This window comes from Haliotis rufescens, unplaced genomic scaffold (assembly GCF_023055435.1).
Source record: "Haliotis rufescens isolate VD_foot unplaced genomic scaffold, xgHalRufe1.0.p SCAF_3, whole genome shotgun sequence".
Classification (NCBI taxonomy): Eukaryota; Metazoa; Mollusca; class Gastropoda; order Lepetellida; family Haliotidae; genus Haliotis; species Haliotis rufescens.
The window spans coordinates 17,770,175-17,904,125 of NW_025964001.1; the positions used below are offsets into that span (position 1 = coordinate 17,770,175).

General features: G+C 41.2%; 4 protein-coding genes across 4 annotated transcripts; 2 read left to right on the forward strand and 2 right to left on the reverse strand.

The window, feature by feature from the left end:
* Positions 1–236: 236 nt before the first annotated feature.
* LOC124137018 (WD repeat-containing protein 20-like) lies at positions 237–24,591 on the reverse strand. The gene is made up of 4 exons (XM_046503095.2): positions 24,331–24,591; positions 19,940–20,122; positions 17,161–18,414; positions 237–4,041 (listed from the first exon to the last, which is right to left on the reverse strand). Exons 1-4 carry the CDS (start codon positions 24,577–24,579, stop codon positions 4,027–4,029), a joined length of 1,701 nt encoding a protein of 566 aa, XP_046359051.1. The 5' UTR covers positions 24,580–24,591; the 3' UTR covers positions 237–4,026.
* A 5,811-nt stretch (positions 24,592–30,402) lies between these two features.
* Positions 30,403–65,665, forward strand: LOC124137019 (vacuolar protein sorting-associated protein 54-like). The gene is made up of 26 exons (XM_048403844.1): positions 30,403–30,784; positions 35,637–35,920; positions 36,924–37,017; positions 37,457–37,491; positions 42,050–42,181; positions 45,810–45,952; positions 47,144–47,243; positions 48,083–48,225; positions 49,905–50,031; positions 50,904–51,011; positions 51,489–51,547; positions 52,019–52,115; positions 53,221–53,351; positions 53,732–53,864; positions 54,780–54,911; positions 55,711–55,760; positions 56,854–56,936; positions 57,634–57,669; positions 58,231–58,288; positions 58,569–58,674; positions 59,386–59,473; positions 60,617–60,738; positions 61,737–61,817; positions 62,036–62,143; positions 62,972–63,066; positions 63,279–65,665. Exons 1-26 carry the CDS (start codon positions 30,529–30,531, stop codon positions 63,379–63,381), a joined length of 2,904 nt encoding a protein of 967 aa, XP_048259801.1. The 5' UTR covers positions 30,403–30,528; the 3' UTR covers positions 63,382–65,665.
* Positions 65,666–76,174: 10,509 nt separating this feature from the next.
* Positions 76,175–78,554, reverse strand: LOC124137021. Its single transcript, XM_046503098.2, has 2 exons — positions 78,486–78,554; positions 76,175–78,154 (listed from the first exon to the last, which is right to left on the reverse strand). Exon 2 carries the CDS (start codon positions 78,097–78,099, stop codon positions 76,735–76,737), a length of 1,365 nt encoding a protein of 454 aa, XP_046359054.2. The 5' UTR covers positions 78,100–78,154; positions 78,486–78,554; the 3' UTR covers positions 76,175–76,734.
* A 51-nt stretch (positions 78,555–78,605) lies between these two features.
* LOC124137022 (exportin-5-like) lies at positions 78,606–128,001 on the forward strand. The gene is made up of 32 exons (XM_048403845.1): positions 78,606–78,783; positions 79,809–79,930; positions 80,972–81,044; positions 82,569–82,706; positions 85,098–85,280; positions 86,386–86,604; positions 87,036–87,112; positions 89,218–89,317; positions 90,124–90,207; positions 91,267–91,392; positions 93,257–93,347; positions 93,519–93,641; positions 94,405–94,574; positions 101,861–101,956; positions 103,947–104,078; positions 104,590–104,696; positions 105,306–105,398; positions 106,405–106,504; positions 112,748–112,813; positions 113,785–113,900; positions 115,350–115,450; positions 115,809–115,905; positions 116,668–116,804; positions 118,249–118,346; positions 119,214–119,269; positions 120,338–120,420; positions 120,619–120,764; positions 121,679–121,783; positions 122,818–122,958; positions 124,061–124,129; positions 124,738–124,836; positions 127,022–128,001. The coding sequence occupies exons 1-32, from the start codon at positions 78,682–78,684 to the stop codon at positions 127,175–127,177; spliced, it is 3,606 nt and encodes a 1,201-aa protein (XP_048259802.1). The 5' UTR covers positions 78,606–78,681; the 3' UTR covers positions 127,178–128,001.
* The last annotated feature ends 5,950 nt before the right edge of the window (positions 128,002–133,951 follow it).

The following is a 133,951-nucleotide window of genomic DNA, read 5'->3' on the forward strand; positions in this document are numbered from 1 at the left end:
ATACTTTCATTACTGACATCTCGTGTACTCACATAGTTGACTGCGAGTAATTTCTTTGGATATGAGTGGTTTCAAAAGCAGCTCTCAACCAATGGATGTTGACAAATCAGTGCAGTTCTCATGGCTACCTTTTTCAGAAAGATTTACAAAAGTAGCATAAAAATTCAAATACATAATCTGATTACAAAACATTCTGTTCTTCTCCTGTCACAACTTTTGAAATACTGTCTTGTTACATCTTAGGTTTCGAGAGCGCCACTGTCACAATACATCTTAGGTTTCGAGAGTGCCACTGTCACGGTACATCTTAGGTTTCGAGAGTGCCACTGTCACAATACATCTTAGGTTTCGAGAGTGCCACTGTCACGGTACATCTTAGGTTTCGAGAGTGCAACTGTCACAATACATCTTAGGTTTCGAGAGTGCCACTGTCACAATACATCTTAGGTTTCGAGAGTGCCACTGTCACAATACATCTTAGGTTTCGAGAGTGCCATGTCACATCTGAGGTTCTTTACCCCTAGTGTCAAGGTGAACACAGCTCAAGGAGCAGAACATGAAACTATATGGCACCGCCAGGCAAACAATCCAATCACCTCTGCACTGTAGAAATCACACTGACAACATGTAAGGGCTGATCACACAGGAACAACGTTTATTACTCCGTTGATTGGTCGGATTGTTCATAGACACACTTCTTTCACTCGTTCGTTCGCCCGTCGCTCGTACAAGGTCCAGGAATCCCTGGAGTATCACAGAGAAGCAATGTACACATAGCTCTGTAGCAATCAGTAATCATGTCTGGTCAATCTAAGGAAACACACAGCCGATTGAACAGCCTCATCCTAAACCCTCTGGTGATTGTTTAATTATCAACACTGGAGATTCTAAAGGCCTACTTATCAAACAAGCAGGGTAACACTAAAAGGCAAATAGGCTAATCCAGGCCTTCCACCTGAAGACTGTCAAACTATGAAGAATATTCTTTAAGATGACAAGATGAAGGTAAATGGCTCTACCCAATAAGGAATGAAACGTATATTCATAACATCCAAATAAAAACATTTAAGCTTATAATTGTACAGGAATTTGAAACCAAATATGAAACCATCAAAATGCAAAGGTTGAGGTGTCTATAGATATAAACATCTGCGAAAAAAGATCCTATATAAACATATTTGCTCAAACCAATATGAAATGCATCATAATTATAACAGTGAGTGAGTGAGTGAGTTGGGTTTAACGCCGTTTTTAACAGTATTCCAGTTATATCGCGGCGTGTCAGCTTTATGTCGGAGTAAAGCTCGAAGTGATGCAGGTCTTAGATGTTTACCACTTCGGTGATACCCACGAGCACGGGTATGGTGCTGACAAACCTAGAAACATAATCGGGGCGAACCGGGATTCAAACCCACAATCATAGGTTTCTGGCGTACCCTCATAATGATAACAGGTTTTCTTTGGTAATTAGAGATTATGAAGGTACAAAATAGTTAAAGCTGTTGGCACAAGATACAACTTTTTAAATTGCTACCCAGACTTCACAAGCTGCAAAGATCTCTAAATCACACTTTCTAGCCATGTCTGACAAAAGAAACCTGAAAATGAGAGTGAATCAGATCCTAAGCCTTAGCCAACAGGGCCATATATAGGTGTCAAGTAAGACCATAGTCCCTCAACCAGGTGACAGCAGTTTTATTCTTCTCTCCACCCATCCAAAAAACATGCAGTGAGGTGAGGTGAAATAGGGTTTAACGTCATGTTCAAAATTGTTGCACTTATGTATTAATATATATATAGTGTTTGTGTCTGTGTGTATATGAGCACTTGTGTGCGCACGCACTTGTACTAGTCCGGACTAATGCCGACTTCATAATGCTAGCCCACTGAGAAACCATGCTACAGTTAAACATAAATACCCCACTGAGACACAGTATACTGACTCCAAGCCGACCAGTCCTTGTTTAAGCCCCTTCATGCTAGCGCCAGACAGGGTAACAACAAGTACCATCTTTTAACATCTTTTGGTATGACATGGCCTGGGATCAAACCCCCGACCTTCTGCTCTCTGGGTGGAGGCCACACTGTAGTTGTCTCATGCCTGGGAATTCTTCACATAAGAGAATCTGTCTCTTTGTAATCTACTTCTCACCATGTCTTGCAGTTCGTCCTCAGATTGTCACTTGGTGCTAGGGATGTTATTATACACCTAAATATTTATGTACATGACACATGTAAAGCCTAATGCCATACTTGTTTAATTATGTAATATTATCATGATCGTATAAGAAATATTTTCTTTTCAAATCAGGGATAGAAATTTTCCCAAGTCAGTTCATTTAATGTCAACAGTCTTCTGAAAGCTAGTTGAATTTCAGGGTTTTAGGGATCATCACACTATCTGGGCCTAACACTATTTCAGTTCAGGCTATTTTTTTCTTGAAAACTTTGAAGTGTTATTTAGAAACCTTAAACAATTTTTTTTTCTTTCTATTTTTGAGAGAATTTGAAACAAATAGTTAAATTTATTTTAGCAACATTATGAAGTCAAAGACTGCTGCAGAGGAAAAATTACAAAGAATTATTCAATATACATATCAGATATGAGAATATAAAATCTGCACTCTTATTGTAATGTCACTAATATAATGCAAGTATGCTGAGTCCAATATAGCATGATGTTGATATTGTTACTTATCTGTCATATGTTCACAACACTCTTACACTAGTATTTGATTACCATGTCCAAACACTTGTTATGAATCAAATTGACATGTACATATAATATACTGTTTTGTGACCCGATCATGTAAGTTATAACAAACAATGTACAATAAATAATAACAATATTTCTCACAACATGATCAACAGAGTATGACTTTTTTGGATGACACCAGAGGGTTGGATAAGGCTCTAACTGATGAATAAAATGCTATAATTAAGTATTTCATACTGCAGGGAATAAAAACAAGGGTAACAAGCCATGATGGTCTTTCTCTGCTTGTCTGAGCAGAATTCTGGATTAAAAACAACAACAACTCTGTCAGTCAAAGACGCCATGCTACACCAGTCTGGGTAAGTTCTGAATCTTTGTTACAGCCATCTCCGTGTCCAAGATGATAGCAAGGATGGTGATGATCCCAAGTGCAGTTGCCATGACAATAAGACCCACTGTTACGGGGCCAGATCTTACCAAGGACAGTGCCACCACACATGAAAGCCCACTGTTAGCGTTACGATGGATGGAGAACTTACTTATAGACAGTTGCCATGACACCAAGGCCTACTGTTGAGGGTAGATCTGACCAGGGACAGTTGCTATGACACCAAGGCCCACTGTTGAGGGTAGATCTGACCAGGGACAGTTGCCATGGCACCAAGGCCCACTGTTATGAGGGTAGATCACACCTGGGACAGTTGCCAGGACACCAAGGCCCAGTGCTATGAGGGTAGATCTGACCAGGGACAGTTGCCATGGCACCAAGGCCCACTGTTATGAGAGTAGATCTGACCAGGGACAGTTGCCAGGACACCAAGGCCCAGTGCTGTGAGGGTAGATCTGACCAGGAACAGTTGCAATGACACCAAGGCCCACTGCTGTGAGGATACAGCATAGCAAGGATGGTTGCCACGACACCAAGGCCCACTGCCTAGGGTAGATCTTCCCAAAGACATATTCACCACAACACAGCAAGGTCAATGGTTACATGGGTAGATGATATTTCCAAGGACACAATTGCCATGAGACTTAGGCCCACTGTTACGAGGATTGATGAAGCTCCAAGTACAACTGCCACAACACTAAGGCCCACCGTTACAGGGGTTCATGATGCTTTGAAGGACACATTTTACATGACATTAAGGCCCTGGATCTAAGCTTGCAACTGAGGAGTAACATCATTGTTGAATAAAGATGGCTCCATGCGGTGTATTCTTGAAGGATTTGACTTGGCAGCCATTCTCAGCACTTCTTGTGAGTGTATCACAAAGTTTCACAAGTTCATTATCTTTAGACTTTGCAGGACTTCATCCTTCATGTATCTGAAAGCAGAAAAGACAGGAAATGATTAGACTATTATTTACATTATCAGTATTCACATCTTGTTCAAAATTCAAAATGATAAAATAACTACTGCTTGGGCATTCCTGGTCATTCTCTTCATAAGAGCCGACTGAGGAAGATCAGGTGGTTATACGACAGATTATGTGTCATCATTCCCGAAAAGTGTGGATAGTTCCTCATAGTTCCACTGTGCTGTGGAACACTAGTTGGCATTACCACATATTTACAAGCCAACCAGTTCTTGTTTTACTTGTACTCCCTTAATGCTGAGCGCCAGGCAGGGACACAACTAGTACCATCTTTTGGTATGACACAGTCGGGAATCGAACCCACGTCTTTCCGTTCTCCAGGCAGACGCTCTACCTCTAGACCATGGAGGTGGTCGACAGTTTAAGAAGGTATATACAATGTACAAAACCCATGGATATCTCTAACAGGTGTAATGGTAACATGTCTCATGATTCACTAAGCTCCTTTGATTAAATGTTGGAACAAGGCGCTATATAAATATTAACTTTATCTTTATCATTAACTTTCCTATTATCATCGGTGCATCGGTACCTGAGTACACACATCAAGTTACAGTGGTTCAGTGTTACAGTAACTAAATATTAATTAAACTATAACATTGAACCAGGAATTTCAGACACAGTTGGTACTTGGGGCCAGCATCAATATGTATAACTATGACAGACGATAGCCATTGCATTATGTCTGATAATAAGAGAAGGGTTTAAAAGTGTGTGTTGAATGATTTTTGTTTTAAAAACGTGCCGGGACCAGTAATTTGAAATACTGTCGGTCTGTACCAATGGCAGATATTTTGGGTCAAATTTAGGTGATCTCCCTTTCTGAGTGGTCTCCCTTCTATGAAATTATGTGAGGGAAGTCACCTCCACAGACAATACCTATTGAGAATTCCATGTCCTATATTTGTTTTTTGATATTTTGTACATTAATGTGGCCATGATGGGTTATAAAAAGCTGGATGACCTTGTTCCTATGTTGTAAGTTCGGGAAGAACAAGGAGCTTCTGAACACTTCTTATTATTTGCTAACTTCATTTTACTCATGTCTGATACGTTAATCCTCACATCAATTCGTTCTTATTTGCCCTAAAACAAAAAGTGTGTACTGCCTTGCTATACACAAGGAATTAAGGTATGTGATATAGGAAAACATTCCACAAATACTTTTTAATCCAATGGATACCTTATTGATTTTGCTGCACATTTTAGTCCGAGTGAGTGTGTGTATTGGATTAGTTGCATTTTCTAACCCTGTGTTCAATGAAGACATCAAATAGTCAATAAAGACAAATAGTTCATGTGCCCCATTTAGGAGATGAACATACTGTGTATTCAATGCAGAGCAAGGTTACCTGTAGAATTAACCACGCTAAACTGAATCTAGAACCGAACACGCAGCGTGAGGTTTCAAATGTTAAATTTAGCATGGTTAAATGGACAGGTAGCCTAGATCTACAGTAAAAAGACAGTATGTTTATCTCCATTCTACCATGACTAAATAAAACGCAACCTATTTGGTGTTAGGGAACACATTGAGTGTAGCGGCATGGGTTGAGAGTCCAGTGTTTTGAGTTGGTTGTCGATCAGAATTTACAGAATCATCGACAACAGCTTATGGCCCTGTATATGCTCGAGCAGTTTGATTACACTGTAAAACATCACTCAAACTTATGACAGGCGTTGAAAGCATGTAGCAAAGCAACTTCGTAAGAAAACTAAACAAGCCTTGCTAAGGTATCTTTCTGCACCACACGCCACTATTATGACATCATATCACTCATTGCAAAGCAAAAGATATGATGTTACAGTCGTATATAGAAAAGCGGCAAATAGCAAGCTCTGTAAGTCCTCAAAACTTGAAATACATTCTCTTTGTAGATTTTTATCGTGTTTTCTGCATGATTTGTACACTCATTGCATCCTTTGAATATTGTTAACACAACTTTGCATTTTGTAGTCTGTAATTGTACATAAAATAATTTAAATATGCCTACTGACAATGTCTGTTAAAGAAGTACCATTAGAAAAATATTAGTTTCTGCAGTGATGCAACCTTAAATCAGCCGTTTCAATCAGAGGGGTTTATTGTGATTTGATACCTGTGATTGACCAATCAGAATCAAATACTTCCCAAATTCATGGTAAAATGGAAGTTAATTTTACTGATCAATGCAAAGAAGGAAAGTTATACTAAGCTACAGGTACCTCTCAGAAATATGTTTTACCTTTTTCATAAATATTTTGTGAAAAATTTTATTATATAAAACCTGTGATAAATGTAAATGGGAAAACGCACAGAAAATGAACTATGAGCAGGCTTTATGCCAAGGAAGAGTCATGACATAAGCCTGTAGATTTAGAATTGAAAGAGTATTGTCCTCATGATCTGAGGTTGTTTGTTTTTTGTTGTTTAACCAGCTATATGACCGCGGTCTGTAAATAATCGAGTCTGGACTAGACAATCCAGTGACTGACATCATGAGCATGGATCCTTGCAATTGGGATGATCAATCTCAAAGAAGACGAAAGGAACAATCTTTTCTCAATTATTATTGTCTAGCTCATGGTGAAATGGCATTGAAAAGTTTGAATATAGACCAAGCATTTTCTTCAAACCAAACATGAAAACAAGTACATTTCTACCCCAGCTCACTATGCCCCATCATCAAGTCCATCCAAAGCTATCTACTGGTTCCTTTAAGCATAGTTTGTTTGTAATGACGCTAATTTTAGCCCCCCCCCCCCCCCCCCCCACAAAATGTAACCTTTTACAAAAAGTTGACTTCATGTAGAATTTCAATCAGACATAAAAATTGTAGATTCTAATCATGACCTGATACAGTTCTAATACCATTCACACATCACAACAACAACAAAAAAAACTATTTGGGTACTGTTGTGAGTGATTATTTGGGAGAAACATGTTCAAACACTTCTGTACAAAGTTCTGTCTTTTCAGTCATTTAGCCAGAAGGTGGTAAAGCTCTTAACTTATTTTTCACTGACTAATATCAGTAATTGTACATCCCAACTTCATATCTGGTCTTGACTTGCTTCACAGAGAGTTTCCAGAATTGTTGAGTACATTTAAATGCCAACATCGCAGTTTCAAGGGACTCCTTAACTGAGTACAAACCGTATTCGACGTAATAAGTGTGCCGCTCTAATAAGCGTCCATGGCGATATTTGCTAATATATTGGCTAGTGAACAATCCCAATTAGCACCCCAATTTACAATCTTTCAACTCTGTTTTTTTCTCACCAAAATTATATTCTAATGAGAGTGAGTGAGTGAGTATGGTTTTACTCCGCTTTTAGCAATATTCCAGCAATATCACGGCGGGGGACACCAGAAATGAGCTTCACACATTGTACCCATGTCGGGAATCGAACCCGGGTCTTCTGCGTGACGAGCGAACGCTTTAACCACTAGGCTACCCGACCGCCCCTATTCTTATAAGAGCTCCCTATTTCAAATTTTGAGAGCGCACATCGAATACGGTACAGGTATATTATCTGATCATTGCAACCATCAAAGAAGTAATACATTCAAGTTCACACCATGCAAGAAGTAATCTGCTGTGAAAAATACCCACAGGATGATAGTGATCTCATCTGCCACTATTTACTTGACCTACAAATAGATATTTGCCATTTTCTCAATATCAAGGCTCAGTCAATGAATGTCAAGAACTTTTGAAGAATTTAACCTTACAAATTAAAAAGTTAGCACTTCTCACTGAAAGCCTGTAAATTCAAGCACATTACACATACATGAGTACCATTCACACCATGAGTGAGTGAGTGAGTGAGTGTTGCTGCTAAGGTCTCTAAAACAAGTTGGTTTGTACAATGTTTGACCCAAAACATGCCAAAATATGTAAAAGAATATACAATTAATCATGTTAATGAAAGAAAAACACTGAGTTAAGTATTGGTAGCAGTGGCACATCTCATATTCCTAAAGGTCTGATGAACATACAAAACTACCAGTAAATTATAATTATATCACAACATTATTATCATCTAATCACAGTACTAACAAAGTATGGGAATGAAGCATCATATTGTTACCTTACTGTGACATCTGGTCTCTCACATACTTTTGCAAATCAATATTGAGGATGGTAGATCATGCACAGTGAGTTGGCGAAGGGGAAGACACGGAAAGGGAATCGAACCCAACTTAGTGTGACAAGCAAACACCTGAAACACTAGACTACCAACTTCCCCCATATCACAATAATGTGTGTACTTATATTGCACTACCCTCCATACACAAGGCCCATGCTCAAAGCACTAACACTATTACCCCGGTCAAAGGATCAGTGTGCACTCTACCTCCATTCTCAGCTCCCTGGGGAATATGCAGCCCAAGCTGCCTTGTCTGGAGCTAGAAGGTTAACAGACACAATACCATCTTATCCTGATGGGTACCCAATTTTACTGCTGTATGAACAGAGGACTATTTGAAAACAATGTCACTTGCCTTAGGAGACACAACATGTGCAACATGTGCTTCAGTGTGGGGCAGGACAAAAGCCCTAGAAACTATTATTGATAGTCTCAATACTATTTTGAAGTCTTCTTTGGTGTTTAAATCTTCAAAATACAGCAAAACTAACCTTCTAAGCCATCTATTCATTAATTTTGATAAATTGCACAGCACTAACAAGTGCAGAAGAAAAGGCAATAACTGCCCCGTATGAATTGCATCAATCATCTTAATGATGTATTTCAGCCTTGCAATGGATGTGAACGATGGCTTTCATTAACACAACTGAACAATGCCATGAAATGTCATGTACATGATGTAGCGGTTGAGTTATAACTTTATATATCTTAATAAGTTCACTATGTGAGCTTCACAAATGCTTTATGAAGTAGACAAGCTACTGCTCTAAGTTTGAATATTTCATCCGCTAAACATGCTAAGCATACATCATACACATAGAGCATAACTTGTTTAACATACCTCCATGATGAGATCTCATTGGATCACATGATCTTGATAAAATACAATGTATCCCCTCTAGGAGGGAAATACATTTCTGAGCAAGAGAATAAATCTTCCACGAAGAAGACAGGCAGCACAGAACAGAAGAGTGGGAGAATAAAACCATTATACCCCGCTTTGAAGCAAAAGGCCACTAACTTTTTCCAAGTCAATGAAAGTCTCGTGACATAGCACACATTAGCCTCAGCTCAACATCAGCTGTTTTCTATCAGTTTTGAATTTGTTTTAATTCTTTCACAATAGCAGATTAAAACATGTCAGTAAGATCAATTTGTTGTAGCAGTATTATTCTGAGAACATGTAATTTTATGTGACCATCGTCACGGTTTATACAGAGCTCCAGATATCTTTTTCAACAATTGAGTTTATTTGGGTTATTACATTCTCCACTGGGTAACCAATATTTTTTCACTCATCTATTCATCACTCTATTGGACTTTTCCCAAAATTTAAGAATTAAAAGTAAAATAAAATTGTGTTTTTGATGTATATAACGGATCTAACTATAGGACTGACCCAGAAAGTAAATTAGCTCGTAATTGTGTTTCCGAAATAAGCTCCGTTGTACGCATGCTGAAAAAGCTTCATTGAGTATTTACACATGGTGTTTTTATACATTTGAGTTTTTCATTTAATGCATGCTTTATCTGTACACAAGTTAATTGAAAGTAATTGGGTTTTGCACCTATTTTAGGGGTATTTTTACGCAGCTTATCTGGAGCTCTGTTAAACCACTCACCTCCGGCTTGTGGTATGAAACCTTACACATGATGCATTCCCCTCATGATACTGCTACAACTTATATAGCCTTCATTGTTTAGATGCATGTTATCTACTCAATCATTAGAAATTGCCACCAATGCAACTGACATGTTCGTGTTTTTCCCAATAATGATAGGGGTGGGGAGCCAGATGTTGCATACAGCAGCCCTTGAAAATCTGGTTTATACACATGATACAAATGTATGTCAGTTAGGTTAGGAACTGATAAAGATTGTAGGCGTTAACCACTTCGATGAAACCCATGAGCACAGGTAGGGTACAAATAGTGAGCAGGGTTTAAGGCGGCTATTACTTTCAACAATATTCCAACAATACCACAGCAGAGGATGCCAGAATCGGGAATCAAAGTGACCACATAAACGACTGGGGTACCCTACCGCCCCCAGTCAAAATAAGCCTAAAAACCAAAATTAGTATCTGTGATCATGATTGAACCAATAATCCCAGGAATCTGGCACACCTAAGAGGTGCAACTCTACAGAGTAAACTGGTGCCAAAGTTTACGGATCGTCACCTGTGCCCAGTCACCAGGTGTGAATCGAATGGAAAGCTTAATGGCTTAGCTTAATAATTTGAAATGACAAAGACAGTTTTGTCCGTCAGCAGTAAAGAATGGCTAATTGGAAATGTCTGCATAGACCATTAATAAAATATTACAAAAAATGTCTTTCCTAAAAGCTTGACATTGTACCTGGCTTGTGCTCCATCGAACATGTAAAGTACTTCCCAGGGGGTTTTCAACAGCACAGGGTTTGAACAGCACCTTAAGGAGTTCAGCAAATGCATTCTTTTATATTCAAAAGAGACTGCCAAGAAGGAACGTCGCTTTATTTATTCAAATGTAATTCTGTGTCTTTATTATTTTTTATCATGTTTATTCAACTTAAGCCCAGCAGAAGAGACTGCAGAACAAAAAATAGTGAGAGTGCTTCAGTTCAATGTTGTTTTTCCACGAGATGTGAACTGTTAACAGGTTACTGCAACCTAGTTGTTCTTAAGGTAGCTAAACGTGATGAAGAAGCTTAACGTGATGAAGAAGCACCGTTAACAACCTTCCCCAAAATCTATTTGATAATTATAATGATTTTTAAAAAGAGTCTTAAATAATATCATTATCATGATTATTACACTTAAGTCTTGATTAATTTGATAATTATAATGATTATAAAAAATGTCTCACCAATCAAATTCAGTCACAGAAAAAACTGCAGAAATTGTACACAAAATTTTACTTACAATTTATTAGTAATAGCAATTTTTTCTCGACATTTTTAAGAATGGGAAATGCGTAATATATGCAAGAAAATAAAATATTGTTCACAAATATACAGCAGTCATCTGTAACCCTTGCTACCTGTCACATGATATATGGTTGCATACGAAACATCAGCTATTTGTACCAAATGAGGTGAGGTGAAATGGGGTTTAACGTCGCGTTCAAGATTATTGCACTTATATAGCCACGTGCATGCACGTGTATGTATGTGTGTGGCTGCTTGTACTAGGCCGGACTGATGCCGATTTATAGTGCTAGCTCACTGAGATACCATGATGCAGTTTAACATGAATACCCCACTCACAGACAGTATACTGACTTCGAGCCGACCAGTCCTTGTTTTAGCCCCATAATGCCGAGCGCCAGACAGCGTAACAACAAGTACCATCTTTTAACGTCTTTTGGTATGACGCGGTTGGGGATCGAACCCCGGACCTTCCGCTCTCCGGTCGGACGCTATACCATTAGACCACGGAGGCGGTCTGTACCAAATGAAACCACATGAATACTATCAATGGAGTTGTACCAATCAGTATCGTGCTGATTATCACTGATTACCATCAGAATTATGAAGTCACTGATATGGTGGGCAATTTTCAAGGACATGTAAACAGAGTTGCCAACCCTATTTGAAGCTTTGTTGTAATAAGTAGGATAAAAAAACGAGTAATTTCAAGTGACGAAGAGTAATGTTGACAGTTCCATATACTATTTCCGAATAAATATTGACGTACATGCAATTAGTTCCATCCTACCCCAAGGATTGATCGATAAAATGACTTGTGTGTTTCAAAATAAAAATGAAAACAACCAATCAGAGACCTTGCATCTCATGGAGTCATGGATATTTTAAAATTGGGAGTTGAAAGAATGATTTTCATTGTTTGTCATAGCTGGCTGTTGAATGCTTCACATCACTGTTGCATTACCAATTTGTTTTCTGTGATATTTCATGCATGAAAATAATTTCACATGAGCAAAAGGTCCCAAACATTGATATGAATCATTCATCATGACTGATGTCAAATGTCTGGTCATCTTGTGAACCAACATTACTGAGGTGCTCCCTACCACTAACACCAGAGTTCAATATCATCAACAGGTAACATACAGAGTATAATCTCTATACATTTTGATGATACAAATTTGTAAGGAATTCCAAATCAATCAAAACTGATCTGCCTCAAGTTCTCCTTGTTTCTGCTTGTTTTGGTTCGGTTTGGTTTGTTGTTTAATGCCACACTCAGCAATATTCCAGCCATATGATGGCGGTCTGTAAATAATCGAGTCTAGAGCAGACAATCCAGTGATTAACATCATGAGCATCAATCCATGCAATTGGGATCGATGACATGCAACAACCAAGTCAGCGAATCTGACCACCCAATCCCGTTAGTCGCCTCATAAGACAAGCATAGTCACCATTTACCATGTTTACTGCAAGCTTGGGTTGCTAAAGACCCAGATGTTCACAGGCCGTTTCTGCTTGTGATGTCATCTTGTACAGTGTTGTATCACCCTATTTATAATGTCGATACTGTACAAATGTATGGAAATAGAAAGAAAATCATAATTTCAATGGCACAGAAAACTTTACATTTAATAAGATTACCATGGTGAAGATTGACAATAAGCATGAAGATAATACAGAAATATTCCATTTTAAACATCAATTTCAATGGAACAGAGAAGTCCGTAGCCGGCATTAAATTCAAGGTCTATATAGGTCATTTTTATCTGTACACATACCCCCCATACAGAAAAGAATTCAGTGACTGACATCATGAGCATCGATCTATGCAATTTGAATATGATCATATGCATCGGCCAAATGAGGGAGCCTGAGCAATCGACCCTGTTTGTCACCTTACGACAAGCATGGCTTGCTGAAGACCAATTCTAACCCTGATCTTTACTGAGTGACTTAGTATGGTATCACAGCAGCGGACACCAGAAATGGGCTTCACACATTTTACCCATGTTGGGATTCGAACCCGGGTCTTCAGCGTGATGAGCGAACACTTTAACCACTAGGCTACCCGACTGCCCCCGGATCTTCACGGTGGTGAACATGAAACATTATCTCGAACATGTCTATGCACCAGTTCACAATAATAATTTGGGTTTGCAGTTGAGATAAGGACTAGAAGGACCAACTTCCCCCTTTTTTGTATCACTTTCAGATTCCCTGATTAACATATAATATAAATCCATGTCCTCTCCCTTGGAAGCCTACCCTGACTGAATCTTTGAAGTATTTAATGGGATTAAAAAAAGAAGAGAAATTTGAAAAGGGCTAATGTTTGAGATGCAAGTTTTCACTTTGTCATTTTTGCTAGGCCTAGACAGACGTAAGTGAAACATGTGGTCTATACCCCACACATTCAATAAATCCATCATGTGACACTAATTAACTGTTTTTCAGAAAGACAATGTGATTTTTCAAGTGCTGAAGTTATGACTGTGTACATCCAATTAGTTCCCTGTTTGTACCCACAAAGATTGATCGACAAAATGACTTCAGTGTGTTTTAACAACAACCAATCAGAGACTTCGAATCAATGAGTACCGGTAATGGATATTTCAACATGATGTGAATTGAAATCGTAGCTCTCTCATGGTGGTCAGCATAGTCTAGTATGTTTCATGCCACCGACGCATTAACAATTTGCTCTCCATATTTCATGCATGTAAATAAATTGTGAAAAAAATTGTTATTTGAGGGAGGACAACCATATTAGTGTACTTTTAGGCTTAACATTGTAACTATTATGCCAAAATCATAATGGCTGGCACCTACTTGTAACTCGGGTAAGATAAAAATGATGGGGAAGTATATGATAGCTGACTGTCAGTGTACGTGGCACTTGGCTGTCAGTTGAATAATCCTTTGAGTAAGCATTGCAACTGAAAAGAATCTTGTTTTGAAATTACAACCATACTTTGTAGCCTGTAAATAATTGAATCCTGGCCTGGTGCCAACATATAAATGCATGAGCAATGACACACTGCGTCTACTCCATCAGGGCATGATGACATCCCCTCAACCAGGTCACACAGCGACAGTCGGCTCCATCATGTACAACAAGCATGGGGACCTATCCATGAGACATGACCCACTGAGTTCACTCCATCAGGGTATGATGACATCCCCTCAACCAGGTCACACAGCGACAGTCGGCTCCATCATGTACAACAAGCATGGGGACCTATCCATGAGACATGACCCACTGAGTTCACTCCATCAGGGCATGATGCCATCCCCTCAACCAGGTCACACAGCAACAGTCAGCTCCAACATGTACAACAAGCATGGGGACCTGTCCATGAGACATGATACACTGCGTCCACTCCATCAGAGCATGATGACATCCCCTCAGCCAGGTCACACAGCGACAGTCGGCTCCATCATGTACAACAAGCATGGGGACCTGTCCATGAGACATGATACACTGCGTCCACTCAATCAGAGCATGATGCCATCCCCTCAGCCAGGTCACAGATTAATAGTTGGCTCCAACATGTACAACAAGCATGGGGACCTATCCATGAGACATGATCCACTGAGTTCACGCAATCAGGGCATGATGACGTCCTCTTAGCCAGGTCACACAGCGACAGTCGGCTCCAACATGTACAAACATGGGGACCTATCCATGAGACATGATCCACTGAGTTCACGCAATCAGGGCATGATGACGTCCTCTTAGCCAGGTCACACAGCGACAGTCGGCTCCAACATGTACAAGCATGGGGACCTATCCATGAGACATGACCCACTGAGTTCACTCAATCAGGGCATGATGACGTCCCCTTAGCCAGGTCACACAGCGACAGTCGGCTCCAACATGTACAAGCATGGGGACCTATCCATGAGACATGACCCACTGAGTTCACTCAATCAGGGCATGATGACATCCCCTTAGCCAGGTCACACAGCAACAGTCGGCTCTAACATGTACAACAAGCATGGGGACCTGTACATGAGCAATGTGGGCAATGTGGTTGAAGCATTGGCTCGTCACACCTTAGACCCTGGTTTGATTCCCCACATGGGTACAATGTGTGAAGCCCATTTTCCGGTGTCCTCCTCCATGATATTGCTGAAATATTGCTAAAAGCGGCGTAAAATCATACTTGTTCTCTCACTCCATGAGCAATGCCCAAAAGAGTTCACTCCATCAGGGTATGATGACATCCCCTCAACCAGGTCACACAGCGACAGTCGGCTCCATCATGTACAACAAGCATGGGGACCTATCCATGAGACATGACCCACTGAGTTCACTCCATCAGGGCATGATGCCATCCCCTCAACCAGGTCACACAGCAACAGTCAGCTCCAACATGTACAACAAGCATGGGGACCTGTCCATGAGACATGATACACTGCGTCCACTCCATCAGAGCATGATGACATCCCCTCAGCCAGGTCACACAGCGACAGTCGGCTCCATCATGTACAACAAGCATGGGGACCTGTCCATGAGACATGATACACTGCGTCCACTCAATCAGAGCATGATGCCATCCCCTCAGCCAGGTCACAGATTCATAGTTGGCTCCAACATGTACAACAAGCATGGGGACCTATCCATGAGACATGATCCACTGAGTTCACGCAATCAGAGCATGATGCCATCCCCTCAGCCAGGTCACAGATTCATAGTTGGCTCCAACATGTACAACAAGCATGGGGACCTATCCATGAGACATGATCCACTGAGTTCACGCAATCAGGGCATGATGACGTCCTCTTAGCCAGGTCACACAGCGACAGTCGGCTCCAACATGTACAACAAGCATGGGGACCTATCCATGAGACATGACCAACTGAGTTCACTCAATCAGGGCATGATGACGTCCCCTTAGCCAGGTCACACAGCGACAGTCGGCTCCAACATGTACAACAAGCATGGGGACCTATCCATGAGACATGACCCACTGCGTCCACTCAATCAGGGCATGATGACATCCTCTTAGCCAGGTCACACAGCGACAGTCAGCTCCATCATGTACAACAAGCATGGGGACCTATCCATGAGACATGACCCACTGCGTCCACTCAATCAGGGCATGATGACGTCCCCTTAGCCAGTAGGTCAAACTTACAAGGATTAATAGCAATAAACACTGACTGTAAAGTTCATAAGCATAATGACTGTCCTTTTGCAAGGACACTATAGATTGGTCAGGCTGATGAAGGAAACAGAAGGATTCTCTAACATTTGTCTGGAGAGACACGTTCTAAACTAGCAGCAAGAATAAATCAATCTGCAAACAAAAAATAAAATCACAAGTTTTTGAAGACCCTAGGGGACTTCAGGATCCATTGAACACTGCTGATTGATCCCTTACTACCAGTCGCAGACGTATGATTGATTTAGAAACCAAGAAAACGCCTTATCTTGCAGCTACGCAGGATGCCATTATGGCATCCACTGTCTACTTTAGTTGGGTAGAGTTCAAGAATGAGCACATAAACATTCTTAAAGAAACGTTATTTTCACCATCTAGAATGTTCAGCGGTGCCTCATTTATTAATCCTGGTAAATGGTAGACATACCAGGAAATCTGACAACCTAAATTAAAAAGTATGAAAACAGAAAATGTCTCTTGCCAGCAGCACCTTACTTGTCATCCAGATCAATTGGAAAATGTTTGTGAATATGATTAGTGAAGGAAACAACCATTAATAATTGTCGCAATTCATGATTTGTACCCTATCCTCCACTTGCAATTAAAATGATTTCAAACTGACCACACAAAGGAAAATTGTGTATGTTAATCATCTTTAATAGTCTAAATCTGGTTAAGTTTTCTGGGATAATGAATTGTCTTAAGGAATAGTTAACTTAAGAGCGATCACTGGTCCTAGTGCAAGAAATATCCATCTGTCTTACACCAAGTACGCTAAACATGGTATGTATATTTATCTGGAGATTGAGGCGAGATGAGGAATGAAGACTTCACACTATGATGATACACTTACAACTTTCCCTGGTCGAGCCCACGTGTACACAAGTCCTTCCTGACACGCTGTCACTATGCACTCTTCTCGAAACACCAGAGACGTTAAACGTTCATGCGCCACTTTCTTACAAATTAGAGGTTCCAGAATGGGAACTTCCTCTAATCGAGGACAGGACGCTGTCCCCAAAAGTTTTAACGACTCGTCTATAGGCCTCACATGGTTAGACTTAAGTAGATTGACTTTCTCAGTGTTCCGACTCGCTAGACTAAAGTTCCTTTTGTGTTCCTTCTTTTCCTGACTCTCCTTCCGATCTGCTACTGAGAGGGTTGCAAATTTACTGCTGGCATTCATGACAGCATTTTGTATATGGTGAGCATTGCCGTCCATAGCCGACACATCATTTGCAATGGAGTTGGGCTTTTGAGAGTTTGGTAGACTGTTGCAGCGGGGAAGAGAAGAGGCAGCATTTGCCGATGCCACAACGCTAGTCCAAGACCGTCCATACGGCTGCCTGACAATGTCCTCGGTCAAGTCCCACAAACACAGCATAGTATCCTGACCTACAGAACCGAATCTGTAGGATGTGAATGTCACATTTTTACCTTCCGTGGAATTACTTTTTGAACTGACATGGGAGCCATTAGACTGAGGTAAATCAAGAGTTGAATCTTTTGACCCGGTATGATTGGCTTTTGAATGGGGACAGTCTTCTTCCTCTTCCATGTAATCACAGTCTTCTTCATCACACACAATTGACGTGAACGTGTCAAAGGCCACGACATTCACCCATGACCTATGACCTTGACCTCGGCATACAACCCTTTTCTCTTGAAAAGACCACACCGTCACTAGGTCATCCTCTCCCCCAGTGACGAGATACCTCCCGTCCGGTGACCAACACACACACAGAAGTCCACCAAAGAAACTCTTCATTGTGCCATGAAGTTCCATAGAGTTATAGTTGAACACGCGGAGGTAGCCATCTTGACTAACAATTGCAATATACCGTGAACACGGAGAAAATGCAAACTCATTAATTGCCCCTTGCCCCACTATCCACCGATACATGGGGTTGCGAGTAGTCTTTGTTTTACATGTGTACACAGAGAAGCCTTCGCCCTGCTTAAAGAGCTGGTAGTGTGGAGGTGTAGGCCCACACGGCAAGTCCTCATTATACACATACATCTGACCACTGCCGTGAGATACCAGGAACTGGTTGGGTGACCCCGGGATCCACTTGATACAAGTCACCTTGGTCTTGTCAATTAACCTCTGAAACAATAATAGTAGTGTTTAGCTAAAGAAATCCTTAAAAGCTTCCAGTTCATGCCAAAATATTCCTTATTGTACAAGAGATAGTTTCTGGGATTTAGGTAGGTATTCTCTGAAGTCGATGTTCAGCCAAAGCCTTCAGCAAATGCTGGTAAAAATTCCCAGTTAGAATCATAGATTGCCAATTTGAGATTTTCATAAATCGAAATATAGTCTGACATAATTGTTTTGACAACTCTTTAATCTTTTAATAAAACAAAATCCCAATTTTCCTTGCTAATTCCCTGGGCATAACTTAACAGGATGAACCATGTTCTAGTGATTCTCGCATAAATTGTAAACATGATTATAGCACAAAAGTAAACACTTCTAAAGCAAAGTTCACACACAGCTGTGATTTTGCATAAGCACTAAACATTTGAACATTGTTCAATGTAGTATCTCTTTCATGACACTGGAAGATGCACCACTGAATATTAACAATAACATACAGCAGGGACTTATCCAGGATTCCAAACCAAGTGCCCTTGGTACGCAATTTGGTGAAATAAAAACTGTTATTTTGCTCAGATTGAACAGTGAATTACAAGTCACTTCTACAAACCATAATGAGAGCTCCAGATAAACTGCGTATCTGCGTAAAATATGCATCAGAAATGCAGAAATACGCAGTAAAATAAAATCCAAACGTATCAACTACGCAACGAACATTACAGATACGCTACAAAAATAAAACTTATGCGTATCATCAAAATATTGTGAAGTAACCCTGCGTATTGATTAGCAAATCAGAAACTTATTTTGAAATTATAAACCGGCATTCCGTCAACCTTGCCAAACTCCACGATGACAGTAACATCATGATCATTTGCCATCACACTTTCTTGTGGAAGTATCGTGGTATTTTTGAGTCCTAAAAAGCTCTCGAACCCACACGACACCAGTTTGCAGGGACTAGATGAATAGTGTTTTTAAATATTTAACTTAAATACCCACATGTGTAAAAACTAGTGGGTAACAGAGATTTGAATACCCAGATAGAATAACTGATACCCAATAATTTTAAAATGCATGGGTAAAATACCCACAACACCAAAAGCTTATCTGGAGCTCTGCATAACATAAGTCATTAATAGATAACATGAATTGGGAAATTTGTAATTCCAATTTGGGACTTTTTACCGACATTTGATAAAGACTCAGGGCTGAATATCACCATCTGAGCAGGTCTAGGTGAAACCCTGTATAGGTAACCGTATTGCAATACGGAACTTCTGATAACATGGGTGTCCATATTAATCACTGGCTAAGATGTAAACATAGCTGTTAACCAGGTTAACAATGGTTAACTACTCATCATCTCAACAGCCAAAATTGATGACTATAACCACAAGACTTCTTTCAGTCCAGTGAGCTTAGTTAACAATGGTTAATGAAAGTCAACATGTCAAAACTAAAATCTAGTGAAATGAGATTTCTGTTGACAAAAATGTTTTTTTGTCACAGATTGCAAAAATATACAAACCTCTTCATTATACAATTTACTGAGCTCCTTTTTGATTGGATCAATTAGTTGGACTTGCCCGGCTGTGAAGCCAACTAATAGATACACACTCTCAGTAGTGACAAAATGTTGATTGAAATCATGGCAGGTGGGCAGGGTCCCCTTGTAGATCCTTTTGTCCAGAGGTTTTGTAAGGTCAGCAGCCTGTAATACATAATTTTATTCATATTGCAGTCTTAATCATGTTTATGTCAGAATAGGTTGCAACAATGTTCAAAATCTAGCCAGGTTCTGGGGTCCTTAAAGTCTTCTTCCATAGAGTTTGAATCTTGGGATCCCTATATCTTAAAAATTCAACACTTGGGTTATGGGAGTGACCCCTTGACTTTCATGCTTCATTTTGAACACTGCAATACATGCTTGCTCAGTGTTCTAAATTAGTCACTCTCATAACCCCAATGATAAATTGCAATACTTAGGGAGGCCTAGATTCGAATACTACAGGGCAGGCTTCATGGACACTAGGACCCCTTCATTTCGAATACTGCTTATGACTACAGTACTAGTTAATGTGTATACGATCACACATTTCTTTATTTATCGTTTCATGAGCCAACTGGCTGCCACCCCTAATGAAAAGCAGCTGGTCAAGAAAACAATTAAACATACAAATACATATCTTTATAATGTCTCCAGATATATAAAAACCCTCTTATATAGTAAAACATGTTACATATAAATTCCATGTCTACATCACCATGATCACTATCAGTGATTAAGAGGCCACTATCAGTTTTATCTCTACGACAGAATGACTTTTATATGAATGACATAGCTATTCATTTTTTATTTCAACCGACATTGTGTGGAAAAGCTGGATTGAATCTGTGAAGTATAAAATGTAAAAAGCGTGGCCTTACAAGGAAAAGGGTCCAAGCAGGAACTACTCTGACTGAGAAGGAATATGAAATACCCAATGCCGCAGTCAGATTGTATTGAACTAACCAGCTAAAAAATTCAGCCATGCCATAACCACTATGATGTCAACGAGAACTTCAACTGCACAATTTTTACACAAATCCTAAAAACATTTTCATAACCAGTCAGTGATATGCAAAAGGGCTGGGACGGGTAACTCGGGTACTCGGGTTGGATGGGTACTGAGTAGGACCTGGGTACCCACAGAACTACCTGGACCCGTGGTTAGTCTCGTGATTATCTTGTTTGATGGCAAAAAAATATTTAGAACTCTATGGTTACACTATAAGCATGATAAGTGACAAATTTCTTTCTGACTATACACACATTCCTTCTGACTTTATATGTTTGCACAATGATATAACTTCAGTCAACTTCAGTGTATGCATGACCAGATCGGATTATACGTGTATCTAAATTTATTTTGACAAGAGTACAGTCAAACGTTTCCCCAAACAGACATTTTGTACCTCTCTTGGGACCTACAGCAGGTACCCGGGGAGGGTCGGGTAATAGGGGGTTGGGTACAGAGGTAGTAAATTTGGACTTGTACCAGCCCTAATATGCAAGCACAGAAAATAAAACAAGTTCTGATTTTAATGCTTAATTATTGTTTTCTATTGTATGTAGTACACACATTTATGGATTGTGTTCTGTTAATTCAAAGTATGGGTGCATCAACATCAGGGGTGTAACTAAATGTTTGGCACATCGAGATACTCATTGTATCATCAGGTCATGTACCGATACAAAACAATACACATAAATGTATGGGCAACATGTAAAAATTATGAAATTATGAAATTAATTGTAATGTGCTATCTTCTGCCAGTACAAGGGGTCTTGTCTTCTTCAAACATTAACTCAAATGTATCAAATATGTCTTGGTTGGACTACCAGCCACTAGCTTTAGCATTAAAGTCCAGTGGTCCTGATCGTAACCAAAATAGTAAAGATTTAAGGAGTCCCTAGACATTCATAGTAAGTGTGTGTGGTTTTATGCCGCTTTTAGCAATATTCCAGTATATCACAGTGGGGACACCAGGGCCCTCCTGCACAAAGTGAACTTACTGCTACGACTATTGTAAGCCTATGTTTAAGTAAGGGAGTTACGATCATCTTAGCACTAAGATAGCTATATGCAAGTGGGCCCTGAAATGGGCTTCAAATGTTGTACCATTGTGGGGAATTGAACCCTTGCCTTCAGCATGACAAACAAATGCATTAACCACTAGACTACCCCACTGCTCCTTAGACATTCCTATATATATTGACAGCAAAACCTCCATGACCCCAGATCCCCATTATTTTTCAACACTTGGCTATGTCTCATGCCCTTTTCCAAGCATGGCAAGTGTTTAGTTGTCATGTATGGTAGCATGTATCATATAGCAATCTTACTATTGAGACATATATCACAACCTGTATCAGTATCATGTTTATAGCCCTATCAACAAATTATATAAAAGTATAGGTAAGAGAGACAACAGAAATATTTCATTGAGAGAATTTGAAAATTTACATTACAAGTGAACATATGATCATAAATTAAACCTCAAAACACCTCATCACAGAGTTCTTTATCTAAGAACATTAAGAAACTGTGTTTCACATGTTCTCGTTATTGAATTTAATTAAGTCTATTAGCATGGTTAGTATTAGTGGACAATTGTATCTTTCTACAACTATATTCTACCTTGCTTCAGTTACATTGTGAACATAATGAAGACTTTACTTAAACTAAACCCAGATTATAAACTTTCGTTGAAGACATAAGAGGTGGTACATATAAACTACACACTCACAAGAAAGTAACAGTCACTGATGTGGAAATAAAAAAAAATTTAAACTGACTGAAGTTAGTACTTAGTACTAAGTAATTTTCACATGATGTAGAAGATTGTACCAAAGTGTAGTTATCACATTTCTAATAGGCATTACCATGGTTATCCATGCATATCAGCTGTACATACCCAGGGAAAACATTACATTTGCCTAATACTCCAACACCCATGAAGATCCGGGGTAGAATAGGTCTTCAGCAACCCATGCTTGCCGTAAAAGGCGACTATGCTTGTTGTAAGAGGCGACTAACGGGATTGGGTGCTCAGGCTCGCTGACTTGGTTGCTGCATGTCATCGGTCCCAATTGCGTGGATCAATGCTCATGATGTCAATCACTGGATTGTCTGTTCCAGACTCAATTATTTACAGACCGCCATCATACAGCTGGAATATTGCTGAGTGCAGCATTAAACAACAAACCAACCAACCGTACTTTACAAATGATTCAATCAAAATATTCATCCACACATAATGATGCATTATTGTTTTATATCACGAAGTAAGGATTGCATAAACTCAGTTGGTCACTTCAGCCACCAGTGAAACTACTCAAGAACAGTACACTAAGGTAATAAAATATCTTCATTATCATAACTTACTGAAAATTAAGCAAAAGATAAAATCGAGTGAGTAGATTTTGGCTTTTGAAAACTATAATTATGATCATTGTTTCCATTTTCATAAGTAAATGTATTAAAACTGATATCAGACAACTTTGTTAAAAAATAGTGTTCGGACTGCAATATCACAAGTTTATGACGGACTACATCTGAGACAATTTGCAGTCCTAGCAAGTTTGATAAATGTCATTAATACATCTGCAAAACCAAATTCTGTTCTGATGTTGATCAATCTAGTAATAAATCATTTCCCAAATCAGATCAACACAATGTCTCACACCCAATGCACAAATTACAGCGACTAGACATATACTGGGCTCAAGGTGTTGAGCATTTCACACTTAATATAAGCAAGATGGGACAATAGGACACATTTTTACTAGGCTAGTTAACCTGTTCTAAACAAATCCTAGTTTATATTGTCAATTTTGCAAACAATATTGAGAAAAGCCCAATACAAAACTAGTAGGCCTATGATCATCATAATAGTTTTTAAAATTAAATAATCTAGAGTGATGAAAGGCCTTTTGAAAGGAATCAAAATCACTGAATATGCTTCTGATATAACAGCAGGTAGATCTAATGCTTCGTATATATATAACTGCACCAAATGTCACTTCCTGTTCCGGTTGCAAATATTCACCGTTTCGCAATGAACTGTATTGATAAGATTATACGCAGAGTTAAATTCGTCATATAAAATGCCATATGTAATGTATAAAAGTGGTTCAATGTTAATAATAATATTGCACGAGATGTTAGCTCCTCACAAAAGATGGAGGAAGCAGAAATTTGGATGATTAGTCGTTGGGTGTGACGAACAGAAGCATGAAATATCACGTCATTCCCTTCGACACGATCCCACTGAAGCTCATAAGTTTGGTTTGCCAAGCGAGAGAATGGTCAATAATAACTATTAGGCTGTTCAGATATGTTGTCAGCCTCTGCATACGTCATTGATAGGACTCACCTTTCTAACACCCTTGTAAACATAAACGTATAACTCCCTCCCAACATTAAAACAGATCCGATCGGGGGAGCCCGACCCGTCGTTGACATTCACAAATGACACTTTAACTGGTGTGTTAGTCTGTCCATTATATGCCACACGTGAAGGTTTCGAATATTCTGACAATGGCATTAATTTGTACGTGCCCTCTCTGGTGGCAAAGTGGGTTTTTAACTCATCTCTGCCACCTCCCTCACTCTGTGCCGCCATGTTGGGACAAACTCCTGACACTACTTGCAGGTGCCCGGATATGCCAGTCAGAGCGCATGCTCATATAATAGCTTCCTTATTGTTCAAAACAAATACACGTGGTTTTCAATGACTCTGTGACGTTGTGACAGCAACACGTTGACGCATTGCAATAGATGATTACAGAGAATTATCCCCAATAGACTCATGAACAATATGTTTAGTCTTTTTCTATCAAATCTGTACGGAAAATATGACAAAAAGAGTGCAGTGTTGTCTCCAATCGAGAATAGGAAGTCCACGGTAGAAAAAAAAACGTAGTCGGGTGATCACAATGTGAAATTGAGTTCAGATTAGCCATATGGGCAATATCAAGCTTGTCCCAGTTTGCGCACAGAAGCTGATTGACAGCTGATCGCCAGTTAATGACTAACATTTTTCAGCAATAAAACTGTACACTCAGTAAACTCCAGGTTCGGACATATAATAGCTAGGCTCGGACAAATAGTGGCAGTCCGTGCAAGATGGGATTCCAATGTTTCAATATCCACTTTTCAAACTGTATGATGTATATCAATCTTGCAGTTAAATACTACCTTAAGTACATAGAGACGACGGCACTGACGACAACGTAACACGGCCATGCATATATAGTCACTCTGTCACATGTAGATAAAACATCACAATCGTGAAGACTGCCAAAATGACACGATAAATGTATGTAATGTGTAATAGCGTATGCATTCCTATGACGAATTGACTATTTGAATGCATATATATGTTGAATGTATGCGTTCCCGTGCTCAAAACTCAATTATGATGTTTATCGCAAGCAAAATGGATATTTCTTGAAAAGTGCAGTGTAAGTAATATTCCTTATCGACGGAATGGCTTGTTTTCACCTTATAAGTAATAGTGCACATGCGGCTATCTTCAAATTATAGTATCACCATGATGCTTCGTGATTCTATTTCAAGTGGCTAGGACTGATATGGAGTGAATTTGATTAGTTTAAAAGGACACCATCGGTATATAGTCTCTGGTATAACGCACCGATTTCAACAGTATATTCACAGGAATAGTCGCGGCACCTTTATTTACATTTATGACATGTAATGTGTATAATAGACTAACATCTAGTCTCTGAAATGAACATATCGTACAGAAAAAAACAGTTGTTCGGTTATCTTAATAAAAATATAATAAAAGGGAGCCCAGTGACTCTCTACATTCCTGATGCTGCAGTAATCTAGACTTGCCAAACATTTTAGACTTGCATGGGCTTTATTTGATATATATTTGTATCAGGATCTGTAAGACAGACTATGTGTATAAGTACAAGCTGCACTGACTCAGCTGGTGGAAAGAGAGGTGAGGAGAAATGGGGTTTTACGTCGCGTTCAAGATTATTACACTTATATAGCAACGTGCAAGGCACGTATGTTTGTTTGACTGCTTGTACTCGTCCGGACTAATGCCGATTTTATAGTGCTAACCCACTGAAATACCATGACGCAGTTTAACATGAATATCCCTCTCAGGGATATTCTATACAGACTCCGAACCGACCAGACCTTGCTTTAACCTTTTAATGCCGAGCGCCAGGCAGGGTAACAACAAGTGCCATTTTTAACGTATTTTGGTATGACACAGCCTGGGATCGAACCCACGACCTTCCGCTCTCCGGGCAGACACTCTATTCACTAGACCACGGTGGCGGTCTGGTCGTAAGAGAAATTGATCGTGTGGTCAGGATGGGTGATTTAAATTGGTTGATGATCGTACCCCGACGAAACGATTATTTACCTCAGATAATTGAGGACGAGGACAAACCCTGAAACCAAGATACCAAAATTCTTTGGGAAGTAGCTTTCTTCACTGTCTGAAAGCCAAGATATTCTCTGGGATCCTTTCTATTCTATTTTATATTTAACAATACTTTATTTTCATTTCGGACACTAAATGTTTGTCTAGTATAAATATGCCCTGGGGACCTTTTCTGCGCTGCATTTTTGTCATGATCTGTTTTACCGGCATGCGTTTGAAAAAAACATCATTCGGTTTACGTGATGTTCATTCCATAATAGGTTTGCTTTTCAGTTCTTGTTTTTGGGCCTTGTTATGTTATTGTTGTAAAGAAAACTCCCTGGCCTATTTATACTATACAATACCGACACACAATGATAACGAATGATCCACTTTAACTCGCAATCAGAAAAGATGTGTTTTTGTGCTCAAGTCCATCTCTAAATACATCTTACGACGTCATTGTTGTGTTTGATTATCACATGCCTAAATATCCAGAACAACTTAATTTGATTTTTGTGGCAATTTTACTTTTACTGAAAATCGTATAAACGTTTTCAAAGTGCTTTAGTGTAAATACGCCGTGAAGATCCGGGGTAGAATAGACTATGCTTGTCGTAAGAGGCGACTAACGGGATCGGGTGCTCAGGCTCGCTGACTTGGTTCATACATGTCATCGTGTCCCAATATCGTGGATCGATGCTCATGATGTCAATCACTGGATTGTGTGGTCCAGACTCGATTATTTACAGACCGCCGTCATAAAGCTGGAATATTGCTGAGTGCGGCGTTAATCAATAAACAAACAAACAGTGTAAATGCGCCTTCGGCTTTAGATACACGACGAATACCTTCGTTCTTTTGAATTATTTAAGCAAAGCGTTTCTGTTATCTGTATTGTTTGTCTAGCTACTGAAGGGCATATGAAGATATCTGACCAAGGCATTGTGAAACAATGACTTAAATTATTAACACCCACATTAACTTGCCCTTGAATACTTGCAATGTCATGAAATCCCAACATACACTCGTGGGTGGGCATACGTTTTCTAAGGGTGGAGAAACGGAGCGTGTAGTAGTCTCTTTCCTTGGCCATGTGTACGAAGACACATAGACGATTTGATAACAGAAGGCAACAGATTTCTTTAACGTCCCTCACATACAACACACGTCGTTAATCATTCAGACAGCCGCTTTACATTAAACTATTTCGCTTATCTGCCACGACGCATATAGTGATTCATAACCCACATATGCTGCATACGTAAGACCACGTTGAGCAGCAGCAAATTTTATAAAACATTTGAAGCCATTGTGAATATTGTTGACAGTAAAAACTCGTTCGTCCACATCCTGTCGATACGGAAGCACCGCCATCCAGACGGACACTGTTGGAGACGTCACTAAATGTTTTATGATGAAAACGACATTACAGTCTACGTATATAACCAAGAGTGGTTTATCCGGAATTATGTTAGTCCAAGTGATTTCACTGGGAGCCGTTCTGTCCGGATCAACGAGGCTAAACTGAAACCACGCTTCGTTCTTCATTGTTCTTTGTGATGTATCGCGTAGCTGTTTTACATATGTTAATATTGGGCACACATATAAATGTAACGGAATGAAAATAAAATCACGAGGATCCGTGGACATGCAACGTAATAAAAGAAATAGAACAATTCGATAAGACGAAGTGTAAGGAGCTTAGTTTTGTTTCTTTGGTGTTTAACGCCGCTCTCAGCAATAGTCCAGCTATATGATGGCGGTCTGTAAATAATCCAGTCTGGACCAGACAATCCAATAACTGCCATCATGAGCATCGATCCACGCATTAGAGATACGAGGACATGCATAAACGAAATCAGCAAGCCTGACCACCCGATCTCGTTAGTCACCTCTTACGACAAGCACTGGGTTTCTGAAGACCAATTCTAACCCGGATGTTAACGGGCCAGGGTCATATTATTAAGAGTCACTACCTATTAAATACTGTTTGTACGTTCTTTTGTATTGGTCTATAAATAAAGATGGTGACACGAAATATAAATTGTTAAACGATATTACGTGAAAACGAAGTGAATATTTTGAAAAGCAATATCACATAATTAACGGAGGGTACAGTATAAGTTTAGAAATATATACCCAGATGACACATGTCAGCTTTATGTCAACCATAGAATATTGAAATCGAATTTGACATTGTGGATTGGGTGGTGTTTTAATGCAGAGGTGATCTGTCTCTATTTTGTTATGATGACATGACGTAACGCTTGACATTAACTGAAAAAAAATCAAACATAAATCAACAAAAACAATACTTTGAAACAATGTTGCTAAAACATGAAATATTGTTTTCAAGGTTAAGCAGTCAGTGCATGGTTTCTCCTGCAACCCAGCTCAGGAACCGGTATGAAAGATTAAATCATTTTACCCAAGAGAAATATCAATTGATTCAAATAAATCTTTTCGAAATGTTCTAAAATTAACCATATTGATGCTTTAAGCGCATGCAGAAAGTATGTAGAACGTTGACCATATTAAACGCGGCAACATTATCTCAGACGACCAGTGTTGATTTGCGTTAAAAATAACATCGATTTCACCATCGGTAGATTTTACTGACCCCTCTCTCAATATTCACAGCTGTGGTTTGTCAAAACGCGGCTGAAGTTTTCATGCTAAAACGTATGCTTATATTTTCCAAGCAAGTTACGACGATTATACAATAGCAAAAAGGTATACTTTCTGGAGATTTTTATTTCCTATTGTGAAAACTTATTTTCAGTGAGCTAAGCGTCGTGAGACGGTGTCTTGTTTTGACTGACCTCTCGGACATTGCGTTATTTGAAACTATCTATTTTATGATATTCGTAATCAATTTATCTTATTTATGTTTTACCTTCGCTTTAAAGGTTTGTAAACAATAAAACACAAACAGCCTTAGATAATCAAGTCTATTTCAAATTATTTTTCGTCTGTGAATTTTATTTAATCGTAGTTTAAATATTTATTTATGTTGACAGAAATACTTAGTTTTCAATATTAAATGGTGAGTCATATATTAAATTTATATTGTGCGTGCTAATCACAAACTTGATAAACAATATTCGATCATGTGTCTCTATGGTATACACACAATTTACTTGTATTTGTCTATATATTGATAATGCAAGAAAGTTGAAACGTAGGTATTATTTTGTTAATTTATGTGTTTCCATTAGACCCTATAAGGGATACAAAATGAGAACATAATTTGGTGCGATTATAGAATCTGTTCACCACCCTATAGTATCATAAAAACAAGATTACAAGAAATAGTATTTAGTATCACTTCACTGATTTCGCTTAGTTCTTCGATCCTTAGTGTTAGTTGTGTAAGGGCTGTGGAAGGTTACCCCCACACTCTAACCTTGAATGGAAATAGTGGCAAACATATTCTATACCGGCTCTCATAATTGTGTCTCTGAATTGCATGGAATGAAAACGACACCGTCCTAAATATGTGAACCTCTTAAATCAAACGCCATTATAACTCGAAACAGTGACCTAATGCTGTTGATAGTGCGGGCATGTATCATTTATTGGATTAAACTAATTTTATTTTCAATACTAAATAAATCACGTCATAGATCTAGATCACATTAATATATTAGTTCAAATGGAAACAATATTTTCCGTTCTTATTTGTTGTATATCGACTTATGCTTTTATTGACGACACGACTTATGTTCATCTAAATATGTCATATATTAGTGCAAAGATTTGTGAAATTTAGAATAATATATTATTAAAAATACTGCAAAGTTGATGAGAACACGCAAGTTTTCGTTCAATGACTTATCACATGTTTACCGGCAGTTATATGACAAGCACTGATGTGAGATATGAAATTCTTATTTGATAAGTTGGATTTATTTTGCTATTTCCGAAACTGTTAGTTCTTCCCGGTGACATAATTTTAAGGTGACAATCGGCCTACATATAGTTTCGCTGAACGACCTTCACCTGCCACGTTCCATAACTGTGGCATTATGGGAAAGCAATATGGCGACAGATTGTGACTTCCGATGCATATTTCATCGATACACCGGTATATGAAGGCGATAGGACGCCTTACAGATTGTTATAGAATTGTTGATGTAATTTTTTAGTCAAGCAAAGACAATGTCCACAAAGCATGAAGTTCAAAAGGCTCAAGTTTCTTGGAAGAAATGTGTTTTCTGTCGTGAAGCGATTGTTTTCAAATCACCCCGAGAATTTTGTCAACACCTTCGTGATTTCCATTGCTCCAAAGAGGGAGGGTCGTATGTGTGCCGTTACGGAATGAATGGCGTATGTCCTTCGCTTCCTTTGGAGGGTGTAAGTGACAGAGACTATGAGGATCACGTCGCCAGAGATCATGTTTATAGTGGGGACACAGGTAATGTCAGCTGATCTAATCGAGTGACTTGATGTGTCAGTCTTCATAATAAATAACTTTCATGTCATCATCAGTGACACGATCGTTTTAGTCCAGTTTATTTTAGACCTGCTTCAGTATAAAAAAAACCAAATCCATTAATAATGTATTTGTATAGAATTTCATTACAACCATTGTCAAGGAGTAAATATGTAGATCTAATTAAGAAAAACGAATAATCTGCTTATAGGCTTAGTTCCATGGCAATATTTCATTGGGTGCAGGCTAATATGGCACATGAGCATAACGTCACCAATTTATCAGGCAAAACGACTACTGTTGTTTGAGCGAAAATAAGACGATTTATGTATTCATATATGTTATATTCTTTTGTAACATCATTGATATTTATGCTTATTTTTGTCATCTATTGAGTCTTTTTCAAGCTCCACAAGTATCATAGTCATCTTTGTCATCTATCATCGTCACATAGATGTCGTATTCCATGGCAGTTAAGAACACTTTGTAAGCAACTGTGCGAGGGAAAGGTCACAATCTTTAAAGCCCAACCAAAAGTTGAAGTTTTCTCATCCTGTCCGCATCTTCAGATTGTAAACTTACATCAAAGTTCATGTTATCAAACACCTCTGCTATCATGGGGCCAATAGGGGCGGTCGGGTAGCCTAGTGGTTAAAGCGTTCGCTTGTCACGCTGAAGACCCGGGTTCGATTCCCGACATGGGTACAATGTGTGAAGCCCATTTCTGGTGTTCCCCGCCATGATATTGCTGGAATATTGCTAAAAGCGGCGTAAAACCATACTCACTCACTCATGGGGCATTTTACACAACAGAAGGGGGAGTCTTCTTTGCTCCTGGTGTTCCTATTCCTAGCTGTAGAAAGTGACACAAACACAATGGGTCCACTGGTCACATTCCTCACAGGAGACAGCATGTTGATCCTTCTGACTGTCTTCTTGCAGGGTTGTCCCATGTAGCCGATTTCTGTGATATGCCAACAGATAATCCGTATGTTGTGATTAGCATGTGCTTCTTTCATGTACCAACTATATAGTAGTCTGAGTTAACGATAACCCCCTGGATTGATATATAAGTGAAATACCATTTATTAGTTATCGGTTAGGTGTGAGAAGGCATCAAGGTACTTGACTGCCAATTTCTACCCAGCATGACATTGTCGTCTACCACCTGCCCAGAGATGAAAACTAGTGACTTCAACAGAATTTTTGTTTGTTTTTATAAAGTGTGTGATCTTGATGTTTGGAATCAACAATTTGGTAGCTCAGTTTTCAGACCCACCCCTTAGTTGATTGCTATCATGTTTTCTGCCCCAAATATTTTTCCACACACACTTTGATTATTGTAGAAACTGTTGATCTGCACTTTGTAACCAACCTATAATTGATATTAATTGTGCATATAAATATCATTATTTCAAATGCCTGCCACCAATAATTGAAAAATAAGTACTTTTCTGTAATTATTAGCCTCCATGGTGATGCAGATGTCAAGTCAGCTGTTTCCAGTCAGATGCTGTTATCATGGATATTGTAATTTAAAAACATCTGATGATTCTAAAAATCTTATCCAAATTGATGGTAGAGTGTAAATAAAGTACCATTTAGTCATGCTATTAAATATGACAATGAAAAATACTAATTCCATCAATAACAATGGCGGTTTAAAGTGTATCACAATATTTTACTGTGCACAAGGCCATATTGTGATAAATATTATGTATACTAAATCACAATACTAAATTTTGAATTCAGAATTAATTTGAAACACCAGTTTATGAATAGAAGTTCATAAATGGATCAAAACAAGATGCTGGTACAACATAATGTTTCCTCATTCAATAAATATGACGTTCCCGATGTAAACTCCAGGTATTTGCAAGTATATACATGATAATCAGTGGTAGAAATTGGCGCTAGTCCTGTAGTCCTTGCCCAATAGTTAAGGTATCAAAAGGACAAGTAGAAACTCGCCATTTTTATGGGTTTTGCTATATGTTATCATTATAAGGACTAGTGGACTAAAACTGTTAGTTTCTACTGCTGATAATAATTTGAAATAACCTGATGTACTGACCTTTAAAAAAATGATATTGTCATAGGTATCATGGAAAGAGAGAACCGGTAATACCACACACACTTATCAATAATTCTTATTTTGCACAAATTGACACATGTATCAGTAACTTACACTTAACATGCTTTCAGGTAAACATGGTAAAGTGATATAATTAATCAGTTAGCATTGCAAGTGAGGAATCACTTTACAAGTAGAAGCTATATACATGATATGTACACCGTGTACATGATGCAACATGATTTGATAAACTTGCAGATTATATAACATGCATGATTAAGTACTGTGCTGTTACTTACATCTTCCCGAGGCAAGTGAGTTAACTGACAATAAAAGTCCAGTTTCCACCCATGCCGAACTAGGGTGGTATTATGGAGTTAGAATTTGGCTGGACTAACAAGTCTATGCATAGTCCAATCAAAATCGCGCAATGAAATCGAAATTCGGTTTGTATACTGTTATGCAGATTTAGATGCAGGATTTGCAAAGCATGTGCACCGCCTACTTGTTGTCAACAGATATTTTCAAAGTCTTTTCATGTTTTTAATCAAAGTGCTCACATGATTTGATGCATTTCGCGCTGTAAGACTCGTTTTATCACAATATAGATCTTGATTATCGAGCAGATCATCCTGACTTGATGCTGCTATTTTGTTTGAATCAAATGCAAGTGATACGAGAGGTGGAATCTGATTGGTCCATAGGAGAGGCTTAGAAGGGACATAACTGGTAATAGCAACTGGTGGCGCTACGATCGAGCCCAGGAATTCCAGCCTAGTTCGACAAGGGTGGAAACTGGACTTTTAGAGTCAGTTAACTCTCTTGCCTCGAGAAGATGTGTTTAGCGTTGTGTCATTGGAAACAGACTCAAAACGGAGCTGTGTTAACAAATGGGTCCTGTGGATTCTCATTATAATTGAATAAAGATATAATACACTGTTTCTGTGGTCTAGTGGATAAAGTGTCTGCCCGATGGTTCAATGCCCTGGCCGCGTCATACCAAAATACATTAAAATATTGGGAATCCGGGTTACAATAGGTCTCCAGCAGCCCATACTGGTGGTAAGAGGTGACTAAATTGATCGGGTGGTCTGGCGTTATGGCATGGTTGATCTTGTGTCATTTTATCCAGATGGTGTGGATTGATGCTAGTGATATCAACCACTGTATTGTCTGGATCAGACTTGATTATTTACAGGCCTCCATCACACAGCTTGAACAGTGTGGTGTTGAACATGCACACTTCATGTATAAGTTGTGACAGCTAACAAATATTAACAAATAATTACATGCAAGACAATAAACCTGGCCTAGAATAGCAATTTCAAAAGCTTGTATATACAACAGCTGTGGCAGCTGCAGGCATAAGTATTCACAGCAGGCTGTCATTATGGATGAAAATTTTGTCCTCAACAGTTGTTACAGAAGACACTGTTGGGTCATGCAAAGTCTTTATCTTGTTTTCAGATAGCTTGGGTACATGTATTTTTAACAGAACTTTTTCCGAAATAGAAATTTAGGAAACGGTATAATGTCACATGAATTCATAGTAGTAAATGATCAAACAAGTGATTACATCATCCAAAAAAGAGTAGTTGTTTTTGTCTTGTTTAAATGCAGACCTGGTGCATCCCATCTTCCCGAGGCAAGGGAGTTAACTGACTCTAAAAGTCCAGTTTCCACCCTTGCCGAACTAGGTTCTGGTTTCGATCATAGCGCCACCAGTGGCTATTACAAGTAATGTCCCTTCTATGTCCCTCCTATTGACCAGTCAGATTCCACCTCTCATATCACTTGCATTTGCTTTTAACAAAATGGCAGTGCCGAGTGAAGATGAGAGGGTTGATAATCAAGATCTATATTGTTACAAAACAGGTCTTACTTCGAGAAGTGCATCAAATCAAGTGAGCACCTTGATTAAAAAACATGAAAAGATTTGCAAAATATGCAACGACGCTAAGTTGACGGTACACATGCAATCAACCAAAATCTGCACGGCAGTTTACGATGCATAGTTGATAGGACTATGCATGGACTCGTTAGTCCAGCCAAACTATAACTCCATAATTCCAGCCTAGTTCGGCAAGGATGGAAACTGGACTTTAATCATGTTTATGGTCAGTTATTTCTCTTGCCTTGGGAAGATGTCTGCCTACTGAGGCATCAATGTTCTTTTGAACAAATGATCAAAAGCAGTTGTAAAACGAATAATGATTATTTTCAAAACTTGTGTATATAGTTGATATATGTCAGTAAAAATATTACCAATTTCCTTTTCAAGGAACATAGTTACATTTAATTAAAGAATGGCGATTCCGCGACAGAATTTTGTGAGGAAATACCCTTGTCACTCAGGCATGCTCGTCAGCCATTGGATAAAACAGTAACATGATTGATTGACACTTGACAGTGTTATGAAATATTTCAGTGAGTCATTGCATGACTCAGGGGCTCCTCCCCCACATGCACAATACCTCGCTGATATCGTATATACACGGTCTTATGTCATTATGTAACTATGACTCCATGCATATAATATTCTCCTAATCTTTGTCAGTGTACATAATGCAATGTGTTGCATGCAACAAATTGTATCCAACTAGTTGAACCATGTGAATGTTGCTTACGTGAAAAGTAAAGTGACCGGTTGATTATTTTATATTTTGAGAGGGTTATACCTTCTGTGGAATCCCGGAAGGAGTTTTTTGTAAGGAAGTGGAATACACACACTTTGGTTCTGAAAACTATTTCTATTTTCAGGTGCTCGGAATAAAAGTTTATCCAGCCAATCTCGACCCAGTTCCTCCTCCCCTCCGACCAGCACAGAGCCCAGTGTGGTGACTGACCAGTTCAAGTGGACAGTGTATAATGCAGTGGTCAATATGCCTGCTGTCCTCAATAACCCACGCCTGGCCAGGAGGGAGACTGACTTCTTTACAAAAACATGGGGACAGGAGTTTGAAAAACAAACGATCCTCCCATCACCATATATTCCAGAAATAACTGCAGAACATTTCGAGAAGTATGTTCACAGAACATCTGCTGTAAGTGATCATGCATTTCAGCATAAGATCATTTTACTACAATTATCACAATGCCAACATGAAGAGTTTATTGTTTCACTTCATGATGGGCAACTCTAAACATATTTATTGGTGTCCTTTCATCCATTGTGACGAGTGGCCCCAGTTGATGTGAGGAGAGGCCCCAGTTGATGTGAGGAGTGGCCCCAGTTGATGTGAGGAGTGGCCCCAGTTGATGTGAGGAGAGGCCCCAGTTGATGTGAGGAGTGGCCCCAGTTGATGTGATGAGTGGCCCAAGTTGATGTGAGGAGTGGCCCCAGTTGATGTGAGGAGTGGCCTCCGGTTGATGTGATGAGTGGCCCCAGTTGATGTGAGGAGTGGCCCCAGTTGATGTGATGAGTGGCCCCAGTTGATGTGAGGAGCGGCCCCAGTTGATGTGAGGAGTGTCCCCAGTTGATGTGATGAGTGTCCCCAGTTGATGTGATGAGTGGCCCCAGTTGATGTGATGAGTGGCCCCAGTTGATGTGAGGAGTGGCCCCAGTTGATGTGATGAGCGGCCCCAGTTGATGTGATGAGTGGCCCCAGTTGATGTGAGGAGTGGCCCCAGTTGATGTGAGGAGTGGCCCCAGTTGATGTGATAAGATGCCCCAGTTGATGTGACGAATGGCTAACAGTAGAATCACATCGACTTATCATTGAGCTGATGTATTGAACTGATGTATTTCTTTTCCTTTGAGGAGGCACGGGTGGCCCAGTCGTCGTGCCGCGATTCGCTGTGCAGAGTTGCATCCCTTGGGCATGCCAGAAACCTATGAAACCCCGATTATGTTTCTAGGTTTATCAGCACCATACCTGTGCTCTAGGGTGTCACCAAAGTGATAAACGTCTGAGACCTACATCACTTCGGGCTTGCCTCCCACATTAAGCTGACACGCTGCGATATAACTGGATTACTGTTAAAACCAGCATTAAACCCAACTCACTCACTCACTCGTTACTAACATTGTTTTGAATCTTCCAACAGAGACACAAGAAACATGTGCGAAACTCACTGAAACTGTCTGAGCCACCAGTACCAAGTCAACATGCATTCCCTTCCTTGAATCTGAAGCAATTAGGTAAGCATGTCATAAACCCCTTGGAGATTTCATGGTAGAATAGGTCCCCAGCAACCTATGCTGGTTGTGCAAGGTGACCAAATTGATTGGGGATGTCAGGCTTGGTGACTTAGTTGATTGTGTGTCGTAGCAATGGATCATTGCACACAATATCTGTCGCTGGATTGTCTGGTTCAGACTCAATTCTTTACGGGCCGCCCTCATATAGCTGGAAAATTGCTAGGTGTGGCGTAAAACAAGATACAAACAGTCAAATCCTCTATTTCCAGTGTGCAGTCAAAGCAGATTTTGAAGAATAGCTAGTGCAGTCTTGAAATGGACTTTATGATAGGTTGTTTAGTTCTTGATAAAAAAATTTGCAAAGGTCTACCAAAATCAAACACAAACTAAATCTTATACAGTAATCTAATGTGAAAGTGAACTGATTTATTTTTTGCAGAAAAGAACAGAGCTGAACTGGACCAGATACCAAAAGTAAGTGTATTTTGAATAACTCTCAGTGCACACTACCTTAGTCAGTGACTTAACCCTGTGGAGATTCCCCAGCAGCTATGCTTGTCATATGAGGCTACTAAATGTATCAGGTGGTCAGGCTTGGTGACTTGGTTGATTGTGTGTCATTGTTTAGTCGTACCCTGACAGCATCGGACATTGCTCATAATATCAATCACTTGATTATTTACAGGCCTCTGTCTTATGTCCATAATATTGCTGTGTGCAGAGTTAAACACATGTTAAAAACAAGCAAAGATTAGGTGTAAGTAAAATGTGAAAAAACATTTCTGATGTCCCCTGTCATGGTATTCCTGGAATATTGCTAAAAGTGGCATAAAAAACTCACTCACTCACTCTCTCACTTACTCACTCAAATGTGTATATATGTAGCTACTAGTGGGGCATAACACATGTTTGTTTGTTTTTTTTCAATATTTTAAATGTTGACCTTTATTTTTTCTCTGACCCTCGACCAAGCTTTGACCATGAAGTAGAATCTTCACATCCTTGTTCTTGCCACAAAGAAAACCCTATTTAAGTTTTTTTAGTCAGTTTGGTTCAACATTTAATGAAATTGGTAGATGGGTAGTGATTAGTGGGTCTCAATACAAATGTCTCGTTTAACACAATACTTTTAAATTTGACCTTGATTTACCCTTTGCACTTTGATAATGCTTCTGAATTGTATCAAAATACATATCCTCACACTGTCAACACAATCTCCTCAGAAACCACAGGGTAAAAGATGCTGGAACTTCTTATACTTGTCTCTTCAAATGATTATGGGGGCAGTCGAGTGGTTAAAGCGTTCTTCACACTGAAGACCCGTGTTCGATTCCCGACATGGGGACAATGTGTGAAGCCCATTTCTGGTGTTCCCCGCTGTGATATTGCTGGAATATTGCTAAAAGCGAGGTAAGACCATATTCACTCACTCACTCCAATGATTATGCCTGAGTTTGCTCAAGACATTCCAATCTGATTTTCAATATGGCCATCATGGCAGCCATATTGAAAATTCATTTTTAATCAGAATTTACTGAAATGTGGGAGATGTGTAGTCCATAGTAGGGCCCAAAACATATTTAGTTTTTCACAATTATTTAACATTTTGACCTTGATTTGACCTATGCACTTGGACCATACAGAAAACTGAAACTTCTTATGGCCATTATTCAGGCATTTTCTGTTAAAATATCATGAAATTTGGTATATACGTATATGTGTAGTTAGTAGTGGAACTATAGAAGTGTCTATTTTTGTTGACCCAAAAGTGAAGAGCACACATTGAATAATAATCCAAACAGCAGTACAACATATACTGTTCAAAAGATGTTAAGGACCACACGATTCTTTCATATTACTGTACTTAATCAGTTATGGCATGACAGATTAACTATAGAAATATGAAAGAATCAGGTGGTCGCTACCTTTTTTGAGTAGTATTTGACCTTTTAACAGGGTTAGAACATAACTCTAGTCTGCCAGGCCTGGGCTTGTACAAATTTCCCTATTGTTTTAACATTACAAGGGCATTTTACCTTTACCCAGGGTAGTAAAGCTTTTCAGTCTAACCTTGTAGTCATATGAAAGAATTGGGTGTTCTCTAAACTTTTTATGAGTAGTATATTTGAAGGTTTTAAAAATAGATAAAAATCTACCTTTCTACTCTATTTGGAAATGTAATCGGCACTAAAATATACTTTTTAGGCCTTTATTGTATATTTTGCCTTCCATTCCTGAGCTATGTTGTGAGCTAGCACAAACTGATCAATTATGTTCAGTTGACGGTGTTGGCAGTTCAAGGGACTGCGCCACAAGTGTCTACTTTTTCCGAAGTTTTCCTCATCTAACTCATTCCAACCTTTTCATTCCAAATACCATGTAAATTGTAATATGATCACAAACATGCACAGCCGTACTTTGAAATAAAAATATTTAATAATTGCACATGCCACTACAACTTATCAATATTAGTTTCATGGATGAGTAAATATTGTATATTTTGCGTTGATAAAGCAGATCTGCTCAGGAGTTTTCATGCATTCATTTGCTGTCTGGTAAATTATGTCTAATGAGTATTGTGAGGGTCCTGATGTGTGATACTGACTGGCGTAAAACAATCTTACTGCTTACTCACTGAAGGTCTTCAGTCTTACTGCCTACTGATTTATGGCCCTCATTCTAACTGCCTACTGATTTATGGCCCTCATTCTAACTGCCTACTGGTTTATGGCCCTCATTCTAACTGCCTACTGCTTTATGGCCCTCATTCTAACTGCCTACTGATTTATGGCCCTCATTCTAACTGCCTACTGGCCCTCATTCTAACTGCCTACTGATTTATGGCCCTCATTCTAACTGCCTACTGATTTATGGCCCTCATTCTAACTGCCTACTGATTTTTGGCCCTCATTCTGACTGCCTTCTGATTTATGGCCCTCATTCTAACTGCCAAATGAATTAAGGCCCTCATTCTAACTGCCTACTGGTCCTCATTCTAACTGCCTACTGAATTACGGCCCTCATTCTAACTGCCTTCAGATTTATGGTCCTCATTCTAACTGCCAACTGAATTAAGGCCCTCATTCTAACTGCCTACTAAATTACGGCCTTCATTCTAACTGCCTACTGATTTATGGCCCTCATTCTAACTGCCTACTGAATTAAGGCCTTCATTCTTTTCCCTCTATCCTTTTCACTAATGACCACCCCCATGGGGACACTGTCCATTCTATAATGATCAATACCCTGTTCTTCTAATTTGTATAAACTCCTTTTTTATATATTTTTATGTTGGGGTGACTTCACATTCTCCGACAAGTTCTGGGTGGGTTTGACTAGGCAGCACTTCTTGGGAGAAGTCCCATTCAGTGTCTGGGCTGCGTGTAGAGGGGGCAAGGGCCCTGAGCTGATGAAGAACCCAACCAGTCTGACTGCCAGGATCACCCAAACCCTTTTTGCTGCATTTTTAATTTTAATCTGTAAATTATAATAATAATAATAATAATAATAGCTTAGTCTTTTTTTCAAGTGGAATTGATAAGAACATCTTGTAAAAAAATATAATTTACCCACCAAACAACTCTTCTTTTTTAAAATTCATGTAATTGGAGCCAAAATAATGATTCCTTTTCATGTAAGACCTATAATCCACTGAAGAATTGGAAAAATGTCATGTGACTAATCCGTACTTACATGGTTCAATACTATGAACAGCTCTTTTCAATTTATGGTAAGGCAACACATCAATGCCACCTGGTGAACATTTCATAACTTAATGCTGTCATTGACAGACAACAGGTGGTACATTTCCTGCAATTCAATATAGCTGTTGCGTAGTGGTTTTTAACTGCTGTTTCCACGTGGCCATCTTTGTAACTGCTGAAAAAAGGAAAACAAAGCATGTTCCATATATTTGGAAATTGTCTGTCTGTCTGTCTGTCAGTCAGTCAGTCAGTACATTTTTCACATTTCACCACCTAAGAAACTGTTATATATTATGGATGACCACAGCGATGGTGTTTCTGAAAGTGCTAACAAAATTCTGACCTGAGTTTAACATTGCCGCAGTGTCAGACATGTTAAAAATGTCATTAAAAGTTTCTTCCATTTTTGCAAGAATCATTATGAAGTTTTATATGCAGTTTGTATGTACATGATGTAGTATGGGAATAGCATTACCCATGTTTATGGGTGTATAGCAAGTTTGAACTCTGCTAGGGCATTTGACATTCACATATGCCTGTTGATGTAAATAGTGGTATGTGGACATCTTTACTGAAACACCAGGATTTAAGGAGCTAAAATTGTATGTATTTGATACCAGCAATAAGTACTATCCAAAGAATTCTGATTTGATTTTAAACATGCTGCCATGACATACATAACTGTTACCATTACTCATCCAGTTGTACTTATATCCTTGTGGTGGCGGTGGGGTAGCCTAGTGGTTAAAGCGTTCGCTCGGGTTCGAGTCCCCACATGGGTACAATGTGTGAAACTCATTTCTGGTGTCTCCCGTCGTGATATTTCTGGAATATTGCTAAAAGCAACATAAAACCATACTCACTGACTCACTCACTCACTCTTTAACTCACTCACTCACTCACTCACTCTTTAACTCACTCACTCACTCACTCACTCACTCACTCACTCACTCACTCATAGCCTTGTGAAATATGCAATGCAGAACATGTATGGAAAGCAAAATAGGACTGAATAACATTTTTGTATTTGCTATGGGGTTTGGTATAGTCCCATCAAGCCATGGACATTTGCAAGACATTGATAATCCGAACAGTCATTACATTAATTTTGTGTGTGTCTGTACAAAAATATATTTTATTCATTGACATGTTCCAAAACCTACCATGATTTTATTCAGCTTAATAAAAATTAAACTGGTTTCTCCACAACATGCACAAGTAGATTTAAACACCATTGTTCTTGAAACATGTTTCACATAAAAGTTACAGATCAGTTGTAAAGATCTATTTTTGCTATTGGTTTTCATTTTAAATGTACTTTTTTCCAGTTGTTTATGTTGCCAAATTTTTCACTGGAAAACATGGATACCTTCAGTGCTGTGTTTCCATGGACACAAGTGGAAGAGTCCATGTCTGGGGCAGGGGGGACCAAGCAGTCATCTAAACTTTTGCAAGAAAGGGTGAGTTTGGTTTGATCTTTGTTCTTGCATGTTCCATTTTGTGAGACATGCAACCAGTCTGTGCCAGGTGACCTAGATGATTGTGTGTTCATACAGTCATCCACTGGATTGCCTGGACCAGAGTACATTTTTACCAGTTGTTGTTACATGTTGCTAAACATGGGTTAGAATGGGTGGGTCCCAAGCACTCTGTGACTTGTTGTAAGAGGTGACCAATTTGAAACAGGTGGTCAGACTGACTGTGTGACCGCCTCCGTGGTCCAGTGGTAGACTGTCCGCCCGGAGAGCGGAAGGTCCGGGGTTCGATCCCCAGCGGCGTCATACCAAAAGACATTAAAAGATGGTACTTGTTGTTACCCTGTCTGGCGCTCAGCATTAAAGGGCTAAAACAAGGACTGGTCGGCTCGGAGTCAGTATACTGTGTCTGACTAGGGTATTCATGTTAAACTGCGGCATGGTATCTCAGTGCGCTAGCACTATAAATCGGCATCAGTCCTGACTAGTACAAGCAGCCACACAAACACACACATGTACATGCATGTTGCTATATAAGTGCAATAATCTTGGACGCGACGTTAAACCCCATTTCACCTCAGACTGAGTGCCCAGTTTGAAGTTCCTTTATTGCCTGTCATTGTACCCAGCGTGGGATGTGCTTATAACTGTGACTCTGGTTTGTCTAGTCCAGATTTGATGATCTGGCTACTTCTAATGTAGCAGGAATATTGCTCACTGTTGCATAAAGACCACCTCCATGGTCAAGTGGTAGAGTGTCTGCCTGAATAGCAGAAGGTGCGGGGTTCGATCCCCGGCCATTCATACCAAAAGATGTTAAAAGATGGTACTTGTTGTACCCTGCCTGGCGCTCAGCATTAAAGGGCTAAAAGAAGGACTGGTTTACTTGGAGTCAGAATACTGTGTCTGAGTGGGGTATTCATGTTAAACTGCAGCATGGTATCTCAGTGGGCTAGCACTATATATAAAATCGGCATCAGTCTGGACTAGTACAAGCAGTCACACACAGACGCACACGCACACACTCACATTCATGCACGCATGCACTCACACTGACTCACACACCTCACCTGAGGCATAAAAACAAACAAAACATACTGGATATAGCTGGACTATTGATTTCTGTTGTATTAAACAACATTAACTCAAGGGCTGGGACAAGTCCAAATTTACTACCCCAGTACCCACCCCCCTATTACCCACCCTACCCGGGTACCCACTGTAGGTCTCAGGAGATGTCTTAAAAATGTCTGATTGGGATCATTTTTAGCATAGCCCTGGCAAAACGTATTTAGATACATGTCTTAAACAATCAGGTCATTCATACACTGAAGTTGAATGAAGTTATATCTTTATTCAACATATAAAAAATCAGAAGGAATGGGTGCATAGTCAGAAAGAAATGCGAACATTAGTGACTTGTAGTGTAACCATAGAGCTCTAGATATTTTTTGTCATTAAACAATATATCATGTGACTAACTATGGGTCCGGGTAGTCCTGTGGGTACCCTGGTCCTACTCAGTACCCACCTGACCCGGGAACCCGAGTTACCCATCCCAACCCTAATTAATTCATTCACTCACTATGTTTTACCCATGGAGCGAGGCCCTGAAATGATCTTTTTGATGTTATGCCAGAAGTTAGGATAACCTCATGGATAAAGCTCTGGTTGACATGATAAAGTCAAGGGTTCGATTTCCAACATGGGTAAATGACTGAAGCCCATTCTTGGTGACCCTGCAGTTTTATGACTGTTGAACCATACTCACTCACTGATGTCTCGCCAAGACTAGTGTCCCTATAAACCTGGCTTTAGAATGTGCACCCCACTGCTGGCCGTAAAAGGTGACTTAATTGGGAACCCGTGAAGTTGGAATTTGTCCCTAGCAACCTATGCTGGTCGTAAGGGGCGATTTAATAGATCAGGTGGTCAGGCTCGGTGGCTCGGTTGAAGGCTTGACAGATAAACGAAAGCCAAAATTTGCATCAAATATTGAAACATTTCATCTGTATTAGCGTGATCAGTTTCTTATGTTTTATGTTCCTGGTTAGTATCTCGTTACTGAGTAGTTTACATTTTCATCTGAGCTGGGCAGGGTTTTGTTTGGAGCATTGATAAGCAAGATAAGAACTTTGAAAATAGATAGATAAGTGTCATATTGATTTATATCATGTGGTCAAATATAAATCCAAGTGAAACAGGTTATGTAATCAATTTTCTCAAGCAGCAGCATTCTTACGATCATGGTGATTATGTCAATATTGAGTTTATCTTATCTGTGTGTATTTTGCAATGAACATGATGAAGTTGTTAGGCCAGTCATGAGTCACTCGTAGAGCTTATCACACTGGTTAAGGTATATGGATAGAGTACATCCTAACCTAGGTGTAAGGAGGGGGGGGGGGGGGGGGGAGGGTGTTGGGGGATACCAGGGGTTTATACTTTGTTTTGGTTCACTTACATAATAATGTACATGTCAACATGCCCTCTGATAACAGACTTTGTTTCTGATCTGTTTATGACAGTTTATGAATGACATTTATCAAAGTCAGGATCATTGCTCAACATATGCTTACAGACATAGTGAAAGTGGGTAGGGAGAAATTGATAGGACTGTACCAAATGCTATGCTATGTTAGTGAAGAAATTGAAAGTGTACACATTTTTATTATAAACTTCAGTGTCAAAGACTGTGTTTTCTGAAGTTAGAAAAGTGATATTTTCATTGCAATGAACAGAACACTTGATATTTAAGTGCAGTGAACATAATACTTGATATTTCACTGCAATGAACATAAGATTTGATGGAACTATTGTCATACAAGAGTTACCTCCCCACAAATTGTCTCCCTTTATCGTAAATGTCTAGCGTGTACACCAACTGTTCTTTTTACATTATATCCACATTGACAAGGCAAAAAGATGACAGATGATCATTTATGATCATTGTTATTCTCTTATAAGTGTTTCGTCATTAACTGTAAATTTCTCATTTAACTCGTCAATCAAGACTGTTCGTTTCGCAAAGCACCATTTTCTTTACTGGACCAGCATATATTCTTTAGCTTCCAACAGCGGTCTCATAGATTTAGGTGTTAAGGTAATTTTAAGATGGTTTATATAAAGTGTTGGTGATTTTGGGGGAGAACTTCCCCTCCACACGCAAACACTGAAGTCACAAATGGCCCAAGTGACACCCCCCCCCACACACACACACCTTTTTATAATCCTGAATCCACCCTGCTGCATTCAACATTTGGAAGGGCACAATTGACAATTGACATCAAATGACTTAAATGTAAAATAAATTATAGTATGGTTGAAATAGATATAACCATGTGTCCATATGGTCATCTGTGGGTGTGTCCCCATACATCCATATGACTGCAGTTTGGCTGACTCAACATGCTCAATATGATCCTCTTAGTCTGATGTGTAAAGGTTTCTTCAAGCACATTCGTGATCTAGATTTATCACTGCATGTTGTAAATTTGCCTCAGTGTTGTGAAACTGACATCAAATCTATCTGGAAGTTAATTGCCGTGAAAGGATAATGACTGTTAAACACGTTCCAGCCGAACCTCGCTCAGTTTCAACATGATTGTTTCAGATGAGTCACTACTTGGACGTGGTTGAAGTTCAGATTGCCAAACAGATCTCAATCAAGTCGGAAGCCTTTTTCCACGCAATGACGTCACATGACGAACTGCAGGATCAGTTGCTACACACCTGTCAGGCCATCAAGCAACTCAGGTGAGTCACATTGTAAGGCCATCAAGCATCTCAAGTGAGTCACATTGTTAGCCCATCAAGCAACTAAGGTTTGTCACATTGTCAGGCCATCAAGCAACTCAGGTGAGTCACATTGTCAGGCCATCAAGCAACTCAGGTGAGTCACATTGTCAGGCCATCTAACATCTTATGTGAGTCACATTGTCAGGCCTTCAAGCAACTCAGGTGAGTCACATTGTCAGGCCATCAAGCAACTCAGGTGAGTCACATTGTCAGGCCATCTAACATCTTATGTGAGTCACATTGTCAGGCCATCAAGCAACTCAGGTGAGTCACATTGTCAGGCCATCTAACATCTTATGTGAGTCACATTGTCAGGCCATCTAACATCTTACGTGAGTCACACTGTCAGGTCATCAAGCAACTCAGGTGAGTCACACTGTCAGGCCATCAAGCAACTCAGGTGAGTCACACTGTCAGGCCATCTAACATCTCAGGTGAGTCACATTGTAAGGCCATCAAGCATCTCAGGTTTGTCACATTGTAAGGCCATCAAGCATCTCAGGTGAGTCAAATTGTAAGGCCATCAAGCAACTCAGGTGAGTCACATTGTCAGGCCATCAAGCAACTCAGGTAAGCCACACTGTCAGGCCATCTAACATCTTATGTGAGTAACATTGTAAGGCCATCAAGTATCTCAGGTGAGTCACACTGTCAGGCCATCAAGTATCTCAGGTGAGTCACACTGTCAGGCCATCAAGTATCTCAGGTGAGTCACATTGTAAGGCCATCAAATATCTCAGGTGAGTCACATTGTAAGGTCATCAAGCATCTCAGGTGAGTCACATTGTAAGGCCATAAATCATCTCAGGTTAGTCACATTGTAAGGCCATTAAGCATCTCAGGTGAGTCACACTGTCAGGCCATCAAGTATCTCAGGTGAGTCACATTGTCATGCCATCTAACATCTCAGGTGAGTCACATTGAGTGAGTCAAATTGTCAGGCCATCAGTCAAGCACAGTGTGTGTGTACTGAGTTTGAGAGACACACACTGTCTTCCCCTATGGCTAGATGCTCACACTATCAGTCACTCAATTGCTTTCCCCATACTTATGTTGTGGGACATCATGAAATTGTTGCTATTTAACTAACTGTGATGTAAATCCAGATCAATATCTGCTTTTAAAGTGCCTGAAACTGTTTTTTTCCAGGGACAAAGTGCATTCCTTAGACGACCGTTTAGCAGTGGGGTCATTAAATATCATGCACAAAACACGAGCGAGAGCAAACTATGTGAGCCTTCATAATAAAGTAAGTTTATGTTTAGCTCTCAAATCTTTAACCATGTTAACTCGTGGTCTAATTTTATGTTTACAATAATCAGAGTTGTTTCCCCTTGCAAGTTAGTCACAAGCTCCATTCATGGAGCTCTCTTTGCTATCAATGCAACCAGTCACAGCTCTTCACTTTCCAAGGTGGCCTACAACCATGCCTGGAGTTGAACTTGGAACTATAAACAAGTGATTACTGTTGTGTTGCCAAATACTCTTCTTCCGGCTAAACTGTCTTGTTTCTTTGTCAGTTTGAATTCTATTTCCTTTCAACTATCATGTAAGTAGTATCATGAGAATGTAAGCTAAATGGTGCTTTTCTGTTAGTCTGAAAATCTCGAACCAATCTGATTCACAAACAAATGTAAATTCACCTGGGAAATATTAAGTAAGTCATAAACCTTTTCTCAGTTCACTGTAATGGCATTCCCAAAGACCTACATCAACAAAATGTCACTTCAGCAAGAAGGGACAGTGGGATACCCTTGTGGTTAAAGCGTTAGGTTTTGATTGCCCACATGGGTACAATGTATGAAGCCCATTTCTGGTGTCACTGTGATACAGCTCACATATTGCTAAAAGCAGCTTAACACCATACTCACTCACTCACTCATTTGGAGTTGGAGGGGAAATTTTCAAGATTCTTGAAATGGGAGCTTGCACACTGGTGGCAGCGATGATACCTGGAGGGTAATGACAGTCAGTATCAAGCTTCAAATATCTTTGATACTTCCTTGTAACGTATTACAATGATAATCTGAAGAAAATATTTTCCCAATTTCTTGAAGAAATTGTAATCAATCGGACATTTACTTACAGTTAAAGCTTATGTCAACAATCCATCAAACGCAACCCACGATACAGCTTCTGTTGTCAACCAATGAGTTTGTCGGAGCTCTTGATCTCATCTCCACATCACAGGAAATATTGTCTCAGGAGCTGGCAGGGGTACATTCCTTTAGGTGAGTGTACTGGGATATAATTTAAAGTCCCTGTGGGGATTCTGTGTGAGAATTGTTCCAAGCAACCTATGCCTGTTGTAGAGGCGTTGGAATGACTTGGGGGTCAGACTTGGTTAATTTCATGTCATAGTACCCCAATGGAGTGGGACATTAACATGATATCAATCACCGGCTTGTCTGGTCCAGATGCTTATTAGTTACAGTCTGCTATTGTAGAGCTAGACCATTATTGAGTGTGGTGTTAAACAACAAACAAACAAACATTTTTCCAGTAAATTGCAATATATCACCAAACTAGCCAAGTGTGTTTTACAAAGGCTTGCATAACGGAATGTATATTCCTTATACAAAAGGGATAAATACGGCCAATAATTTAGAGGGACTAGTTGTTTTCTCCATAAGTTCAGTTTGATACAAAGGCTACAATAGTCCCACCACTTGAAACAGAATCACAAAATATCACAATGATTAATTAACGAAGATAGCTAATACTGTGCTAATACTTTTAAAGTGAAAACAAGCCATTCTGCCGATAAGAAATATTACTTTACAGTAATGACAAATATCACACTTTTCAAGAAATACCATTTTGCTAGCGATGAGAATTGAGTTTTGACCTCTTGGTTACAAGCTCGGTAAGAATCAGCAGTCTTTATATGACCAATTGTGTCTACCCCTGATGTATGATATTTTACATTTGAAAAGTAAGCATGACATATTAGTGCCAACAACCCTACACGTAACATAGCTCTACATTGAAAACTCACGCCGAAGACCCGGGTTCGATTCCCGACATGGGTACAATGTGTGAAGCCCATTTCTGGTGACCCCCGCCGTGATATTGCTGGAATATTGCTAAAAGCGGCGTAAAACCATACTCACTCACTCACTCACTCACTCACTCTACATTGAAAACACAGACACAGATGAAATACTTTAAATCTTGATATTAACGCGAGCGTGAATTAAATGCGAACAATGCGAGTAGTCTTTGCTCGCATTATTAAACGTCGCATTTATATCAACAATAAGACATTTTGGATAGCAGAAATACCAACTTAGACATACTCTGAAAACAAGCATTCCACATCACTGTTTATTGAGCAGCACTTGTTACAAGTATATAAACAATGTCATTCAAACACTAATTACAGTCCAGACTAAGTCCAGACAGACGCCACCCAACACAGTGTCTTTTCTCTTTACGACTGCATCAAAGGCCGACACGAGCCAGCGCGCACATATTGTTTTACTCTACTCAGTACTAATAAGCGGTGCTATTTGGTGTGTGATTGGATTAATGTAAGGTTGGATTAAGGTGAGGATTTTCCTGTAAACCTGACTGAGGATGTTTTGTTAAATATAAATCCACTGATGCTTGAGAGGACGGGGTGTCGCATTCATATTGAGTCGCATTTTTGGCTAGGGGCCAGCGGTCGCATTCTTTTGGAGACGCATTAATTTCACGTTTTACAGTATTCCAATGAATGATAACATATAGCTGAAATGCTATTGAAAGTTCTATAAATTGTTGATGAAAGTGATAAAGCTGAAATGTTGGTTACAGTGACACAGGTGAATTGTTGTTGTGATTCTGAATGCTATGGCTGCCTTGTGCCTGACAGTGGCCTATTGAAGGTGTTGTCTTGAGTTCCCCAGTGTTGTATTGTTGTTGGCAGACACCTCGGGTCGCAGTTGGCAGAGATGGAGAAATTGATAGACAAGATGTTGCTGGCTGACTTCCTGAAGTACGTCACCTCAGAGTTGAACAGGCCGGTCACAGATCTCGAAGTCTTGACTGGAGAGGTGAGAGCTACTGTATGATGTACCTCACAAAAAACCCATGTCTTTCCACCCTTGACACAGGTGGATGGGCAGAAGTCATCCTTGGAAGCCTATTCCTCATTACTAAGGTTATAGGGGAAACAATGTAATGTAGTTCACACATTATCTCATGAACTGAAGTATATCTTGTCCTTTTCACACTTAAGTTCAAGCGCCTCCGTGGTCTAGTGGTAGAGCGTCCCCCCGGAGAGCGGAAGGTCCGGGGTTCGATCCCCGACCGCGTCATACCAAAAAGACATTAAAAGATGGTACTTGTTGTTACCCTGTCTGGCGCTCGGCATTAAGGGGCTAAAACAAGGACTGGTCGGACTAGTACAAGCAGGCACACAAACACACGTACATGCACGTCGCTATATAAGTGCAATAATCTTGGACGTGACGTTAAAACCCCATTTTACCTTCACCTTAAGTTCAAGGTTAAGGAGTGAGTATGGCTTTTCGCCACTTTTAGCAAAATTCCTGAAATATCACAGCAGGGAGCAGCACACACATTTGACTCATGTGAGGAATATAACCCGGGTCATCTGAGTGATGGATTGGCAAATACTTTAACCATGTTGAAGGCACAATAGAAATACTTAGAGAAAAGAGAAGTATACAATAGAGAATAGATGATGATTGTGGATGAGGTGATTGAGAGGATGGTTAAGAAGATGCATGGAGTTGTTTAAGACGGATGGATACGAATATGCATGAGGCTGTTTCAGGGGGAAGAATATGAATATGCATGAGGCAGTTTCAGAGGAAAGAATATGAATATGCATGAGGCTGTTTAGAATGTGATAGGCTTTAGAACATAAGAAACATAACTGTGAAACAAACTTCTGTTTCAGGAAAAACTGGTATCAATATTATTTGGGCTTCTTCGACAGAATAAGCTCAACTTCGTTGATGTTTATAGAGAGGAAGCATTTACTGCTCTGAAGGCTGTGATAAAACAGGTAAGGCTGTTACAGACAGCGGTACCATAACACTCATAACATGTTGATTCTTCAAGTATACTGCTGTCTCTCGTTTGTGTATATGTTTGATCTAAGACGTCTTGTTGAATGTACTAGTAAATGCATATTTTGAAAGGAACAAGCCTTTAGCCCATGTGAGATTGGCTAGTTATGTCTTCCATTGGACTAGTAGACTAGCCCTTCCTGGCTTATATGCAATGGTTAATGTCATGTAATATTTACTAAGCAACAGTATATTAGGAAAGCCAAGAATCCCAACTCATCAGGAAAGGGTTATATGCAGCATTTGTTACACTTTAGGTAAGGGGCTAGATATTGGTGTTTGGGGAAACCTCTGTACACACAAATTGTCAGGACTGATGGTGTCGTCATAGATTACTGTGTTTAGGATTAGACATATGAAACTGTTTAAAACGGTATTTCTTCATAAGATTATTGTACATCTGTATGTTGCAGACTGTGGTGGAAGCTGTGTCTGCAGCAGATGATATCGACACTGAAGGCAATGTTGGCAGGTAAGCTTGAGATATCTTTGAGACATCATTAGTTTTTAATTCCAAGTTTTTCTTAAAACAACTTTATTCACCCTTTGCTTAACTGGGCTTATTTGTTATTAATATCATGAAGATATATTACTAGTGGTATGCAAGAAGTGCTCTGAGAGTTATATCCCTTTGTAAATAGACTTCTGTTTCACACAGCGTAGAAAATATCCTTAGTTACAGGTATATATATATGCTCTTCCTGATTGTGATGTAGTGTACATCTGTGGTATGTTGGCATCACAATGTCAGTTATGTTGGGAGATCAGTTGTAAGAAATTAAGATGGACCTTCTTATTTTTTATCTACACTTATGCTGTCATTGTTGATTAATGATTATAGAGTGAGTGTAACATTGTTCATTGTGCCAAGAATAATTTATTATGGTCATTCAGGGGTTAAAGTAGAGAAAGACATATTGATGTGAGTTGGTGTTGGTTCCAGCCTGGCAGATCAGATGCGTTTACTCAACTACCCGCAGTGGATGTCCCTGCTCAAGCACATCTTCTCCAACATGATGCAGCTGCTGCAGAGGACGCAGGTTGGTGGCATACATACAGGGCTTTGACCAGGCCTGCTCTGAGGCTGCGTGAGTGAGGGAGTGAGGTTTTACACCGCTCTTAGCAATATTCCAGCAATATCACAGCAGGGGAACATCAGAAATGGGCTTCACACATTTTACCCATGTCGGGAATCGCACCCGGATCTTCGGCGTGACGAGCGAATGCTTTAACCACTAGGCTACGTGACCACCACTTCTGAGGCTGATATTCGGACCCAGGTCTGCAGCAAATGTCAGTCAAAATTTCCAAATAGGAATAAAAAAATCTCAATCATGTTAATATAGTTGTATCCACTGTTATAGTTTTGTAGAGTTATTAGGTATATCACTGACAATGTGACCAATAGAGATGAAGAGGCTTTGAAGTTAGTTTTACATTAACATAAGAACTTTAACTAAATCCAAGTTTTGAGCAAAATAATGCTGTTTTCACAATTTGCCTGCCAAAGACACTTAATTTATAATCCTGGATAAATTCCAGACATGGCTTACAGGGGATTGAAAAGTTCTTTCAGTGACTAGCTCATCCAAAGTTTTGTTTCGAGAAGACCATGCTTGACACCTGAAATGTCTGCCTACTGACAACATGGCCTTGAAATGTTTATAGAAGCCCATAAAATTCCTTGAAATTTTGTAAGCTATGTCATCATGAACTCGGTTACCATGGTTACACTGTCATCATGGTTACACTCTGATTCACGTACTACTATAACCTTTTGTAACTATAGTTCTAATAGTTGGAGGTGCATGAGTGCCCCAGTGCTCGAAGGTGATACCATGTGCTGTTAAATCCCTCCTCCATGTTTGGATCCACTGATAGTAGGTTTGAATCCAAGATTTGCCCTGATTAGGATCATTGGTTTGTCTGCACCATCTTCATGCTCCTGGTTTTCATGAACATCAACAACAAGGATCACTTTGGCTGTTCCACCCATATCATTTTATAACTGAAATACTGTCCAAAGTGGTATTAACTCCAGCTCTCTCACTCACTACAGTTTGACAAAGCAAATGTTTTAATTGTGGCACAAGTCCTGTGATATATTTTGTGGGTACTGTAAGAGTGTTGTGTGTGTATTTCCAGGCATTCCATGGTGTGATGAGTGATGTGATAGGGATTGCAGCAGGCAGGACAAAGGCGCCAACACCTGTGTCAACACCAACGTCGGCGGACAAGCAGTTCCTGGAGGAACCTTCCCATCTCCATGTCTCTGTGTGAGTATACACACAGGTTTATAGTGCCATCCAATCAAATTACTCTCACAAGCAAGAGAGATATTGTGCAAAGTTGGAGATGGTTGGATGAAAGTAGTGATGTCACTTCAAATCTTAAACTATGTTGGCAAATCGGTCCTGGGTATAAATAAAAAATATGCTGAACAAAAAGAGGTACAGATCATGAATATTTTGGGGGATATGTGTTTGTAGTGAAGACTGAGCACACAGTTTCATAAAAAATATCCCCCCAAATAATCATGATCTCTTATGTGTTTTGTTCCGTAAAATGCACTGAATAATTCAGGATGGATGTTGTGATTCAGTTCGGTGGCAGGTATGAACTCTGGTCTAATTCTTCTCTCTCTTGTCCCCCCCAGGAGTGAGGATGTGGATGTGATGATTACGGAAGCAGAATACACCAAACTGAGCCTTGGGTTGAAGGAGATGCTTTGTGCCGTCTGTGATAACGCTCACGATCGCTGTGTCAAGGTTGTGGTAGCCAGGGCAAAGGTCAGCCATCACAAAGTTTTCATTGAATAGCAAAGCATGCTGTTAAAAGTTTATTTGTCCAAATACCAGTGATGACATATATAAGTCAGGTTTGAATAATTAGATGCAGATTGAATGGGACTGGCTGCTTGGAAGCGTTGTCATATAAACTGATTATAAATATGTCATATGTACACATATATCATATCGACCCGTGAAGATCTGGGTTCTTCAGCAATCCATGCTTGCCATAACAGGTGACTATGCTTTACGTAAGAGGCGACTAACGGGATACGGTGGTCAGGCTCACTGACTTAGTTGATGCATGTCATCGTATCCCAAATGCGTAGGTAGATGCTCATGTTAATCATTGGATTGTCTGGTCCAGACTTGGTTATTTACAGATTGCCGTCATATACCAGTAGGTGGAATATTGCTGAGTGGGGCGTTAAACAACATACAAAACAAAACATATATCATATAAGTATGAAATATCCGTGTCCCTCTGAAAAGTTCGTGGTATATATAAATCTCTGTGAACTTAAATTTTAAGATACTATTTTCTGTTGGTGTGTACAAAAGTTCTCAAGCCACTGTTTGACTCAAACCTACTAAATATGTTTTATTTTGGCTACTGATTCATTTGATGATGGAAATGTTTTCTATGACTTGTCCGCCATAACACATCATGAAACAAGCAAAACCGTATGATGGAGATGTGTATTCTATTGCAACAAAGTGAATCGTTACAGCCCTATCAGAGATATATTTCACTTGTTTGTGCTGCTGATAGCCCACAATTAAATTAAATTAAGGAATATCAAACAGGTCATTTCAGACATAACATCTAGCCATATTTGTTCAATTCTGACATAAGATCTGTCCACATTTGTTAAAATTCAGACATAAGATCAATCCACATTTGTTCGTCAACAGGATGGTTTCCTGGAGAGACTCTCTTCCTCTGAGTTTGTTGCCTTGTGCAGGGAGGTGGAGGGCTTCGTCGGTGAGTGCGAGACCATCTGCGGCCGACCCAGCACCTCACTCAGGGGCAGCTTACAGAACCAGGTGAGAACCGTACTGGTGACCAGTAACTGCATGTGCAGTGCTTCGGCCAAATATGTTCCCCATGTGAGTTGCAGTTCACTGCTTCTGTGGGGTACTTGATTGAGCGTGTGCCAGGAGTGCGTAAAGTCGGTGGTTTAATCCCTGGTGGCGTCATACCAAAAGATGTTAAAAGATGTACTTGTTGTTACCCTGCCTGGAGATAAAACAAGGACTGTTCGGAGGCAGGATACTGTGTCTGAGTCGGGTATCCATGTTTAAATGTAGCATTGTATCTCAATGGGCTATCACTATAAAAAACGATGTTAGCCTGGACTAGCACAAGCAGCCAAATACCCACGTGCATCACGGTGCTATATAAATGCAGTAATCTTGAATGTGACATGACACCCCATTTCATCTCACCTCACCTTGTTACAGATCAGTTCAACAGAGTCAAATGTATATTTGTGTGTAGATATAATTTGTTTGTAATCACTGCATTGATAACAAAGGTGGTGTCTTGTGCTGTGTGTTCCCATGTAGTTTTGGGTGTATGATTGACTTGCCCTTGCATGCGTTTGTGGTCAGGGGCAACCGGTGGGGCAGGATACACACTTTTTTGCGAACACTTCATATCACTTTTTTTTATAGTGATTCATAATAGACACATGTTTTATGATAGAGTCAGACTTGTACAATGGACTCTTGTGGTGGAGATTTCTTGTGATTGTGGAAATTTTTTTTTTCGTTTTTTATTATTTTGAATAGTTTTGTTGTTGTTGTTGTTGTTATTATTGATAAGCTGCTGTTATTTTCACAGGCAAACAGGTTTGTTGCCCGATTCCATGAAGAAAGGAAAAACAAACTCAGGTAAGGAACACTTAGAAATTAACATACGACTCCAGGGCTCACCATTGAATTTAGAAATGGTTCTGAAACAAACTGGGGTTGAACCTGAGATATTATCTTTGATTCTACTCATGTAAGTTGATCCCAGCTAAGATACTATAACTTATATGAAGTGTATTGGGCAGACAGTAGGGCCGCAACGAATACACTGTGGGGCGAATATGATTCATATCACGAATATAGGGTAACGAATACGAATATTAATTCACAAATACAATAACAAGTCACTGAGTCAGCAGTTGATGTATTATTTATTATATTCAGTGAAACAATAAAAAAATTAATTATTTGACATGGTTTGTTTATTATTAATATACATGTATTATACATTTATATACTGCACTTACCCAGGTACTAGTATCTGCTCAAAAGCGACAATGACCAGTGACCACATTACTGTCAAATTAATTTTATAAGAGTGTTGTCATTGAAAGGTGTCATCTATGCATATAATATGTTCTTGTGGATATTTTTAAGTACAGGGTATGTAACTACACATGACTGCATATTTAATAAATATATTCGATTCTTGTGGCCACGAATAACGAATTCCATTCATGAATGGTTACGGTTCGATTCACTGAATACACGAGTGAATCATAACAGCCCTAGCAGACAGACACCATATTTTCTAGAGTATAGTGCGCAGCCAAGTATAATGCGCACCACCATCTAGGTGATTCACGTTTTATAACCAGACAGTGTAATTACGTGATTATTTGTGTTCTTTAGTACATTGTGTCATTGTATGTGGGTTGTTGTTCATGCCGTCAACCACTGGTCTGTTTGGCTCAGACTGATTATTTACAGAGTGATTTATTTATTTATAGCTGGAGTATTGTTCACTCATTGTGTAAGGAAACTTGTTAGTGAAGAATACTTACTGTTGCTTGTGAGTTCACTATGCAGGAAATATCAGCTGTCCTTCATCCGCCTACATTTGGTACTGCATTGTGGTCTGGTTTGGAGGAAGATGCTTCTGTGTAGGTGTTGCAGTGATGGCTAGAAAACCCTGTCCATTGACTAAGGCATGTGTCCACCTCCTGTGTTGTAGTCTCATCCTGGACAACGAGAGGTGGAAGCAGGCCGACGTCCCCACAGAGTTCCAGGACCTTGTTGACCACATCGCAGCTACAGGTCAGGGTCATCACACGGTCAACGTTGACCTCTCAAAATCAGTCTCAGAACCATAAACGTTGAGAGTACAGTATCTGTTGTTCCCCCAGTAGGAGTAGGAATATGAGACCATCACCTCAATAAGGATATTGCAGGAGTCATAATATTACATTGTCTGAACCACACATCAATGTAACAGAGATCCAGTTTCACTTCCAGACAGAGTCCATTCAATGTTCAAGGCCTCTGTCCCAAAACACAAGAATATACTGGATAAATGCCTTATTATTATGTAGAACTTCAAAATAATTTGTACATTATACGTTATTAGAGGGACAGATTTTTTAAACTTTCGATGGAAATAGGCCATATATTTAAGAGTTCTTATGCAGTCAATTGACATCAGAGATATAAACTTGTCAACTGTGGGTGGGCCTTCATCTAAGCATAATTCTTTTGACGTCAAAAGAAGAATATTAAGCCAATCTTTAATTCAGTGGTGTTTAGTTGTAAAAGTAAACAAGTCAGGTGTTATTGTACAAGCTATATGCAAATGTCTACACTTGAATCTGGATTTATGGCCATGACTGGTGACGATGCCAGCGCTTCCATCAAAACCAAGAAAATGTCAAACTTTCCTTTTAAATGCGTCACAGCTTGTATTTTTACCTTTTTAGGTGATGATGTTCTTTGGTTAGCAATGTTTCCTCCATTTCAGGTTCATTGTCCATTCCTGAAAGAAGAATAGATTCAGGCAAGTCACATTGTGCTCTCTGTATTCAGTGGTACTTAATCTACTTATGTTTGTATGTGTGTTTGTAGAAAGATTGAAGACAGTCTCCTTTTAGCTAATCTCTTTACATGCTTTGTGTGTATTTGTGGCGGCGTAAAACAACAAACCAACCAATCGTACCCTGACATCATGGATCGTTATTATTTACATGCCACTGTCATACCCTGGAATATTGTTGAATGCTACGTCAAACAAAAAAATGTTACCAGAGCTGACCTTGTTTGGGCTTAGGCTGTTACAATGTGTGACTGTGATGATTGTGTTATTGTAACCACATGATCCTCATTCTTCCTCTTGAGTATCAACAAGCTGTGAGCTGGCTGTCCTTGTATACTTTCTTACTCCAGTGTCGTGGACCAATGCTGAAACCATAAGCTGCTGCCTTGCCTGCATTAAAACTCTACAGACGTAAATCGATATACATTTGTTAAAAAAATAATTTCAATTTTTATTATTTTGTTCTTTGTTGTCGAATAGGTACATTAAATAAGAAACTATTTTGAATGTTTTTCATTGTAACAGATGGTAGGAAGCCTTCAGAGTTCATCACTATAGACGGAGAAAAATATGCAGTGGTTGGGTTAGTACTGTCAGTAATGTCAACTAAAGCTGGAGTTCTATTGTATAAAGTGTAATGCATTAAAAAAGTTTAAACCCTATGAAAAAGCTTATGTCTGAGTTGTATTGGATATAGTATGTTGGTTGTGTATATTAAAATACATACAAACCGGAAGCTATGCCTAGTTTGTCCAAAATTGCTAAGTCGAAAGGATTTCAAACGCACTGGACTATGAAATGTTTTTTTGTGTCTCATTTCTGTTGGATTTTTGGTGATATATTGTCTCCTCCCTCCCTTGCAGCACGGTGCTGATGTTGATCAAGATGGTGGTGGAGTACTGCCAGTGTCTCAACGACATCCCCACAGCAGCCCCAGACCTCCTCACAAGGCTCATAGACTTGCTCAAGGTAACATTGTGTAACCAGGCACATAGACTTGCTCAAGGTAACATTGTGTAACCAGGCTCATAGTCTTGCTCAGGGTACATTGTGTGACCAGGTTCATAGACTTGCTCAGGGTAACATTGTGTGACCAGGCACATAGACTTGCTCAAGGTAACATTGTGTAACCAGGCTCATAGACTTGCTCAAGGTAACATTGTGTAACCAGGCTCATAGACTTGCTCAAGGTAACATTGTGTAACCAGGCACATAGACTTGCTCAGGGTACATTGTGTGACCAGGCTCATAGTCTTGCTCAGGTAACATTGTGTGACCAGGCACATAGACTTGCTCAAGGTAACATTGTGTAACCAGGCTCATAGACTTGCTCAAGGTAACATTGTGTAACCAGGCTCATAGACTTGCTCAGGGTAACATTGTGTAACCAGGTTCAGAGTTATCATGAAGTCATTGCCAGGCTCATAGATAATCTCAACAAAACATAATTTAGCCTGACTCATCACTTGCCCAAGGTAACAATGTGATAATGCTTATAGATTTGCTCAAGGCAACATCCTGTTATCTATGAGCTTGTGTGAAAATTCTGATTAATTTGTCTACAAACATGAGTGATTGATTTAAATGGATGATTTTCTTCTGATTTGATAATTATGGTTGTGGAATTCCTGTTGTCTACAGCTAGTATACCTGGTAGTTATTGATTGCCTTGTGTTGTAGACGTTCAACTCCCGGACCTGTCAGCTAGTCCTGGGGGCTGGAGCTCTGCAGCTTGTTGGCCTCAAGAAAATCACAACCAAAACACTGGGTGAGACATTAACTGTATATATGTAAATAGTGATCATATTTTTAATATTTTAGGGCGATAAACTACCATGGTTGTTGCTGGCAACATGCTCCTGTCTTGGGGCAGAAGCAATCCTAGTACCCCATGCTTTGTAAGAGCTGACTAATTGACCTTATTGTATGAATCATTAGGTCTCAAATGTTGGATAATTGCTCATGCTATTAACCACTGGTTTTCTATCCTCAGACTGAATTATTATCAGATTATCATTATATTGCTGACTGGAATTAACAGCATTCACTGTTAACATTGTATAACTTCACACTCAAAAACGTTCAATCTATTTTATGGTCGCATGCAAACAATTCTTGTATGGACCGTACAATCCAGTGATTGATATTATGAGCTGTGATCAACTCTGTCGGGGGTACGATGACACTTAATCAAACAAGTCACCAAGCCTGACCACCTGATCCATCAAGTACCATCTGACAACAGCTATAGGTTGCCAGGGACCATTTCTAACCCAAAATCCCCAGCAACCTCTGCATGTCGTAAGAGGCGACATAACGGATCACGTGAACGTGCTCAGTGACTTGGTTGATTAAGTGACATCATACCCCGATGATATGGGATGTTGTACATCATATCAATTTCTACACATTGTACCCATGTCGGGAATCGAACCCGGGTCTTCAGCGTGACGAGCGAACGCTTTAACCACTAGGCTACCCGACCGCCCCACACATGTGTCATAGAATGGTTAACTTTCATTGAGAAAATACCCTAAAATGTACAGAACTTTCCATTTGTGTAGTTATCCTTTGTTTACATTGGTTGTACAGCTCCAAATGTTGTCATCAAAGACCTATGGAGAGCTAGCGATACGGCCACTTGATGTATAAAGATATATTGTCATGCACCTCACTGTCACAGTTGTATATAATTATTCGAAACAATATGTAAAGCTCTCCGAAAAACTGGCATTAGGCCAGACTGTTCTTATTTCAGAAGTGTGTTTGTTTACAAACAAGAGAAAAGTCCAGTCACGTGATATGCAAATTAGCCTGTGGAATTGGTGTTATGCTAAGTCACCACTGCGCCAGAGTGTGCTGAAACTTGTGTTACCTATGTAGTATGTAACACTTTGCCTTCCCCACCTAGCGCTGGCGTCGCGGGCCCTGCAGCTGGTGGTACACTACATGCCGCGGGTGAAGGCACACTTCGAGGACCAGCTCCCCTCACGCAACGTCAACATGCTCAAACACTTTGAACAGATTATCAAGGTCAGTCACAGTGATTCACAACTTGTTTTTTTATGGACATTTTCTGCTGCTTTGACATACTTAAAGCCATGATTCAAAACATGGATGTTTGGGGAGGGGGTGGGAGGGTCATCAACTGCTGGACGAGTATAGAGATTGGGAACATACTGTAGCTCACCTTTCAAAAGAGACCGCCTCCGTGGCCTAGTGGTAGAGCGTCCGCCCGGAGACCGGAAGGCCGGGGGTTTGATCCCCGGCCGCGTCATACCAAAAGACGTTAAAAGATGGTACTTGTTGTTACCCTGTCTGGCGCTCAGCATTAAGGGGCTAAAACAGGTACTGGTCGGCTCGAAGTCAGCATACTGTGTCTGAGTGGGGTATTCGTGTTAAACTGCGGCATGGTATCTCAGTGAGCTAGCACTATAAATCGGCATCAATCCGGACTAGTACAAGCAGCCACACAAACACACACACGAACATGCACGTCGCTATATAAGTGCAATAATCTTGGACGCGACGTTAAACCCCATTTCACCCCACCTCACCTTTCAAAAGAAAATGCCTGGCATCCACAGTGTTCATGTGGATCTTTACATGTGACCTACCAGGAGAAAAGGGACCTTATGGGTGCAAGGATACAATAGTGCAGTGACGTCAACTTACTTCAGTGAACATTGCCATGTGTGATGTCATGTATCTCTTTAATAAATATGAATTGAAGCTTGTGAATTGTATTTTTGTGTTCCAAAGATGTTTTAGTTTTAAAATATAAAGAAAACTCAAAATGAGATTTTTTTCAGCCCATCCCCGATCTCATGGTTGGTCAAATATTATGTTTCATCAGACATGTATTTTTTTGAAACAGTATCATGTTATGGTTATTTGGCTTGAAAATAATGCAATATTTGTTTTAAAAAATGAAAAGTCACATCTTAGAAGTTTAATTATTTTTGGGGACATTACCAATCGCTCATTAACTGTGGTTCACATTGAATTGATGCCTGATTGATTTTTGACAGGACTACAAAGACCACATAGATGAAATCAACAACAAGCTACTCACTATCATGGAGAACATGATGGAAGCACAGCTATCACAGGTGAGTACAGGGGACAGGGTGTGTTAGTTGAAGACAACATTCTACTGTAACTTTACTTTTGGTACTAATAACTAAATAAATAACACTGGATAACACATGTGTCAGCATCAGATGTAGAAATAAGCATCATTATGGAACTTCCATGGATTAAACTTACCAGTATACAGTATTTCGTGAGGCAGTTAGGTTGGTTGTTGAAAACGTCCATCTCTTTCCAGTATGAAGTGAAGGCACCAATGCCATCAGCGTGCTTCAGGTCCCTCTGTAAACAGATGGCCAAGCTGCATGAAGCAATCATTGAAATTCTCCCAGTTTCTCAGGTCAAGGTGAGTTAACTTTTAGATGGACCGCCTCCATGGTCTAGTGGTAGAGCGTCCGCACGGAGAGCGGAAGGTCCGGGGTTCGATCATACCAAAAGACGTTAAAAGATGGTACTTGTTGTTACCCTGTCTGGCGCTCGGCATTAAGGGGTTAAAGCAAGGACTGGTCGGCTCGGAGTCAGTATACTGTGTCTGAGTGGGGTATTCATGTTAAACTGCGGCATGATATCTCAGTGGGCTAGCACTATAAATCGGAATCAGTCTGGTCTAGTACAAGCAGCCACACACACACACACGTGCATGCACGTCGCTATATAAGTGCAATAATCTTGGACGTGACGTTAACTCCAATTTCACCTCACCTCACCTATCTTTTAGATTTAAGAGTACAGTTTGTCCATGACTGTTTGTTTATTTGTTGTCTAATGCCACCACAGTCTGCAATATGCCAACTGTATAGTTGCAGCCTGTAAACAATTAAGTCTGGACCAGACAAACCAGTGGTGGATATTATGAGCATGGTCCCATGTCATCAGGTTACAATGACATGTGGGGCGGTCGGATACCCTATTGGTTAAAACGTTCGCTCATCACGCCAAAGACCCGGGTTCGATTCCTGACATTGGTACAATGTGTGAAGCCCATTTCTGGTGTCCCCCGCCATGATATTGCTTGAATATTGCTAAAAGCGGCATAAAACCAAACTCACTCTTCTTCACTCTACAATGACATGCAATGAACCAAGGTACCTCTTTAAACAAGCATTGGTTACTAGGTACCACTTCTCCCCTGTAATCCCCATAACTGAATGACTGGACTCTTTCTGTATTGCAGGCATTGTTTGTGAGAATCAACCAGTCTTTCAAACAGATACTCAGCAGGCACCTCGTCCGACTCAACGTGTGCAATGATGGAGGACCCCAGTATGGGTAGGTATTGCAGTCAAACGTATCTCAAAGATGATGGTGCATTAATGCAATAATGATAAATGCAAAGGACTGCAAGAGCCGATATCTCATCTGTGCAGCTGTGACCAATTCCTACCAAGTAGATCACACTGAAGACAAGACCATTGGAAAACAGAAACATGAAATACTTGCTGAGTAATAATATTAATATTCATTTATTTCCTTTTTTTCAGGCTTGTGACTTCGGACCTTTTGTTCTATGCTGGAAATTTTCGAACTTTGAAAGGAATAGAATGTTTGTGTGAAAATATGAACGATGTATGGTTACCAAGGTGACAGATATGAGTGTGATTTTGTGAAACCAAAACAAAGAATTATTCAGGGCATCAGATTCTACATACAGATCATCATCATCACCATCTGTCAACAGCCACATGCTTGCATGACCAGGGTGGTAGCCTAGGAGATTGACCGTGCAACCATCTTGGATTACGCATCTTGAGGCATGTGATGAGAAAGAAATCAGAACCAACCTAACCATGGACCTGCCAACAATGTCTCCACACCTGGAACAACCTATTATAATGCCATAGTGCTTCCCAACCTGCTGAAAATGATGTCTTTTTTCGGTTTCGCTGATATCAAAATATTTGAAGAATCGGTGTGCCATAAATATGACAAACATGCTCCTTTTTGTGAACAAGTCCATTTGGATCCATTCCTGCTGTAAAGACAGCATCATTTAGTTTACTTCTATGATGTGCCTGTGTGACATGCTTTCAGAGAGTCACAACTATTACGAGGGTTTTATCAAAGTTCATCCATGGTGATTGTCATGTTTGATAGATAGTCAGGAAATCACACCGAGTAAGCATCTTTCATTCCGATATCATGCATATGATAAAACTCAGAATCAGCCCTTTTCCTTCAAAGAAACAGGTAGCCCAGTTCATTTAAACCCATCCAGCATTTGATTTTTTCCAGACATTAACACTCACCTGCATGGTATCACAGTATAACGAGGGAGCACTCTATAACAAGGGAGATACAGGAAGAATGTTTTTGAGGGAAAGGCCATGTATAAAACCATTGATATTATTTCACTACTTTACACACAAAGGGATTGGTACCCTTGCAGTCAAATTGTTCACTTTCACATACACAATATCTTGGCAGCTTTTGATTGGGTGGCCAGACATGTTGGCTCTGTTGGATGATGTTTCAAATTTCTCACTCTTTGTCGCCCTCAGTGGCGATTCCCGAGCAGATTGATCTTCATAGAGTAGAGCTTGGATAGGTTATCTCTGTTGCCTACACTGCCCTACCACCATAGATCATAGTATGTAGGATTTATGAGGATCAGAGGGGGGTCATCAGTCACCATAGTCTACACATGTCTGAGGAAAAAACAGCCTTGGTAATGGGCAAATCGTCTAAAAAACATGATGCATACAGAAAAATGTATTGGGATCTTGTTAGGATAGATTGCTTCTTAAAGATTTTGCTGGAGGCATCGTCAATACTTCACAGATTTGTGTGCAATACATTCTATATCACCCATGAGTATATGTGGTGCGCTGATGTGGGTCTATTTTGAGGAAGACATCAAATGAACCCCACTTGAGATAATGAGTAGAGCAGATGGCTGCAAGGCTATGGTACAAGTTGTCAAAGGAGAAGAATTACATTGCGATGTAAGCTGAATGCTCACTGGTCTCAGCATTCACTTGAACCAGGCCTCCGCTTGATTGGTTGGTTAAGAATAGCCACCACATAGCAAAACTCCCTGTGTATTCACAGGTGATGGAGGAGTGTATGGACACAAATTCAGTGAGTATTGACAGTGTGCAGAAGAGGGTCACAGATGACCCAGTGGTCTAAGGCAAAGTCTATGCAGAGTTGCATCCTTTAGTCATGTCAGGATCCGCTGTTTGTAAGTTTCAATCCCAGATTTGTTCCAGTTATGATCCTAGGCCTGCACAAAGTGGTAAATGTTGACAACCATGACACTTTGGGCTTTGCTCCGACAATATGCTGGTGCGTGATAAAACTGAAGTGGCGGTAAATCCAGTTCAGTCACTCACATGCCAAAGGTGAATATTGAGTTCTGTTAAGGAAAAAGCATTCTGTGATTTGATAGGAACATTATTAAGGCAGGTTTTTTTTATTACTTGGTGTATGTATCAGCCAGTCAAACATTTCACACATATATATGATCAAACTAAATTTTCTTCTTTTTTTATTGCCAAGTCTTACAAAGTTTTGAAAAGAAAAAGAAAATCTTCAAAGCATGACCTTAAAGAAAGGGAAGTAACCCTTTGACTTGGCCTTCTTCTGAAAATACTTTTACGAGATCACTTGTTTGGGTTTTAAAATGTATTGTTATATACGTGTTAACCAGCATCCCAATGGTTTAGGAACAAAATCTGTAATCCAAGTAATAAAAAGAAGGCCTGTTTCACATGATTCCATTTTGAAACCAAAGTATTACAGAGGGGCGGACTTTAGTGCTACATGTTTCGAGTGGACGCAGGAATTCCAAATCACATGCTGTCCACTTGACTTCTATTCACATAGTATAAGTGTTGTCTTTTCTCATAATAAATCTATGTTTTGTAAATATTTTCTCAAGTTGTGTGTACATAATAACCGTCTTTCATTTGACACAGGTTGTGTTTATGGCTGTCATTATTAAATCCTTCTGTGTGTAGATTGTGGACAATGTGACAGTTCATGTGAATATGAGTGTGTGATTGATTATGTGATGCTAATTTGTTAAATTATTGAATATATTATTTATTTATGTGGAAGTGAATCATATATATTGGGGCTATAACTTGTCACCATACTATCAAAACATCATACATTGTTCCACAATATACATGTGATTTCATGATAGCTTGTGTCAGTACAAAACACTACTTGTTCACAAACACATGATACTGTTACAATGAAACAAGTGGATCCAGAAGTGCAGGGGATGCACTTTGTGACTTGAATATAATATGCCCCCCCCCCTTTTTCACAATTCTAGAGCCACCTCTTCATGGTATTAAGATTAATTGTAAATTCCATTTTCTTAGTGTTTGGATGACTTCGACTTTCCGATGCAAGTGTGTCCACTATCCTATGTGAAAACTTGACTTTGATATAGGCTAGTGGACACTTAATGACTTAAGGTAGCCGTCAGTTTCAGTGTGGAAGACTTAGATTGACTAAGTTGGTCTTCTTGTTGCTAGTCATTCCCTTTGATGATGAACCTCTCCTTGGCATGACGATTGTCAAGTTTTGTGTACACCCAGTTCAGCACCACCTGCTGTGTGAATTAGGAATCAAGATATACAGTGAATTCTTTTTATATTCAGAGATATTTATACTAACAAGATTATGGATTTGTTGACATGGCATTTACAAATCATATCCTGATTTAAAGTTCTGATGAAAAACATTTGGTTTGGGTACAAAGTGATACACTCATATTGAAATACAGAATGGAAAATCTGTGACCAATTCTTGTGACCATTGAGAGGGAAATACAGTTTTCTTTGACCAATTCTTGCAACCATTGGGAGGGACATACAGTTTTCTTTGACCAATTCTTGCAACCATTGGGCGGGAAATACAGTTATCTTTGACAAATTCTTGCAACCATTGGGAGGGACATACAGTTTTCTTTGACCAATTCTTGAAACCATTGAGGGACATACAGTTTTCTTTGACCAATTCTTGCAACCATTGGGAGGGACATACAGTTTTCTTTGACCAATTCTTGCAACCATTGGGAGGGATATACAGTTTTCTTTGACCAATTCTTGCAACCATTGTGAGGGACATACAGTTTTCTTTGACCAATTCTTGCAACCATTGGGAGGGACATACAGTTTTCTTTGACCAATTCCTGCAACCATTGGGAGGGACATACAGTTTTCTTTGACCAATTCTTGCAACCATTGGGAGGGACATACAGTTTTCTTGTGATAATGTTTTCAGCAGGTATCAGAGGTATATTGGAATTTATATGAATGAGATCAATGTCTTTGTATATATTTCCAAAAGATACATGGAAGTTTGGGATATCTGAAAATAATGAAGAGATGGTGCTGAACTCTTTGATAGGTGTATATATTATCCGCATCCTATTTAGACCTTATAATATTTTCACGGCAGCAAAGCTTGTTGTTACAGCCCTGATGTACCGAGTAGACATATTATATGTTGCCCAGGGTTTTTATGTTGCCTGGATTACAAATATTCCAGAGAGAAAAATATGTTCGGAAATGTTTGTCATACATAATTTCATAAGGACAACCTACAGATTAAGCTTGTAAACTGTTGAGTGTTATTTCAGAATTGGAATGTTTGGAGTCAAGAAAAGGAAACTGATGTATTTCTTCTCCTTTGAGGAGGCACGGGTGGCCCAGTCATCGTGCCGCGATTCTCTGTGCAGAGTTGCGTCCCTTGGGCATGCCAGAAACCTATGAAACCCGATTATGTTTCTAGGTTTGTTAGCACCATACCCGTTTTCTTGGGTTTCACCGGAGTGGTAAACGTCTGAGACCTGCATCACTTCGGACTTACCTCCCACAATAAGCTGACACGCCGTGATATAACTGGAATAATGTTAAAAGCGGTGTTAAACCCAACTCACTCACTCACTCTTCTCATTTGAAGGACAGTGACTGTTATTATCAAGAATTATTTTCAAGAATTCAAGGATACATTTGACCCCTGTAAAAGCAAAGTTCTCCAAACCGAACCTTTCTCTGTTATGACCAGAGGAAAAGGTGGCCCAGTTGTTTGCAGTGCAGAGTTGCATCCCTTATTTTCACAAGGATCTGCAGAAGTGGTTTCAAATCCCAGATTCGCTTTTATTATAATCTTTGGTCTGTCAGCACCATACCCACACTTGAGGAATCTGTTGCCAAAGTGGAAAACATCAAGGATCTGCTTCAGTTGAGGCTTTCCTCCAACATTAAGCTGAGATGTGGTGATATGCACAAAATGCTCTTCAAAGCAGCATTAGACCCTACTGATTCTGCTATGTCTGTAATGCACCCTCATATTTGTATTTTCTAGTTGTACACAGATTTGCTGAGCAGCTGTGTCTTTGAATAACATTCCTGATGATCAAAACAATTGTGAACCAAGAGTAAGAGGTGAGGTGAAATGGGGTTTAACGTTGCGTCCAAGATTATTGCACTTATAGCGACATGCATGCGCGTGTATGTTTGTGTTTGTGTGGCTACTTGTACTAGTCCGGACTGATGCCGATTTATAGTGCTAGCTCACTGAGATACCATGCCGCAGTTTAACATGAATACCCCACTCAGACACAGTATACTGACTCCGAGCCGACCAGTCCTTGTTTTATCCTCTTAATGCCGAGTGCCAGACAGGGTAACAACAAGTACCATCTTTCAACGTCTTTTGGTATGACAGGGTCGGGGATCGAACCCCGGACCTTCCGCTCTCCGGGCGGACGCTCTACCACTAGACCACGGAGGCGGTCTACCAAGAGAAAGAAAGGAGCAAGGTCAGGTCCACTCATTTTGTACTTTATACTGGAGAGTTTGAAATATATCATCTCATCATAGGATCATTTCATACTTTATAGATGGCGATATACGGATCATTTCATACTTTATAGATGGCGATATACGGTATTACACAATGACAAATCAAAATGACTTGCATGAAGTAATGAGGTGTGGTTGTAGTCACGAGGGGTTGCACATTACTTGAGTCGAGAGGGGGACACACTTGCTGACACTCTTCTGGGTCTGCCAGTGGACAGTGTATGTAAAAGCTGTACTGATGTTTTCCACACCCTTCATGTTTTCTAAGCGCTAATTGTTTTTAAATCTATATATGATGGGCAATTGCACTGATATAAACATATTTTAGGAAAAATAAAACTTAACGCTTTGGTAACAGTTAAAACAAAACTTATCGCTTTGGTAACAGTTAAAACAAAACATCGCTTTGGTAACAGTCTTGTTATTAAGTTGCAGGACAAACTGCTTAAAACTCAACTTTCTAACTCTCTCACACAGGGTTCTACCTGATGCTACAGAGAATCACGTGTATTTATTATGTGTATCCAATCAACTTTTTAATACGGCCAGTTTTATTCTGGTTTCTGTGAATTGTCTTACCGGTGCATTAATGAATACTAAGAATAATGATGACATACTCAGGATTTTGAAGATAAGAGTACACATTCCCTAGGCACTGTGATCAACACTCCCTCCCAAACAACTGCCTCATCACCTCTTGACTGCTCTCTTGCCAGCCCTCCTGAATATATTTGGAGTTTTCAGTTTTTTTGGAAAGATCAAGAAATTCTGAAAGAATGGGTGTCCAAATTATAAAGATGAAGTGCATATTTTGAAAAAATACATATTGACAGGTGTAACCATGGTAACAGCATATATACTTTTGTAAACGGGTTAGTTAGGGCTTGGGTCATGTCCCTCACACTGGATCAACCTTTGAAATTAAATGTCAAAGAATATTTATGCAAGGTTACTATTACAGTTAAAGATGAGTTTATTTTGTGTTGTTGAACATCTCCGATAAAGTTATCAAAACCTGAGGACGCAAAAAAATTTCCAGCATTTTTAAGGGACAGATTAATTTTTTTCCCAAACATCCCAGGCCTCCATCAGATTGTTGGCCCCTAACTAATCTGTCTGGTGATATTTCAAACTTATCTCAGACAGGAGGATCTGGAAACTGAAGTTCGTAAGTTCACAATCTCCACTCTTACACCTGTAATTGCAAGAGGATACACACCTAACACATCAGTAGACAAGTCAGGTCTTCTTCAGAGTGGTGGTGTATACCTCTAAATACACGAAATGGCATAGCCTGAAAACCCTTCCTCAAACTGTATGTACATTTACACTATTGGCGTTGTTGATTCTTCAGAGCTACTTGTCCTTGATTGTCGGACCAGTTTTGTCCTGCAGTAATACATGTTCTCATTGGTTTTTCAAGATGTACCAGCTATTAGAAGTATCAAACTCAAATTGTCCAATTTTATAAAATCTGAAAATTTCAAGTCACTCACCCATACCAGGTTCTGCTAGTCATTTGTTTGAATTGTGGATTCACTCTGAAGACCCGGGTTAGAAAACGTCTTCAGCAACTCATGCTTGTCGTAAAAGGTGACTATGCTTGTTGTAAGAAGCGACAGGATTGGGTGGTCAGACGCGCTGACTTGGTTGATGCATGTCATCGTATCCTCAATTGCGTGGATCGATGCTCATGATGTCAATCACTGGATTGTCTGGTCCAGACTCGATTATTTACAGACCGCCATCATATAGCTGGAATATTGCTGAGTGCGGCATTAAACAACAAACAAACAAATCTGATTATGATCCTTGGTTTGACATGGATTCCTCCTCAGGAGTGACTTCTCACATGCCACAAAATAACAGAAGCTAATACAGATCAACTCAACCACTCAAATACAGAAAACCATTTTTAATACTTGGATCATTGACCAACTGCTCCAATATTTGTTTTCAAATAAACTTTAAATTTGGCTTTTATATTTTTTTTTTTTTATACAGGCTCACTCCTTTAAGTTTCTTGCATAATTTCTTGTTCGATACAAAAATTAACTAACATGTAAAGTGCTGCTTTTGTGCCTATTGGGGTCGTCCATCTACTGGGCCGAGTAAATCTGTGATCCAAGGGATAACAAGAGGTTGGTCAAAGCTATTCGTGTCAGTTATGTCGTGCACACAATCACAGTGCAACAAGCTTGGGTATACAATTCGTACAGTGACATGCCTTTACTTCATGTTATCATCCAGTCACATGTCTGATGTAACTATATGCATCTGTGTCAGTTGTTCATGTGATGTAATATTGTTTCATCATAATCTACAAATAAATCACTCCAATATATATTTCTTCTTGGTGTTTTGTGTTTATGGAATACTATACTGTGAAAACCTGACCATATTGTTCTCAGTGAAATTGTCTGATTTTTTATTTTATTTTTCGATAACGTATCATGGTGTTTGAGTAATGGCCCCTTGTATGTGTGTAGATTGAGTGAGGGAGTATGGTGTAATAATATGGGGAATCGAATCCAGGGCTTCGGTGTGACAATCAAACGCATTGATCAGAAGGCAATGCCACTGTCCTGTATACCGGTATACGTAGACATTCCCAGTCATGTTTCTGCACTGACAGGGTTTAGAATAAGCGTGTCCCACTGTACTGGTTGAGTAATGTGTACTGGCTAGAGACCAGTTATCGCAGAGGACCAATTATCGCCAACTCCTCTTTATAACGCGCACATGATCACGTCTGTTTTACTTTTGCTCGATTTTATTAGAAAAGTGAGAGTGAGTGAGTTTGGTTTAATGCCGCTTTTAACAGTATTCCAGTTATATCACGGCATGTCAGCTTAATGTGGGAGGAAAGCCCGAAGTGATGCAGGTCACAGACTTTTACCACTTCGGTGAAACCCACGAGCACGGGTATGGTGCTGACAAACCTAGAAACATAATCGGGGCAAACCGGGATTCGAAACCACAATCATAGGTTTCTGGCGTGCCCAAGGGACGCAACTCTGCACAGCGAATCACGGCCCCTTAGACGACTGGGCCACCCATGCCCCCTTATTTGAAGAAAGAAATATGTATCCAAAAATGATGAACAAAACTGACTCGTGAAGAAATATTAAAAAAACCAACCATATTATCACCTTGCTCAAATACAACGTCAGAAGAGACACGCAGGTGGTGTCATGTGACTAATTCACTGTTGGCGATATTTTTTCACGTTATAACAGAAATCTACTGAAACTTTTCCACGGACAGAAATATGTGCATTTGTTCATAGTTCCACACAAATCAAAGTTATTTGCACAGTTAACTTTGTACAAGGAATATTTTAGAAATAACTTGAAAAACATGGTGATAACTGGTCAGTGACCAGTACAGTTTGACATGATGTGAGCAATATTACAGAAACACATCACTTCAGGGTCACATCACACTGCTCATCTCATTCTCAGCATGGACAGGACGCCATATTGGAACTAATTTTGCTCACATGTCAATCACATGACATGACAACCCAAGTCATGAACCTAATACATCTGCTCAAATTGTTTTCTGTTTGCTTTACATGGTCTTGAAAGTGTATGCCTATTTTCGTCAAGTACAGAATACATGGTCATCAAAAACTTCCATGTTACACAAACTGCATACTCTGGGATTTGATGAGATACAGTTTTGTGTAAATTCATGAAAAATCACGACTCCATTGCTGCTGAAGGTATTAGTCTACCCCATAGGCGAGACAGCCCTTGCAGAGTAGCCATGCACAATATCCGCAACACCTTTTTGCCCATCTTGGGAGATGAAAGTGATGAACAGTTATATTTGAGTATGCTGAAAACACCCAGTCAAAGCATCAGCATTTACAGATGCTGTCACAGTGAAGCCTCAGACTGAGGCAAAGACAAAGGGAGATAATTCACAATGCTGCAGCTCAACATTCCTCACAGCAATACCTCATTCACAACACTATGTATCAGAATGGTAACAAAAGTGGCAGGCACTGCAGTGGAGCTTAGGTGATGCTGGTCAAGGGGAGATAATTACATGGCATTACATTTATTCAGAATAATATAATTGTTTACTTGACCAACTCCATATCAGGGTGACAGTGCTAACTATTTGTCACACAAATACAACTATTCGATGCCTTATTTTAAAAGTTCTTATGAAATGAAAAAAATAAAAATAAAATAAAATATGAGTGAGTATGGTTTTACACCGCTTTTAGCAATATTCCAGCAATATCACGGCGGGGGACACCAAAAATTGGCTTCACACATTGAACCCATGTCGGGAATCGAACCCGGGTCTTCTGCGTGACGAGAAAACGCTTTACCCATTAAGCGACCCGACCGCCCCTATGAAAAATCCTGAAATAGCAAAAGGTGTCGGGTCTCTTTCTCTGAAAACCAAACTACATAATACAAACAGGCAGACGAAGGCATAATTAGTCTATACTCCGCAAATGATGGATATAAAAAAAAAACAACTTCAAATTTCATGTTCTGTTCATTTATTCAAGAATTTGCAAAATCTTAACAACTATCACCTCTCTCGTGATTGAACTCATGTATTTGACTTACTATAGATATTTACAAAGGTATTACGACCCACCAGTAAATCAGTGAAGAAATGAAATTAATACCATGTGTCCTCTTGACATTATAGAACACTGACCATTCAGTCGAATAACACGGACACCCCTAAACTTACAGGTATGAAACATGACGAAAAAAGCCACCAAGTGAAACCCTTTAAACATGATCATTATTTACCAAACACATATTATAGATATATTTCCTTGATAAAATGTATGTGTCACCCTGTGTCAGTCTACTATGTTTCGGGTTTTTCTCACTTCATGACCTGGGCACTATGTACCCCTTTTCCTTTTTTAAAAAAATTAGACACTGTATATCGTAAATTGCCATAAAGAACATGATTACTATTTAATTACTTTATAGTCTGTCATTCCACAGGAGCAATGGCTATCAGTCTTAAACTTATTTCAAGGCCTTTTCAAAACTCCCTCATGCAAATTCAAGGCCTTTTCAAAGATCTCTCCCCTGAATGTGCGTCTGACCTACCACACATCACATCCAAACAACTGCATATGAGTCAGTGGTATGCATCAGGCCCTTTCATTCAGTGTGTTATGGATTCAGGCATATTCAACACCAACCCTGCTAACAGAGGCATCCAATCATTAGAAGGGATTTAACTCTGGTGAATCAAGAGATTAGACAGTCAGTGCCAAAAACTTCCACTAGCCCCAACTTAGCTCTTAGCACCATTTTTAGTACATATTAATATTATACAGTCCATTATTTACTAAGGTTACTAGACCGAACTGGTTTCAACAGGCCTCTGACTTCTGACTAGTGGCTAAAGTCGCAGAGTGTTGGGAGGGTTGTTTTTTCTTAACCTTTTAAGACATCTGAACAGGTGTTATTTTTCAAAATATGAAAAGATAATATAATTTATTTGAGATGGGAATTGACTACAAAACTTCAAGACCTTTCCTTTTAAAACATGTACAAGGGATATTATCCATTTTTAAAGCAGAATAAACATTCAAGGACTTTTCAAAACATATCTCCAAATTGAAGTAATTTTCATGCCGGTGCAAAACGTTGGATAACATTAGGGATCAAACATAAAACTGGTCGATCTCATCACGTGTATTTATGCAGCCATGGTAACATTTCAAAAGGAAAGCCTTATTAACTGGTAATTGTAATTGTAATTGTCATATTAAGACCATTACAATCATGATAAAGGGACCAATTCATAATAATCATCTGTGTACGAAAGTTTGATGACACAGTTATAAATGAAAATGAAACCCAAATTACCACGAGCACACAGCACCTTGTTATTTAGCTTTCTTTGTGCCAGTAAAACTTAAACTAAACTGGCTACAAAGAAAAACTACAAGTGTTAAAAGTAAAACCAAACCGAATTGACAACAGAAATGACAAAATATACTACAGTTAACTCAAATAATTCATTATGTATGTGTAACAACTAACGAAGTAAGAATGTCTAACAGTAAACATGGTAAAGTACTGAAAAGGTTCCTACCTAAACATGCAAAATAAACCAGTTTCAGGAAATTAAATTAAATTTCAGTAACATATTAAAACTCCAAAAATAACATTCTAAATGAATACTAAAATGTACCGGTAACCAAAAGTAACGATTATCAAGTTCCTGTATACGTAAAACGCTTCTTGTTCTAGAAGCTTGCACATGAGACTTATACATGGCATACAACATGTACAAGCATAGATATCTGTGCAACTAATGATTAAATTTCAGACAAACAAATAAGAGTTACATAAAGCACACACATTAAAACAATGCCAATATCTCCTTGGCATCTTCTCAGCTTGACATTGGCATGCAGAAAACAACTTCTTTTGCCAGCTTTTCATGGACAACATGTTTTAGTGGTGTCACAGCTCACATTAATTTGTGGCATTTTTGCATGAGTGAGTTGGCTTTATTGCCACTTTTAAACAGTACTTCAGTCAGTGAGTGAGAGTATGGTTTTACGCCGCTTTTAGCAATATTCCAGCAATATCACAGCAAGGGACACCAGAAATGGGCTCCACACATTGAACCCATGTCGGGAACAGTACTTCAGTAATATCATGGCCTGTCAGCTAGATGTGGGAGGAAAGCCTGAAGTGAGTGATGCACTGACGTAAATCATCAAGCTAAGAGTGAGTGAGTGAGTGAGTGAGTGGGTAAGGATGCCTTTAGCAATATTCCAGCAATATCACGGCAGGGAACAGCAGACATGGGCTTCACAAACTGTACCCATGTGGGGAAGTGAAACCGGATGTTTGGCATGATAAGTGAACGCCTTAATCACCAGGCTACCCAAATGCACCTGAAGCTGGGAAAGAAGGGAACATTCACAGTAGTTGTCTTCATGTGTAGGTACTTGAAGGGACAATAAAATTGGGTGAGTGAGTTGGGTTTTAACGCCGCTTTTAACAGTATTCCAGTTATATCACGGCGTGTCAGCTTAATGTGGGAGGAAAGCCCGAAGTGATGCAGGTCTCAGACGTTTACCACTTCGGTGAAACCCACGAGCACGGGTATGGTGCTGACAAACCTAGAAACATAATCGGGGGGAACCGGGAATCGAACCCACAACCATAGGTTTCTGGCGTGCCCAAGGGACGCAACTCTGCACAGCGAATCGTGACGCCTTAGACGACTGGGCCATCCGTGCCCCCGAAAGGGACAATAAAATGTTGGGTAGTGAGAAAGGTAAAGATGAAAATCTTATAATTAATTTGTTACGGTCTAAGGAGAACAGGAGCAGTTGGTTTGTTGTTTTACGCCGCACTCAGCAATATTCCAGCTATATGACGGTGGTCTGTAAATAATCAAGTCTGGACCAGGCAATCAAGTGATTGATATCATGAGCATCTATCCACGCAATTGGGATCGATGACATGCTTCAACCAAGTCAGCGGGCCTGACTAACCGATCCTGTTAGTCGCCTCTTACGACAAGCATAGTCGCCTTTTACGGCAAGCATGGGTTGCTAAAGACCTATTCTACCCCAGATCTTCATGGGTCAACAGGAGTAAGAAGAATGAGTGAGTGAGTGAGGTTGGTTTAATGCCACTTTGAACAGTATTTCATGTGTGTGTTATCAAACTGCCCAACTGTTAAGGTATCATAAGGACTAGTAGAAATTTGCCCTTTTTAAGGGTTTTGCTATATGTTATCATTATAAGGACTAGTAGACTAAAAATGGTCATTCCCCTGATGCAAGTCAGCACAGAGAATTGCAGCACCTTAGACAACTGAGCTATCCACACCCCCAGGATCCTTTACTTCTACTCATTCTACAACAGGTGAAGCCCTAAAACCCAGCTATGAATGCAGACAATACACAATACACAGATACAGACTATCTTAAGATTATGTAACTTGAATAGAGACATTCCCTCACATCCATTGTCGAGGCTTGCAAATTGTTACCTGTTTTGCAACTGCAAGCTTAAGCATGTTAAGTCCTTTTGTAAAAACAAGCTTTTCATCACAATCATACAAATTCAGCTCACACAAATTGATCTCACTTGGTCGATCTATGGTCATAATTAAATACCCTACGCCCCTTGAATGGAAACTTTCCGCCACCCTTCCCAGACCTATTATTTTGAGGATTTTTTCCTCTGGAGCGTTTTGATTTCTTCTTTTTCTTTTTCTTTCCAAGGGGCACACCAGGGCACGCTGGAAGCCCACTGTTTCTATCAGCTTTCGGTAACATCTCCTCTACCTCAGTTGGCATTTCCACATAGAGAACCTTCATTGCAACTCTCTGCTTCCCTGTACCGTGTTTGTATAACAGATGATCCTGGCATTTGTGAAAGTCTGTGAACATCGATTGGGGTTTGCAATAAAAGCAAATGAGCAGCACTCTCTGATTGGCTTCTGGTGGCTTGTAGAGGACATGTCCAGATGATCTGCAATGGTTATATAGGTGGGAAGGCTCATTGAAAACCATTCCACATACTGGACACTGAGGAGGAAGATAGAAAGTGACCGTTTTGAAAGCTCTCACCACCCCCAGACCGTAAAGAGGCTTGTCCATCTTGTGAATCTTTTGGGAGTGACTGTAGCATGAATGGATGTCAATAAACATTTCTTTGCATGCTCTACACATTGGAATGAGGTTTCGAAATTTACCATCTTCATAAGTGTGGGTCATTGGTTTCAAAAGCCCCCTTGGCAAGAAGGCTTGATTTTGTACGACGCCTTCATATTCACTGGCAGAGAAGTGCAGATTGTCCTTTAAGTGACTTCGCATAAATCCAGCATCAGTGGACGTGAATCTGCACAGATCACATTTAAAGCCTACAACACAATCTTCATCGCTATCAAAGTCACATGTATCTGAAACTTCAATTTCTTCATCGTCACTACTTTCATCAAGGTCATCACATTTTTTCAATTTCTTAAAACTTTCCAAATCAAACAATTCATCATCACCTTCCACCATGTCCACTTTTCGTTTTCCACTTCCTGATGTTGATGGCATTTCATCAACATAAGATGTGTTTCTTTGCGAGTCCATACTCCCAGTTGGTGTACTTCTATTACTGGAGTGACTTTCATTTTCATCCCTGTTATCACCATTTTGAACAACTCGATTCTCCCTAATGATGCTTGGCCAGCCTCCCTCAGCAACCAAGGCACAGGATTGGGATTCATAAGACACATATGTTCTTGGATGTGGCTCACAACCACTGAACACACCAAATGAATTCGGATTGATTCCACACTTTGTCCTCACTCTGTCCAAAATGGCACCAGGCATTGAATACACATCCCTTATTAACTCAGCCCTGGCCGCCTCAAGCTCCCTCTTGTTGTAAGGCCCATAGTCGCCCTGGATATAGACAGAGGGAGGTGTTCTCTGGTGTCTGAATGGATACATTATCAACCTTTCACAGTTCTACATTCTAGTAGAGGTTTGAAACATGAGTCAAGGTCTGAAACAAAAGAATGTTTAGTTATAAGTGAGTAAATGGTGGAAACCATTTTATAGTTCAGAATTGTTCTCTTAAGAAGGTTGTCAAATATCAAAAGTTTCCAAACTCGCATGCTGTATTCAAGATATCTAAAATTATACCTATGCTTTATAGTAACCAACTGGTAAAAGTGAAACTAAAAGAAAATGAAATGGATCTATTTCACCATGAAGGCATGGATGCTGTTTTGACCTAATGATATTATCTTCAACCGAACAAATGTGTCAACAGTTCTAAAATCGGATGAGGTTATGCTTGGACTCCGAAACAAACCCTAAATTATTCTACTCACAACACTAAAATGTTTCGTGTAACAAGTTTCACTTCCACTGAAGGCATGACTCTTCTTCCGGAAGTATTCTCTAATGTGTAAGTCAGGAAAGTACATCTTCCGCTAAATACGGACATTTCATTGGTTGAAAGTCAACGTGTGCAGCTGAATGAAAAATGGTTCTTGTTTCTTCGAAGAAAAATCATAAGAAATAATAATGAGTTCCCATATTGACAACATAATACCTAGACTAGCAGAAGCTGTCGAAACTGTTATGAACCCGTCTGTAGGGCACAATGACCGTCTTACAGCTCATAAGGTGTTTTTTAATCCTGTTTGCCAGTTATTATCTCACGAGATGATCCCTTGAAATTATATAAAATTACGATGAAAAGGGCGTATATTTGCGTATAAAATTCAGCCCAGGCAATCATACTTCAAAGATGGGTAATTTAATATATGTTGTAATGGGACAGCACCCTTTCATATTTGCTAATTGCTGTAGCTCCCACGTCTCACCAGTTATGTCTGCTAGGTTAATTAATGTAATTCAATTTCAGTTTAATTAATTGGCGAGAAAATATGACTATAGAATATTTTTGTCGCCTTTAAGAAACGAATGAATTTTTTATCTTTGGTCAGACTTGACACACATTAACTTTCACAGCCTTTGGACTTTTCATCACATTGTTCACACATATTTAGAAAACAAACAATTAAATCAGGCAATTTATGAACTGACAAGCCAAAATCAAATTTCAAATATAGTCATATGAACAAAATTGTATGTCATATGTAACAATTAATTAACATACCAAGAAAAAAAGAGATGTTCTTTTGACAACACATCAAGACGCCCGAGTACCTGTACAATGACAAAACATGATGATGATACAGGTTTATATCTTCCAGTACCAATATATGGTATAATTGCTCTATAAGTAAGAATTCATGTATTGAAAATGGTTGAGTTTAGTCATGGAGGTCATTGATTTTAGTCTGCTGTTCTTATAATTTAAGTTACTAGCCTAATTTATTAAGGTAGATCGCTCAATCACAGCAGCAACAACATTTGCTATTGCACAATTTGAAGATTGTTTTAGTTTTAGGTTAGCTCCCTTTGATCAGGATTATTGTTTTAATCAACTGACAATTGCTTAGCATTACATATATGTTCTGTTGATGTGCAATTGAACTCAACTCTATAATGCATATTGAATTTGTTTCAGTATTCTGAGTGCTTGACGTTATTCGCAAAACAAAAATGCATGAAGCGTACCATACTTATTGATGGATGAAGACACAATACTAACATTTTGTAAGATGAATTCTTATCATTTGCAGATTTGTGAAGAATTCAAAGAATCATCCCCAGATTGTCTTCCTTGTGGTTTGGTTTTAGCAGGGAAACAGTTTTCTCCTATTCTAAGACACTTCGGTTTACAGTTAGTTGAACACTGTATCAAGTAAGTACGCATTGTTTTAGCATGTTTAGTTGGGAATTTTTGTCTCAACATTAGGGTTGTGGGGTAATGATACACTCATTAACAATACACCGCAATGTCCCAATATGATGAACATATTTGGTAATGCCAGTTTAACCAATAATGGTTTGAAACTTTCAGTGAGTCAGTATGGTTTTATGCTGCTTTTAGCAAAATTCCAGCAATATCATGGTGGGGGACACTAAAAATGGGTTTCACACGTTGTACCCCTATGGGGAATCAAACCCAGGTCTTTGGTGTGATTCGTCACGATATGGCTGAAATATTGCCGATGTGACGTTAAGCTTTAACTCACTCACTCTTTGGTGTGAGGAGCGAATGCTTTAAGCCTTTAACACGAGGCTACCCCAATGCCCCGACCGCTTGAAACTTTTACTTATTGTCAGAAAATAAAATGTTGCAATTCATTTTCTTATTCATTGACTCTCATTTGTTTGGAGGCTCGGGTGGCCCAGTTGTCTAAGGCACTGCAATTCGCTGTGCAGATATACTTCCCTTAGACATTTCAGAAAGTGTGATTGTGAGCTTTAATCACAATGAAATGCTAAAGGTGCTGAAAAATCTAGAAACATACTATGGGCAAAAGCCCATACACTATGTTTCTAGATTTTTCAGCACCTTTAGCATTAGCGTCTAAGATCAACATTGCTCTGTTCTATCCACCCATTCAAGCTGACATGCTGTGTTATGATGGAAGTACTGTTCAACTCACTCATTCTTCTTACACCATGTAAACAGTCAAGTATTAAAATAAATTGAAACTTTTATGAAAAATAATTTATTTTTTTGTTGTCATGTATTGTTTTGTATTGATAAGAAAGAAACATGACAATCATGATGCATCAATCAACAGTGAACCAATATTGCCCTGCCCTTCCTGATAGTCATCAGAGTATCCAGTGATATTTATAGTGTTTTATTGTCACAATACAAGTTATCAGACTATGAAAAGGTTCATGTTCGATATGACATTTACAATGGCTGAAACATCTATTGTTGTAGGTTTCGATGGCATACGATGTCACAAAATGATAAGGATAATTTGAAGAAAAGTTCAATGGAATTAGTAAACCAGGTTGGTATATTTATGCAATGATTTTTTCCAATTTCACAACACAATTGTTTTAGTTACATACTGCGATACGATGAATGTAAATATTTTGTCTTTAGTTGATGTAGTGTGATCAACAGATAAATCACAGGGCACACACAATAACATGATCACTGCTTGTCACCACAAGGCACACACAATAACATGATGACTGCTTGTCACCACAGGGTACACACAGTAACTTGATCACTGCTTGTCACCACAAGGCACACACAATAACATGACTGCTTGTCACCACAGGGTACACACAATAACATGGCGACTGCTTGTCACCACAAGGCACACACAATAACATGATGACTTCTTGTCACCACAGGGCACACACAATAACATGACTGCTTGTCACCACAGGGCACACACAATAACATGACTGCTTGTCACCACAAGGCACACACAATAACATGATGACTTCTTGTCACCACAGGGCACACACAATAACATGATGACTTCTTGTCACCACAGGGCACACACAATAACATGATGACTGCTTGTCACCACAAGGCACACACAATAACATGGCGACTGCTTGTTAGCACAGGGCACACACAATAACATGGCGACTGCTTGTTACCACAGGGCACACACAATAATATGACAACTTCTTGTCACCACAAGGCACACACAATAACATGGCAACTGCTTGTCACCACAGGGCACACACAGTAACTTGATCACTGCTTCTCACCACAGGGCACACACAATAACATGGCGACTGCTTGTCACCACAGGGCACAAACAGGAACTTGATCACTGCTTGTCACCGCAGGGCACACACAATAACATGGCGACTGCTTGTCACCACAGGGCACACACAATAACATGGCGACTGCTTGTCACCACAGGGCACACACAATAGCATGGCGACTGCTTGTCACCACAGGGCACACACAACAACATGGCGACTGCTTGTCACCACAGGGCACACACAATAACATGATGACTGCTTGTCACCACAGGGCACACACAATAACATGGCGACTGCTTGTCACCACAGGGCACACACAATAACATGGCGACTGCTTGTCACCACAGGGCACACACAATAACATGATGACTGCTTGTCACCACAGGGCACACACAATAACATGGCGACTGCTTGTCACCACAGGGCACACACAATAACATGATGACTGCTTGTCACCACAGGGCACACACAATAACATGGCGACTGCTTGTCACCACAGGGCACACACAATAGCATGGCGACTGCTTGTCACCACAGGGCACACACAATAACATGGTGACTGCTTGTCACTACAGGGCACACACAATAACATGGCGACTGCTTGTCACCACAGGGCACACACAGGAACTTGATCACTGCTTGTCACCGCAGGGCACACACAATAACATGGCGACTGCTTGTCACCACAGGGCACACACAGGAACTTGATCACTGCTTCTCACCGCAGGGCACACACAATAACATGGCGACTGCTTGTCACCACAGGGCACACACAGTAACTTGATCACTGCTTCTCACCGCAGGGCACACACAGTCTTCTGGAGGAGGAGCTACATATCAAAGATGGCGTGTCTCGGATCATGGTGGAGCTAATCAAAAGGGAATGGCCTCAACTCTGGCCATCATTACTCACTGAGCTGCATGACCTGTGTCAGTATGGGGTATGTAGAGACACAAGGGTATACGACTACCTCCATGGTGTCGGGGGTTTGATTCCCAGTCGCATCATACCAAAAGACGTTACAAGATGGTGCTTAACACACACACATGCACACACATCGCTGTATATATGTGAGATAATTTTGACTGCAATGTTAGTCCCGAGATCTAAGATTCTCCCTCGTGATGTTACTTCCTGTGCTTGTATGCCCAGTGGTGGGAGACATGTTCTTACCGCATCACTCCCACATTAGGCAAGTGACTTTGTTCCAACTAGCAATCTCATTAAAATCAGATCTTTGTTCTCGCTTCCACTAAACAAAGATCTGAGGACATCGCATTATGGGTCATGTCAGGCCGACCTTGTGCGAACTAGACCGACCAATGGAGTGACCAATCAGAAGGCAGCTTTCTCGTGCTTAACGGCACAAATTTCAAATTGGCGACTACGCTTCGAAAAATATTTTGACAAATTCTCGATTACAAATTTGAAACCTGAACAAAAAAACATTCTGGAATGCCTAATAGATGGTCTAGATTGTAAGGATTCAGTCATTAAACCCGTAACTATCGTTCGGAATACACCATGTTAAAGTTTTCGAGATTGCATGACTAGAAATCACATTCCGACTGTCACTTTCATAATCTGGTAAGCGACGCACTGATTGGTCGGATGAAAGGTCATTCTGACGAGACCCGTAATGGGATGTCTTCAGATCTTTGTTTAGCGGTAGCGAGAACTAAGGTCTGATTTTAATGAGATTGTTCCAAATAGCAGCGTTAGAAATCGGCACTAGTCCTGAAGCCCTTGCCAAACTGCCCAATAGTTAAGGTATCATAAGGTCTATTTATAATTCGCCGTTTTTAAAGGTTTTGCTATATGTTATCATTATGAGGACTAGTGGACTAAAAATGTTAGTTTCTACCGCTGACTTGGACTCTGAACACCCAGCAGTGACAGGGTGTCCAGGTTGATAAGTTGTAATGTGAATGTACTGTGAAAGAGGCTGATTCTATTGTATACTCCTCAGGGAGCTGGGAAGCAATTGGAATGCACACTGATCGGTTGACTTGGGAAATAATGTAGCACCTTGAGCAAGCATGAGTGTGCGGTGGCTAGCACAATAGCACCACACACATTGATATCTTTAGCCTGAGACCGCCTCTGTGGTCTAGTGGTAAAGCGTCCGCCCGGAGAGCGGAAGGTCTTGGGTTCGATCCCCGGCCGCGTCATACCAAAAGACATTAAAAGATGGTACTTGTTGTTACCCTGTCTGGCGCTCGGCATTAAGGGGCTAAAGCAAGGACTGGTCGGCTCGGAGTCAGTATACTGTGTCTGAGAGGTGCATTCATGTTAAACTGCGGCATGGTATCTCAGTGGGCTAGCACTATAAATTGGCATCAGTCCGGTCTAGTACAAGCAGCCACATACACCCACACACACCCGCCGCATGCACGTCGCTATATAAGTGCAATAATCTTGGATGCGACGTTAAACCCAATTTCACCTCACCTCACCTTTAGCTTGAACCCGTGAGGATTCCAGATTACAACTGATGCCCAGCAACGTAAACTGGTTGTAAGAGGTGACTAAATTCATCTGGTGGTCAGGCTCGTTAACGTGGTTGATTGCCTGTCATAGCTTGGATTGTTACTCATGTTGATAAGTTTGTTTTCTGGTCCAGACACGATTATTTACAGATTATCATTATATACCTGGCATATTGCTGAGTGTATCATTCAACTACAAACATTATCAGCCTAGCATGCTGTGATATAACTGAAATCCTGTTCAGGGGCCCATTCTACAAATCAATCTTAACGGTGAGCCGATTGTAACTCTCATTCTTTATCATTGACTTACGACAATCATACAGTTAAGATCACTTTGTGGAACCAGGGCCCCTTTACTCAGTGATTACTTGTCTCATGTTTCTCACGATTCCAGATTATGGTTTATTCCTCAAAGAGTGTCATTATGAGCCGAAGATGTGTATCATTGGTTGCCCACCCATAAAGATCCAGGACAGAATAGGTCTTAAGCAACCCATGCTTTCCATAAAAGGCGACTGCGCTTGTCATATGAGGTTACTAACTGGATGAAATGGTCAAGCTCATTGACTTGGTTGATGCATGTCATCGTATCCCAAATATGAGGATCAATGCTCATGATGTCAATCACTGGATTGTCTGGTCCAGACTGGATTATGTACAGACCGCTGTCATAAAGCTGGAATATTGCGGAGTGCAGCGTTAAGCAACAAACAAACATTGGTTGCCTGTTTAATCATTAGTTTGCCTTATTTAGACTTGATTATATACAGGTGGGTGTGATATAGCTTGAATATTGCTGAATATATTCAACATTGACTCACTGACTGACTCCCCCTCAGGAGACTCAGACGGAGCTGGTGCTGATGATCTTCCATCGTCTGGTGGAGGATGTGGTGGCTTTCCAGAACCTGCCTCATCAGCGGCGGCGGGAGGTGCTGCAGGCGCTCACCTCCCAGATGACCCAGCTCTTCCACTTCTTCCTAAGCCTGCTGGAGAACAACACCTCGCGCTACCGGAAGCTGGTGAGACATGCACTGTACAACTGAAACCTGTGTCACTCAAACAAGCCTCAAAACAAAGCTAAGGTGGTGAATAGGTCCAGATTGTATATAAAAAACAACAAGGATTTACCTGGGGTATTTATTTTTGGGGTGCAGGGGACTCACAACCTTAAATTGTAGGAGTCCCAGGTAAAGAAATTGGGGTCCCAGAGAAATGTGAAATATTGAGTATATAACAATTTCAAATAAAGCAGAATCCCTTGTTTTTATCTTATTTAATATGTAATATCATACATAATCTTTATTTATGTTTTCATTTGAAGACATATTCAAACTTTCCTGACTGCCTTCGTGGTCAAGTGGTAGAGCATCCGCCTAGAGAGCGGAAGGTTGGGGGTTCGATTCCGGCCACGTCATACCAAAAGACGTTAGAAGGTGGTACTTGTTGTTGCCCTTCCTGGCACCTGACATTAATGGATCAAAACAAGGACTGGTTGGCTTGGAGTCCATATACTGTGTCTGGGTTGGGTATTCATGTTAAACTGCGGCATGGTATCTCAGTGCTCTAGCACTATAAAATCAGCATCAGTCTGGACTACTACAAGCAGACACATGCATGTACGTTGCTATGTAAGTGCAATAATCTTGAACGCAACGTTAAGCCCCATTTCACCTCACCTCAAACTTTCCCTGCTGAAAAACATTCGCAAATTTTGTTCACCCCAATCAATATGGAAACATTTACTCTGTGATATAAAATTTTGCATGTTCAGAGGAAATCAATGTTTTATAGGGTAGCAAATTATGAAATGGCAGCACTCATTCCTATACATGCATACAAATTTTCTGCATCTCGGTGGAGGCACTCTGTGTTTCTTTTGCATCCATTTTCAATTTTTATGCATATCGGACACAGGATTACGAGTCCTGTAAATGCCTGTATCATAATAGAAAGGAGATATGATATGATACATTGGATAATTGAGAGGAACATTATATTATCACTTCATCCTAGTTGATGGACTCCTGTAATGAGAATCGACTGTATGTCATAGATGCTCACTGAAAACTGACTGGGATATATAGCGAAGTCTTCAAAGTAACACGGCATCCTCTGTTTCAACAGTCAGGATCTGAGAACGAGTTGGAGAAGCTGCAAGCCCAGGCATCGTGTCGTGTGAGTGAGGCAGTGCTGTCAACTCTCACGGGGTTTGTGGACTGGGTCAACATGTCCCACATTGTCGAGAGAGAAGGCCTCCTCTTGCAGCTGCTCTGTTTGTTGCTAAGCGTCAGCAGTCTGCAGTTGTCTGCAGCCGAATGTCTTCTACTTATCGTCAGTCGAAAGGTGAGGAATTTTTTAAAAGGGAACATTTTCTGAAATTTTAAGTGAAAATGTATTTCCACCACATCCTTTTCAAAGCCAAACGAGGGGAGGTTGGGTAGCCTAGAGGTTAAAGCATTCCCTTATCATGCTAAAGACCCGGGTTTGATTGCCCACATGGGTACAATGTGTGAAGTCCATTTGAGGTGTCCCTCACCAAGATCTTGCTGGAATATTGCTAAAAGCAGCGTAAAAACATACTCACTTACTCACTCTCTCACTCTCTCACATACTCACAGCCAAACCAGGCTTAAAGATATGTTGTTTTTTAAGCCCTTTAAAAGCTGACATGTTTTTCCAAAAGAACTGCCTATCCCAGATTTTAGATTTTAAAAGTGTTTTGGGCTATCCTAGCTTCAGTAAGCATATAAGCTTCTTGCTGCGTGTGATTTCAGGGTAAGCTGGAAGAAAGGAAACCTTTGTTGGTGTTGTTCAGTGAAGATGCGATGGCAACCATACTTAATGCTGCAGTGTAAGTAACATGTTTTACACCATACAGCAAGATATGTTTTACACTGTACAGTACAGTAAGATATGTTTTACACTGTACAGCAAGATATGTTTTACACTGTACAGTACAGTAAGATATGTTTTACACTGTACAGTAAGATATGTTTTACACTGTACAGTAAGATATGTTTTACACTGTACAGTAAGATATGTTTTACACCATACAGTTAGATATGTTTTACACTGTACAGTCAGATATATTTTACACTGTACAGCAAGATATGTTTTACACTGTACCATAAGATATGTTTTACACTGTACAGTAAGATATGTTTTACACTGTACAGTAAGATATGTTTTACACCATACAGTAAGATATGTTTTACACCGTACAGTAAGATATATTTTACACCATACAGCAAGATATGTTTTACACTGTACCGTAAGACATGTTTTACACTGTACAGTAAGATATGTTTTACACCATACAGTAAGATATGTTTTACACCATACAGTAAGATATGTTTTACACCATACAGTAAGATATGTTTTACACCATACAGTAAGATATGTTTTACACTGTACAGTAAGATATGTTTTACACTACAGTAAGATATGTTTTACACTGTACAATAAGATATGTTTTACACTGTACAGTAAGATATGTTTTACACTGTATAGTAAGATATGTTTTACACTGTACAGTAAGATATGTTTTACACCCTACAGTAAGATATGTTTTACACCATACAGTAAGATATGTTTTACACTGTACAGTAAGATATGTTTTACACTGTACAGTAAGATATGTTTTACACTGTACAGCAAGATATGTTTTACACCCTACAGTAAGATATGTTTTACACCATACAGTAAGATATGTTTTACACTGTACAGTAAGATATGTTTTACACTGTACAGTAAGATATGTTTTACACTGTACAATAAGATATGTTTTACACCATACAGTAAGATATGTTTTACACTGTACAGTAAGATATGTTTTACACCATACAGTAAGATATGTTTTACACCATACAGTAAGATATGTTTTACACCATACAGTAAGATATGTTTTACACCATACAGTAAGATATGTTTTACACTATGCAAGGTTAGGATTTGTTTGGAAATGTCGAATGTTTATGCTAAGGTTCGAAAATTTGCTGTGCAGAGTTGCATCCCTTTTATTATGGGTTTGAATCCTTGATTATGATTCTTGGTTTGTCAGACCTGTACCCAAAGTGGTAAACATATTCAGCCTGAATCACTCCGGCCTCTCCTCCCACACTTAGCTGACTCAGTGTGATATATGTGAAAACTGTTCAAAGCAGCAGTAAATCATTAACAAGTGTCATGCACTTGTTGATGTGGGTTGATGTTTTCATGCTGACTTTGTTGTCAACTGGTTTGTCAGCTCCTGATCAAACTGTTTTCAATGGACCTTTAATATACTGAGGACTAAAGTCATGATATTGCTAAAGTCTAACATTTTTCTCACTGATGAATTAGAATGAGACGGCTCTTTGTAGGATTGTGTCGTCCGAACTGGACCTGAAATGAAGCAAATGGGTCCGGGGTAGTTTTGAGACATTATGCTCGGGATAATCCAGGAAGTTTCTGATCCGAATTGAAGTTCTTATGTTTTCATTATAGACCGACCTGTGAAGATGCGGGGTAGAATAGGTCTTCAGCAACCCAATCTTGCCATAAAAGGCGACTATGCTTGTCGTAAGAGGCTGACTTGGTTGATGCATGTCATCGTATTCTGATAGCGTGGATCGATGTTTATGATGTCAATCACTGGATTATCTGGTCCAGACTCGATTATTTACAGACCGCCGTCATATAGCTGGAATATTGCTGAGTGCGGCTTTAAACAACAAACAAACAACAGTGTAAATACGCCTTCAGATTTGGACTCAATTATTTAGAGGGCGCCGTTATGAAGCTGTAATAATGGTGAGTGCAGCTTTAAACTACAGCCAACCAAACAAACAAACAAACAAACTTTATCGACCACTGGCTTGTCTGCTCCTGGACAACTTTACTGAAGGCTGTTTATGGATGAATACTGAAGACCAAACTACCAAATTCCCCCCTCACTGTCTCCATTGTTTATTGCAGTGCTGCAGAGAAGTCATCCCGAGATGAGTACTACTACCTATTCCTGAAGAGGCTGTGTCAAGTGCTCACTGAGACGGGGAAACAGCTCTGTGTTTTATGGGTTAGTTCAACCAGCATGCTTGTCTACACACTGCCTGTTTATTTGTTTGTTGTTTAACACCTCAATCAGCAATATTCAAGCTGTATGATGGCAGCTTGTAAATAATTTGAGTCACCAGACAATCCAGTGATCGAGATCGTGAGCAACAATCCACGCTGGTGGGGTATGTTGACATGCATCAAGCAAGGCACAGAGCCGAGCCTGATTCAATCCGTCGCCTCTTACAGGCAGCATGGGTGGGGACCTATTCTACCAGGGAACCCCAAGGGTTACACAGAGATGTTTTAGAAATGAAAATAAACAATATTTCGATCTATTGTTAATGGATCGAGTGGTCAGGCTCAGTTACTTGCTTCATGCAGATTGATGCTTATGTCTATCTATCACTGGATTGTCTTGTCTAGATTCGGACCCGTGAAGATACGGGGTAGAATAGGTCTTCAGCAACCCATGCTTGTCGTAAAAGGCGACTATGCTTGTCGTAAGAGGCGACTGACTGGATCAGGTGGTCTGGCTCGCTGACTTGGTTGATGCATGTCATCGTATCCCAATTGTGAGGATCAATGCTCATGATGTCAATCACTGGATTGTCAGGTCCAGACTCAGATCATTTACAGACTGCCGTCGTATAGCTGTAATATTGCTGAGTATGGCTTTAAACACACATGAACACTTAGTACCAAAGCAAGGCTGTGTTCAGTACACAACAACAAAATAACTGACAGTGAGCACAGTGGTTACTAGATATCTTGAATGGTAGATGATGTGTCGATACAGATTGGTCAAACCTTGTTTCTTTTTTCCAGGGCTCGACAGAGAATGTCACCCAGCCTCCCAACTTCTCCACCTATCTTCAAGCTCTCTTGGCATTCTCAGAACACCCTAGTCAGGTAGAGAAGCTAGGTTGTCAAAACTTAGTTGTTTACATAATTCATTGCACCAAAGACCCGTGAAGATTCTGGGCAGAATAGGTCTTCAGCAACCCATGCTTGCCATAAAAGGTGACTATGCTTGTCGTAAAAGGCGACTAACGGGATCGGGTTGTCAGGCTTGCTGACTTGTTTGATGCATGTCATCGATCCCAATTGCATGGATCTATGCTCATGATATCAATCACTGGATTGTCTGGTCCAGACTCGATTATTTACAGACCGCCGTCATATAGCTGGAATATTGCTGAGTGCGGCGTTAAACAACAAACTAACCAACCATTACACCAGAAATGCCTGAAGCATCATTAATGGGTATCCTTTGGATGAGCCAAACGTGAGACTCAAATCCATGGTGGGACTCATGTCTGTCAGATTCTCAGATGTGTGACATACGTCCTAGGTACAGGAGGGCGTTATCGCGGGGGATGACTGTATTATCGATCAGCTGCAGCCTGAGCACAAACATGTGAAGAAATGTTGGAATGGATATCACCATCCTGACACTGAAAGTATGGGTGTGCACAGGTTAAATAATAAAAATGGGAACAAGAATGAACCACATGATTAAGCTGAGCTGCCATGATATTGTTGAAATACTTTTAATCACAACATTAAATCCAACTCACTTATGTTTAGAAGGTCAGCAGTGATTTATAAGTTATTGAGGACATTTTTTCTCTTGGGGGTGACCTGCTCGGCCTCCCCTGGTACCATGCTCTGAGGACCAACCAAGGTTTACTTCTGGATATGTATGAGAAGCCAACTGACTTGTCCAGGCTATGGTGATGCTGGAAGTAGGTCAGTGCACATGCAGGGGTATTCAATGCTGTTGTAGGGTGGGAGAAAACTACAGAATACCTACATGAGCCAGTTGCCAAGGGGAAAGGTTGGAGTTATCTTTTTATTTTTATCACTATTAATACAGGTCTGTCTGTCACAAGAAAAGAATTTAAGAAGGTACATGCTTTGAGTTACTTATAATTCACTGCTCATTTATATAACTTTTCCATTTTTCAGATGTTAGGCAGCTACACTCAGACACTATGGAGTTCACTTCTTCGTCATGAAAGTATTTCAGAGGATCCAGTACTTGTCTCCTTCATACCTCACCTGGTCAAGTCCATGACAAAAACACTACTGAAGGTCAGTGTTGGTCAGTTGAAAAATTTGACATCCAATTACTGCTTTGTCAAGGACAATGAATGGGTCATCCATTGTTCAGGATATAAAACAATGACAGTGTTAAACCATATGTTGACTTAGAAAAGATCCTTTGTGGGTTGGGGGCGGTCGGGTAGCCTAGTGGTTAAAGCGTTCGCTCGTCACGCCAAAGACCCGGGTTCGATTCCCGACATGGGTGTGAAGCCCATTTCTGGTGTCCCCCGCCATGATATTGCTGGAATATTGCTAAAAGCGGCGTAAAACCATACTCACTCACTCACTCACTCACTCACTCACTCACTCACTCCTTTGTGTCAATCATACATTTTTTGCATTTCTAACATGCAATGATAATAAAGGATAATCTAGTGAGACCTGTCAATCACTGATGAAAGCAGTAGGTATCTTTCCAAATGTTTGGCACTTACAGATAATCTGGAATTCCATGTGTTGAGAATACATTTCCACTTTGTGGAAACATTTACGATGAAACAGTTAATGTGTCACTATTTATTTCTCAGTAAATACCACTGAACATATTGTACATCTCCCTGAGTTCGTAATAACCATAGTTTTCTCTATGTCTGGATATTGACCTTTCTGTACAGTCATCGTACTTCCTGAGACAGTAAGCCACTTTAATACCAATAGGGTTAGAAATAACAGAGTTCATAATAATTGTATGTGCAAATATTAATTCACGGGAACCAGTGTACCGTTTACATCCTCCAGACAGCATTGTTAACATCATTCAAATCTTATTGTGAGGTAAGGTCGGAATGACATCATAGACACGATGTCATAGCTGAAGATTATTGACGTCAACTGACAATTGTAGCTTCCTAAGACGGTGGTCATGATTTGTTTTAAAGAGGAGCTGAAAAGATATAAGAAATAATGGCTTATAAAGTTACACATGCATATGTGTCATATTGATTTTATAAAGAAGAGCTGAAAAGATATAAGAAATAATGGCTTATAAAGTAACACATGCATATGTGTCATATTGATTTTATAAAGAAGAGCTGAAAAGATATAAGAAATAATGGCTTATAAAGTTACACATGCATATGTGTAATATTGATTTTATAAAGAAGAGCTGAAAAGATATAAGAAATAATGGCTTATAAAGTTACACATGCATATGTGTCATATTGATTTTATAAAGAAGAGCTGAAAAGATATAAGAAATAATGGCTTATAAAGTAACACATGCATATGTGTCATATTGATTTTATAAAGAAGACCTGAAAAGATATAAGAAATAATGGCTTATAAAGTAACACATGCATATGTGTCATATTGATTTTACAAACTCATGTAAGAATTCATGTATAACCTGGCTCTCGCTCAGGATATACAAGAATTTTAACACTCATTTTGTAAAAAAAATCAGTATGGCACACATGCTCGTATAAAAATCTCTATATGGTACAGCAACAATAGACCATGGTGCATGTGACAAATATTCTGATGTGTAGACGGCCTCCGTGGTCTAGTGGTAGAGCGTCCGCCCGGAGAGCAGAAGGTCCAGGTTCGATCCCAGGCCGCTTCTTACCAAAAGACGTTAAAAGATGGTACTTGTTGTTACCCTGTCTGGCGCTCAGCATTAAGGGGCTAAAACAAGGACTGGTCGGCTCGGAGTCAGTATACTGTGTCTGAGTGGGGTATCCATGTTAAACTGCAGAATGATATCTCAGTGTGCTAGCACTATAAATCGGCATCAGTCCGGTCTAGTACAAGCAGCCACACACACACACGTGCATGCACGTCGCTATATAAGTGCAATAATCTTGGACGCGACCTTAAACTCAATTTCACCTCACCTATTCTGATGTGTTGGCAGGTTGGTTTCCCCAGTCAGAACAACTCTCCCAGCTGTGAATATGCAAGGTTGGATTTTGACAGTGATGAGGAATTCAACATGTTCTTTGCAAGTGAGTGCATCCCATAGTTTTGAACACAATGGTTTTCTCCTCTATGATCTTTAAAGCTTCAGAGAAAAAGAGAGGGTTTAGAGTTATGTGCCTATCAAGATCACAATATGAAACATAACAGTAATTATCTTTATGTTTGTCTTGGTGATCTAATGAATGTGTCCCCTGCAGGGTACAAGGTGGATATTGCAGTCACGCTGCGTCAGGCCACGCTGCTCGAGCCCAAGATCACCTTCAGTATAGCCATGGAGTGGCTTCACGAACAGCTGCATAAACCTGTCGCCACGGGGGAAGGTAGGGATATCTACAGAATATCTACGTAAGCCTGTAGCCATGGGGAAGGTAGGAGTGACTTCATGACTTCACGAACAGCTGCATAAACCTGTCGCCACGGGGGAAGGTAGGGATATCTACAGAATATCTACGTAAGCCTGTAGCCATGGGGAAGGTAGGAGTGACTTCACGAACAGCTGCATAAACCTGTCGCCACGGGGGAAGGTAGGGATATCTACAGAATATCTACGTAAGCCTGTAGCCATGGGGAAGGTAGGAGTGACTTCATGAACAGCTTTATAAACCTGTTGCCACGGGGGAAGGTAGGGATATCTACAGAATATCTACGTAAGCCTGTAGCCATGGGGAAGGTAGGAGTGACTTCACGAACAGCTGCATAAACCTGTCGCCACGGGGGAAGGTAGGGATATCTACAGAATATCTACGTAAGCCTGTAGCCATGGGGAAGGTAGGAGTGACTTCACGAACAGCTGTATAAACCTGTCGCCACGGGGGAAGGTAGGGGGGACTACAGAATGCCTCAACAGCTACGAATAAGAAAAGATTACTGTATGCTGCTAGACTGCTAGTACCCCATGCTTGTCAGTCCAACTTAAGATGGATGACTGTGTGTCAAGGTGCGCCAGGGATGGTGTGGATTATTGCACATAAAGTCAACTACTGGCCACCATCATATGAGTTCAGCATCAAACAAGAAACACACCTAGTCAGCTTGGTGTCACACTGTGGTCTTTGAGTGACGTGCTATCCATTGCTGGTGCAGGTCAGGACAAGAGCTACTGCACGTTCAGCTCGCCGTCCTTCCTCGAGTGGGATGCCCTGACTGTGTTCCTGGAGAGTGTCATGTCCCGGCTCTTCATCTCCCAGAAACCCAAGCCGGAGGTTCAGGAAGGCATCGACATGCTGCAGAGAGTGCTGGACTACCAGACACAGGTCAGGCATTGCTTCACACATACTTCCTCTGTTTGTTGGCCAATACACCAACAGGTTAGGGTTTGGAGTGTCCAAATTTTCTACCCGGGTACCTGACCCCCTATTACTCGACCCAACCCAGGTACCCACTGTAGGTCTCAAGAGTTGGGAACAAAATGTCTGATTGGGAATTGTGTTACCACAGCCCTGGCAAAAACTATTTGTATACATTTATCAAACAATCAGATCATGCGAACACTGAAGTTCACTAAAGCTTTATCTTTACTCAAACATATACTAGTAAAAGGAATGTGTGCATCATCAGAAAGAAATGCCAACATTAGTGGCTTGTAGTGTAACCACTATGTTATAGTGAGTTTTTGTTGTTGAACTATATATCACATGACTAACCACGGGTCCGGGTAGTCGTGTTGATACCCTGGTCCTACTCACGACCCACCCAACCTAAGCACCCGAGTTACCCATCCCAGCCCTACAACAAGTCTGTCTCAAGTCTCCAATGCAATAACCCCCTGGGGATTCTGGGTCAGAATATGTTGCCATTTCCCTATTCATGTTGTAATAGTTGATTGTGTGGTTATAATGCGTGACATGGATGAGTGTGTGGCATTTTTCTGGGAAGGCATATTCCTCATGTTGTCATCCGGGGGCACGGGTGGCCAAGTCGTTTAAGGCGCCGCGATTCGCTGAGCAGAGTTGCGTCCCTTGGGCACGCCAGAAACCTATAATTCTTGTGAATACCTCACCTCTATCACATCAGTGCCATAAATTCCTGTTTATGCTGAGAACCACACTATAAATTTTTATAAATTTTCAACAGACGTCCACTACACTGCCAACATATCCATAGTTGTGAGGGAAACCCTATCCCTTGCCAGAGGCGCCACTGCGCATGCGCAAGGCGGGAATCTAGTCACTTCTTTCCTGTGTGTCCAGATGACAACAAGGAAAATATTTTGTTGCACATCCGTACACGTGATTGAGTTCCACACTTACAAAGCACATTAGATCTTCTCAAGCTTCATAGGCTACAAGCAGTGAGCAGTCTACAAGCAGAGAATGGGGGTATAAGAAGATCGGAAGTTCTAGTAAGTAATTAGTTAGAAACGTTTTGTGGGATGAGATCTTCATCTCAAGGACAGACACCCGTCTGTTCAGGCTGTGGGCAACACCAGATACCTGGTGACCCTCACCCTAGATGTCTATCATGCAAGCAACTGCACACAAAAGTCAAGGTGCAGCTATTGCGAGCCTCTGTCAAAGGAGAAAATTGACAAGCTCTACAAGGCATGTATCAACAATCCTGATTACAAAGATTACTAGCGCATCAAGTAAAAACAAGTGATTAAGCTCTTGGTGGCCATATTAATCACGTGGGTTACAAGCGAGTGTCGCGCGAGGGCGCCGTCTCACCTTATGAGGAGAAGAGAACGCGTCGCTCATCCCACTCTCCCAAAAGTTGAGGAGCAGATGCATTTTACCGGTCAAAAAGAAAGTGCCTCTAACTTGCATCCAGCAACGTATGGTACGGTCGATCATCGAGTTTGGACAGAAACTAACGATCTTCACCCTCTGCCGCGTTCCCCCTTTTAACTTAATTGAGTTCGGAATTCAATGTCTGTAATGATGTATAAAGCGTAAAAGCGCGAGTGTCGCGCGAGAGCGCCGTCTCACCTTATGAGGAGAAGAGACCCCGTCGCTCATCCCACTCTCCCAATAATGTTGAGGAGAAGATGCATTTTACCGGTCAAACAGAAAGTGCCTCTAACTTGCATCCGGCAACGTCTGGTACGGTCGATCATCGAGTTTGGACAGAAACTAACGATTTTCACCCTCTGCCGCGTTCCCCATTTAACTTAAATGAGTTCACGGAAAGAATAACAAAATTCAATGTCTGTTATGATTGACGCACGCATGCAATCTATGACCCGGCTTGGCCATACAGGGGTCGATCAGATTGATAAAAGCGCATGCAATCAATGTCTCAGAAAATCTCATATCCAAAAGAATCTGTCGCACAACCCCGGCTTGGCCATACAGGGGTCGATCAGATTGATAAAAGCGCATGCAATCAATGTCTCCGGAAATCTCATATCCAAAAGAATCTGTCGCACAACCCGGGCTTGGCCAACAGGGGTCGATCACAAGATTCAAGAGACCTAAGGATCTCCCAATAAAGTTGAGGAGCAGATGTACCTCACAGGTTTTTAACTAAAGGGATTCGGAGAAATTAACCAACTCAATGTTGTAATAATTGATAAAAGCGCACGCAATCAAGGGCTCAGGAATAAACTCTAAAAAAAATTGATTGCACAAACCCGGCATGACCAAACGGGGATTGATAAGCACGAGATTAAGTGAGATATAAGGCTGAATATGGCAGTACTTCCTCATACAGCAGACAAGCAAGCCTACGCTGTATCTGATTATTATGAGGACACAGGAGAACAAAAAAGAGATAGATTACCTCCCTACCACGTACACCATAGGGCAGATCGTGAATCACGGACATTGCATCGCAGTATGCTCAGAAATACACACCATTCACCCTCTAGCCATAAGATAGACGAACTGACAAAGCTCGTGCTAATCAGGATAGAATTCCTAAGCATGCGCCATCTCATACTGCCACACAGTCCAGTTACACGGGCGGAGAAGCGAGGGAGATGTTACGTCACTATCACACAGTTATAGAACACGTGATTCCCGCACGGCCAGTCGTAGATCAGACGACCGGGATTACGCTACCCTCAGCCATATGACCCAGTCTCAGCACAGCCCGAGTAGGGGGTGCGGATCTATTGCTAATACTGTTTTTTATACAGTGGGGATTCTACTACGGAGGTTAATTATAGACCAAATAATTATACCATTAACATATCATTGCAGAACTCTATAAATCTAATGCCCGCCCTTTAAAACAGATACAAGGACAAAATACCAAGATGACCTTGTTAGAACGTGACGGGTAGGAGGTACCAGTCAGTTGATTCTAGAATTCCTTACCCTTCCCTGTTCGTCATATATTGATGACGTCATCAAGAATCGAATATTCATTAAATGCTACTTTCGGCACTTAATGTTAGACTGGGTATGCCTGCCATTAATAAGAGTGATTACACAAGTTGCCCCTGCGCACAGCAGCCGAGCATCGTTGAACTTTTCTACTAACGTCATACCCCGAACAATCAGAACGTAGGCCTACACTTAGACACCCCACGGAGATGACACTACAGCAGACCGGATTCATCAACAGCTCACTGGAACACATTCTGAAGATGCAGGAAGATCTTCAATCAGCAACCGGACTAACGTCAAGAAGCACAGTTCCTGCTAAAGATGATCATCCCACTTCGCAGAGGAGGAAGCAGAAGCAGTCCCCGAAGGGGATACCACCGGAAATGCCTTCAGACCCTACCGACATCGCTTGCCCAATGGACAACGATTTAGAACTACAGAAGATCAAAGATACGACCACATCGAATCCAGTCGAACTAGCCGGTCTCACAGACATCGACCCAAGATTACACAAGTTCAGCAAGGGGCTATCAGCACCTTAAAAGAGTCAAGAGACCACTCACGGGTTCTACTCCCCAGTACTCCAGGTACCTACACTTTGCAGTCAACGGTCAGAGATACCAGTTCAGGGTACTACCATTCGGCATATCCTTAGCCCCATGGTTATTCACCAGGATCACCAATCCCATCATCGGTTTGCGCCCATATAAGCTCATAAGGCTTCTCGTATATAGACGATTTCCTATTGGCCGATCAGGACAAGCGCAATTAGTTTAAACACAGTGTGCCTCACTACTAACAATCTTAGGTTTCCTGGTTCACCCTCTAAAACAGAGCTAGTACCCACACAGGCATCACCTACATAGGCGCAAGATTCTACTCAACAAGGGGCATAGCAGCACCCACAGAGGACAGATATGCAAGAGTAGAGCACATGATAACAAGCCCACTCGATCAGGCCGTCAAGTCGAGACGCTGGTGGATGTCTCGCCTATGCCCGCTCACATCTATCCAAGATTTAACCTACAGAGGCACAAGGTCTCAGCCTTTACTGAAGGAGGTTACATGTTTATATGCCTTGGTGGACTCAGTGAGTTGCAAGATCGAAGTAAGACACATTCCGGGGAAGCTAAATATACTAGCAGATTACCTATCCCGGAAAAACAAGATAGTACCCACAGAATGGTCACTACATCCCGAGGTGTTCAAGTGGATAACCCAGCTATGGGACAGTCCAAACATAGATCTATTCGCCACATGTCTCAACAACAAACTACCAGTCTATGTCAGCCCGGTACCAGACCCACTAGCACTCCAAGTCGATGCGCTCTCCATGGAATGGAAGGGAATGTTTGCTTACGCATTTCCCCCATGGGCTCTCCTAGACAGAGTACTGAGGAAAATAGAGGAAACGGACTGTGTCATAATCCTCATAGCCCCGGCCTGGCCAAAAAGGGCTTGGTTTCCGAGACTCCTACAACTGCTGCTAGAAGTACCTCTGAAACTCCCAGTACGTCCCGACCTATTGAGACAACCAAAGACGGACATATTTTACGGCCGCCTCGACAACCTCCATCTTCACGCTTGGAAGTTATCTCGCATAAGATGCAAGCAGCCGGTTACTCTGAATCAGCTGCACGAAGAGTGGCTAGCTCATGGAGACCAACCTCATCTGCGATATACAATAACAGATGGGACAAGTTCGTCGAATGGAGAAGAGGAAAACAGTTACATGGAGATATAACGATACCTATAGTAGCCGATTTCTTGCTCCATCTCAGAAATGACAAGAATTTACGACACGGCACTATCGAAGGATATAGATCAGCCCTGTCATCAGTATTACAACACGATGACCTATCTATAGGTACCCATCCAGTACTAAATCGACTTATGAAGTCTTTTGCCCTGGAAGATATAAAAGTACCACGTACTTTTCCTAAATGGGATCTATCTATAGTATTGTCGGCATTGATGAAAGCACCGTATGAACCCATGAGTAGTGCGACATTACTATCAGTCTCCAAGAAAACTGCTTTTCTCTTAGCCATGGCTACGGCGGCTCGCGTGTCAGAACAACACGCTATTGACATCTCCACTGTAACCCATACCAAAGAATGGAAATCAGTGTCGTTCAGATCGCTCCCTGAATTTATTGCCAAAAACCAGTCGTCAACCTTCGGCCCACTCGGACATCGGCAATACACAATTCCAGCCTTAAGTAAAAGTGTGGACTTCCCGGATAGATTGCTTTGCCCCATAAGAGCCTTGAGATATTTTATCACAGCGACTCAACCCCACAGAAAGCAGAGAAAACGCCTATTTATCTCTTGCAAGCCCTCGTCAGAAAAGGACATCGCAAAGGGCACTGTAGCGGGATGGCTAAAAACAGCTATCACAGATAGCTATAAAACGGCACAAATCTCCACTCCGATTTGGGGTAGCTGCAGACCCCACGAAATCAGAGCACTGGCAACAAGCCTAGCCACATGGAATACTGCATCCATCGAACAAATCGTGGCCAGCTGCCAGTGGAAGTCCCACAACACTTTTTCAAACTTTTACTTACGAGACATACAGACCGATCTAAATGGACTATACACTCTGGGGCCTTTGGTGGCTGCCCAGGTGATAGTTACCAAATAAAGTAACCTGTTCCCTCCCTCTTCCAGGAAAGGGAAAAGAGAGGGGGGGGGGGGGGGGTGAAGATTTCAGAAGTACCTCAGGAACTCAGGGTAAGTTGTACTTTGTTACTGGACTGCGCTATTGAGTTAGTAAAACAGGGCAAATGTCAACACTGAAATCAGAGATCGAAGGATTAAGTGATATACGGTAATCTACATGATAGGAAGGTTAATGTATTACCACCGGAAGTGACGTCATAGGAGTCATCACACCGGAGAAACGTTAAGATACGTTAAATATCACTATCCAAAAGGGCATAACGGTAAACCACGTCATAAGTGATACGGGAGAATAGTGACACCGGAAGTGACGTCACAGATGACATCATCACCGGAAGTGACGTCACAGATGACGTCATCACAGGAAACGATGTCACTAAAAAGTCTAAGTATCACAAGGGAATATACATATACCCTTCACATGACGCCTTGAAAATTCTATACGTCTAAGTCTTATAAGTAGACTATTAGACACATCCGTTTAAGACCCCTTTTGGCATATAATCCTTGGTTTTACCACTTCACTAGCCAAATATCTATGGGATGCTAGATACCAGAACCCGCCGGTCCCTCTGGTGTATACTGGCACTGATGTGATAGAGGTGAGGTATTCACAAGAATTATCAAACAATAGTTATCATTGTGAATAATTCTAAGAATACCACCTCTATCACATCAGGAATTAATCCCTCCCACCTCCCCAAATATCTGCATCTAGTTGATGAGAGTATGGGTTGAAAGAAGTGACTAGATTCCCGCCTTGCGCATGCGCAGTGGCGCCTCTGGCAAGGGATAGGGTTTCCCTCACAACTATGGATATGTTGGCAGTGTAGTGGACGTCTGTTGAAAATTTATAAAAATTTATAGTGTGGTTCTCAGCATAAACAGGAATTTATGGCACTGATGTGATAGAGGTGGTATTCTTAGAATTATTCACAATGATAACTATTGTTTGATGATCGTGGGTTCAAATCCCGGTTCACCCCGATTATGTTTCTAGGTTTGTCAGCACCATACCCGTGCTCGTGGGTTTCACCGAAGTGGTAAATGTCTGGGGCCTGCATCACTTCGGGCTTTCCTCCCACATTAAGCTGACACGCCGTGATATAACTGGAATACTGTTAAAAGCGGCATTAAACCCAACTAACTCACTCACTCACTCACTCACTCACTCATGTTGTCATCCACTTGTTTGCCTGCCCCGCACTCAACTATTTATGGGCTGTTATAATATAGAGCTGGGATGTTGCTGACTGCGACTGGAACAACATTCCTTCTCCGAAATGTTAACATGGGTCCAGAAACTTAACTCTCATTACATTCACTGATACATTACCTGAATATTTTATTTGTTCATTCGTTCATTCCATTGTTTGTGCGATCATTTGTGCAATCGTTCATTTGTTCACTCGCTCGTTTATTTATTTTCTTGTTAGCAAAGGGGAACAATTATGTTAATAATCTTCATGTAGCATATTTTCACATGAAACAAGTAGTTAAAAATCACACTTTTTTCATGACCTGTTTTCACACCCTATACAGGTAGTTGATCTGCAGAAGTGGTCCTGTGGTTGTCTGTTTCAGGACCCTCTCATCCTGTCCTGCTTGCTGTCATGTGTGTCTGCTCTGTTCCCGTTCCTCACCTACACACCAGAGAGACTGCCGGTGGTGCTGGAGAAGGTGGGTGGACTCTCATAGTTCCTCTCACTGTGTCTGTGTCTGTGACTGTGACTGTGTCTGTGTCTGTGTCTGTGTCTGTGGGTGAGTGAGAGAGACTGCCGGTGGTGCTGGAGAAGGTGGGTGGACAACATAGTTCCTCTCACTGTGTCTATGTCTGTGTCTGTGTCTGTGACTGTGTCTGTGTCTGTGTCTATGGGTGAGTGAGAGAGACTGCTGGTGGTGCTGGAGAAGGTGGGTGAACAACATAGTTCCTCTCACTGTGTCTGTGTCTGTGACTGTGTCTGTGTCTGTGTCTGTGTTTGTGTCTGTGTCTGTGTCTGTGTATGTGTCTGTGTATGTGGGTGAGTGAGAGAGACTGCCGGTGGTGCTGGAGAAGGTGGGTGGACAACATAGTTCCTGTCACTGTGTCTGTGACTGTGTCTGTGTTTGTGTCTGTGTCTGTGTCTGTGGGTGAGTGAGAGAGACTGCTGGTGGTGCTGGAGAAGGTGGGTGGACAACATAGTTCCTGTCACTGTGTCTGTGACTGTGTCTGTGTCTGTGTCTGTGTTTGTGTCTGTGTCTGTGTCTGTGGGTGAGTGAGAGAGACTGCTGGTGGTGCTGGAGAAGGTGGGTGGACAACATAGTTCCTGTCACTGTGTCTGTCTCTGTGTCTGTTGGTGAGTGAGAGAGACTGTCGGTGGTACTGGAGAAGGTGGGTGGACAACATAGTTCCTCTCACTGTGTCTGTGTTTGTGTCTGTGTCTGTGTCTGTGTCTGTGGGTGAGTGAGAGAGACTGCTGGTGGTGCTGGAGAAGGTGGGTGGACAACATAGTTCCTGTCACTGTGTCTGTCTCTGTGTCTGTTGGTGAGTGAGAGAGACTGCTGGTGGTGCTGGAGAAGGTGGGTGGACAACATAGTTCCTGTCACTGTGTCTGTGTCTGTGTCTGTGTTTGTGTCTGTGTCTGTGTCTGTGTCTGTGTCTGTGGGTGAGTGAGAGAGACTGCTGGTGGTGCTGGAGAAGGTGGGTGGACAACATAGTTCCTGTCACTGTGTCTGTGTCTGTGTTTGTGTCTGTGTCTGTGTCTGTGTCTGTGGGTGAGTGAGAGAGACTGCTGGTGGTGCTGGAGAAGGTGGGTGGACAACATAGTTCCTGTCACTGTGTCTGTGACTGTGTCTGTGTCTGTGTTTGTGTCTGTGTCTGTGTCTGTGGGTGAGTGAGAGAGACTGCTGGTGGTGCTGGAGAAGGTGGGTGGACAACATAGTTCCTGTCACTGTGTCTGTGTCTGTGTCTGTGTCTGTTTCTGTGTTTGTGTCTGTGTCTGTGTCTGTGGGTGAGAGAGAGAGACTGCTGGTGGTGCTGGAGAAGGTGGGTGGACAACATAGTTCCTCTCATTGTGTCTGTGTCTGTGTCTGTGTATGTGGGTGAGTGAGAGAGACTGCCGGTGGTACTGGAGAAGGTGGGTGGACTCTCATAGTTCCTCTCACTGTGTCTGTGACTGTGTCTGTGTCTGTGTCTGTGTCTGTGGGTGAGTGAGAGAGACTGCCGGTGGTGCTGGAGAAGGTGGGTGGACAACATTGTTCGCTTCATTGGACAGACCATGTGTCTGTGTTTGTGTCTGTGTCTAGTTTTGTGTCTGTGTCTGTGTGAGTGGGTGAGTGAGTGAGAGGGACTGCCGGTGGTCCGGGAAAAGGTTGGTGGACAACATAGTTCCTCACATTGTACAGACCACGTGTCTCTATCTGTGTTTGTGTCTGTGTCTGTGTCTGTGTGTGTGGATGAGTGAGAGAAACTGTGTGTGTAACTGAGTGAGAGTCTTGCATAAACTTGTTTGAAATTACTGGAATTGGGTGTTGTATTATTTTACAGACTAGCAGGCTGTACAGCAAATTCAGTCCTTGTTTTTTTCTGACTTGTCCCTCCAGTGCTGATTGTTGACATCACATCCCCTCTCTGGAAATTTTATGTCTGGTTTTCCTGGTTTCTGAACCCTAATCTTCCCCTGCGTTGCAGATATTCCATGCAGTTGTGTTCAACCTGTTCGGGCAGACAAAGTCGACGAGGAGTCGGGCTGTAAAGAATGTGCGGCAGCATGCATGCTCTGTGTTGGTGAAGATCTGCAAGCAGTACCCAGACCTCCTGTTTGTAAGTCAATGATGCACTGTCATTAGGCAACCAACATGTAAAGATAGTACTTGGATGTACTCACTGTCACTCTCAGTCTCACTGTCACTAGGCAACCAAGGTGGGGATGAGTTTGTTACAATGGCTGTATGTAAAGATAGTACTTGGATGTACTCACTGTCACTAGGCAACCAAGGTGGGGATGAGTTGGTCACAATGGCTGTGTGTAAAGATAGTACTTGGATGTACTCACTGTCACTCTCAGTCTCACTGTCACAAGGCAACCAAGGTGGGGATGAGTTTGTTACAATGGCTGTATGTAAAGATAGTACTTGGATGTACTCACTGTCACTCTCAGTCTCACTGTCACAAGGCAACCAAGGTGGGGATGAGTTGGTTACAATGGCTGTATGTAAAGATAGGACTTGGATGTACTCACTGTCACTCTCTCACACTCTCTCTCTTAAGCTCAATCTCACTCTCACTCTCCCCAGTAAGACAGTATCCATAGTATCTGTGTTTATCTCCCCAGCCTGTGTTTGACCGGCTGTATGATCACATCAAACATATCAGCAAGGACCCCGAGCAGTTGTCCCAGATGGAGAAGTGTATACTCACAGAAGCCCTCATACTCATCAGGTGAGAATAGTCTCTGAACAAATACTCGTCCATCTTAGACATGTTAGACAAGACTTAATTTTTTCTTGGTTTACAGATATTTTCAAATTTTCAAGGTGAAGAAAGACAATTCAGAGTCTGAAAATGTTGCCTCAGGGGTGATTTTAGTTCAGCTTGTCACCTCAGTTAAACCATCTCATTTAGTGTCAAATGCAGTTTGGTGAGCTCAACAAGCATCTCTGATTGTAATGCAAGGGTGATAACATTGAATGTGTTTACATTGTCTGCAAGTAGTGAAGATGTCCATGAAACAGTTCGCTAGCCGTTCTGATGAAGACAAAGGTTAACGGGTGAAAATTATGCAAGTTAGATAAACTCATTGTCGACTGGCCTCTCGGGGTAGATATATGATGTTCCCTGTGTGGGAGCCTGTGTACATTGTCTCGCACACAGGGAACATCACACTATATACTCATTGTCTACAACTAATAATATTGCCCGAGTCGTTTGACAAAACAAGTTGAGAGCAATCAAATGAAACATTTCTGTATGAGACAGCAGCCATAAGTCTGCAGCCTTAGGTGGCTGTAAGTATCATTGTAACCAATTCAATGTCATCTTTGTTTTTAGCAATCAGTTCAAAGATTTCGACAAGCAGTCGTCATTTATAGAAGAAGTTCTGTCTCCTGTCAAAGACTTGTGGGTTTCACCAGAATTCACAGAGTAAGTGTCAGATAAAGCTGCTTTCCAAAATGTCTAATGGTGTGATGGCAATATGGGTTATGTGCCTCAGATGCTTGTGTTCACAGGTACTTTACTTTGAAGCACATGCAGATATGCTACTCAACATTTGCTAAGGACCAACATAGACATCTTTAAAGGTGTGGTCCTGAACAAATGTTGAGTAGTATAGCAAGGGCTTGTACCCTTGTCCTGAATTTCAGTTTGAAGACGTTCCTCGAGTACTGTGATGTGTATTATATTCTGGCATCTGTCCCTCAGTCTTCAAGTTCAACTTGCCTATTTCAGGGTTCACACAAGGAATTTTCTGACTGCCCATAACGCACAATCTTAAAATGCCCATTGTTTTTGAAAATGTGGGCCTTTTTCCAAATTTAGGAGCTAAAAGCACAAGGCCCCACCCTAGAATTATCCCTGCTACAGTGGTCCCTCGCTACAACGCTACCTATGGGGTCCAAATAATTGGTGGGCGTTATAGACGATGAGCCGTTTAACCAAGGCTGAGGCGAGGGAGCGCGTTCGGCCAGTCTCACGATCTTCGCCTTGTCTCACACATTGCAATGATACAAGTTCTAAGATCAAAGGATGTATAGTGTGAAAAGTTAACTAGTAGAACAATCGTATTTCCGGGACTTGCCGCGGATGTTTTCAAACAGATTATTAGAACTCCATTCAGTGATAAACGGTTGATTATGCAATGAGAAGCGTTATGTGCAAATGAACAACGAACAACAATACAATTATGTCTGTGTAAAACTCTCAGTATTAAAAGTGTACATAAATTTTGGGAGCCATGCGTTAACGCGCGTAGTAACCGAGGTAGCCCTTTATCGAAGAGCACAATAGCGAGGGATCACTGTATTTATCTACCAGTGGCTGTCTCTGGTTTGAGACAGTGTCTGTCTCTGGTTTGAGGCAGTTTGAGCTGTGTTATATGAGTGTATTTGTTTCTTGTTCTCTCTCTCTGTATTCCACATGTTACTTTCAGAGCATTCAGCAGTCCAGCCAAGTTCATGTCCTACGTTGGTCTAGATCAGCCCCCGGTGGAGCCCAGTTCAGCAGACACTTGTGGTATTAACAGGTCACATGTAAGTTGTGGTATTAACAGGTTACATGTAAGTTGTGGTATAAACAAGTCACATGTAAGTTGTGGTATGAACAGGTAATATGTAAGTTGTGGTATTAACAGGTCACATGTAAGTTGTGGTATGAACAGGTAATATGTAAGTTGTGGTATTAACAGGTCACATGTAAGTTGTGGTATGAACAGGTAATATGTAAGTTGTGGTATTAACAGGTCACATGTAATTTGTGGTATGAACAGGTAATATGTAAGTTGTGGTATTAACAGGTCACATGTAAATTGTGATATGCACAGGTAACATGTAAGTTGTGGTATTAACAGGTCACATGTAAATTGTGGTATGAACAGGTCACATGTTAGTTGTGGTATTAACAGGTCACATGTAAGTTGTGGTATAAACAAGTCACATGTAAGTTGTGGTATGAACAGGTCACATGTTAGTTGTGGTATTAACAGGTCACATGTAAGTTGTGGTATAAACAAGTCACATGTAAGTTGTGGTATGAACAGGTCACATGCAAATCATTGATATTTTTTTAATGCTAAATACACCACTATTTGAACCTAGGTAGTTTTGTGTCTATCATGTCACTTTTGGCCTTCCACCCACATGAAGACGACATGCTGAAATAGTGCAAATAGCGGGTTTAATTACATTAAGTAATACGTTACCACTGTTATACCGAGGCTGTTGTCTCCCACAACTGCTGCTATAGCGAACTCTACCACAGAGATCTCAATTACCTCATGCAGCACGTGCGTAGCCACCTAGCTGCCATGTGACACCCTTCACTCTTGTCTCCTTCGTCTGCTTAGCAAGACGTGTTTTCTCCTGCTGAAGCGTTCCTTGAAGATTTGGTGATATTTATTATAGTTTATTCTCTAATAAACTGTGCTTTTATGGGGCGTTGCGGTAGCTACGCTTGGTTATAATTTTCCCGCCCTTTTTTCTATATACTTGCGGGGTTCACGTATGCACGTTGTGTTTTACGTTTCCCCTGTTCTTGTATGTTTTGGGGGTTAACATAACTTATTTCTTTAATAAAAGTTATATGTGTATGTTATATGTTCACATTGCTCGTTTATTTTCTTGTGAAAATGCTCGTTTGTGAATCGTTGTGGTGCGTGCGTTGTAACCATGTTTTGTTCTTTGTTTATAGCAAACAATCAATGTCTGACATGGATATGTCCCCAGTATCCACCCCCTCTACCCCTGCTCCTCGGAGTTGTGGGGTGTGCAGAAAGTTTTTGTCATCCCGGGATCCCCACAATCGTTGCCCGCGGTGCAGGGTTCCTTGCGGGGACACCCGGTGTACCCTGTGCGAAGGCCTGGGGCCTGCGGAGTTTGAGCGGTACCGGCTGTACGTACAGTCCGTCTCCACCCCTGTGGTGGCCGGTTCGTCCGGTCGGGGTCCCCGTGCGGGTACCACCTCCTCGGCTGCGGCGGATCCCCTTGCGGCCCTCGGGCTGTCTGGGGATTCCGTCGCCGCATTATTGTCGAAACTTGTGGACTCCAAGCTGGCGGCCTTATCGCAAGATGGCCTCTTTGGTGGCCGCGGGTTCGGACGCGGGGTCCACCGGTACGGCGGCGGCTGCCGTGGTTACCGGTCCTTCCCCTGAACCGTTGCTTCCGCTATCTGTTAAGGACCGCGTTGCCATGGTGTATGACCTCTTCGAGGACATGCCAAAGCCCCTGCCGATACCGCGGGGAATCCACGGTTCCGTGGGTTCCTCCGAGGTATACGACGAGACGTCCGACAAGGCTTTCCCGGCATCAACCTTGCTGCGCGGGATTAAGCCTTCTTTGGAGAAGGCCTTCACGGCTGCCTCCAGTCGGGGTCTCCCGTTACCTCCCCCGTCGTGGAGAAAAGGGTCTTTCCCAGTACATGACCTTGCCTTTCCCGAGGCTGGTCCTTCTGCGGAAGCCAATGTGGAGCGTTTGGGGGTCCGTGCCCCACCGGTTGCCATGGTACCACAAGGTACCTTGCAACAGCTGGACACCCTCGCTCGACACTCCATGCTGGCAATGTCTCACGGAGACACATACCTGGCTGCAGCGGCCAGTCTGGTCGAAGGTTCTCCCACGGACCGAGACCAGCACATTTACAACTGCTTGCTCGGTTTGATGATTCACAACTTGAAATCGTTCAACGAGTTCTACCTGCGCAAACCGCCCAAGTTCAGAATGTTGAGCTTGACGGACCTGAAAGCACTGATCATGCCGGCCGACTGGCTAGCTTCGATCGACCTGAAGGATGCTTATCTGCATGTTCTGATTCACTCGGATCATCACAAGTATCTCAGGTTTGTCTTTCAAGGCAGGCACTACGAGTGGGTTGTACTCCCATTCGGTCTTTCATCCGCTCCCTGGCTGTTCACCCGGTTAACCACCCCCATAGTGGGGTTCCTCCACCGGAGGGGTGTCCGGTACTTCGCGTACCTGGACGACTCGCTAGTAGCAAATCGAATGACGGACACCCTGTCACGCCATCTCGTTTTCGCACGTCGGCTCTTGGAGCAATTGGGGTGGATTGTCAATCTCCCCAAGAGCGAGTTAACCCCTTCTCAGAACTTGCAGTTCATCGGAGGTCGGTTCAACACGGTGTCCCATCGCCTCTTTGTCCCCCCAGACCGGTGGCACAAAATTCAGGCGATGATTGCCAAAGTCTTAGCGGTGCAACAGACTGTTCACTTTTGGGAACAGCTGTTAGGGCTACTTGTATCAGCCCAGGACTGCACCGAACGGGGTCGTCTCCAACTCCGCCCGGTGCAACTGTTTTTAATCCAGTTGTTAGCAACGGAGGTGAACAGTGCGACCGTCGCCCTCCCTGATCGGCCCCACGACCGCATCTGGAGTGGTGGACGCTCCCTTACAATGTCTTATCAGGAGTCTCTATGTGGCCCTACCGGGCCACGTTGAACCTGTATACAGACGCCTCTCTAGTGGGCTGGGGCGCCCATCTAGAGGGGGAGGTGAGCTCGGGGCTGTGGTGCGTAGACGAACTAGGTCTTCACATCAATTGTCTCGAGTTCAAGGCAGTGATCAACGCAGTCAATCACTGGAAGCATCGTCTCGTCTACGCCCGGCTCATGCTGGCGACCGACAACACGACGGTAGTGTCCTATGTGAACAAACTGGGGGGAACCCACAGTCACTCGCTACTCGATCTCACGTTCGAGTTTTACGCTCTGGTGGACAGTGTCCCGTGCCAGATACGCGCCCGTCACATCCCAGGTGTGCGGAACGTACTGGCCGATGCTCTCTCGAGGCCTCAGGATCCGAGCCCCACAGAGTGGATGCTGAACCCAGTAGTGTTTCAGTGGCTGTGCGAACGTTTGGGTCGTCCGATGGTCGACCTGTTCGCAACACGGTTCAACAATCAACTCCCGTTGTTTGTATCACCAGTCCCGGACCCGAGCGCCATCGATCACGATGCTCTCACGTTAGACTGGACGGGCTTGGACGCTTATGCTTACCCGCCGACAGCGTTGATACCACACATTCTAAGCCGGCTTCGAGGAGTTCGCTGTCGAATGTTACTGATCGCGCCCATGTGGCCGAACAGATCGTGGTACCCCGACTTGCTGACCCAGGTCACGCAGTCGCCACTCCCACTGCCTGTGAGACCGGATCTCTTGATCCACCCTCACACCCGTCAGCTTCATCCAAACGCAGGGCATTTCAATCTGCACGCGTGGATGTTGTCACCGAGCGTCTGAGGAGTAAAGGTTTTTCTCGCCGGGCGTCTCGGGCATACGTTAGTATGCATCGTGATTCTACCCAGAAGGTGTATAATGCACGTTGGGTTATTTTCACCAAGTGGTGTTGTAAACATCACATTCATTCGCCAGATAAGGTATCTGTGCAGGATATTGCTCGTTTCATGTCTCACTTGCGAGAGACCCGGAAACTCTCCGGGGGTTCCATTGCCAACTATGTCTCGTCCGTTGCTACGGTACGGGACGTTGCTATGGGTACCAGTCTCTCCAAAGAGCCGGTGATACGGGGTATTATCAAGGGTTTCAAACAGCACTATCTTAAGAAGGGCCGCCTTCGGGCACCGGCCTGGGATCTTTCCCTAGTGTTGCAATCACTTACGGAAGCTCCGTATGAACCCTTGCATAGTGCTTCGTTCCGGCATGTGACTTGGAAAACAGCATTTCTCCTCTCCTTTGCCACGGCGGCACGTGTATCCGAAATTCATGCACTCGATGTCGCCAAGGTACGATTCGATAGGGGTGACGAAGGAGCGGTCCGCCTGGGCCTGCTCATGGGCTTCGTCGCCAAGAATCAGAGAGTCGGGCAAACGGAGAGAGAATTCACTGTAAGATCCCTCAAAGAAATCTTACATCCTGCTGATACTGAGGACAGAGCGCTGTGTCCGGTTAGGGCCCTTAAGTATTATCTTAAGGCTTCGAATGAACGTAGACAAGGGCGTGACCGTCTGTTCATATCGTGTAACCCTAATCGCACGGTTGACATAACTCGCAACTCGATTGCGTTGTGGCTTCGTTCTGTCATCAATCTGGCGTACCGGTCTCGGGGGTTACCGGTAGCGGGGTCAAACCCGCACGAGATCAGGGCGCTAGCGGCAACATTTGCCCTACACTCGAATATCTCTGTTCACAGAATATTACGAGGTTGTTACTGGCGTTTTGCCAATCATTACCTCAGAAAGGTTTCTGATGAAGACGTGGAGGGGGTGCACCGTCTTGGGCCACTGATCGCGGCACAAGCGGTCATCTAGGGGGGGTGTCCAGCGCAATTCCAAACTCCGCAGTCGTCAGTCCTTGCACGGTGGTCAATCTGGGTCGTCTCCAATGTTCCCACGCCGTGGGGGTCCTGCAAACCAGCGCACTCACACCACAGGTGAGGTGGCTTTTTGTGTGTTTTGTCCTTATTTGTATTTTGACAATTATGCATTTAATTGTCTGTCGTGTATTCCAACCTTGCGATACATGCTTACGAATACTGGAATTAGGTCACGCGCCTAATGCATACTTTAAGTAGGCTTGCTCTGGGATATACGGTCTGAAGGAAATTAATTTCCCTCTTTTCGACTGTTTAACCTGATCTAAGATTTAGCTCACGCGGATACAGTGTTCTCATCCGCTGCGGCGATGAAATACCTATCCAGTGGGGCCGTTTGGAGTCACCAATCGTTTTGGCATTGACGATTGAGCCTTACGGTATGCGCTTGACAGTGCTTTGGTATTCCTATAGGGTAACGCCTAGCTAGGTGCATGCGCATCGAGTGCTTCCGCCTTGGTGTTTACTTCCGCTGGTCGGAAGGAACGCTAGCAGTCAGGATTCGGGTTGTAGGTGCTCCCCACCGCCTACTGTGGTAGTCAGCCTCGGTATAACAGTGGTAACGTATTACTTAATGTAATTTGTAGAATTTTCCTATTCGGAATATTCTATAAGTAATACGTTACCACTGGGCTGCTGCCCGCCCGTCCGTCCCCCGAGCACTTGCTCTCGCAGGAGACAAGAGTGAAGGGTGTCACATGGCAGCTAGGTGGCTACGCACGTGCTGCATGAGGTAATTGAGATCTCTGTGGTAGATTTCGCTATAGCAGCAGTTGTGGGAGACAACAGCCTCGGTATAACAGTGGTAACGTATTACTTATAGAATATTCCGAATAGGAAAATTCTACAAAACTTTACCAACTCATTTCTACCTTGCTCCAGTTCTTGAAGTCCTCAAGCTGAGACACCCAGGCATGGAATGGCTTGTGAGTCCCACGACAACTGAAATACTGTACCCACAATGCCATTTTAGAAGTGGTCAAATGTAACAGATGTCATATTTTGGATAACACTTTCTTAGTAAAGAATCGCTCTTCACGCCGAAGACCCGGGTTTGATTCCCGACTTGGGTACAATGTGTGAAGCCTATTTCTGGTGTTCCCTGCCGTGATATTGCTGGAATATTAATAAAAGTGACGTAAAACCAGACTCCCTCACTCTTGGTAAAGTACAGATACTAGTACTTTTGGGGGGTTGAGACCCATTCAGGATTCGTTGCCACGTACACTGCCAGAGTGAGGCACCTAAATACTAACTGTGCTACTGTTCACAGCAGCAGTACAACCGACTCACTTTTACTGGGGATCCTGAGCAAGATGTGCATGATATTTCTCTTGGACCTTTATAACTTTGTTGAGGTTACAAGAACATGTTGTTTGTTATTGCCTTTTTCTACAGTTGTCTATGAAGTGTGATGTAGATGTATCTGTATTGCAGATAAGTTACTGTATCAACACCATCCTGGCTGTGATGAAGAGAACAAAGTGGCCGGATGACATGCAGGTAGGAATGCATCCCAGCTTCACCACCTGATGGGGTAGCTTAGTGAAGACCTGGGTTTGGATCCCCACATGATCCACGTAAGGCCCAATTTTAATGGTGTCTGTCTATCGGCCTTAATAGGGCTGGAATATTACTAAAGCAGTGTACAACCACACTCTCCCACTCCTGCATGACTTTTCAATTTTGAATAATTTTTTAATGTGAAGTTTACATGATATATGGCCTTTTCATTGGACGAAAGGTCCATTGACATTCCCAGTGTATGATGACACAATTTGACGTTAATATGCTTTCCCGAGACTGTTCTTGAAATGACGTAAACACTGACGTACTACTTTCACATTCCTGGGGGAACCCCTGGGAATTCCCTGGGACAAATACATACAGAACTGTGGTTTCTGATCATTTAGACCCTTTAATCCTGAACTCAGCGTTTCAGTATACATTGAGAAATGTCAGAGAGTTTGACAGCATGAATGTTCACAAATATTCTCACTGCAACCCATCCTAGTTAACAAAATGAAGAAATGCACATCCAAACTATCGTAGTATTGACTCAATCAGTGTCTAGACTGACAGTGACAGCTTACAGAAATCTATGAATTTACCAAAAAGAAGGACTGGTTGGCTCTCTAACGCACGCACGCATACAGGGACAGACAGACAGACACTTCTTTTCAGCTGTGTCCAAGTATGGGAGTTATTATCATTGTAGCGCTAAGATCGCTTTGTGAAACGGCCTACTTGTTTTACATCACCAGGCAGAAAATAAAACACATATTTTCAAGTATTGGTTTTTGACAAATTTGTCCTGAAAAGATGTGAATTTAAGCAAAATAATGGTCGCACTGGTGTGCTTTATTCCAGGCGGTGCCAAGGTATAAAACTGTGTTTCTTACCCAAACAGACATATTTAATTAAAGTACAAACTTATCCCTATTGATCCAAACCAAAACTTCACTCATCTCCAGGTCGCTCTGAATGGGGGCTTCGCCAACGGTAATCAGAGCAACGGTGGCCCCATCCTCAGGAACCCTGCCACACCCCACATCAGTCAGCTGCTGGAGAACCTCATGTCCCTCATCAAGTAGGTGTGGCTGTGTTTACAGATAAAACACTCCTCCTTGGTTTTGGTAAAAAATGTAAAACTGCAAACTCGAGGCATCACATTTTCAACCAAAACTGCGAAGAACTGTTTTAATTTTAAAAGCTATGTCGAATTTGTGATAAATAACTGCAAAAAACACTCACCGCATTTGTTCCTTTGAAATGAGTGAGTGAGTGAGTGAATATGGTTTTACGCCACTTTTAGCAATATTCCAGCAATATCACGACGGGGGACACCAGAAATGGGCTTCACACATTGTACCATTGTGGGGAATCGAACCCGGGCTTCGGCGTGACGAGCGAACGCTTTAACCACTAGGCTACCCGACCGCCCCTCCTTTGAAATGCATGTTGACAGTCAGCGAGTTCCGTATCTGATCTGCACATGTGCACTCGGTCTGTGTGAATTACCATGTTTGGTAATAACAAACAATGTGCCGGGTTCTTATCATTACGGTGCAAACTTTATGGGGATTGTGTCTTGTTTGTAATTTCTGTGGCTATTTCTATCTAAAGTGTGTACATATTCCGGATAGGTAATGTACTAACTCTTTTTGTGTTCAACTTTTATATTGGTCAGCGGTGGCAGCCAGATGGTTTGATTGTGTACTCTGAGCTTACAACTTGAATGGGGTCTTTAGTAAGTTTGTCAGCCAATTTATTAGTATAAGGAGGAAAGGCTTTCAAAACTGACGCCCGCTATCCCACTGGCAACATTTAGAATTGTTTAAATTTTGGTTTATTACTCACAGAAAAGGAGCCATAATAACATGGAATTAAGAATCATGATACATTTTGGACAATTGTTGCATAAAATAATGATCTGATTAATGTTAAAAGATGGACGTTTATGCATGGGATGTAACTGCTGTTGGCATTTACAGAAGATTGTATTAGTATTCATGTTCCAGTTAAGTTTTTTGTCTATAATAGTTCCTAGGTACTTGTATTCTGGCAAAATTGCAACATGTTTTTTCGTTGATTGATAGTTGCTTAGTAACAGATGCCTCTGAAGTCTTTCTTTTTTGTAAAGTTTAAAAAAAGGGAATTGTCGCCAATGTTGTCTCCATATGTCTACAGTCGTTATTTAGTAAGCACAATATTGCATCAACAACTCCATATTTTGATAAAAAAGTATGTCCATTACTGTTTGAGAATTTTCAGTATGATGAATTCCAATGATTTCCTGGCAATGCACATTAAAGCTACAGGAGGGTAATCATTACGTACCGTTGGTTTAGTGTCATTGGAACTGGCATACTTTCAATGTTTTCTCGTGTCTTGGGACAATATGAGTGGTAAGAGATAGTTTGATTTTCCACATGGGTACAATGTGTGCAGCCCAACATTTGAGGGGATCTGCTGTTATATTGGTGGAATATTTCTGTGTGATCTACTTCCCAATTCATTCACCCTCACCTTTTTCTAGGACCCTGAGTCAGCTGTGGCTGCCGGAATTCCTCAAGCTGAGACACCCTGACTTTGCAATGGCTTATGATTTACAAGACAATGAGAAACTGCAAATACTAGGTGAGTAGAATATTCACTGTAGTAACCTTCACAAAAACAGGGGGGGATTCATGTTGTCTTGAAAATAACTGTTTCTGTTGTAGGTAATCTAGTACTGAAATTTAGTTCCTTATGACGCACACACGCACACCTGGATGCACGCGCGTGCATGCATGTGTGAATCCAGTGTGTGTGCATGCATCATGAGGCACTTAATATCAGTATGCACACCTTTTACCAGTCGCAGATGAAACATGTACATTCAGCCGTACTTGGTGTAGAGCTTGACACTAAGAGTAATTAATTAAGTCTAACGGGATATATCCTCTGCTGTTTACAATGGGTGGTTTTGTTTCTACTGTGCTGCCTGTGTTTCCAGGTATCCCCCCGCCATGCAATGACAGCACAGAGACAACCACATCCAAACACCCGCTGGAGAGGATGCAGAACTTCCTGTCCATCATCTATGAAAACTGGTGAGACGACATAACCCAGGGAGAGAAGTAGCCCTGTAACATGTGTCATCCGTGTGTCTTGTGATCTACAGGGGACGCAGGTGCCCTTGTTGTCTTCTAGTTTGTGGTGTAGTTTTATTCCTATAGCCCAAAAAGGTAAAAATACCTCATGCTTATCATTAGAGCAAATGAAGGGAATTAGGTGACATGGTGACCTGCTTGTCTAAGGCACCACAATTCACTGTGTATAGTACGTAGTTATGTACTACGCAAAAGAAGTCAAGGAACAGCCTATCTTTCATATGACTGTAGTTAATCTGTCATGGCTGATGGGTATTGCAGCACATAGCTTTCCACTTCTCTTGATTGATTGATTGGTTGGTTGCTTGGTTGCTTGGTTGGTTGCTTGGTTGGTTGCTTGGTTGGTTGGAGTGTGTGACCTGACTGATTGTCGTTCCCCTTGGTATGGATTGTTACTCATGATATCATCCACTGATTTGCCCGACCCTCACAAGATTGTTCACAGGCTCGATACAGATGCAATATTGCTGACTACGACTTTACTGGTTGATCTTTGTTTTTATCAAGTCCAGTGTTTTGTGTGCTGTGCTCTTCACTGATCAATGCAAGGATGTAATGGCAACTTCACAAAACTCTACTCCATAGATCAAAATACTCATCATAGAGCACGAAGCTGTTTCTGAGATACAGCTGTAATTATTAGACGCTGACATAAAACCATTCCATGTATTCTGACAATGTTCCATCTGTGTTTGACTCCAGCTTTCACATCCTGGGCAATGCTGGTCAGTGTCTGGGCTATGAGTTCTACACGGCGCCAGGACTCGTGGAGTATGTCCTCAAGTCGGTCATCCAGCAGCTTCACCACATCCCCGACTACAGACTCCGGCCCATCATCCATATCCTTGCCCTGGTGCTGATTCCGGGGTAGACTTGCACCCCAGGAACCTATGCTTATCATAAGAAGCAACTGCATTGATCAGCTGGGTAGATTCGGTGACTTGGTTGATTGCGTGACATCATACTCCGATGGCATGGGATGTTGTTCATGATATCAATCACTGGTTTGTCTTGCCCATTTTTTTTACAGGCCTCCATAATAATGCTGACTGTGTTTAAAAATAAACAGACCTTCCCCCTGTACTCACACCCTGCTCAAGATTCACATTTGGAGGACATTTTCCTATTTTTCCTGCTTGAGACATTTTGAAATGTGTCTTTCTGTTTAACTTTGAAGTTAATACTAGCAATGTTCACAGCCTAGTATATGTTACCTGGCTCTGGACCTTGTTCCTCAGACATGCAGTGCCTGAATCTCTGCCGTGGGCAGAGTCTGACATACCGTATTCGATGTAATAAGCGCCCAGGGCACTCTCAAAATTAGAAATAGGGGGCTCTTATTAGAATATTATTTTGGTGGGGAAAAAACAGAGTTGAAAGATAAATTTCATGGTTGATGCTGACAGCCTGAAATGTTTATATACGACAGATATAATTCTCCAGAATTTAAATGCCCATAATTAAGGGTGCATATAACACACGAGTGCGTATTATACGCGAATAAATGTATTTTGTACATTGACCAATCGGAAGGGGTGCAATTGGGATTGTTCACTAGCCAATTTATTAGCAAATATCGCTGTGGGCGTTTATTTGAGTTGGGCGCTTATTATGTGGAATACGGTATATGTTGACTGGAGTAGAAGAGCTGCCCCTGTACAACATGCTGGTAAACACACAGAGCCTGGAGTCATACCCTGGGGCATAGCTGGCCCTGTCGTCTATGATGTTGCAATTAACTGTGCAGAGTTGCATCCCTTTGGGGTCCGACCTGTGAAGATTCCGGAGTAGAATAGGTCTTCAGCAACCCATGCTTGCCGTAAAAGGTGACTTTGCTTGTCATAAAAGGTGACTAACGGAATCGGGTGGTCAGTCTCATTGACTTGGTTGATACATGTCATCGATCCCAATTACGTGGATCGATGCTCATGATATCAATCACTGGATTGTCTGGTCCAGACTCGATTATTTACAGACCGCCGTCATATAGCTGGAATATTGCTGAGTGCGGCGTAAAACAACAAACCAAAGAACCCTTTGGGGTCAGAGAAAACAATGAAAACTTTGGAGCTTTCCTCCTTCATTAAGGTGATATGTTGTGATACATGACTGAAATACTGTTACAAGCAGCAAACCAACTGACTCAGTGAAATTCCAGGTACTGCTCAAAGTGGAGTTGATCCTTGCTCAGTCATTGTAGATTAGTATCAGTGGGTAATAGTGGAACTGGAAGCCATGTGGATGAATGTCTGCCAGTGATGACCATTTCCTTAACCTTTGTAAGTGTGTTCATGAAGCCGTTTGTCCAGAACTGCCCCAAGGAGTGTCAGACAACAGCACTGCTGCCCATCCTGTCCACCCTCTGCCCCTACATGCTACAGGTAACACCAGCGTCACGTGACCCACGAAGATCAGGGGTAGAATAGGTCTTCACCAACCCATTCTTACCATAAGAAGGCGTCTATGCTTGTCGTAAAGGCCAATTAATGGGATCGGGCGGTCAGGCTCGCTGACTTGGTTGATGTGTGTCATTGTATTCCAATTGCGTGGATTAATGTTCATGATATCAATCACTGGATTGTCTTGTCCAGACACGATTATTTACAGACCGCTGTCATGTAGCTGGAATATTGCTGAGTGCGGTGTTTATATGCTAGGTAAACAATAAAGAAACAAAGAAACCAGCATCATGTGGAAATTAAAATGGATATTATTCATCTCGTGTCAACCCCGTTACAGATTCCGGGTTGGAACTGGTCCCGAGCCACCCATTCTGTTTGTAAGAGGAGACGGAATGGACAGAGTGGTCAGTCTTGGTTTGGTGATTTGTTTGGTTGTGTTTCGTCGTACCCTGATGGTGTTGGACATTGCTCATGATCTCAATCACTTCATTGTCTGATCCAGACAATTATTTACAGGCCGCTGTCATACAGTTGAAATATTGCTGAATGAGGCATTAAACAACTAGCAAACAAATGTGTCTCGTCGTGTGTGTTAAGCTGTGGGACGCTATGCTCACTGTGACTACTAGCACAAGAAATATACTAATGTTAGAGTAATCTCTGCCTCTACAATACCATAGCCCCATTCTCCTATCAAGGAGAATCCACAAGAGTAAACATTTGGTACATGAATCTGTGTATTGTTGACAGGACTTATTTCTCTTAGCGCTTTTACGCGGAATAGGGTTATTGTAGTCTGGAGGTATGTTTACTAAAAATTCATTTACTTATCAATTGTTTCTTCAGAGGCTGAGTGTCAAGTGGAACCAAATTAATCTCCGATATGAGAAGGCAGAAAATGGGTAAGTTTGTGTTTTATTAGTTTTAGTTTATCAGTTTCAGTTTATGATCATGATGATATTGAAAGGATATAATGGAAATATTTCAGAAATTATTTCGCAAAGTTTCAAAGTAAAAATCCTTTCACTGCGAAATCCTTTATTTTCAAAATTGTTAAGCACAAGTGGATAAGGAGTCTTATTAAGTTATAACAGTGACTATATGATAACCTGTATGTGATAACCCCAAGCACATTTGATTATCACATTCAGAAAGTGACCAGTAATGTTAAATGCTACTAGATGTTGATAGTAACTTGATGCAGCTTATAACAAGATATGGCTAGATGATAAATACTAGTTGATGTTGGATGTTGTTTATTACTAGATGCTGCTGGATACTAGATGTTGCTTGATGCTACTAGTTAGATGATGTCACATCCTGCTTAGTTTTGAGGTGATACTAGTTACTAGATACAGCTTTTTGCTAGATGCTGATTGTTACTAGATATGGCTAGATATTAAATGCTACTTGTTTGAGGATGATGCTAGGTACTAGATGCTGCTGGATAATAAATGGTTTTTGATGCTAAATGTTTCTTGATGCTTGATTCTACTTGTTTCTGATCGTTTGTTGTTAAATGGTGCAGTCTGCAATATTACAGCTGTACGACAGTGGTCTGTAAAAAATTGCATCTGAACCAGACAATCCAGTGATTGACATAATGAGCATCGATCCACACAACTGGGATACGATGACATGCATCAACCAAGCCAGCTAGCCTGACTCCCTATCCATTTCGTTGCCCCTTACTACCAGTATAGGTTGCTTGGGACCTATAGTCTGACCCGGAATCCACATGTTACTAGGTGATGGTGGATACTAGATGCTGCATGCTGCTGGATCTTACTAGTTATTGGATGCTGCTGGATGTGACAAGTTTATTAATTGCTGCTACTTACATGCTACTAGATGCGGCTTGTTACTAGATGAAGCTAGATGCTGGTTGTTACCAGATGGTATACTAGATTCTAGATGATGTTAGATACTTAATGCTTCTAGGTACTGAATGATTTCTCCTTGTGTTGCAGTGGTGAGAAGGAGCAGGAGGAGGCGGAGGTGGTGGAGGACCAGCTCGCCAGGCAGCTGTCTCGGGAATATATGGAGCTGCTTGGTAAACACTAGACCTGAACCCCAACAATGTAGATTGTTGCTTATGTTATCAGCCACTAGTTTGTCTGGCCCACATTCAATTATTTACAAGTTTGATGATTTTTTATAAAGTAACATTCACTGTCTCACTTTGCTGTAAACAACAAAGTAGTCTGCCTGCTCCAGATTCCGACATTGCAATTCCTCCCTCTTGATGCAGGGTGTGTGTGCTACTCTCGGAAGTCCAACATGGAGTCGTCAGATGATGTGGCCATGGAGGACACGGACAACAGCGCAGCTCAGTCTAGTCAGCCCAGCAAGGACGACAGTCTCAGTGAACTCGGACAGCAGTGTATGAAAACTGAGGTAGGTCAGCTTCTCGGAGCAGATGATGCTGTGTTACAGAGCTGGTCCCTCCCTACAGGTCGTATGTATTTCAACCGTTAATTTATCTCACATCCAAACATCTTGGCGACTACCATTATTTACGTATACAGTGTTTTCCTTCATTGTGTATTTGGGTCCTTGGTGAAATTATGATGGCTACTGAAATATATAATCTTTGAGGCATGATCCATCTTGCTGTTTCGAAAATGTATGCCCAGTTTCTCCCTAGATAATGTAGGAATGTTATTCCCTAGGTAATGTAGGAGTGTTCTTTCCCCTCCATCTTGCTGTGTACAGTTATTCCCTAGATAATGTAGGAGTGTTCTTTCCCTGTTACCCTGCTGTGTACAGTTATTCCCTAGATAATGTAGGTGTGTTCTTTCCCCTCCACCTTGCTGTGTACAGTTACTCCCTAGATAATGTAGGTGTGTTCTTTCCCCTCCACCTTGCTGTGTACAGTTATTCCCTAGATAATGTAGGAGTGGTCTTTCCCCTCCATCTTGCTGTGTACAGTTATTCCCTAGATAATGTAGGAGTGGTCTTTCCCCTCCATCTTGCTGTGTACAGTTATTCCCTAGATAATGTGGGAGTGGTCTTTCCCCTCCATCCTGCTGTGTATAGTTATTCCCTAGATAAAGAAGTGCTACTGTTTCAGAGCCTGTTCCCCTCCATCCTGCTGTGTACAGTTATTCCCTAGATAATGTAGGTGTGTTCTTTCCCCTCCATCTTGCTGTGTACAGTTATTCCCTAGATAAAGAAGTGCTACTGTTTCAGAGCCTGTTCCCCTCCATCCTGCTGTGTACAGTTATTCCCTAGATAATGTAGGTGTGTTCTTTCCCCTCCATCTTGCTGTGTACAGTTATTCCCTAGATAAAGAAGTGCTACTGTTTCAGAGCCTGTTCCCCTCCATCCTGCTGTGTGTGTACAGTGGACTCTCCTGGAATGATACGACGGCCTGTAACAAATGTGTCAACCTTGCCTGGCCGCTAGTCAAACAGGTGAAGTACTTGTATAGCCCAGATGTACAGTACTCCTTCAGTACCGAAGAAAATGTGATATAATCGGCAATATTGCTAACTGCTATACCCAACACTCATTAACTATTGCACATAACTAGTGCCTATCACAAACTGTTGAATCATGAATGCTTGATAATACTGTCTTTGCTAACTGTCAACTATGTACAGTAAACTATGTTTATAACAAACACAGTTATAACAAACTGACTGATATAACAAACTGCTTTGTCGGTCCCACCCATTTGCTGTATATTCTATCATATAAAATTGATGGTTATAACGAACATGCTTATAACAAAATAACGGATATACAGTGATCCCTCGATACAATGCTACCTTCGGGGTCCAAATTATTGATGAGCATTATAGATTATCAGCGGTTTAACGAAGGTTGAGTCGTAGGTGGTAGATGACCAACAAAACAGTATAAATGCTCTGCCTACCTAACACGATCTACCTTGCACATTTCAGGGTTTCAAAAAAGATTAGAATAGAAGTTATTTATGATTCATAGTGAGGAAAAAGATTTATAAGATGTATATCGAATTCACATTGTAGCCCCGTGTGTACCCGTGTGTTAATGTTAATCTGAGTTGCTCATGAGTCACCAATCAGCCTAAAAATATCTAAGGCCACGCGGGGCTATTCAGAGCAGTAATAAACAATTGAAGGCAAGTGATTCACTGGATTAAGTACTGACACCTTGTCCTCAATTTACACCCTCATTTAACAATAGTAAAACAGTGATTAGGCTAAGATTTTTTAATTGGATAAATTCTGTCTTTCATATGCGATGACTAGAGTGAGGAAATTCATTTGAAATGTTTTTAATGAACTACGGTTTAAACAAACTAAAATTAGTAGTCTCTTTGAGTTCTTTATAACTGTAGTTTATTGTATCTTGTATTTGTGGCATATTTGTAAATATATGTCCTTAAAGAGACATGTCATGTGTTTCCTACAATAGTTGTGTATCACTTTCACGTACAGCTTACTTGTTGCTTGTGTTGCAGCTGCAGTCAGAAGATGTGATGACCCACGAGGCAGCATCCCACGTGTTCATGTCGGTGCTCAACGCCCTGCAGGTGCACGGCCAACATGAGGGCTCCCAGGCCATGTTGCTGGGTCTGGGGCTACAGCTGTATGAGGCACTGGTGAGTTGCTGGGTCTGGGGCTACAGCTGTATGAGGCACTGGTGAGTTGCTGGGTCTGGGGCTACAGCTGTATGAGGCACTGGTGAGTTGCTGGGTCTGGGGCTACAGCTGTAGGAGGCACTGGTGAGTTGCTGGGTCTGGGGCTACAGCTGCAGGAGGCACTGGTGAGTTGCTGGCCTACAGCTGTATGGGGCACTGGTGAGTTGCTGGGTCTGGGGCTACAGCTGTAGGAGGCACTGGTGAGTTGCTGGGTCTGGGGCTACAGCTGTATGAGGCACTGGTGAGTAGCTGGGCCTGGGGCTACAGCTGTATGAGGCACTGGTGAGTTGCTTGGCCTGGGGCTACAGCTGTATGAGGCACTGGTGAGTTGCTTGGCCTGGGGCTACAGCTGTATGAGGTGCTGGTGAGTAGCTGGGCCTGGGGCTACAGCTGTATGAGGCACTGGTGAGTTGCTTGGCCTGGGGCTACAGCTGTATGAGGCACTGGTGAGTTGCTTGGCCTGGGGCTACAGCTGTATGAGGTGCTGGTGAGTTGCTTGGCCTGGGGCTTCAGCTCTATGAGGTGCTGGTGAGTTGCTTGGCCTGGGGCTACAGCTGTATGAGGTGCTGGTGAGTTGCTTGGCCTGGGGCTTCAGCTCTATGAGGTGCTGGTGAGTTGCTTGGCCTGGGGCTTCAGCTCTATGAGGTGCTGGTGAGTTGCTGCACCTGGGGCTATAGCTGTATGAGGTGCTGGTGAGTAGCTGGGCCTGGGGCTACAGCTGTATGAGGTGCTGGTGAGTTGCTTGGCCTGGGGCTACAGCTGTATGAGGTGCTGGTGAGTTGCTTGGCCTGGGGCTTCAGCTCTATGAGGTGCTGGTGAGTTGCTGCATCTGGGGCTATAGCTGTATGATGTGCTGGTGAGTTGCTGGGGCTGGAACTACAGCACTGATCCTGTCACCATTGGTCATTGCTCTGTCAACTACTGGTTTGGTATTCTTTTGAAATGTTAATGTTAGATGGGATGAATTATTTAATGTCATAAAATAACTTTTTCAACACTAAAATCAGTAATATGTTTGAATACATTGTATATGATTCTTAATTTTGAAATCTACAAATTTCAGAGGCCATCGTTTCCAGACCTTGCCAAGATACTTCTTCAGATAACAGATGTGACACATCAACAGGTCCAGGTGAGCTTTATGATAACAGATTGTCTCCAGGATCCCTGATTGGTCCTAAGACAAAACTTTATGGGACATAGATGACCAGAAGCTGCTGGGCATGGACAATCCTGTTATGGGTGTCCCAGTCATCTGAGCTGCTCCAATTTACTGTACAGAGTTGTGCCCCTTAGCCGTGCCAGAATCCTGTGATAGTTTATTTTCTTCAACGTTGTCTGTGTAATGTCACTGTGCATTTTAAAAATGATAACTGGTAGATAGAAATGATTACTTTTTTTGTATTCTTTGAATCTTAAATGACCAATTCTACAAATTTCCTCTGTGTCTATATATTGAAATTTACAAAAAGAAGAACCAGGGATATATACCGAGGTGTGCTAAAACTCAATTTGGCAGCATATAGGGTGCATTTTGTATTTGTGTCACATTGTTTAGATAAAACTATGGCCAAACACCACTTTTTGGTTCGTGTGATGCCATGAACAACTGATGCCAAGAGAAGTAACTGGAAACTTACTTGTTCAAGGGTACCTGGGTCAGGTAATAATAGTACTGTGGGTACCGGGTATCGATGTTCTATCCGTTCTAGTCCTAATTTACGTTTCCTATGTTTTCAGTCTTTTGATGACAAAATCCTCCAGTCCAGTCCACAGAAACAACACTCTGAGAAGAAAAAGAAGGAAGCTTTCAAGAAACTCGTGTCTGGAGTAATAGGGGTGAGTTGCAGCCTCCCTGTACAGTCTGCATACAGCTGAGTAGTTTGTCATGCTACTAGTGCTGCACCATGTTTGTCATGCTACTAGTGCTGCACTATGTTTGTCATGTTTGTGCTTCACTACATGATTGTCATGCTACTAGTGCTGCTCTATGTTTGTCATGTTTGTGCTTCACTACATGAATGTCATGCTTTGTCATGCTACTAGTGCTGCTCTATGTTTGTCATGTTTGTGCTTCACTACATGATTGTCATGCTACTAGTGCTGCACGATGTTTGTCATGCTACTAGTGCTGCTCTATGTTTGTCATGTTTGTGCTTCACTACATGAATGTCATGCTTTGTCATGCTACTAGTGCTGCTCTATGTTTGTGCTTCACTACATGATTGTCATGCTACTAGTGCTGCACGATGTTTGTCATGCTACTAGTGCTGCTCTATGTTTGTCATGTTTGTGCTTCACTACATGTTTGTCATGCTGTTTGTCATGCTAATACTGCTGCTCTATGTTTGTCATGTTTGTGCTTCACTACATTATTGTCATGCCGTTTGTCATGCTACTAGTGCTGCTCTATGTTTGTGCTTCACTACATGATTGTCATGCTACTAGTGCTTCACTACATGTTTGTCATGCTACTAGTGCTGCTCTATGTTTGTCATGTTTGTGCTTCACTACATGATTGTCATGCTACTAATGCTGCACTATGTTTGTCATATTTGTGCTTCACTACATGTTTGTCATGCTACTAGTGCTGCACTATGTTTGTCATGTTTGTGCTTCACTACATGTTTGTCATGCTACTAGTGCTGCTCTATGTTTGTCATGTTTGTGCTTCACTACATGTTTGTCATGTTTGTGCTTCACTACATGATTGTCATGCTACTAGTGCTGCAAGGTGTTTTTCATGCTACTAGTGCTGCTCTATGTTTGTCATGTTTGTGCTTCACTACATGATTGTCATGCTGTTTGTCATGCTACTAGTGCTGCTCTATGTTTGTCATGTTTGTGCTTCACTAAATGATTGTCATGCTGTTTGCCATGCTAATACTGCTGCTCTATGTTTGTCATGTTTGTGCTTCACTACATGATTGTCATGCCGTTTGTCATGCTACTAGTGCTGCTCTATGTTTGTGCTTCACTAAATGATTGTCATGCTACTAGTGCTTCACTACATGTTTGTCATGCTACTAGTGCTGCTCTATGTTTGTCATGTTTGTGCTTCACTACATGATTGTCATGCTACTAGTGCTGCACTATGTTTGTCATGTTTGTGCTTCACTACATGATTGTCATGCTACTAGTGCTTCACTACATGTTTGTCATGCTACTAGTGCTGCACTATGTTTGTCATATTTGTGCTTCACTACATGTTTGTCATGTTTGTGCTGCACTATGTTTGTCATGTTTGTGCTTCACTACATGATTGTCATGCTACTAGTGCTGCACTATGTTTGTCATGTTTGTGCTTCACTACATGTTTGTCATGCTACTAGTGCTGCTCTATGTTTGTGCTGCACTACATGATTGTCATGCTACTAGTGCTGCACGATGTTTGTCATGCTACTAGTGCTGCTCTATGTTTGTGCTTCACTACATGATTGTCATGCTACTAGTGCTTCACTACATGTTTGTCATGCTACTAGTGCTGCTCTATGTTTGTCATGTTTGTGCTTCACTACATGATTGTCATGCTACTAGTGCTGCACTATGTTTGTCATGTTTGTGCTTCACTACATGATTGTCATGCTACTAGTGCTTCACTACATGTTTGTCATGCTACTAGTGCCTAACTATGTTTGTCATATTTGTGCTTCACTACATGTTTGTCATGCTACTAGTGCTGCACTATGTTTGTCATGTTTGTGCTTCACTACATGATTGTCATGCTACTAGTGCTGCACTATGTTTGTCATGTTTGTGCTTCACTACATGTTTGTCATGCTACTAGTGCTGCTCTATGTTTGTCATGTTTGTGCTGCACTACATGATTGTCATGCTACTAGTGCTGCTCTATGTTTGTCATGTTTGTGCTGCACTACATGATTGTCATGCTACTAGTGCTGCACTATGTTTGTCATGTTTGTGCTTCACTACATGATTGTCATGCACACTTACATTTATGTATGTTGATTATTAATATTATTTCCAAGTCAATGTTTTTATCTTTTCTACCATTATTTTCCAGAAAAATATTGGTCAGCAGTTTAAGCGTGAAGTCCACTACCAGAATCTGCCGCCCATGTTCCGTCACCGGCCCAAACACCCGTCGGTCGATGATGTGGAGAAATCCGACATTGGATTGTGCCAGTTGTTTAAACCTGACCCTCCCCTCAGGAAATGATGATAGCGCTGTGATTTCGAAAGTCTGATGTTGGATAAAAATCATAATTCCTTAATTTTGGGGAGTGTTTCCAGGTCTTCCAATCAACTGTTCAGGGATTTTACAGCTTATGTCAACAAAACTGTTAAAATACTCATATTTACTCCAAAAAATGAAGGCCATCACTATTGGCAGTATTTTTAGGTAGAACAAAATAAGATCAAGTAAAAAAAGATCTTCCAGTTTATAATCTGTTCTTGTTGTTATCAAGTTACTTCACAACTTCTATGCAATTGGTGCAATTTTGGTTTGTGTGTTTTTCTTTCTGAAATGTCTTTGTAGATTCAGAGGGTCTGTGGGGTATGTCTCAAAACTTAAGGAATTAGGTTTCTTATCCAACATTGAACTTTTGATTTGCTCCCTAACAATGAAATGAACAACAGATGATTCTTGAAATGAAAGCTGGAAATGTGTCAAGACAAATGTTTTAATGGATGTTGCCTAAGGTGTGATTTGTCACCGACGATAAATTCATCTTGCCAAAACTACACTTCATCCCAAGTGTCTCGTTCACCACTGATGCTTGACATTGTCTGCAAGGAACTGTCCACAAATGAGACTGCAAGCAAAATGTGCAAGAATATTATGGATGTTTTATTTGCGGGAACTGTTTGTTGACCAGGGCTGGATAATAAGCTACTTGCCCTTTGTGTGAATGGTGTGCCGTCTTTATACATTTTGTATGTTTGGTAATAATGTTCATTGAAGTTGTGTCATCTTTTTAACCTCTGTAAATGTGTCGATGTAATTGAGATCAACAACCTTGATTTAAAATCAGTCCCATTCCAGCTTGTTATTTAATTTGTCCATAGTTGGCCATTTCACAATACAGTATTAAGTCTGTTTTACCATATAGGAGTTCTGTAAAATAGCATTGTCAGCACTGCAGAGGTTTGTACACACTACAATCATTTATCTTATGTGAATACAAACATCTGATATTTAGTGTAGTGATGGTTCTTGTCTGTTTTAAGCAAGCTAAGGAACTGAGGCCGTTTCTAACTCGTGAATGTCAAGTGAGCCCTACTCCGTGCATTAACTTTGTGTATTACCCATAAGGACAGAATTATCATTTGTAATAACTTTACAATATTTACACATGTGCATTTTAGCAATTCCCAATGCCGATTGGTCAATTGGAGCTATAATACATTACAGTTATTGTTAAGACAAATATAATGTGACATCATCCATCATGTGATGTCATCTTAATTAAGCTTGCCTTCAGTGACGTATGACTGTAGAGTTGACTTTTTCATACATTTTTCTTCATTTTCTCTTAAAATGATAAGTAATATATAGAATAACCTACTCGAAACTCAGGATTACAGATTATCTGTCGTTCTTGAATGAATACTGTAAGTAAGTTGTCAAAGGCTCGAGATTCAATCATTGAGAACAGACAATCCATAATTCCTTGTAGCTCTTGGTTATAATCTAAGCATAACTTACCATAACACTGAAGCAATTTGTGTAGAGAACATGGCTACATGTTGTCCTCGCTGTCAGGTGAGAAACAGTGCAGTGTGTGTGCTGTGTAATCTGAGCACTTCCTGGTTTTCCTCTTGTTAGAATCAGACCTTGGCTTGATTTTGTGGGTGGGGGGCCCAGTTGTCTAAGGCGCCGCAATTCGCTGTGCAGAATTGCGTCCCTTGGGCACGCCAGAAACCTATGATTGTGGGTTCAAATCCTGGTTCACCCCGATGTTTCTAGGTTTGTCAGCACCATACCAGTGTACGTGGGTTTCACCGAAGTGGTAAACGTCTGAGACCTGCATCACTTCGGGCTTTCCTCCTACATTAAGCTGACACGCCGTGTTATAACTGGAATACTGTTAAAAGCGGCGTTAACTCACTCACTTGATTTCATGTTACCGATAGCAACGACACTGCAAAGCAGACGTATGTATTCACAGGTGATGGAGGAATGTAGTGTACACAGAACTGTGTAGTGTTGACTATGGCAATGTACATGACTTATGTTTATAGCAGGAATGTTTGGTGGATCAAGGCTTTAGTTGTTATTCCACATAGATCCATAGTCCCTGTGTCGGACAGCAAACCCTGATTCCTGTACAGAGAGAAGATTAGTACCTTATGTGTGCAGCATACTGATTATATGAAAGGAGAGTTGGAATTTTAAGCTCACATGACTGAAAATGATGTTATTTGTTTTTCCCTGCCTGGTACATGGTATGAAGGGGATAAAAAAAGGACTGGTCGGCTTGGAGTTAGAAAACTGTGTCCGAATAGGGTATCCATGTTTAACTGCCACATGGTATCTCAGAGCAATATAAAAGTGGCAATAGTCTGGACTCATACAACCAGAAAACACACACTAACACACTAACACACACACTAACACACACACTAACACACACACACACGTCGCTATATAAGAGCAATAATCTTGGACGCAACGTTAAACCCAATTTCACCTCACCTCATTACAACTAAGTGTTGGTTTTAGCGGCACTAGAGGGAGAGCTTGGGAAATTCTTGAATTCTGACTCTGGTTTCGTAAAATCTACATGCTGCACACAATCTCTTATGATTGCAACACAGAGGACTATCAATGTTCCTTGACAAAGGTGACCCAAGACCTGGTTTGGACCCTTTATCTTTAAAACATGTGTCTTTTCGACTCCTTGAGTAAACACACATTATCCCAAAGTCATGTATTCCAAGTATCCAAAGGAAGAGGTAGTACCTTCCAGGGAAGTAAGTGTGATCAAGGGGTGATAAAGACAACAACAGGAGGGTCGGATTTGATCACGGTTTACCTCTCTAGTCCTGGACTTGATGCCTGGACTACAGTCTACGACTGACATTAGGATGTGCGAGTGGTACAATGTCAGCACTGGAAGGGCCTTGTATCCTTTGCTGTTGTTTCTCAAGTAATGTTCGTGTTGCCACGAGGGGGCACAGGTAGCCCAGTCGTTTAAGGCGCCGTGATTCTCTGTGCAGAGTTGCCTCCCTTGGGCACGCCAGAAACCTATGATTGTGGGTTCGAATCCCGGTTTGCCCCGATTATGTTTCTAGGTTTGTCAGCACCATAGCCGTGCTCGTGGATTTCACCGAAGTGGTAAACGTGCATCACTGCATCACTTCGGGCTTTCCTCCCACATTAAGCTGACATGCCGCGATATAACTGGAATACTGTTAAAAGTGGCGTTAAACCCAACTCACTCACTCACTCACTCATGTTGCCACTTCTTCCCACTCTTCAGTATGCCTTAATAATGTTTTATAGACTTCAGCTGCAAGACCTAGGTCTGAGTCCAGACTTAACTTTCCTTCTTTACTTTAAATTGGGGACTAAGAATCGGATACCATTTCCAGGAACTGCGTATGCCCAAATAAGTCGCAAGAATATTGCCTGGTTGTTTACTCGTAAGTCAATTTTGATGTTTTTCTCACAATTCTGTAACTATCTAGAATTTGCTTATTTTACCAAATAACTCTGGGACTAATTCTAGAATTATATGCCTATAATGCATTGGTGCTTCATTTATTGGTGTGTGGCACTTCTAAGGCATGACAGAGTTGTGTCCCTTAGACGTTACATCAACTTATGATTGTGTTTGAATCCCAGATTCACCTTCATTGTGTTTCTAGGTTTGTCAGCACCATGACCATGCTTGTGGGTTTCTCCAAAGTGGTAAACATCCAAGACCTACATTACTTTGTTTTCATCCCACATCAAGCTGACACACAGTGACAGAACTGAAATACTGTTCAATACTCGAAATAGTCTATGCTGTCATTCATTATTGTTGTGTAAACGTGAATGTTTGAATGAAGTATTAACAAATAGGTAAAACAGATGATGGATGCTGTGGTTAATAATTCTATTTATTGTTGTGCTACGTTTATCTCGGAGATAAGAACTGAATCTCTGAGATGTGAAGTTAAGCTCTTGAGATGTGAATTATAGCTCTTGAGATGTGAAGTTATGCTCTTGAAATGTGAAGTTTGTCTATGAAATTTATCTCTGAGATAACAGACATACAAAGTTAATACTTGGTTGATTGTGTGTTATACACTGATGGCATCCATCTTTGCTCATAACATCAATCACTGGTTTCACTGGTGCCAACTCTGCCATACCATAACTGGGCTTTTGTAGAGTGTGGGTCATACGCCAAATATAAAAAGTTGTGAATTAAAGAAATATTTTTTGACGAAATAGGATGTCCTGTTCAGACATTTTCAAATGCATTGTAGATATTCATTCAAGGTATAAATGTGTATTTAGAGAAAGTTGGTAGCTGCCTGCTTTATAGCAGCATTGACCTGATCATACTGTTGATGCAATGAATTTATGATAAAGTGTTTACTTATGTGAAGTGTGACATCATTTATGTGTTACTTGAATGTCACCGACAGAGGACCAGACACAGTACATTATTGGGATATAAAGGTGAAGTTGCAAAAACAAAGGGCAGGGGGGTAGCCTAGCGGTTAAAGCGTTCGCTCCTCATGCCGAAGACCCGGGTTCGATTCCCCACATACGTACAATGTGTGAAGCATATTTCTGGTGTCCCTCGCTGTGATGTTGCTGGAATATTGCTAAAAGCGGCATTAAATCATCATAGAACAAGTATTTGTCACAGAGTGACGAAATATCCCCCGCCTGTACACCATAGTACCAAATATGAAGACAATCCAGCGATTAGTTCTTGAGATATTGTGGCAACACCGTTTTCCAACTCCAAAAACAGATTTGCCTGCTGTGACCTTGAAAATGGGGTCAAGGTCACCAAATCTGACAGGTGTATGCGGTGTCTGTATATACACTATAGTTCCAAATATGAAGACAATCCAGCGATTAGTTCTTGAGATATCGCAGCAACACCGTTTTCTAACTCCAAAAGCAGATTTGCCTGCTGTGACCTTGACAATGGGGTCAAGGTCACCAAAACCGACTGGTGTCTGCGGTGTCTGTATATACACCATAGTTCCAAATATGAAGACAATCCAGTGTTTAGTTCTTGAGATATCGCGGCAACACCGTTTTCCAACTCCAAAAGCAGATTTGCCTGCTGTGACCTTTAAAATGGGATCAAGGTCACCAAAACCGACTGGTGTCTGCGGAGTCTGTATATACACCATAGTTCCAAATATGAAGACAATCCAGTGTTTAGTTCTTGAGATATCGCGGCAACACCGTTTTCCAACTCTAAAAGCAGATTTGTCTGCTGTGACCTTGAAAATGGGATCAAGGTCACCAAAACCGACTGGTGTCTGCGGAGTCTGTATATACACCATAGTTCCAAATATGAAGACAATCCAGTGTTTAGTTCTTGAGATATCGCGGCAACAAACAGGTGGGACGTACGGACGGACGGACGGACGGACGGTCGTGAATACTATATCCCCCGCTTCGCGCTTTCGCGCGGCGGGGGATAACAAAGGGCAAGGTGAAGCCAAAAATTGTTCCTTTTTAGATACTGAATGTCAAATGAGCATTGTCACATGCTATGTGTCGGGCATGCTCTGTCTGGCTCATCTCCTTCTAAAACGACAGGACCAATGAAGCTGAAACTTCACTTACTTGTTCCTGCCAATGATGACACCTGTTTTGATCTGATTTTCAATATGGCTGCCCCAGCAGCCAGGAATTATTTTCCTGCTTTATGACTTGACCACACAGGTGACATCCAGGGAAAGTAACACCTGTTTTGATCTGATTTTCAATATGGCTGCCCCAGCATCCAGGAATTATTTTCCTGCTTTATGACTTGACCACACAGGTGACATCCAGGGAAAGTAACACCACGGTCCGAAGTGCTGAATGAGGATTGTGGTCACAATGGCTGATGATGACTTCAACTTGGGCAAATCCATCGTGGCTAACCATCACTTGTCCCATGAACCATGTATTGTCTTGTCATGCTATTCTTTCCTCCCGCATCAAACAGACATGCCATGATTTAACTGAAATACTTCAAAGCAGTATTGAACCCTGCCTCAGTGGGTGCCAATATGGCTGTAATACATCTGACTGGGACACACACCCCTTTCACTCCACCATGTAGTTGACATACCATATGAGTAGGTTTACCTGTGAGGTACAACATGTCCCCAACAACATATGCTGGCCAACAAGGCCACTGAATGGACCAGGGGGTCAGCCTCTGTGACATGGATGATTGCATGTCATCATACACCAGTGGCATGGCGCATTACTAAGAAAGTGTTATCCCAAATATAACATTTGTTACATTTGACTACTTTCTAAATGGCATTGTGTATTCACAGCGTTTGGCCATGGGAGCCGTGCCAATTTACACTTGTCAGAGGGGTACTCAAAGTACTTGATCTAGACTACCAGTTGTCAGACTTTCCTTTTGTGGAAGCCTCGGTGGCTGAGTGGGTTAGATCGCTGGCGATTAGGTGCCTCACTCTGGCAAGTGTGGGTTCGAATCCCGGACGGGACTCAACCTAAAAAAAGTACGAGAATCTGTACTTTACTAAGAAAGTGTTATCCCAAATATAACATTTGTTACATTGCTCATGCACTGCACGTGCATTACACAGGCTTCTAGAATGTTGCTGAGTGTGACACTCTAAACAACAAAGAAAGCAAATTCAGCATGGCACACCAAGGGAGTGAGTCTAGATTAACCCTGCTTTGACCCTTACTTCAGTTACATCACTGCATGTCAGCTTGATGTAAAAGGAAAGCCAAAACTAATGCAGGTCTTTAAAGTTTACCACTTTGGTAAAACGT

Coding starts and splice junctions, on each gene's coding strand:
- LOC124137018 (XM_046503095.2), bottom strand. CDS start 24,579: ATGGCGGCACAGAGTGAGGGAGGTGGCAGAGATGAGTTAAAAACCCAC. Junction 20,123..24,330: donor TTTACAAGGGTGTTAGAAAG/GTGAGTCCTATC, acceptor TATGTATTACAG/GCTGCTGACCTTACAAAACC. Junction 18,415..19,939: donor GTAAATTGTATAATGAAGAG/GTTTGTATATTT, acceptor TTATTGTTTCAG/AGGTTAATTGACAAGACCAA.
- LOC124137019 (XM_048403844.1), top strand. CDS start 30,529: ATGTCCACAAAGCATGAAGTTCAAAAGGCTCAAGTTTCTTGGAAGAAA. Junction 47,244..48,082: donor ATGTGAGCCTTCATAATAAA/GTAAGTTTATGT, acceptor ATTTACTTACAG/TTAAAGCTTATGTCAACAAT. Junction 58,675..59,385: donor GGCTCATAGACTTGCTCAAG/GTAACATTGTGT, acceptor CTTGTGTTGTAG/ACGTTCAACTCCCGGACCTG.
- LOC124137021 (XM_046503098.2), bottom strand. CDS start 78,099: ATGTATCCATTCAGACACCAGAGAACACCTCCCTCTGTCTATATCCAG.
- LOC124137022 (XM_048403845.1), top strand. CDS start 78,682: ATGAGTTCCCATATTGACAACATAATACCTAGACTAGCAGAAGCTGTC. Junction 81,045..82,568: donor CAATGGAATTAGTAAACCAG/GTTGGTATATTT, acceptor TTCTCACCGCAG/GGCACACACAGTCTTCTGGA. Junction 124,130..124,737: donor TGACACATCAACAGGTCCAG/GTGAGCTTTATG, acceptor CTATGTTTTCAG/TCTTTTGATGACAAAATCCT.